The 144,179-nt window shown below is 44.4% G+C and overlaps 1 protein-coding gene and 1 long non-coding RNA gene across 3 annotated transcripts; one reads left to right on the plus strand and one right to left on the minus strand.

Moving 5' to 3' along the window:
• Window positions 1–6,901: 6,901 nt before the first annotated feature.
• On the minus strand, window positions 6,902–11,823 carry Gm35986 (predicted gene, 35986). 2 transcript variants are annotated; one of them, NR_153368.1, is made up of 3 exons: window positions 11,692–11,823; window positions 10,494–10,599; window positions 6,902–7,249 (listed from the first exon to the last, which is right to left on the minus strand). It is a non-coding gene; the product is annotated as a predicted gene, 35986 (long non-coding RNA). The 2 variants fall into 2 exon arrangements; NR_153369.1 differs by lacking the exon at window positions 11,692–11,823 and adding an exon at window positions 11,344–11,432.
• On the plus strand, window positions 11,821–117,930 carry Elovl6 (ELOVL family member 6, elongation of long chain fatty acids (yeast)). The gene is made up of 5 exons (NM_130450.2): window positions 11,821–11,930; window positions 12,083–12,203; window positions 84,476–84,607; window positions 107,718–107,869; window positions 112,495–117,930. Exons 2-5 carry the CDS (start codon window positions 12,115–12,117, stop codon window positions 112,923–112,925), a joined length of 804 nt encoding a protein of 267 aa, NP_569717.1. The 5' UTR covers window positions 11,821–11,930; window positions 12,083–12,114; the 3' UTR covers window positions 112,926–117,930.
• Window positions 117,931–144,179: the final 26,249 nt, after the last annotated feature.

The raw sequence follows: 144,179 nt of genomic DNA on the forward strand, positions 1-144,179 counted from the left end.
GTACCTATTGTGACATGTGAGTATAGTTTTACACATTTACACTCTTATTTCCACGAAACATCTAAGGGAGCTTATTGATATGTGCTGTCAGGGATTTGAAGAGTATTGGGGTTCAGCCCCCAGCAGGTGGTGCTCTTGTGGGAAGTTAGGAGATGGGTACCAACTGATACAAACAGTTCACCAAGGGCATACTCGGGAATTTACTTTGGTAGTTCAGGCTGGCCTTGAACTCACAGACATCCATTTGCCTCTGCCTCCTAACTACTGGGATTAAAGGCATGTGCCCCCACTGCCCACCTCCCTTTCTTCTTATCCTCTGTGGCGTGAGAAGCCTCCCCACCACTCATTCCCATCGCCCTGTCACTCTGCACAGGTACAAGGGACCAAGTAGTCATAGATCAAATTCCTTGGAACCATGAGCCAAAAGAATTCTTTCTTCCTGTTGTTTATACCAGGCATTCTGTCACAGTCGTGAAAGCAAACTCATTCAATCATCTTTTAGGACAGGTTCAGTTGTATCTCTACCAACGTATATTGAAGGGGACTGTGGTAATTAGGGTCCCGTCTCATTGAGAGTTCACTATGCCAATTATAAGCTAGCTTGTACACTAGACACAAAGACGATGCTCCCAATTAATCTATACAGTTTGTGCCACTATCATTCCTAACATGAGTGTGTGAAGTATATATATAGTAACTATAAATAAGGGGTTTGCTTTTGTTTTTTGAGACAGGGTCTTATGTAGCCCAGGTTGGCCTTGAACCTGCTAGGTATACAGGAAGCTACAGGAAGGACCTGGTGCGTCTGAGCCCTTTGCCTCTGTCTCCCTTGTACTCAGATCACAGGCCTGCAGCACCACATCTGGCTATAGTCGATGTTTGGGGCCACACCCTCGGCTTTTTAGATGCTCTGTGTATTAGTTGCTTCTCCGTTGCTGTGATAAACGCTGTGACCTTTATTTATTCTGCCTGCACATATGCCTACAGGCCAGAAGTGGGCACCAGATCTCACTATAGATGGTTGTGAGTCTTCATGTGGTTACTGGGAATTGAACTCAGGTCCTCTGGAAGAGCAGCCAGTGCTTTTAACCTCTGATCCATCTCTCCAGCCTACTGCGACCTCTCTTAAGAAGAAAGAGTTTGAACTGGGCTACCTGGTCTCTGGACTATGCAGCCTCTGGTTCCTGGCCCTCCAGGCAGTGTCAGACTTGGGCTCCCTCTCATGGCTTGAGTCTCAAGTCGGACCAGTCACTGGTTGACCATTCTTCTTTACCCCAGTACACCTTATAGGCAGAATCGATAGACTGAAAGTTTTGTGACTGAGTTGGTGTCCCAGTCCCTCCACTGGAAGCCTTGTCGGGGTTACAGAAGATGGCCAGTTCAGGCTCTCTGTCCCTAGATACACTAGGAGTTTTCTCTGAAGTCAGCTTCATCAACTCTGGAAGTTTCAATCACACTCGTTTCTACCTTGCTCTTCAAATAGCCTCCAAACTCCAGTTGTCTCTCCCAGTACTCTCCTCCCTCCTGTTCCCATTCCCACCTGTCTCCAGTTCACCCATGAAATCGATTATATTTCCCATTCTCAGGGAGATCCATGTATCCCTCGCTTGAGCCCTCCTTGTTACTTAGCCTCTCTGGATCTGTGATTGTCGAATGATTATCCTTTTCAGCTAATATCCACTTATAAGTGAGTACATATTCGCTTTATGGGTCTGAACTACCTCACTCAGGTTGATTTTTTTTTTCTAGTTCCACCCATTTGCCTATAAATTCCATGATGTTCTTCTTCTTGTGTGTGTGTGTTTTTAAGATTTATTTTATTTATTATATATAAGTACACTAGCTGTCTTCAGACACCAAAAGAGGGAATCAGGTCTTGTTACAGATGGTTGTGAGCCACCATGTGGTTGCTGGGATTTGAACTCAGGACCTACGGAAGAGCAGTCAGTGTTCTTAACCGCTAAGCCATCTCTCCAGCCCCCTATTCTTCTTTTTTAACAGTTGAGTTAATACCCCACATCACCCTTCAAAGAGCCACACGTAATAGAAAACATCTTGAGGGTAATTCTAACCAAGAGAGTCAAATGCCTGTAGGACAAGAACTTCAAGTCTTTGAAGAAAGAAATTGAAGAAGATACCAGAAGATGGAAAGATCTTCCATGCTCATGGCTCGGTAGGATTAACATAGTAGAAACAGCCATTTTATACCAGAAGCAATTCATAGGCTCCATGCAATCCCCATAAAATTTCAACATGGTTTTTTACAGACCTTGAAAAAACAATGCTCAACTTTATATGAAAGAAAAAAAGAAAAAAAGAAAAAACCAAGAAACCCAGTTTAGCTAAAACAATCTATACAATAGAAGAACTTCAGGGGGCGGGGGCGGGGAGGGGGCGCTCACCATCCCTGATTTCAAGCTGTACCACAGAGCTATAGTTACAAAAACTTAATAATATTGACATAAAAACAGAAAGGTTTTTATGGAATTTAATGGAATTGAATCAAAAACATAGACATGAGTGCACACACCTATGGATACATGATTTTTGACAAAGAAGCCAGACGTATACAATGGAAAGAAGAAAGCATCTTAAGCAAACGGTGCTGGCCGAACTGCATGTCGAGCAAAGGCCTCAACAGAAAGCCAGATACACTGAACCTGGTAGAAAATAGCCTTGAGAGCACTAGCACAGGAGACAGCTTCCTGAACAGAGCAAAACAGGAGCTCACCCATCAAGATCGACAATTGATAAATGAGACCTCATGAAACTGAAAAGGTCTTGTAAGACAAAGGACACTCCCAATAGGACAAAACAGCCACTTACAGAATAAGATGAGATTTTCTCCAATTCCATCTACATCTGACAGAGGGCCAATATCCAAAATATATAAAGAACCCAAGAAACTAGACATCAACAAAACCAAATAATCCCACTTAAAAAAAAATGGGGTATAGATCTAAACAGAATTCTCAACAGAGGAATCTCAAATGGGTGAGAAGCACTTAATGGACTGTTTGACATCCTAAGCCCTTAGGGATGTGTGAATCAGAAGGGCTCCGAGATTCCATCTCACACATGTCAAAGTGGTTAAGATGGATACCACCAGTGACAGCTGGTGAGGATGTGGCGCAAAGGGAACACTCCTCGATTGCTGGTGGGAGTGCAAACCTGTACAGCCACTTTGGAAATCAATATGGCAGCTTCTCAGCTATCCCACTCTTGGGCGTTCCCATGCTACCACAAGGACATCTACGTCTCTATGTTCATAGCGGTGTCATTGATAAAGCAAAGAAAACTTGAAATCACTCACACTTCAAGTCCAGGCAGTCCCTCCGTGTGCCTATCAGTTACAATCCGGTGGAGAAGCAGAAGTGAGAACGGCTGCTTGGGGAAAGGAAGGGCTAAGTGTGGGAGGAAGACTCATTTTGTTAACACCCACTTTGAGAAACTAGCTTGATCCACACAGTCAACGCTAATCCCCTCCATAATGGTGCCCTACAATCTAATCCAGGCTGGCTCACCTCTCAGAGCCACCTCCCTGGGGATTAGGTGTTTAACCCAGGAACTTTTGGTACACATTCAAAACACATCATACCAGGGGACTGGAGAGATGTCCTGTGAAACAAATCAGGATTAGAAGCCTGACCTGAGTGGGTGGTAAACTGTACACTTCTTAACATTCGAAAGCTTGCTTTCTCACCTATTAAACGGAAATCAGAAAGCTTATCTTGAGGCTAGAGAAATGGCTCGGCGACTAAGAGTGCTTGCAGCTCCTGCAAAGGCTTTGGTTTACCAGCAACAACAAGCTTGCTCACAACCATCTGTAATTCTGCTTTCAGGGCATCCAGCACCTTCTTTGATCCCCATAGGAACCAGGCACATCCGTGGTGCATGCGCACACATGTGATACATTGTACACCATGCAGACAAAGCGCTCAAACACCTAAAATAAAATGAATACATCTTATTTATTTATTTATTTATTGGTTTTTCGAGACAGGGTTTCTCTGTATAGCCCTGGCTGTCCTGGAGATCACTTTGTAGACCATGCTGGCCTCGAACTCAGAAATCCGCCTGCCTCTGCCTCCTGAGTGCTGGGATTAAAGGTGTGCGCCACCACGCCCGGCGAATACATCTTTTTTAAAGTCTTCTCTCATGAAGTTGTTACAAAAATGTTTAACTAATGTTTAAAGTCAATGTAGAAGGTATATTAGATGGGTCATATGAGGGATCATTTTATTGTTTCTCTTAAGGCTAATACATATTTTCTTTATCTAATGATTATCTCATGTGAGACTTTTTTTTTTTTTTGGTTTTTTGAGACAGGATTTCTCCATGTAGCCCTGGCTGTCCTGAAACTCTCTATAGACCAGGCTGGCCTCTAAGTCACAGAGATTCGCCTGCTTCTGCTTACTGAGTGCCAGGCTTTGAGACTTTGTTTTATTTTATTTTATTTTTGGTTTTTTAAGACAGGGTTTCTCTGTGTAGCCCTGTAGACCAGGATGGCCTTGAACTCAGAAATCCACCTGCCTCTGTCTCCCAAGTGCTGAGATTAAAGGCGTGTGCCACCACTGCCAGGCTGAGACTCTATTTTAACCTTTCTTTTATTCGCTTGTTGGGAAGATACAAATGACTTATCCATTTATAGATATTTTCCATTTATATAAGACATCTAGTTCTCTGCCACGTGTCTTAAAAATATCTTACTCTCTAGCCTCTAATAAACCTATTTGTAGTTATTACAATCCCAGAGTTAAATCAGATGTGGAAACTACTCCAGGGCAACAGAGACTATTTTCCAGTCTTACACAGATTAGAAAATAGAAAACCTCTTAGTTGGGCATGTTGGCATATGCTTTAATCCCAGTTCTGGGCCAGCCTGGTCTACAGAGTGAATTCCAGGACAGCCAGGACTACATACACAAAGAAACCCTGTTTCAAAAGGAAAAAAAAAACAAAGGAAGAAGAAAATAAAAATAAAAAGATCCCCCAAAAGATGCCTTCTTTACAAATGTCCAGTTGGCCAGCAGTCCCTGGAACAATATGAATTGGAACAAAACACAGGTAGACGGTGTTCAGTGGTCTAAGGCTAGGGGAGTTGCCTCTGTTGGGTTCACTAAACATTTCTCTGGATGGGGAAAGGAAGAAGGAATCATGTGCAGGAGCCTGTCTAGGCTCAACTTCTGACTTTATAACTAAAGAGTTGAGAGTTCTTAGGAATGCTAGTAAGCATCACCTACATGCTGGAATGACACTGGAATCTTTCAAAAGCAGCAATCAGAAGGAAGGAAGGATGCTGAGAAGCTATACCTGATGACTGGAATGTAGTTTTGCTGGGACCTCAGAATGCAGTCTTATTTAGAGTAACGCCATTGTAGATGTAACCACAGTACCAATTACCATGGGACAACAGGAACCCAAGAGGAACAAGATTATAAGGGACAGGAGAAGGTGACACATGGAGAATAGAGAAGGTGATCTGAAGACAAGGTGGTGTCTATAAGGCAGGGAATGCCAGCTTGCTCGAAGCCACCAAATGCTACGAGTCAGAAGTGGGATAGTTTTCTAGCACAGACTCCAGACCCTTCATCTCAGACTTGGAGGTTCTAGAACTTTTATCCCATGCATCTGCCAAGTTTGTGGTTTGAAAGCAGTAGGAAGCAAAATGGAGTCACCGGTGTCACAGACTAGCAAAAATAAACAGAAAAGGACAGGTCATGAAGGAAGTGAACCTCCACACATATTTCTGTGAACAAGAACAGCCACTATGTGTACAACCTTAAACAAATGGTATGGCAACTTGACACAGAAAGTCTGTGAGAACATCTGCCCAGTAAGTGCTTATTCAACTATAGACTCGAGTCACCTACTTACTGAGTCCTCTAACCAAAGAGGATAGTTTTAAAATAACATGGGCCTCTCCTTGCCACTTCTGAAACCCTTTACTTTCTGAGTGTACCCACCCATGGTTCCCCCATCACATCCCAACTCTGTAGGTCCTACCTAGACCCACATCAAACTCATATCTTTGGTAAATTTCTGCTGTTGTTTAGCTTGGCCATAGCTTTGGCCTCCTTAGGAAATACCCCAAGAAAGCTCATAATATCCAACGTGGGCCAAATGAGCCAAGAGCTGTGTCAGCTGAATCAGGAAGAGCCGTGCCAACAAAAGCTTCAAGAGTTTAGGAGACAAAAGAAAGGAGTCTTTGTGAACAGGAAAGGCTTCGAGTAGAGCATACCTCAGAGGAACCCACAAAATGGTCTTAATTTACAGGCAAAAATGGGAGGCAGAGGGTATCAAGAAAGAAAAGTCACGAAGGAGGAAAGGCTAAGGATGCTCTGAGATGCCAAGTGGTCCAGCTTGGTTCCTTGTTAGAAGTTCCGAGAAACAACATATGCATTTGTATGTTAGGTAAATCCTGAGTTAGCATCAACACCAGCCATCTTTCTTCTCTTTTGCTTTGTTTTTCTTAATATATAGAAATGGAAATGAAATAATTCATTTATTTTCCCTAAGGTCAAAAAGCTAGGTATATAATAGAGAGAATCTGTCTTTCAGAGAATTTCCATGGGCTGCTGAGATCGCTCTGCTGGCAACAACAATCAGTGCTCAAGCCCGACTACCTGTGCTCAGTTCCTGGAACCCAAGTAAAGGTGAAAGGGAAGAACTGACGTCATCAAGTTATCCTCTGACCTCCACACACACACCACAGAGTACACACACACAGGCACACACACACCACAGCACACACACAGGAACACACCACAGCACACACCACACACACACACACACACACACACACACACTCACAACACACACACACAGACACACACACATTATGAACCACTCACAAAATAATAACAGTTTAGTATTTTCAAGAAAAAAATGGGTTCAATTTTAAACACTTTATTGCCAACTATAAATTGCCAATTATGTTGGAATACCAGTTACACATATTCAATATTAACTAGATATCCGGCTATGTCTTAGGAACGAGCACACAAGAAAGCTTTTCATAATGATTCTTACTTGCAATGCTGGGCTTTCTCCCAATATCCTCTGCCATCTTTCCTACCCTTATAAAAGTCCAGAAAGAAAATAATCATTCTATCTGGAGGTGGGGGCCACTTCTTTAATCCTGGCACTTGGGAAGCAGAGGTAGGTGTATTGCTTTGAGTTCAAGACCAGACTGGTCTACAAAGTGAGTTCCGGGACAGTCAGGACTGTTGAACTTGGAAGCCTTGTCCTGAAACAAACAAACAAACATGCACAATCATTCTAAAAGTTTTATTCCTAAAATTATGTCACATATAAAAGTTTTCAATATTCTTTTTTAGGTACCTAAGTGTCTCATTATTTTCTCTACAGCCCAACTAGTTTCTGTTATTTTTTTTTTAAAGAATGAGATACAAGTACTTAGGATAATTCAAGTATTGAAGCAAAATAAACAGAGTGAAGTGTTACATAAGAACCCTGATAGTCCACTCCCTAGTCTGCACCAAATATATAAATCGACCTCAAATCATTGTGACGTTGGTTTGTTTTGACTAGCACAGGTTGGTCCCAAGCTCACTAGGTAGCTGAGACTGTTCTGAATTTCTGATCCTCCATCTCCAACTCCCCATTGCTAAGATTCCATGCATAGACCGTCACACTAGGGAGTTTTCTTTTAAAAAATAATGCACACACTAGGTTGTCTTCCCCTGATCTCTCTTTCTTTCCCGACAGGGTCTTCCTATGTTGTCTAGGCTGTACTAGAACTTGCTTGTGTATGTAGCCCATGCTTGCCTTGAATTTAGGATCCTCTTATCTTACTCTCCGGAATGCTGGCATCATCACCCGGTGACACTCACACCTGGCCTGTGTCACCTCCTCATCTTCCTTAAACATTCAGCGGAAGTCAGGCTCAATGGTGTATACCTGTGACTTTAGCTACTCTGTAAACTGAGGCAGGAAGATCACAGTTTCTTGGATGGTTGTGAGTCACCACGTGGTTGCTGGGATTTGAACTTAGGACCTTTGGAAGAGCAGTCAGTGCTCTTACCTGCTGAGCCATCTCACCAGCCCATGGTTTCTTTTTTTTTTTTTTTTTTTTTTTTGTTTCATGTTTTCAAGACATAATTTCTGTGTAGCCCTGACTGTCTTAGAATTCCCTCTGTAGACCAGGCTGGCCTTGAACTCAGAGATCTACCTTTCCAGTGCTGGGATTAAAGGTCTGTGTTACCACCACTCAGCTAGGAGGATCATTCAAGGCAAGTTTGTGCGCTTGAATAAAACCAGGTCTCTCTCTCTCTCTCTCTTTGGTTTTTCGAGACAGGGTTTCTCTGTGTAGCCCTGGCTGTCCTGGAACTCACTCTGTAGACCAGGCTGGCCTCAAACTCAGAAATCCGCCTGCCTCTGCCTCCCAAGTGCCGGGATTAAAGGTGTGCGCCATCAACGCCTGGCTTACCTTTTATATTTTACACTGGCTAGAAATTGCTGTGTGAGGCAGGCAGTGGAAGAAACATGCCTTTAATCCCAGCACTCGGGAGGCAGAGGCAGGTGTATAGCTGTGAGTTTGAGGTCGGCCTGATGTACAGAGTGAGTTCCAGGCTAGCCAGGGCTACACAGTGAAAGCAATGTCTCAAAAAGCAAACAAACAAACAAATAAAAGCTCTATGCAAACCCTCCACCCTTCGTTCATACTCCAGGGCTTCTGCACTTGGTCTCTGTAAGACTTTAACAGATGGGAGGGCACTTATCTGGACTGATGACATTCCTGGTTCTGGGCAGTATGCTGTTTAATTTTAATCTTTATGTTCACTCTAGCAACTCTAACCAGTAGGCAGCCGCTGGAAGCTAGGAGCTCCTGCCATCAAACTCAAGCACAGAGATGAAATGGTAAAGCAGGCCTCCAGGGACACACTCACCCAACAAGGCCAGGCTCCTAAAATCCCGTCAAACAGCACCACCAACTGGGGACCAAGTACTCAAAGGGCCAAACCTATGGGGCATTCTTATTCAAATCACTAGATATTTTGTAAACTGTGCCTTATGCTGGGCAGGCCTCAGGCTTGCAGCGATCTTGTCTCTGCCTTCCTAAGGCTGGGATTACATTTGCCAATGGGATTACATTGGCTCTGGTTCCCTTCCTCACTCTTCTGGTCTCACCCAGTCACTTTACCAACAAGGAAGACAGCTCCCAGGCCCAGGCCCAGGGCTAACGTCTTTCTTTCATCAGCTACCCCCACCTTTCGGACTGATTTTGCCAAGTGTTTAGTCTTAGGCCTTCTTCAAAGACATTCAGGATGGCCTGACATATTGCCCCTAGAAGGACAATCTATATCTGAAGAGATAAGTGAAATCTTTACACTAAGTCTTTGAGAGTGTCAGAGGACATTAATGTCTTAATCACCAACTAGACCTCTGATTGATGTAATAATCTACAGGATTTCTTTTAACTCTGACTTATCTATCTATTCTGTGTGGATGTATGTGTGTGTGTGTGTGTGTGTGTGTGTGTGTGTGTGTGTGTGTGTGTGTGTGTGTGTTGGTGGTGATGGTGGAAGGAGGGATAGATAGGGTCTCATGTGGCCCATTATAGCTTGGAGTTTGTTACTTAGCCAAAGATGACCTTGAACTCCTGATTCTCCTGCCTCTACCTCCCAAATGTTGGAATTATAGGCATGGGTTACAATGCAGACTTCCTTCCTTTAAAGAAGTGTGTGGGGAGGAGTTGGGGGGGGGGGCTGCTTCCTTGTGCAGGTGAGCAGGTGCACGAGGAGGCCAGAGCTGTAATGGAATGTGTCATTCTCGAGATGTCTCCATCTTCATTTTAAAGACAAGGTCTCTTACTCATCTCCAAGCTCCTATTTCAGGTTTGTTATTTCAGGCTAGCCTTAGACTCATGTAGATCCGCCTGCCTCTGCCTCCCGAGTGCTGGGATTAAAGGCGCGCAGCACCACCACCTGGCTCACAGAGCCATTTCTAGCCAGCGTAAGATATAAAAGATACCTGGTCTCCAAAAATGAAAATACACAGGAGGAGTTCCCCGTCTCAGCCTCAGAGGTTCTGGGACTCTGAACTCAGGTCCTCATGCCAAGCCATTTTCACAATGTGGTGGCAATACCTCTTTCATTCCAGCACAAGGGAGGCAGGGGCAAGGAGAGCTATGAGTTGGAGGCCACACTGATTGATCTATTGCTCTACTGTGCAATTTCCAGGATGGCCAGGGATACACAGAGAATCAAAAAACAAAAACAAATAAAAAACCCAAACAAAAACAAAAACAAATGACATTAAAAACCCAGGGTGTCATTCTATCTCCTTGGCTGACCTGGATCTTGTTACTAGACCAGGCTAATCTCAAACTCACAAAAATCCACATGCTTCTGACTCCAGAGTGTATTAGGATTAAGGACATACCCACCCCCCAATTAAGGACATACCCCACCCTTTTAAGACTTGGGGGGCAGGGGAAGCAAGGATGTCACTGTGAAATTCAGACTCACCTCAAATTTCTGGCAATTTTACTAGCACCAGTCTTCCCGCCTCAGCCTCCAGTGTCTTCCTGAGATGATCTGACTGCATGAAATGCCCTCGCCTCATTTTAGTTGGCTGGTAGGTGAGGAAATGAACATCTTAGAGGGTATTTTCTCTCTGGTCCTAATGTACATCTTTAAACTAATAGGTTCTTAGCTGGGCTGTGGTGGCCCGAACCTTAGTCCCAGAACTTGTGAGTGAGGCAGAGGCAGGCAGATCTCTGAGTCTGAGACCAGCCTGGTTTACAGAGCCAGTTCCAGGGCAACAAGGGCTACACAGAAAAATCATGTCTCGAAAAGCCAAAAGCACCTAAAAAACCCAAACCAAACAAACAAAAAAACCCAATCTTGAAAATCACAAACATTTAAAAAACAAACAAACAAACTAATAAGTGTTGATCAGTATCTTTTGTTGGATCTAAATATTATATTATTAGGTACCTTATTGTCTCTTACTTCCTTCTTCCTTTTAGGACTAGAAAATACCATCCTCCAGAAAAATAAGGAGTATTTGGGAATGGTTGCTGTGAGCTGGTAGCCCAGGGGGAGGATTAGCATTACATAAATCCCTCTCCTACATTAATCTTTTCTTCCTAATTTCACAAGAATAAGGCAGAACTAAAGTAAAGCAGATAGATAAAGTTTTGGTATTTAGATCAGTAGGCCTAATTCTGTATGCCAAATTCCCTTCCTTTGTTCATTAATATCCCCTCCTGGTAGCCAAACCCTCTACCTAACTTCTGCCTCCTAGTCAACCTTGACTTCCCAGGTCCTCATCCTCAGCATCCTGTCTGCACGTGGTCTTAGTTCCGAAGGCTACCTGGCCCTAAGGTCAAGGTAAATCCGCGCCCAAGCTGCCCGGTGGAGGTGGTCTCAGAGGGTGCTGCGGGATCGAGGTAGTGAGGAGACTAGATCGCAAGACGTGATCCTCACATTTATTTGCCTGGAGTTCTCATGCCAGAGAACCTGGCAGATTTTACTATTTCCCAATTGTTTACTCGCCAAGCTTTCAGGTCCACGCGCCTCAGGGCTGCGCCTCTCACTCTGAAACTTCATTCAAAGGCCAGGCAGGGAGGCCCAAGAGGTGGCGAATGGGCTTGAGTATGACCTCAAGGCCACTTCCTCCCTCTTGGCGCCCTTCCCTCCCCTCCCCCAGTCCACCAACCACCTTCTTGTAAACAAAACTATCCCCCAGGGCGATGGGAGGTCTTGCTCTTCTGCGCCCTCTCGCGCAAAGGGTTAATTTTCCCGATCGCACGAGGGGGAGGAGATTTCCCTGTAGACGAGTAAAAAGCGTGATGGACAAACGTGCGGGCACTAAGACCGCAAGGCATTCATTTCCTCCTACGGTGGATGCGGACGCTGGGAGGAGAGCCCCTGAGCTAGGAGCTGGGAGCAGAGGCGCAGGCAATGCTCAACCCTGGATGTAGCTGAGAGGCTGGGAGAGAGATCGGCCAGGAGACTGACGGCGGGGCAATACCTAGGGGGGTGGGAGGGGGAAGCAGACAGGAGAGCACTCAAAATAAAAGGCTCTTTACAGATTTTTTTATTTTGTATAGAGAACACGTAGCGACTCCGAAGATCAGCCCCAATGAACATGTCAGTGTTGACTTTACAAGAATATGAATTCGAAAAGCAGTTCAACGAGAACGAAGCCATCCAATGGATGCAGGAAAACTGGTAGGTGATGCTTTCGCGAGATACTATTCCCGGGAGTGCATTAATGTCGGTATTCCTGGTCTGAGCGTGAGCGGAGCGACGGATGGATTGCCGGCAGTAGCCAGCAGATCGCGGAGTTCCAGGGTCTCATGTCTGCAGGAGACTCTGAAGCTGCATGGAAGCGTGCGGTTTGGGGGGTGCTCTGTGTGAGCCGCGGCCACGCGGGCATCTTTGTGTAGATTATATAACATAGAACATATAATATGTGTACCTGTAATAATATACGGGAGACAGAGGCATGTTACAATCCAGCTATCCCACCTGTGTTGTCTCCCTGCTTTCGCTTAGATTTGGGGGTTCTGCTTGGCCTCCCGCAACTGGAGCGTGCAAGGCAGTGGAGGGAGGACCCGGTCTCCGCTCCCTTTAACCCTCTTCAGCCCGCCTCTCTCTGGTCCTTTCCCTCTCCCCATCCCTCGTGTCCTTCCTTTCTCCTTGTAGTTCTTCCACTTTACTGCCCTCCCTTGACTGCCGCCTCCAGCCGTAGATGCCCAGGGTCCAGGACCCCTTCCCCACTCAGATTACTTTCCGGTTTCATAAAGACATCGGGGAGGAGGGGACAATGAAAACTGCAATAAAAATGAATGAACCCGAGCAAGTGGAGCCACGCCATTATTAAGTTTCTGTGTAAAGGAAACGCCTTTTGGACACGCTTCTCCGCGTGGAGCAGCAGTTTAAGTACTGGAAGGCTCCTGCCAGGGCAGTCTCGGAGGTCTTTCCCCAGAACTTCGAATCCGGGAAAACATCTTGTTTACTGAGTTCCTCCGGTCAGTCTTCTGAAAAATCCCCGTGTGGGAGGCGATCCGGTGTCACCTTGCAGTATTTTAAGAAGGGAGCTCCCTCCTTCCCGTAGACCGTGCTGTGGTTGGAGATGTTTCCCTCCGGTTTAGTGCGAGCCCCCTCGATCTCCCCACCCCCACCCCACCCCCTCTGCGCCGCGGCCGGCCCTCGGGGGGCTTCCGGGCTCCGGGAGGTTCCGCTGCCGCGTGCGAGGGCGCTCGCGACCTGCCTTCCCTCCCTCCATTCATCAATGGGAAACCGGAGACGCCGGCGCTCCCGGGCTGGAGCGGGTGGTGGCAGCCGCCGGGGGTTCGCCTTCTCCAGCCCGATCCCGGGCTTGCTGCTCCCGCCCCTTCTCGCCCGCGGGGAGCGCGCCCACCCTTGGCCTTCAGCTTGCGAGCTGGGCCCTTGGGCGGTTTACGGCGGCGGCCGGGCGGAGCCGAGACTCCGGGGCGCGCGAGTTCGGGCCGCGGCATGGCGGCTGCCTGGAGGCCCTGAGCCCCAGAGCCAGCCTGGTGCGGTCGCCGGCGTGCTCCTGGACACCGAGGACGCGGGCCTGGGTCCCGAGCGCGATTACACCCCCGGGGAGTCTGGATCGCCCCGTAAGGGGGAGGCCATAGGGAGGCCCGAGCGCTGCAGGAAGCCCAGCCCCCTCGGGCTGGCGTTCGGGGGGTCCTAGCGGTGCACTTCCTCCCGTTAGGGGCTTGGGGGGGAGGGGGGGCTGTGACCCGAGCTCAACCTGCCAACCTAGGGCTCCGATCTTCTCTGAGACCATTTGTCACCGTCCCTTGCAGGGCTCTAGCCTGCCTTCCTGCCTTCCTCCTCCAGTAGCCCGCAGCTCGCGTCTCTAGCTTGCTGCATCCCGGTTGGGCCTGTCATTCCGGAGCAGGCATTCCTAGCCTCTGCAGGCGCATGGCACTCAGTCTGCCCTGCTGCTGCACCACCCTAGTGCATGCTGTTTGTTGCCCACCCCACCCCACCCCCTTTTCCTAAGGTACCCCAGGACCATTTCCCGCCTCTTTCTCCAGACACTCAGTTAAGTGACTTTCACTCTGTCAGAACTAGACAGGTCCTTGGTCCTCGTGGGACTGAAAATATCCCAAATCCATGAATTTCTTTTCCCTTGTTATTCTTTGGCCACTATTAACTCCTGAACAGTACTTATGTTCTTCCTGACAATGTATTTTCATTATCTTATTTTCCTTATTTCTTATTTTAAAGGTGGCTCCTAGCACATCGTGGGCTGATGTGATGAACCTTTTCTGGTCTTTTTTTTTTTTTTTTTCTGGTCTTGATTTTGCAAAGCATTTTGCAAAATCTTACTTTGTACAAGGCAGATGCTTACAAGGTCCAGCGATTAAAACGCTCATTTGACCGCCAACACAACCTGCTCATATCCGTGTCTGGATTCAGCATGCTTGGCTTGCGTTTTGAACGCTGTTCTAGTCACACTGTAGAATGGATGTTCTTCCCGTCTTTTGATCGTTGGCTTTATAGTTTTGGATAGCTTATTACAGTGGATAAGCTTATTACATCTCGTCCGTGCTGATCTTAGCCACTGTCCCTTTTCACTTCACGATTCTAGTTCTCTTGGAGCCTGATTTCAGAACTTTCCCACCCGCTCTCCGCAACCAAAATGTCTTGGTCGTAATGAAGGTTCTCTTCTCATGTCATTAGACAGGAATCCCATCATAAAGGCTTATATATACCCTCTTGCGAGGGGAGTTGAGGGGCTCCAGAACCATCAAGTCTCACCTTCACCTGTCCTTGTCACTTAGAATGGTTTGAAATAGCTTCTGGAAGAAATCAAGTATAGAAGCCTGTGTGCCCTGTCTTTTGAGAACCTATTTGTAACTGTTCTTTAAAATCTGCTAGACCTAGTCTAAACAAAGTTGCTAATTGTAACAAATCTCTAGTAAGCTGAGTTGCCAGGGCCTCTGACCACCGCTGGGGTCGAGGTGGGGGTTGGGGGAGCCAGGCACGGGTCCTTACATTACAGTAGTCTGTATATAGGAACTAGCCTCATTTAGGAGCACTTGGAATAAGGAGTTGGTAAGACCAGCCCTATAACGCTTTACCTTAGTTACCTCAGCATCCATTCACGGAATGGGGCCCCAGGTTTCCCAGTAGCCTATGTGTAAACTCAGCTGGCTAAGCTGAGACAACAAACTCGTGACATTTATTGCTGCCTTCATTGTTTAACCTGATACTCACTGGCCTAGATAATGAAATATTGTAGACATTTATTTTTGTAGCAAATGGTTTCATAAGAGACTAGACTGCAATGACAATTTCAGTGCAAAGTAGTAAATATGTATTCCCTTAGAAAATCACCCTGTGTGATTGATTTTCTTGTAACTGCCGCCCAGTTAAAAGTCACCTGGGTAATATGATCCGGTGCAGTTTCTAACATGAGGTAGGGAAAAATGCCTGCCTTTTAGCTCCAAATAACATGTCCCAGTTCCAGTTTTAGACTGGAAAGCCCGTGAATGGATGCTATTAAAGCATCCATGTAGATAGACATTTTGTTCTTTTATGTCCTGGCTGGCCATCACTTGTGCTCACTAACAGCCGACTCAATCGGTAAATGCTGCTAGCGAGGAAGCACGGTCACCCAGCCATCGGAAAGGCTGGAAAAGAGACAGCGGATTCATTGAGAAGGAATCCTTCTCCCCTTGAGCCGCCTGCCTGCCTGCCTGCCTGCCTGCCTGCCAGGTTTGTGCTAAGACTGGATGCTAGTTGCTCCGGTTGTAATTGCCTGGCCAATGATGATTATGTTCTGATGTCGGCTGACACGGCATTCACCAATAGGAAAGCAGGAGGCCTGTGCTGACTGCTGTAGCATTATGTATGTGGGGTGACGTCATCAAAGGGCTTGCCTAGAATCTCTTGAAACCCTCCCCCCTCTCCTGGCATCCTCCACTCTTGCAGCTTTGAGTGCTTTGTATACTTTTCTGATTTTCTCCTCTCCTCCTGTGGTGATTTCTAGAAGGCTTTTTTTGTTTTGTTTTGTTTTTCCATATTTGTGTTCTGTATTCTAGGGTTATGAGACAACACAAATTTATTTTTACTGAAGGGGGAAAATGGACTTTAAAGAGAGCTACATCGTGTCTCTACAGTCTTGTGTATGAAGTTTAAAAAGCATTGTAAACCAGTGTTGGCTGTGCACATTTTCCAATGGCTAGATTTATGCTGTTTTTCCTGTGGGGACAACAGCTCTGAGTTGCTGCAGAATTTTTCCATGTAGCTTGGCTGTGTGCACCTGAGGAATGTGCTGGGAATCCATGGACTCTGTGGTGTGGTACAGGATAGGCTAGGGTTTTACCAGGTGGTTATTAAAGTTACCCGGGATGGGATTGGCTGTCAAGACAATACTGTGTTCCTATTGAATTCCATGTGTAGCTGTCACTTATTTTGAAGAATCAGACCTCATGTTAGCAACATGGCTGGGAGTCTAAGGGACTGACAGCCCTTCCAGTGACCTTCAGGATACCGGTGTCGTGTATGTTAAGGGAGATAAGACCGTGTCATGGAGAAGAAAATCAAGGTTCTTAATGTAATATAGGAAGTGATTAAAAAAAAAAAAGCTATATGGGAACATTTGACCTGAACTTCCAAGTATCTCTCAAGTATTCACCTGTCTTTCCTGTTCAGGGTCCCAAGGATGAAAGCTGGCTTAATGCAGATTATACTTTGTTATTTTGTTACCTGCCTATATGTTTGTGTTAGTATATGGGGATGGGTGTGTGTGTGTTTGTCTGTTTATTGGTGGTTTTGTTTGTTTTTTACATAAGGCTTTTTGTTATATCAGTGGGGTTTTTTTTGTTTTGTTTTGTTTTGTTTCTCAAAATCGCTGACTGCCTTTCCATTGCTGATTGCAAAGGTGTCACGGGTGGACATTAGAGTTTAAAGTTACTCGTGATTCATGAGGACAACCTTGTGGAACCTGAGGAAGCCATCTTTGGCCAGGCTTTCATTTCTTTGCCCATGTTATGTATGTATAGGCAGGTGCAGATCTGTAACGTGTGCATATTATTCAGATAAGTTCTTTTAAGGTCTCTCTTCTTGTATTTCCTCTCCAGTAGTACATTTTCACAAATAAACAAGGCCTTTTCAAAACACCTTGCCACAGGGTGTAAGAGGTAGAGTGACTAGGAATTTGGTGACTCTTACACCACAAGTACAAGCCACGAGAAATCCTCTGCGCTGAAGTCTGCATTTCACGCGCTTTTTCTCTACATTTCTGGGTTGAGCATGGGTGATTTTTACTCTTCAAGGTTTTGTCTTGTTTTTAAGACAGGTTGGGTATATTAATAGCCAAGCTCATCTGGAATTTGCTGTCTTGTGCTCAAATCACAGGTGTGAACCCCTTTCCCCAACTTGTTGGTTTCCCGGTTCTTTATTCCTTGTGTATTGGAACAACCAGTCCTTTTAGGACACCTTTGGTCTAACTAGTCATCTGCTGTCTAATATATGACATTTGAGGCTTTACTTTGAACATAAGGGGGAAAAGACCTCCCCACCAGTCAAGCATCTAAGACAGCTGCGCAGAGATGTAGTAGATCAGTTGCCGAGGTAAATTATGCATGCTGATTAGCACACTGATGGACAGTCACTGGTGGCTTTCAGATGTTTTCATCCGTCTGCTTTCAAAGCTTCGTGTTTTAGGTTAATCTTCTGAAGTTGTGTGGAAGTTAATTGCAGTGTTACAGGGGATGTATCATTGACATGCATGTCATACATGAGATTTATAATCATATTTTAAGTGAAATACACCATTTTCTTTTTATTTTTTCTTTTTTAAAAAAAGTATTTTTTATGCTTATGGCGTTTTTGCCTGAATGAGTGTCTGTGTATCACATGTCTGGTGCCCTCCAGGGTCAGAAGGGCATCAGATCCCCTGGGACCAGAGTTGCAAATGGTTCCATTTTGCAACTTTGTGAGCCACTTCGTGGCTGCTGGGCCGGCAGGGAAGGCAGCCAGTGCTCTTCTTCATCCTTGAGCATCTCTCCAGCCCCTCAAGAGATATTTCTTTAAAACTTGTTCATTTTCACTTATGTGTATATGTGTGTGCCTGCCTGTCTGTATGTGCAGTCATGTATGTGCAAATGGCCATGGAAGACGGGAGTCATTGAATCCCCTGGAGCTGGAGGTCTAGGCCATTGTAAACTTCCAGCAAGTCCTGACCTCTCTCCAGCCAGGCCACCTCTCTAGCTTACAAAAGACATTTTAAAGAGAAGTTGTTGTTTCAGAAGCCGGGCGTGGTGGTGCATGCCTTTAATCCCAGCACTCACCCATTCCTAGAACTCACTCTGTAGACCCTGCTGGCCTTGAACTCAAAAATCCACCTGCCTCTGTCTCCTAAGTGCTGGGATTACAGGCGTGCGTGTGCTACTACTGCCCCGCTACAACTTTTCTTTTTGGAGATTTTTAAGAGCAATGATTAATCCCTGCACCAAACTCATACCATATTGTTTATTTATTTATATTTTACCAAATGCTTTATACAGAAGAAAGCAGGCACTGTGTGTGACTTGCTTGTAGGGACAAGTGGAAAAACAGGCTTTAGGCCTACCTAAGGCTTGAATGTGGGAGGGAGTCACAGGCCCAGGCATACTACTGCTTAAATATTAATAAGTGTGCAGTCAGTACAGCAATACATCTGAAAAGGTAGCTGCCCCAGACACTCCTGTGATTTTAGTCAGTGGTCTGCCAGTGTCTGTCTCTTACCTTAATTTGCTTTAAGTGGATCCTAGACACTTACAGCCAGAATAACCGCAGAAAGCCCCTGCCAGCTTCACTGGCTACAGTTACCATAAAAGCCATGTAAATACTTTAGCCACCGCTTGTCTTCCTTGTGACTCTTACTGGTTCTGGAGTTTTAGCACCTTTAGTGATACTTCAGTTATAGGACGTTGACAGTTTCATCGAAAACACGGGCCCAGAGATTTGGAACATCTTTAATTAAGCTTTGGTCTTCAAGGTGCTCTCTGTTGCTCCGTGATGTCGCCTCTTCAGTGAGCACGGTTCTGGACCCTACAGGGGATGCAGGCGGCCGCGCTCTCTGCGACGGGGTTTAAAAGTCTCTGGTTACAGTCTGACCTGCTGATAGAAGCACATGGACAGCCTGGGACTTGCTCTGCTTTTTACAATGTGGATGCTTAAAAAAAATCATCTTTAATTTTTTTTCCCAGTTCTAAAGCAACGAAAGTACTTGCTATATCACTAAAGAAGAAGAGAAAAAAGAGCCAGGGGGAAAGATGCATTCAGTTATTACTTAGAGGTAGCCGCTGCTCTTTTAAAAACCCATTCCAGTTCTCCTTGCAAGGCTTCTCTCTCCATTAAGGCATTTGATGACACATGAACTGGGGACTTGGCATGGTCACACTGTCCCTTGACGTCTTCCTATGCTGCTCTTTTTGTTTTTACAGAATAGATTTTGTTGTGTCTTATTAAAACTTCAGCAGTGGTTACTTCCGATCGTCATTTGCCTTCTTTTAGGTAAACACCCTCCCCCACCCCCATTTTGGTTTTTGTTGTTTGAGTCATGGTCTCCTGCCTAGCTCTGGCTGTGCTAGAACTTACTGTGTAAACCAGGCTGGCCAAGACCTCACAGAGATACATCTGCCTCTGCCTTCTGAGCCCTCCCAGCTTAGATAAGCGTTCTTAATGGGTAGAATGTTAAACTTCTAGTATTTGATTAAGAATAATTCTCTGAACACCTTTATATTTATCTTTATTTTATGAGTGTTTGCTTGCATGTATGTGTGCCAAGTGCATGCCTGGTGCCGTCAGAAGTCAGAGAGAGTGTGTTGAGTTGCCTGGCACTGGAGCTATCTATAGGTGCTCGTCAGCCACTGTATGGATGCTGGGAGCTAAACTTGGATTGACTTAAAGAGCAGTGAGCATCCTTGACCTCTGAGCCGATGCTCCAGCCCCAAGGTGAGGATGAATATCTTGAAATGTTCATCTATTTTCCCAGTGAGTTCTTTGTGGGAGAAATGTAAGTTCAAAGTTAAAAGATTATGATGTTCACAGTAGGGCTGATGCCTAGAGAAGTTGGATCCATTTATACTCTGGCAAGGATGGTCAGAATCTCGACTTATAACAGGGCAGTATTTAGACTTAACAGTGAAACTGATTCCTTGACAAAAGTCTTTAGTAAGTTGGTGAGGACAAATGATATCCCACTGTTCTAATTTCTAATTCTTTGATGAGCACAGAGGTTCCATTTCTGTTTGTTTTCCTTTTTGTTCTTGTAAATTATGTTTCCTGTTTTTTTCCTCCCAGTTAGTTGGATACCATACAGTGTGTTAGGGAGATTAGCATGTTGTCCAGCAGGACATCATACTTTCTTGTCTGGGAGGACTAGTGTGGCCTCTACTGCACTAATTACATAGTTGGGAGCAAATTAGAACCAGTTTAGTGGCTGGATGGTGTGGCACGTGCCTTTAATTCCCAGCACTTGGGAGGCAGAGCTTTGAGTTCAAGGCCAGCCTGATTTACATAGTGAGTTTACAGCCAGAGTCACACAGTCAGACCCTGTCTTGGGAGTGGGGGGAGAGATTTTGTATCAAATCAATTGAAACATTTGTGTTTTGTCCGAAGAAGGGTATTAGATTCATCCTTCCAGTGCATATAGAGAGAAGTTGTTTAACTTCCTGCCTATTTTGGACTTTCTTACTGCTGGGCTTATTTTTCAGGTTTTCATGGGTGTGGCGGTGAGCATTTCCTATGGTAGGAAAGTGTAGTGGTGAGTGCTCAGACTGCAGATTCCGGGTGGCTGGGTTTAGGTTCTTGTTCTACCTTGTAGACGCCAGTAGTCACTGCTTTGGTTGTGTTATCTCCAAGCTGGAGATGTTCCTTGCTACTCTGTTGTGCCCACCTCAGCCGGCAAGGAAGACATAACACGGTAGGATTCTTCTCAACAGCCATTATTACAGGAACACCTATGGGCCCCGGGCACCCAGGGAGGTCTGCTTATATACTCTCAGCCCCCCTCCGCTGCGGCAGGCCACGTCACCTCACCAGGCATACAGCTTCAGCCAATCAGGGTGGCAGGGGCGTGTCTCCACCAAATATGGACTTGTTAGCACCACCAGCATCATGGTGCACATGTGCAGCTCTCACGATGGTCGTGGCTTATTTTCAGGTGTATGAGGAAGTCAGGTGCAAGTCATAAGACTTAGCTTCATTCCGGGAGGCCATCTTGGGACTGCTGCCACACCCGCTCCTCACACTCCTCTTTGGCTTCCAGTTGGGAAAGGTGATGCAATGAAGTCAGCCGTCTGCAGGCTGTGAGAATGAACCAGGTGTATTTTATTAAGTCTCCAGCACCCTGCCCAGCCCATACTTTTTTTTTTTTTTTCCAGACAGGGTTTCTCTGTGTATCCCTGACTGTCCTGGAACTCACTTTGTAGACCAGGCTGGCCTGGAACTCAGAAATCCGCCTGCCTCTGCCTCCAAGTGCTGGGATTAAAGGTGTGTGCCACTACGCCCGGCTTCCATACATTTTTATTACACAATTACGGTCACCCTCATTGTTGACTCTGTGGGTTCAGGTGAGAAGAAGGAGTCTCTGGAATCATATTGCAATTTCTGAGGTAACCTCCAGATGGCTGCTTGTCAACCCTCCCAGCTGATAGGTGCCAGTGGGGAGGCCCTGAGAGTTGGGAACGCAGCACACACCGTTTCAACGGCACCTGAAGAAATCTATCATCCAGACCTTGGCAAGAAAAAATATTAATGATATTAATGCGGTGTCACCAGAAGCCTTTGCTGTGAGCATTTTGAAGTACTTTGAGAGTGGTGTTTTTTCTGCAGTTCCACCTAAAGAAAAGTAGGACAGTCAATCGATGGACAGTGAACAGGATGAAGGACAGTCAATCCATATCAATCCATAGACAAATCGCTGATATATTTTCTATAGAGGCCCTGGGATTGGTGTGTATCAAATGCATGCAACCTCTCTGTGTGACACCAAAGGTAAAATTTGCTCTGCCGGTCAGTGAAACGGTAGTGACGGAACATTTGGGAACGGTGACGTTACAGGCCTCTGCTTTCAAATGAAATATTTGGTCATTGTTCAAAGAATCTTTTATTTTTGGTGACAGAGGCCTGACTGTTTTGTTAAATGGACTTAAATTTCCACAGCATCCCACATTAGTTTCTTTTACTGTTGATCCAGGATAAGGGGGCAAGGGTGTTTCTTCTATCTGCTTGTTCAGAGAGAGTTTTGCCAGGTGGGCTGCAGTGGGACCCGGGGCGTGCCTTCTGGCTAAATGGCAATGGGGCTAAAGCATGTGTTATCCAATGTGTATATTATCAGTGGCTTGTTTCATGGGCAGCCACACAGTGATGAGTAATTTAAATCCTTCAGACTTATGGTCTTAATACAGAGTGGAGCAATTCTTTGTTCTTTTATCCCTCCTGTATCAGATTCAAGTGTTCTGCCCCTGAACCATAGCCCCAGCAATGGCTTTATTCTTGACTTGATGGTCCACGTTCAGCAATGGAGAACTTCTTTAGGTGGCTTTCAGTCCACTGCTCTCTGGGCGGTGCCCATTCCTTTAGATTCTTTGTGAGTTTGGATTCTTTTATTACACATTGATTAAAAGCTACCAGTCTTTTTTATGTTTCTATTTCAACCATACTTACTCAGGCAAGACCACCGATAGATATTTTCTGACCTTTCTCTGAGCCATTTCTAATCCAGTTAGTTTCTCAGGTGTCACTTGAGGTCCACTGGTGATCAACATAGACACTTTTAAAAATCAGTTGTTGGGCATCTTTGGGGTCTGTAGAGGAATTTTAATCTAGCAGCCACATCCAAAGACCTAGGTCTGTGTGATCCAATGGAATGCACACCAGCCACACACCTTTAATCCCCTTGGCTGGAATGCAGCATACCCTTAGTACACACCTGTCACGCAGAATTAGTTTGTAGAAGGAAGCAGCAGTGAAAGATTGGAGAAAAGTTTGACAGAATGAGTCCGAGATAGGATGTGCCCAACTCTGACAAGGACAGCACAGGAGAAAGAAGCTATTTAAATGCAGCACAGGGAGAGGCAGTCACTTGTAAAGTAGCACAGTGAGCGAAAGACAGTGGAGGTGAGTTCACTCCTGAGTTCATGCAGTTGGGTTCATGAAGTTCAGAGGCAGGTTTTTTGTTTTTTGATTTCTGTTTGTTTTTTTTCTTTTCCCAAGCAGAGCAATTCAATCAGAAGCCGAGAGAAGTCGATTTGTGTCAGTCAGTTTGGAGGGGGGTTTGAACCAGCCAGCCAGAGTTCAGAAAGAGCTAGAAAGGGCGGGTTTAATCACCCCTAAGCCCGAGAGACAATTACACAGGAGAATAAAAGTTACTTTTACAGAATTTGAACAATTAAATACTTTTTATTAGGATACTAAGAAGTATATTGAAGCTTGTGAAAAATTGGCCATGTCCTATTCAAATGAGGAACCTGTATTAGAGACTTGCTTAGAAGAAGGGGCGGAGACTTTCCCAAAACTACTGCATATGACATTCTAGAAGATGTAAAGCATCCTGCCACCAGCGAACCACTAGACTTGTCTTTAGTGGCTGCTGGTGTTTCCCTCCAAGAGCAGGTTTCTCTGTTTAGCTCTGGCTGTCCTGGAACTTGCTCTGTAGAACAGGTATCATCTTACATATACAGGCATTTTAGGTCTGTAGAGGGCCTCAGGCAAATGGAGAAGCTCTGCTTCTTGTGACTTGGTGCTGTTCTGTGTTCTTTGAGGCTGGCTACTCCTCACCTTCAGCCAAACACTGGGCTGCTCCTCCTGCACCTGGGGATCGAAACCCAGCCTTGTGTGGTCTCCACCCAACTTCTTTTCTCTGAGCATCCTCCTGCCTCCACCACTGCCCTTTTGTTTCTCCTGTTACTCACCTGCCTCCTCTTTAGTCCTCAGCATTGTCTAATTCTCAGGTCTTATCATTTCTGTGCTTGGAAAAAACTTACATTGGCTTTCCATTGTTTATGTTTTGAGAGGCTCTTCAACCTCTGTGACCTTGTTAATGTCACCTGCTGTGGATGCTCACCTCCCATCCTGTCAAAATCCACTGCTCTTTCCTTGTGGTTTGCTCTTGCCTGATTCATAAAACGATTACTGTTTTCTCTCCTAATAAGTCTGTGCCAGCCACAGTATTTATCAGTAGTTACACACACTGTATATCCGCTAGGAGGATGGATATATATGCGGTCATGCCGAGGGCTCTCTTCTCGTGCTCAAATGTATCTGATTGTTCTCTGATACATTTATTTCCTCAGTGAGTTATAGAAGACTGGCTAGTGTCTTAAATGCATGCCTTAATTGTGTTAGCTGGTCTTCTTATTTTTTAAGATGAAGAGACTTGAATTTGGCATGACTAACTTTTAAGAGACGCTTGCTAATTTGGGGGGAGGAGCATTCTTTTTTTAGGTACTCAGATTATCCACCCCACTCAGAAAGAAGAAAGAATTTATAGCCGGGCGTGGTGGCACACGCCTTTAATCCTAGCACTTGGGAGGCAGAGGCAGGCGGATTTCGAGGCCAGCCTGGTCTACAAAGTGAGCTCCAGGACAGCCAGGGCTACACAGAGAAACCCTGTCTCGAAAAACCAAAAAAAAAAAAAAAAAAAAAAAAAAAAAGATGGTGTAAAGAAAGTTTCACCTTACAAGAAGTCTCTGTGTATCTGTATTGCATCTAGTGTGTGTCAGGTGACTGGTTTTTTTGGTTTTATATTGTATTTTTTCAAGATGAGGTGTTTCTGTGTAGCTCTGACTGTCCTGGAACTTTCTTTGTAGTCTAGGCTGCCCTTGAACTCACAGCAATTGCCTCTGCCTCTGAAGTGCCGAGATGAAAGGTGTCCCTGGTGACACCCAGTTTGGCAGTATGCTTTGAAGTGAACACATTGTAAAGTTGGTGTTGAGGCCAGCCTGCAAGAGAGTAGAGAAGTCTGAGAGGTCTATGAATTACAAACTTCATCCCACTAAAGTTCTTTCTTGGATTAAGGTAGAGGGGAGCCATAGTTTGGTGTTGTATTCAAGATCTTTCTCTAGTAATAAGTTCCATAGTCATTTTATTTGTTTGTTTGTAGGAAAGGGTCATATTCCATATTAAGGTTAAAAGACATTAATTAACCTTAATATTTTTGTGCACCGACTCAGGAATGGATCAAGTGGGGCTAAAGCTCCCGAGGGATAGAATTATCTAATCTAATAGAGATGAGAGGTTGGACATAAACCTCTCCCTAGAGAGAAAGAGTGAATAGCGTAATTAGCCGAGGGACCTTGTGGCACCTTGGCATGCTGTACACACTTCCTGGGATAGCTCATTAGCAAATATGTCTCACTGTAGGGCATCAATGGAGCCTGGATCTAGGGCAGCTGAAATATAAGGTCTTGTTGTTGAGGTGAGGGCTGTCTATGGGTTGCCTGGTGTGTCTCAGGGTATGGATCCGTGCTGTGTGGTCTGGGTGGGACAAGGTGCTCAGCTTCTTCGTGGGACTGCCTGGGGGGGGGGGGGGCAAATTGTTCTAGGCGTTGTTCTGGCATCTGCTTGCTTCTAGACTCCCAACCCCCACCTGGCGGGCAGATGGAGTGTCAATTTTGAGAGTACAGAGTACGGTTGGTTTAGGTTCTGATTTTTTTGTCTTACAAAGTTAGCCGGAAGCTATGCTAAGTCCAGGGCTCTCCTTTCCGTCCTAGTCCTTGGCTGTCTCATGGCCATGCCAAGAAACAAAATGGAAGGAGAAGGAAAGAGACACTAGAAAGCTGCTCTAAGTCATCTGGGTTCAGTTTCAAAAAACCTGAAAGAAGCCGAGTGACACTCAGCACTCTGCCCCTTGTCTTAATTAGATGAAATACCCTTATTAGATTACACACCAAGTTAAACGCTCTTGAGCGCAAAGAGCAAGCCGTAGGTTAGGAAGGAGAGTGCTGTTTTAGTATAGATTTGTTGTCAAAAATAAATGCTGTGAAGATTCAGTATTAAGGTGAATTACTAGGCTAATGATTCATATACTAATTGAATTAAGATAATTAATGTTTCAGGCATAGTAGACTTGGCTTTTTAAGAACAGCTTAAAACATTGTTTCCTCACAGGCTAATTTATCCTGCAGTACTATAATCATTTAATCTGTTCAACATTGTGGCTTCTTTTATGTTATTAAACGAAAGGGCAGGATTCTTTTTCAAGTAATTTTTAAGGGAAACATTCTTATTATAGGAATTCATTATTAAGATTCATTTTTTAACAGTTAGCTACCCCAGAATAAATGATTAAAAACTTACACATTGCTTCATGTTCTATCACCACATTTGTCAGTATTAAAACTACCGCTTATTAAACTTAAGGTTTTCTAACTGGAGTAAAGCTCCGAACTGAAGTAAAGTGCCATGTGCCCTCTATCTACCTCTTTAGAAACTTCTTCCATCTAGATTAAAAAAATAAAATTTTCTCTTTGTTTCTTTCAGTTTTTCAAGACAGTGTTTCTCTATGTAGTCCTGGATTTCCTGGAACTAGCTCTGTAGACCAGGCTGGCCTCAAACTTGAGAATGCCTCTACCTCTGCCTCTGCTGTGCTGGGATCAAAGGTGTTAAAGTCACTTCCAGCTTGCTTGTTTGTTTGTTTATGTGATCACAACATAATTACATCTTTCCCCTCATCTCTTCCCTTCCTCCAAACCTTTCCTCTTTGCTTTCTTTCAAATTCATGACTTTTTTTTCAATTGTTATACACACATCTATGTGCATGTGCATTCCTAAATACATAAATACAGCCTGTTCAGTCTATATAATGTGCCCTGTGTGTTTTCAGGGCTGACCCGATTGGTGTGCCCTTCCCCAGGGAAGACTATCGCTCCTACTTGCAGCGTTCCTTTATTTAGTTCTTTGTGTAGGGTTGAGAGGCCTTCCTGGCTTTTCACACTTTCTATCGAGTAAGATTAAGCTTCTTTCATTTTAAAAATAAATTTCAATGCCGTTGTCATTTAAGATGAGTACTGTAATTAAAAATAAACTTCACTAATGATGAGGTTTACCTCCTGAGTTCAGCAACCATGCATGGATGGAAACCTCTAGTTTAGCTGATAGTCTGAGCTTGCTGAGGGAGGTCCTGTGGGCTGGGCTTAGCTTTGTTATTTCCTATGGAGAATTCAGGCAAGCCTAGGTGTTTTTATTTTGTTTTGATTTTAGGTTTTTTTAAAGATTTTGTTTGTTTGTTTATTTGTTTTTGCATTACAAGTATGAAATAACACACCCAGGATGGGACATATAACAGAACAAACAAAAGGCTCCAGCAGCTGCTTTTAGAATTATTTGAATAAGGAATGGGAAGCCCAGCCTGTGACCTGTGAGTTTAGTTAGAGGTGACTAAAGCTTTTGTGGGGAGTATTTCTTATCTAAGCACCTTTGGCCCCAGCTCTAATGAAACAGAGAGACGGGAGTGTATCTCACCGTGGATTTCAGGAAGTCACCAGTAGGTGCAAGGTGAGACCTGCCTCAGGACTGAGTTTACTCTGTGGAAGGAGCTGAGTTTCTTCCCGGTTTGCAGTCTATTCTGTCTGGGTGTGTTGTAACAGATCTTGCGTTGCTTTTAGGTAGTTAACAGGGTAACAGCTCCATATGTCCCGTATGTCTTGTTGATGTGCGATCCCTGGGAAGTTTGCAGTGCAGCCGTCCTTTGAGACAGACAGAGTTAGACGTTATGTCTTCATTGGTCTCTGGCCAGACCATGAGGAGCTTGCAAGCTGCCTTCTTTCAATTACCTTAAATTACTGTTTGTTTTTTTCTTTATGTTAACATGACATGCATTGCTTAGGTTTTCCTGGGCTTTCAGCTGGCCTAACCCACTCAGTACATATACCCAACTTTCTAAAATAAAAACTTCCAAATTTATATCTGTGACTATACTGTTTTACTCTGGAATTACAGAGCTAGATAGACAACCTTTTTTTTTTTCTGTTTTAGTGCAAGGGGTACTAAGTTTTAAACTGGTTGAACAGAGATGTGCGTTATTCCAGATGAGTATTTTTACATTAATTTATTTTAATATTACGTGTTTTGTCTGTACGAATGTCTGTGCAACATGTGTGTGCCAGGTGCCCTCAGACCAGTGAGATCCTTTGGAACTGGGATTACCCATAGCTGGTTGTAGGTTGAGTGCTGGGGATCCTGCCTGGATCCTCTGCTAGAGCAGCCAATTCCATCTCCCCCCCCCCCCCCCCGACCTATTTTCACCGATAGATGGGCGTTTTCTGCAATGCACCAAGTTCTAAGAGAAGTCAGAGAACATGAAGTATGGACGTGACACTGGCATGAGGTGACCTGTGGCGTGAGGTGAGGTGACCTGTGAAGGGTATACCTAATGACACAACCAGAGCCCTTAATCACTGAGCCGCCAATCATTGTGCGGTCTCCCGGACTAAGCCCTTAGAGCATTTAAATAGGATTAACTGCTACCATTTAGTGCATTTTGCTTGTTATGAATAGGCCTGGAAACAAGAACTTTATAATACATTTTAGAAAATTTGGAAAATACAATTAAGGAAAAAAAAAGGAGGAAAAAGAAAAAGAGAGAAAAACATGTTACCACCAAAATAGTCCTTACATTTTAGGACAGATATTTTTAAAACATTCCATCCATCTTTTGCTTGTCTGATTTTGCGACTCTTGTTAACAGCGTGGGTTTCTGTGCCCTCTCCCCCACCCTTACCCCTTAAGAATGAAAAAAGGAAGGAAAGAAGAGAGAGGGAGGGACGAAGGAAGGAGGGGAGGAAGGAAGGAAGGAAGGAACGAACTTTAAGAATGTGGAGCTTCTCTGAATTCTGGCCTTTCGAAGGTTCTAACTCTGCGCTGGGAGTGTAATTCAGTGGAGTTATTCCCTCATTTGAACATAGCTCTGGGTTCAGTCCTTGGGAACCACAGGAATCAAGGGTGAGAGAAGCAGGAGGATCAGAAATTTCAGATTATCTTCCGCTACTAGCAAGCTCAAGGCTGGCCTGACATGAGATCAAACAAACAAAACTACACACCCCAGGACACCCTACCCACCCAAGGATTTAACTGACATCGTTGGAGTACAGTATTTTGTCAACATTGAGATTCAGTCACAGCTCCAGGCTGCTGATGGAGGCAGCTGGGAAGTTTTTATTCAAGACTCCGCCCAGGTGAAGGCAGGAGTTTTGACCTTCGGTTCACTCAGTGACCCTGGTTTTTGTTTTGAGTTTGTGTAGCCTCGGCTGGCCTGGTTCTCAGATTGCCAGCCTCTATCTGAGTAATGGGATTAAACATGTGCAGTACCATGTCCAGCCCAACACTTTCCACTGTCTGGTCAAGCTGTCTGACCACCTCCTGTTCCCTGAGTGCTGGGATTAAAGGTGTGCGCCACCACGCTCAGGTCTTAATAGTACCTGTACCTAAGATTTTGATGGCTTCTGAAATGACTTTCCTTAGAGTGTTTTTGAGGAACAAGGTGTGTGTGTGTGTGTGTGCGCGCGCGCGCGCAGAACTATCTCCCCCCACTACCTTTTCAACTAAATTAGATGCTAGGCTGATTTTTGAGGCACACTGGATAGGAAGGATTGCAATTTGAAGAGATAAAAAAAGATCAATGTTTAGAGAAGTTTTTACTGTAAGTCACAAAGAAGTTAGGAAACAGTTTGCCTGTAAACAAAGTTTCTCGTCTTGAGATTTTCCAGAAATTTCCAGTTTATAGCTAGGAAAGGGAAGGTTAAAGTTTGTATATACTTAGGCCTTAAACTTGCATGATTCACTGTTTGTTTTTATTTGAAATGTCTTTTTATTAAAAAAAAAAAAAAGAGTAATATCTCTGTAGGCAGTCGTCCCAAGAACTTTGTTGGTTGTCAAAATGAGTGACTTTTAGCTGTTTTAGAGAGTTTAACCAGATGCTGGGTCTGAGCCCCAACCCCCCCCAACACCACCCCCCCCCTGTTAATTTTCCCTTTCTCTCCAATTTCCTTTTTCTTCATATTCTTCCTGTACTGCGATCTCCTTGATGATTCTTTCTGTTTCCTCTGCAACAAATGAGCTTGCTTTGACTACAGTCGCAGAATTTAAGTCTCAGAACATGAAGATGCTCTAAAAACTATTTTGCATTATCATAAGCCTAATTATTCACTGGACTATCCTCTCAGATTCTAGGTTCTACCGGAATTCCCTTCTGTCACCTTTAACCCATAGTTTTTCTGCATAGTTACACGATGATGGCTGTCACATGTCGTCATGCTTCCTACAGTTGTCCTCAGATACTCTAGAAGAAGGCATCAGATCTCATTACGGATGGTTGTGAGCCACCATGTGGTTGCTGGGATTTGAACTCAGGACCTTCGGAAGAGCAGTCGGCGCTCTTAACCACTGAGCCATCTCGCCGGCCCCCTTACCAGCTTTCAAACAGAAGGAAGAAGTGAGAAGAAAGTAGTCCTTTCCCTCAATGCTCTCTCCTCCCAAGGACGAACTTCTAAAGCAAATGGTCACATTGGTTTGTTTTGTGTGCGAGTGTGTGTGTGTGTGTGTGTGTGTGTGTGTGTGTGTGTGACGTACGCGTGTGGTGATCAGAGGATAACTTGCAAGAGTTGATTTCCTTCTTCCACTACATGGATCCTGGGGACCAAACTCAGATTATCATCCTTGCTTGGTGGCTTTTGCTTGGTACTTTTGCTGACCCATGTGGCTGGCCCCCTACCAGGTTCTTACTCACTTATACTTGCCCTTATTACACAACTGTTATCCCTGCCAAACCTATGTCACAGGCCCCTTCTCTGGCAAAGAACCTGGGTTTCTTTCCCATTCTTAAAGGCACTGATGACCTTGAGACATACACGAACCAGTAATTCTGTGGTAGTGTGGGGAGGCATGGATAAAATGAACTTTGTGCTAGCCAACGCATCCACTCTGAGAAAAAAAAAAAAGGAAAGACTTTTAGATTGAAATAAATCCTGTTCATCTCGCACTTCTTACAGTATACGCTTAAAAAATGTGCAAGTATCGAGCTGTTACTGGTGTTAAATGTGAATTACTCTTTAAGCTCTAAAAATAGAGCATAAGAACTGCCTTCCTAACGAAAGTGGGGGAAAAAAATGCTTAAATCCTGTGAATCCAACCTCTGCGTTGCTGCAGCCGGACCTGATTCTGCATTCCAGAGAACTCTGACCCGCCTTCCTCTGAGGAAGGGATTGTAAAGTTGGACTTTCTTTTTAAGTTCATTGACTGTTGGTGCCTTGGGAATTACACGTGACATTGATCCACTTAGAAAAAGTGTTTGATTTTTTGGGGGAGTGGGGGGGACCCTGGACTCTTCCCCTCCCCCTCATTTTTCTTCTATTTAAAACTATCAAATCATTCTATCATAGTGTTATTTAATATGACAGTTGTATTGGTAAGCAAAGGTGTTTGCTTTCAACTTCTAGATCCGGGGCTGGAGTGCGTATTTTACATATCAAAGCAGACCTGACCTCCAGGTTCACTTCCATCAGTCCCTATCTGGCTTGACCCACCCCCAACCTTGAACTTTCTAGCCCAGGGGCTGGGCTGCCCTTCCCCCAGAGGCTCCTCCCTATATAATGCAGACATTTTGGGCTCTCCCTCCCTCCTCTCTCCCTATTCAGCCACCCCCTGCCCTCCGGAGACTCCCTTGACCTCAATCCTTGGGGCCAGTGACCTCTCCCAAGAGCAGCTTCCCAATAAATTTGCCTTAAATATTGTCTAATCTGGCTTGAATCACCTGCGGAGAAATCAAGCCCATCCCTTTAAAAAATCCAAGTGCAAACAAATGATTACTGTAACATCTGAGATGGAGGGCTCCAAGGGCTGACATGGACTGTTGGAGGAATGGAATGATTAGCCCTCTTCATGCCTTGGACGGACAGGCCCAGCAGCCGGGAGGGACCGTGAGGGACTCAGGTCTCAGCACCAGAGACAGGCAGTGTGGCAGGGTCTGTGAAGAGAGGAATCAGAGCACTGTGCAGAAGTGGCTTTCACGAGGTAAAGGTGGTTTCACAGCTGGAGCCGGGCAGGAAGCTGGCGAGGGGGCAGGAAGCAGGATATGTGGGCAGGAGTACCCTCTTTGGATGCAAACTGACTTTTCCACATGAGAAAACTTGCCAGTAGGGTTGCTGTGCTGGTGTCTGAGTTTATGTAAGTAAAGCATTCAGTAGTGCTACATGGATATAAGCTGTAAGTATGTTAACATTGATTTTTTTTAAAAAAATGTTTAAATATTTAAAAATTTACCCAGTTGTTTCACATCCTCATAGGCTTCCTATTGCAACTGTGGAAAGTCAGAACGTTCACCTTGGCTCACAGGGAGGACAAAACAATTTCATATCCTGGGATGTTTCCCTCCCTCCCTCCCTCCCTCTGTACTGAGTATAGAACCCAGGATCTTCAGTCGTGCTAGGCAAGCTCTCAACCACTGAGCTACAGCGCTGAATTCCCTTGGTTTGTGCTTGAAAGGGTTTAAAGCCTTTGGGCACGGATAAGCCATAGGTGTCATTTCTTAGGAAATGTTCAATTTTTGGGTTTGGGGTTTGTTTTGTTTTTTTTAGCTTTATTCTTATTGTTTTTATTTATCTTTATGTGTGTCTGTGTAAACGTATGACACGTATGTGCAAGTGTCCACCAAGGCCAGAAGAAGTCAGATCCTCTGAAGCTAGAGTCAAAGGCTGTTGTGAGCTACCCTGTCTTGGTCCTCTGGAGGAGCAGCAGGCTCTCCTAGCTGCTGCACCATCTCCGTAGTCCCCGCCTTATGGTTTTTTCACTAACCCGGAACGTGCTGATATGGCTGGCTTGATTGGCCCCCAAGTCCCGGGGAGCCAAGCACGAGCCTGCCCTTTTCCTGTGTGGTTTTTGAGGCTCAAACCCAGATCTTCATGTCTGCCTGGTAAACACGTTACTGACTGAGCCACCCCTCAGCCCCTTTCTTCTCTTCTCTTCTCTTCTCTTCTCTTCTCTTCTCTTCTCTTCTCTTCTCTTTCCTCTCCCCTCCCCTCCCCTCCCCTTTTCTTTTCTTTTTGTTGTTGTTGTTTTTAAATAAATTTTGTTTATAATACAAGCAGGAATTCCATGTAGAATTTTTATTTGTATATCAAGTGGTCCACTGACAATCTTATCAAGAAAGGAACGTATCACGATGTCTTAGCAGTTGCTTGTACTCAGGGACAGCATTGTCTCGTGTCACATTTTCGGCATGGGTTTAAATGCTAGTTTGGTGACATTGGTGGTACAGTATGTAGAAACATCTTGGGTGCACATTTATCCTGTACCTGTAATTTCCCATCTGTGTCTGAACTGACAGGAAAACAGACGTGTGGCGAGGCTCTGTTGGTTTGAGGGTTTAGTCCACCAGGAAAGCTAGGGGCGACAGGAAACTCGCCAAGTCTAACTCAGAAAGACTGCAAAATCAGTGAAACTTCCATTATTTGAATCGTGATTAAATGTAGAACTCGTTATTATGGAAGTACGGATTTAAAATATCGGAATGGCGTTGCACCCCCTTTAAGACTTTTTAAAAATTATATTGCAAGCTTTAGTTCCTTGTTTCACATTTGATACAGTTTCATCGTGTAACCCAGGCTGGTCTCAATCTTGTGTCTTCCTACTTTAACCTCCTGATATGCAGGGGCTCCTAGCCTGTGCCAGCACTCCTAACGTCTCCCGAGCATCAGGGCCAGCCAGTTAAGAAAGCTTTTGTTTTCTTTTTTATAGTTCAGGAGTTGTTTGGGCAGAATGCAGCCGGCGATGGCTGACTTAGACTGTTTAATATATTCTGAGATCAGATCAGGAATTAGTCTCGTCCTCAGGTCGAATTAAGTTTCCTGTTACAGTCTTTCAGCGTATGTAGACTGAATGTCCTAGGATTGGCTAACAGTGGGTGTTAGTTAGCCGTAGGTGGTACCCATCAGTGCCAACGCTGGGAGTTGTCAGGGCCAGGAGTCGAGGCGGATGTTGCTGCCCTGCTACTCACACTCCCAGAAAACTGGTCTGCAGCCATCACATGGCCTTGCTTCCATTTAATGCCTGTCTCAGGCTTGTTGAGGCCTCTCTTAAGTCCCACCCTGTCTGTTGTGTGTAGGTGGAGAAGTAGGTCAGAGGGAATATTTCAGTGCACAGGTATGCAGGTGGACCTTGCTCTTTCTTCTCAAACCTGTATGTTTGCTCAGTACATGGGGAGTCCTGAGCCATTGCTCCCAGGGGAGATACAGAGGTAGGTTTCTGAGAGTCTCTAGTCAAACACTTGACTGACTGGTCAATGTGTAACCTTATTTTATGTGTGCTTCGGTTAAAGACAACTTGTATATATATCATCTGTTCACTGCCACCAGCTCACTTGACAAAGCAGCTCATTTAATGTGTTTCTTTACAAAATGTGTCTCATCTTTGTGCTTAAGAGGATTATACATTTTACAGCATTTTAGTTTTAGGGGCCATTGTAAGTGAAAATATTGTGACCAGCAAAACCGAGGAAAAGGTACTTACTTTAAGGTAGTACAGAAGTCAAAGGAGGCCAGTCACCATCTTGCTTGACCCCAGTGAGCATGTGCCATCTGGTTGGAGATGGTCCCAGTCTTGAGCCTGACTGCAGTGTGCACATGCACACACATGCAAAACTGCTAAGTTTTTTGTTTGTTTGTTTGGTTGGTTTTGGTTTTTTGAGACAAGGTTTCTCTGTGTAGCCCTGGCTGTCCTGGAACTCACTTTGTAGACCAGGCTGGCCTCAAACTCAGAAATCCGCCTGCCTCTGCCTCCCAAGTGCTGGGATTACAGGGCATGCGCCACCACTGTCCGGCTAAGTGCTGAGTTTTTAAAAGAATATCTTTTACTATTCTTGGACAACTTCGTGCATGTATCCAGTGTAGCTTGGTTATACCCACCCAGAGCGATGACATTTTAAGTCTGATCTTCTCGAGGTGAATTTTTAGCAATGAGGTTTGACTACTCTGGTGGGAAGTACTATCCTAAGTTTAAGTTTTGTGGGACAGAGGGTGGGCCCACAGCAAGGCCCTGAGAAAACAAAAGGTAAAAATCAGGTTCCATCTCCATTTATAATGGCAACCTTCACCTAAAATCCTTTTCCACAGGGTACTAAGAAGGGCAGTCCTCGTCTTCCGTCAAATTTAAATCATTAAAGCCTGCTTTTAAATTCTGGGTTAGGAAACAATTACAGGCAGTAAAAATGAGATGAAAAGAAAACAGTTGTCTTCCTTTCCATGTGGAGCCTGGGAGGTGGCTTAAGTTCTTTGTTGTGCTTTTATGAAGATGGAAGGAACCTGGACTGTGCCTTCTGGAAATGCTTAGTTAGGGACTTGTATCGGGCATTTACCAAGGATATTATCTAATTATGGAGCGCTTACCCTGTGTCTACCGAGGGCTTTGGGGACAGTATGCCACCTTGGGTTTTGTGAAGTTGGTCCCTGTGATTGAGCCCTGAAAACAGGATGGGGACAGAGGTAAATAACTTGCAGAGTATTGTGTGTGGGCCTGTCAGTGAGTCAGGTTTCCAGCCCAGTCTGGTGGAGTCCCCAGACAGATGTACCCCACCTCTTCCTTTGGCTTAAGACTCTGGCAAATACTTGGAACATCATGGAAAACCCATCTTTTTTTTTTTTTTAAGATTTATTTATTTTATCTATATGAACATATTGTTGCTCTCTTCAGATACCCCAGAAAAGGTCACCAGACCCCATTACACATGGTTGCGAGCTCCCATGTGGTTGCTGGGATTTGAACTCAGGACCTCTGGAAGAGCAACAGTCAGTGCTCTTAACCACTGAGCCACCTCTCCAGCCCTGGAAACCATCTCTTAAGAGATGTGTTTTTGTTAAAGAAGGTTCAGCTCAGAGAAAATACACAAGATAATCATTTTTTGAAACCATCTCACATCTGTCTACCTATATCAGTAGTCTGTTGGTTCATTCCAGTATTAATACACAAAGGAAAATACAGACCAAAATGCCTATTTTCATTCTTGGAAGAATGCTAATGTTTTTCCTTTGGAAGATTCCTTTTATGTCACCTAAATTCTGGTCGTACTCGTAAAGCAACATGAAAGCAGAATTTCTACTAAAACATGAGTCATAAATTTAACAAACCATCCCTAACTAGCCATTCCAAGCACTAAATCTGAAGTAGCTAGCATCCCTAAAAAGCACCAGGGAACCCCTCTTTAAATGCTCAGATACCTGTTGGCACCCAAAGGCCTGCGGGAGTTTTATACAAACCATCAGGATAACTTGTGAGACCTTTGGTTCGGTGAGAGCTATTTTGCATGTTCTTGACAAAGATCAACTATGTAATAAAATATATGCTGATGGAATTTCCTCTGGTCCCTAATCCTTCAATGCACCCTTATGTGACCATCAAAACCGTACTATTTTGACAGGAAGTTTACACTATAAAATAGGAAAAAGTCTACAGCAGGTGTAACGCAATGTCAGCTCACAGAGCACACATGCACGCAATAAACAAACCTAGAGTTAGCATAGGATTAGGATTCACACCGTGGCTTCGCTTGGGCCATATTCTAACTGTAATTATCTCACAAGGTTGACATTTACACGTTGTCAGGGGACTGAAAGTATATCAGTGCACCACATACTTTTGCTAGGTCAGAGCTTTGGCCCATAGCAGCTGTGTGCAGTGAGGCCATGCAAACTGTCCTTCGGGTCAATGATTGGAGTAACCTGCTGCTATGAGAGACAGGCAAGGTAGGTGTAACTATTTCGACTTATTCGAGTTACTGCCTATCCAGAAAGGAAAAAAAAAATGTGCACGCGAAATACAGATTGGGGACTGGCATGCAGCAAGGGCTGGCCACTCAGAAGTACCTGGGCCATGGGCTATGCAGATGACTAAGAGGCAGGGACTCTTAGAGTTGGAGTCCCAGAGTGGGTAGTGGTGCTGGAGGTTTTTTTCGTGACCATAGCAATGGTGTACTGCCTTGTGCTAAAAGTACGAGGGCTAACCACACCGAGATCTGGTGGCAATGTGCAAATAATAGGGGAGCAGGTTTTAAGAGTATTCTTATTATCTCAGAAGGAGTGATGTCTAATGAGCCTAATGCTTTCACAGGCGGGTGAGTAAAGGACAGAGCAAGGTATTAGAGAAAGACTCAGGGGCAAGTTAGAAGTGTCAAAGGAACATGCAGTCGGGGGCGGGGCATGAGAAACTTTCCGGAGATCTCACCAGATAGCAGGTGGGAGGTGACCTGCAGGGCCTGCGGAACAGATAGTGAACAGTGCTCATGGTATCTGCACCTAGCTCTGGGCTAGGCTAGGTTTTTGCTAAGCTTTTGATGGTGCTGTAGCTCTTTATTGGGAATCTAGGGAAGCCTAAAGCATTCCTGTTGCCCATGGAGGAGAACACCCGCCTTCCCACTTTCTCCGGTAGAGCCAAGGATACAGGCTGCCGGCATGGTGCCGTCCTTGGGAATTACAATTGGGTATTTCATGGGTAAATGTTCTGTTTTTCAAAGCAGGTGTTAAACTCGATGATTTCCACATACCTTATTTTGTCAATCCTGATGATAATCCTGGCAAGAACGCATTAGCATTGTTAGCTCGTAATCCAGCAGATACATTTTCCAAGAGGTTTATTACTCCTGCGCTCCATAGGGTGTGGCACTGAGACCAGAGCTCCCCAGCTCCTGAGACCCGCTCACTGCGGTTCCCTAGCCCACTCAACACCACGTGTCAGAGAATGCAGCTCATGTGCAGCCTTTTCACGCCTTTGTGAGCTGGACCAGCTCAGTCAGATTTTTGCAGCATCATTAAAATGCTGGGTTTGGTCAGCAGCAGCCTAGAGGAGAACCAGCCAGACTTGACTGAGGAGTGTTGGCGAGAGTAAAGTTGGGTGCCAGAGCAAGTGTAGAACTATTAGTCTGGAAACCAGCCAAAGGAACTTGGGAAAGATACGGTAGACAGCCAGCTACCTAACGAACAGGATGGCTGAAGTGGCTCCATCTTCTGTAAAGCTAAATAATATAGATGGTGATCGGTGCAGGCTTACTTATCTGAACCTGCGAAGTCGCATGCCGCCACCAAGACGGGTTCCATGGCATTGTTTTCTGCCCGGATTTGCTTTGATGTGAAGGGCAGAGGCTGATCTCCCAGCCAATTGCTGCTTGCTAGTGTCCAGCACACAGGCTGTTTGGCTTGTCCAACTTGTTGAAGCCAATTCTCTTTGCAAAGCAGAGGTCAAACAAACCTGCCTCACAGGCTCTGTGTCTGCCCTGCTTTGGGTGGGTATTCAAAAACCTAAGTACACAAAAAGGCCACGCACAGCAATCCTTCCCTACCGCCGGCTTTCACTGAGTCTTCCCAGAACTTCCAGTTGACCTGTGGAGCATTCACGGAACCACTCTGCTTAGAATCCTTCAGCTTTCCTTTTCTAAGATGGCTGTGTCCTCCTCTTTCCGTACCCTGAACTTGTTACCAGGGAAGCGCAGTGAGTTAAAAGAACGGGGCTGAGGAGTTCAAGTCCATCTTTGACACTGATAGGTCCGTGAACTTGGCGAAAGCTTTTTTCATTTCTAAGAGTGAAAATTGGATAACGAACTGGGACCAGGGTAAGGATTAGACAGCTTAAGGTGTGTCGATGGCTTACATAGTATCAGGCACTTTCTGGTTCCTCTGTAGACAGTAGCTCTATACCAATAGCAATGTCAGAAACCCCAGTAGCCTTGCCTTGCTTTCACTGTGCAACAGAGCTATCAACAGTGCTTTTAACTTCTTAAGGGTGCAGGAATGCCACACCATGTCACCACCCTGTCCAGGATTTTCATTGCTGCCAAATTACTATCATGGTGGCTCCAGTTTTCCATCCTGATATGAAAGACTCCTCATGCCCGCCTTGACTCTAGCTCATTAGAGGCTCCTCTCCCAGGGTAGAGCTTAGGGCTCAGGCCAGCTGACCTGCTAGCATGTCTCCTAGAATACCAGTCACCTTTCCTTATCCATGCTACCAACCTCTTAAGGTCTTTTAAGGTTGTTCTCTGGTAGTTTGGAACTTTGTGTCTGAACTCCTGATTCTTCAGGTTATACTTTCTGTCGGACACTAATAGTTTTTCTCGCAACCACTTACATGGTTAGTATTTGAGAGGCTCCAGCTGCTGTTATATTCCTAATAAGACTTAGCCACTATCTGTCTGGTGGGCAGTGGGTTCAGCCACAGTTCCAGAGTTTCACTGACTCAATATGATGTTTGCCGGATGCTGTTGTCATAGGTAAGTATGCCACGATGTCAAAGCTATTAAACAGGTAAACAGTAAGAGCTGTGGACAGGGCAGGAGGGCCTCTAAAGCACCAGTTCTCAACGTGTATGTTGCAAGCCCTTTGGGGGTGGGGTGGGGTGGGATCTAACAACCTTTTCTTAGAAGTCACATATCAGATATCCTACCAATCATCAGATAATTTTATTACAATTCATAACAGTAGCAACATTATAGTTATGAAGTAGAAAATAATTTTATGGTTGGGGGTCACCACAGCATGTGGAAAGTGGAGAGTCATTGCGCTAAAGATCGCCATCATTGAGAAGACCCAGGCCATGGATCCAGATGAGACACAGTGCATCAGACTTCCCCCATCTGAGCTACTGGAAACATCAGCTCTCGGCGCTGTTTTGTAACCGTTCTCAGCTATTGATTGTATGCACAAGTCAGGTTTTGCCATTGTGTGGTCTCAGTATGGATCAGGGCTATTTTTACCTAAATTGATTGGCTGTTCTCGCAGCATGCTACGCTTCCCTTGCACGTTCTTAGGCACAGAACATCTCGTTTCCATTCATGACCAAGATGTAAGTTAACCCACCCCCCACCATGACTCTGGCTTCCTGTCTTGAATAAGGATGTCAATCATGTGAGGGGTGGGTTACTGAGACTCACTAAGTGATGGATGTCAAGTGCTTGGCATGCAAGCTCAAAATATAATAAAATCCCTTATGTTGGGTGTTGTGTTTGTGTCCCTTATGTTGGGTGTTGTGTCTGTGTCCCTTATGTTGGGTGTTGTGTCTGTGTCCCTTATGTTGGGTGTTGTGTCTGTGTCCCTTATGTTGGGTGTTGTGTCTGTGTCCCTTATGTTGGGTGTTGTGTCTGTGTCCCTTATGTTGGGTGTTGTGTACTACACCAGGCTCTCCCAAAAGGCCACATGGTAAAGGTTGGGGTGCAAGCAAGGCGCTACTGAGAGAGGATGGAAGCTTAATCCACTTTATTTCATTCTGAGGATGTGGGCCAGCATCTGGCTTCAGCACTTCTAGAATTGTTCCTCAGTACGGATGGCCTTGGTGTTTTTAAACATGTTGATACACTCCATCTTGGTCATGGATCTACCCTAGCCCATTGTGAGAGTGCTGCCCATCCAGGTGTTCTTTTTTTGGGGATCCCTGTATAGTCCTGGCTGACCTGGAACTCACTTTGTAGACCAGGCTGGCCTCGAACTCAGAAATCCACCTGCCTCTGCCTCCCGAGTGCTGGGATTAAAGGTGTGCGCCGCCACGCCCGGCCCATCCAGGCCTTCTTGAGCAGGAGGAGGACCGGCACTCGGTGGTAACAGGAAGACAGGCTCAGCTGTGTTTGCAAATGGAGTGGAGCCAGTTCTTGAGACAACAGTAGCTGTGTGGTTTTTTTCATCTCTATCACCACGCCAGATCCCATCTGCCTTTGGATGAAGAAATTAGTACTGAAGGGGCATTTCTGTGTAGGTGTCCTCGATGACTTACTTGGCTGTCACAAAGCCTAGAAAATATTCTTGTAGTATTAAGGGAGTTGTCTGTTTGACAGTTTCTCCTGGGAGAGCCCTCTTGTTGTGAAATATGGACAGATGCTGTGTCCAGATAGCAACATGCCATCTTCCTGCTTGCTGGAAGAGGAGGATGATGGTTTCCTTTCAAGGTAGAGCCTGTGGGTCACTGCAGGCTTGCCCTCTGGGGGGTTGGGGGACACAGCAGGGACGTGACCTGTAACATCATAGGAATGTACCACCATAGGCCCAAAGATCGAAGTTCTAAGAGTCAAGTTTTTTATATTTGTCTTTCTACTTCGTTTAAGTCAGTTTGACCCTGAATGGTCTCTCAAGAGCATTTGTTTGGTATTTGCCTGCAAGTGTTCTTTTTTAACTTTTGATTTTTTTTCCTTAATCTACTTCATAAAATAAACTGGATATATAATTTAAAGTTTGTACATCAGGGTGTAGTAAAAGGATGTTCAGTATGAAGGACAACACTCCTTTCCTGAGCCACATGGTACCTGCCCCTCAGGAGCACTGTCACTCCAGATAGCTGAAGAATCAGGTTTCTGAGAGCCTCTGGTAACAATGTTTCTTTTTAAATTTATTTTATTTTTCTGTGTGTAGCTGTTTTGCTTACACATGTGCCTATGTACCGTGTGGGTACCAGGGCTTTCAGAGATCAAAGTTTGATCCCCTAGAGTTGGAGGTATGGGTGCTTATGAGTCATCATGTGGGTGCTGGGGAACAAGCCACCGAGTGTGCCTAACCACTGAGCCATCTCTCCAGCCCTTGGGCACTGCATTTTGACAAATGACTGATCCTAGCATTGCTTTTGTGATTTTGTATTTAGCAGGTGCTGTTGGCTCATTATCATTGAGTTCTCATGCCTGAGAAGGCTTATGTCATGCACAGCTCCTCTCTGAGGTACATCACAGCCTTCTTGTGCTAAGGTACAAACCCGTCTACCCTAACATTTTAATTGGTAAATTAAAAAAAAAAAAAAAAAAAAAGACAACTGGAAAGACATTAAATCAAAGCATGAACATTAAATGCGACCCTGAGCTCCTGCTACAGTGACCACTGAGCCCAGAGGCAGAGCACTGCCCTGTTCCACTGCAGCTGGGATGAGTGTCAGAGGATTCCAGGTTTGACTCTGCATAGCTGAGAGTCACTTTGACAAAGTCATGATTATTGGTTTTTGTAAAGAGGGTGAATAAGATGGTCTTGGTGACGCAAGCCTTTAATCCCAGCACTTAGGAGGCAGAGACCGGCAGATCTCTGAGTTAAAGTAGCAGAGGCTAGCATTTCCTGTGTCTACAAGAACCTGTGTCAGGGGTGTGTTCATGTGCACACGTGTGGAGTGACAAATTCATCCTCAGATATCTTTTAATGACATCAAAGTTCAGGGTTTTCTTTTCTTATAAGGTACCTATAATGTTAGGAGGTTTTGCAGATTCATAAGGAAAAGATAGGTAACGCATACTGAATAGGAAGATCACATAAAAGAGAAGGCTTTTTAGTCGTGTTTATTTTTTTATAACGGACCTATATTTTAAAAAAAGTGCTTAACTACACTCATAACTGAAGAAATAAAATTACAGCTATTTTAGGTTTTTAGACACGAACATTTTTGAGAAGTCTCAGTGTTTCAGGAAAATGCTGTTGGTGGATGTGTGAACTCCTTCACTTGTTCAAGGGCTTTTTGGGTTTTCTACTTGTTAAAAATACCAGCCTCCAGTGTTGGTGAGAAGGATTTCAGAAATATGTCAGGGTGTGTAGCAGATGCCAAGATTCACAGTGATCTGTTGTGGGTTTTTTGTTTTTTTGTTTGTTTGTTTGTTTGTTTGTTTGTTTTGCATCTGAACATGTATCTATTAATAAACACAAGTAATGTACAAATTGGAGGTATGGAATTGAGAGAAAAGGAGGAAAGCGAGGTGATATTTATTTTACATTATTACTTTTGAGTTAAAAATATCCATGAGGAGCTTTTGTAGTAAAAAGTGTAGACTTACTAATTAAAACTGGAAAGCCAATTTCCCCGAGTATGATGAAGCAGAGAAGCAAGTCACAACATTATTTTTACTCTCCCCTCATGTATCACTGGCTGATCATCTCCTTATTATCAATTCCATGACGAGAGTCTGTCTCTTAATACCTGGCTATGCCCTAGTAATGAGCCGGTGGTGAGTCCTTCATGGAAGTTTTTCTTTGGCAAAAATGTGTCCCTGTCTTTAATAAAGCAGAGCATTTGAAGAAAATTGTAGCTTGGTCAGACGCTGGCAAAAAAAAATAAGTTTCAGGTGTTGCTTAGTTACTGTGTTGTGTGTGATCATTCGAAACAGAGCCTGTTATGTTACAGGTTGTGACTATGGTAGCGAGCCTCTGTAGCCATTGTGCTAATGGGTAAAATGTTATGAGAAGATGAACTAGTCCTTGATAGACAGTAGGATGTGGATGTATGACATGATTGACTTTTGCAAATGGCATACCTGCTAAGTGCTCTTAACTGAATCTGAGTCCAAGAAAATGAGTAGTTTTTTAATTGATACATTTTAGACTAAGTCAACTGATTGGATACTGTGCTTTTGTTTGTTTGTTTTTCTTCCAAAGTAGTTAGTGACAAAAGTCCACGAGGAAGGCAACTTGTAGAAAACATTTAATTTGGGGCTCACTGTTGCAGAAAGAGTTCAATGTTCATCTTGGCAGGCAGCGGGCAGGCATGGTGCTGGAGCGGTGGGTGACAGCTTACATCCTGATCCACAGCACCTGCTAGAGAAAGAGCTAAGTGGGCATGGCTTTTGAAACTTCAATTCAGTGACACGCCTCCTCCAACAAGGCCACACCTCCTAATGCTTCCCACACAGTTCTACCAACTGATAACCATGTACTCAAACCTGAGTCAGAGTGGGCCATTTTCATTCGAACCACCACTACTACTACTACTACTACTACTACTACTACTACCACTTCTACTACTTCTTCTTCTTCTTCTTCTTCTTCTTCTTCTTCTTCTTCTTCTTCTTCTTCTTCTTCTTCTTCTTCTTCGTCGTCGTCGTCTTCTTCTTCTTCGTCTTCTTCTTCGTCTTCTTCTTCCTCTTCTGTTTGTTTGTTTGTTTGTTTGTTTGAGACAGAGTTTCTCTGTATAGCCCTAGCTGTCCTGGAACTCACTTTGTAGACCAAGCTGGCCTCAAACTCAGAAATCTGCCTGCCTCTGCCTCTCGAGTGCTGGGATTAAAGGCGTGCACCACCACGCCCAGCAAACCATCACTTCTTCTTCTTCTTCTTCTTTTTAAAATATTTATTTATTCATTTATTATTTGTAAGTACACTGTAGCTGTCTTCAGACACTCCAGAAGAGGGCATCAGATTTCATTACCGATGGTTGTGAGCCACCATGTGGTTGCTGGGATTTGAACTCAGGACCTTTGGAAGAGCAGTTGGTGTTCTTAACTGCTGAGCCATCTCACCAGCCCCCACCATCACTTCTTATATGCAGGAACTTTCCTTGATCTTTTTATTTAGTATAAAGTAACTACACACTTAGTTACCATTTAAGTGTATCTTCTTCTTCCTGTTCCTGTAAAAAAAATCATTTCTCCAATACACTCTCAACTTTAGAAGTAATTGATTCCTATTTCCCATGTGTGCAACAAATTTACTTAGTATGATGAAACGAAGTATTTCATCTGTTTCAGCATGTGTAGTGCTCTCTGGACTTTGCTCTCTGCCCCAGGAACTCTGATTCTTTGAGGTAGTTGGTGTTCAAAATGGATATACAATGGTTGTTTGTTGGTGGTGGTTTGATTTTTCCTTAGAGCAGTGGTTCTTGACCTGTGGGTCATGACCCCTTTGGGGGCGGAGGTGTCACATATCAGATATCCTGCATATCACATATTTACCTTATAGCTCATAACAGTAGCAAAATTACAGTTCAGAAGTAGCAACAAAACAATTTTATGGTTGAGGGTCACTACAACATGAAGAAACTGTTTTATAGTGTCACAGGGTTAGGAAGATTGAGAACCACAAATATCTTAAATATTTCAGGGTATTCAGTAACTTCTTTTACTTCTCTCTAATTATTGTGTGATAATGCTTAGCACGAGTGCTAAGTAGCCATGCCTCACATGCTATACAATGAATTTTAACTTCTTAGACTCCCGTGGACTCTCCTATTTGGAGCAGTCAGCTATGAAGAAACTAAGGGCAGGCAATGGTTATTTAACAGTGGGTAGAATCTTGAGGCTTGCCTTCTTCTTATCAGGCCTTTGCTAGGTCAGGGCCTTGCTTAAAGACCTCAGAGTATTAGCTGACCTTTTCCTATCTGCTTCTGCAGATGTATCAAAGGGCCTTAGGGCCTAGGTAGCTGAATGAGTCAGTAAAGTGCCTCACACGCAATCGTGAGTGCCTGAGTTGTACCAGCAGGCTCACTGGCCAGCCAAGACGAGCCAGCGGCTAAGTCTGGAGTTCCAAGTTCGGTGGTAGATCCTGTCTCAAAACTACCAAGGTGGAGAGCGTTCGACACCAACCCCCAACCATTTCCACTTCCACACCCAGAGATATGTTTACAAGATAATTGGCTAGGTTCACTCCGCTGTTGCCACAGTACATGGCTGAGAGAAGACATCTTCTGTTAGTTTTTCTATGACTTTTATGAGCCACAAACAAATTTAGCCATGCACTCCAGAGACCTTTGTGGAGTTAGCTAAGACACTCGGGTCAGAGTCATAAGTGGATTCTGCTCTGCCCTGCTGTGGTAGGAGGCTGGGGCTTGGAAAGAGGCATGCAGATTACAGTTATGAAAGAAGGAAGGCAGGCAGAAAGACTGGAAAGTCCTCTTACATTCATGTAACATAGTGTCAGCCCCCTCCCTGTGTGAGAGAGCAGAGGGAGGGCGGGGGAAGTGCACTGTGTCTATAAATGACTAGGACTTTCATAGCAGTGACTTTTGGGCTCATACCTGCCCTGGTCCTCTGGCTCACTTCCATTCTCAGAAATATTTGTCTTTTTCTTAATCTGTGTATCTAGTTCTATTATTAAAAACAACAACAAAACATGATAATTTGTTTAAAAACAAACAAACAACCCAATTTTCCCCTAAATGTTAACTGCTCAGCCCAAAGCAGCATGTGTTCTCTCACCATTGAGCCCTGGTTTTCTGCTGATGTCCATGGAATAGCAGGTAGATGAAGGCCTACTGCCAGTCAAGCATGGAAGTCTCCTTGGGAAAGCCCTTAGTGGTTCATCACTGTACCGCAGCCCTTTGGGGGAGAACCATTTTCGCTTGTTATCTAATCCTTTGCTTCAAAACCTCCCGTTCCAGAAGATATTTTAACTTCATGAATGTTTTAGATCTTACTCGACCCTGGCAGGGTCATTACGACTGCTGGGTCCTTGTTCGGTCAGGGTGGCCGCTCCTTAGCCTTGCTATCTCTCCCAACTTTGGGGTTGTCCCCCTGCCCTTTTGTTTGTGTTTTGAAAGAGTTAGGCTTGTCTTGACGTGTAGCTTCTGCTAGCCTGGGACTTTGGTCCTCCTGTGTCTGATTCCTGAGTGTGCTCTCTATTTTAATTCTGCCTTTCTTGCCTTTGAATAGGCAGAGCAAGGCAGCTGCTAAGTGCTGTCTGCCAAGGCCCTACTTTAAGGGAGGGAAGCGTGTGTTTGTACGACAGCTTTTTGAAAAACCTTGTATGGTTTTTATTTGTGCACACACATGTCCCCGAGGATGTGTGGAGGCCAGAGGACAACTCGTTCTCTCTTTCCTCCATGTGGGTGCTAGGGATAGAAGTCAGGCCTTCAGCCTTGGCAGCAAGCACCTTTATCCATTGAGCCATCTCCCAGCCAAACAACTTTCTAATAATAACTTTATTAGCCCTATGCTCTTTGTAACAAACACCATTTGAGATGGTGATTTGTACGTCTTACCTGGAAATTTCCTGGGAAGGTTTTCCAGCCACCAAGACAAAAATCTTCAAATCTCTGCAAAGGGTGATCCTGGGTATGTGAAGAGAACCAGTTATTAAAGAAATAATAGAAATGAAGGACCTCTTTATCTGCGTAGACATTTCAGTGATTGCTTAAACAAATGCCCTTGCATTGTGTAGCCATTCTGGCATGGCCTATTGAGCTGTCTGCTAGATAATTTGGGGGCTCTTCTATCTGGATAGACTAGAATTGTGTTCAAGTAAAAATAAGTATTGCATCCAAATCCAGTAGCATCATTAAGCACCTACATTTGTAGTACAAATTGCTAAGTTTGTGTTACAAACTTTAATCTTGTAGCATACTCACTTTGAAGTAGGATGTAGTTGCATTTTGCTAGATGGGAGCATGGGAATGAAAACAAAAACAAAGGTTTTTCTGATGTATATGTGTTTGGCTGTAGACTAGGTGAGTTGTCACGCTCCCAGTCTCTAGCACTATAACCTGTTATCACAATTGAGAAGACGTTTAAAGTCACGGTCAGGATTTCAGCCTAGAAAAACCAACATAATAACCGGTAACCTGAAAGTTTTAACTGAAAGGGAGGGTTTTTGTTTTTCCTATATGGTCAGTGTATACTTCAAAATTATAGTTTTATGGAACCTTTAAAAAGATATATTACCAGTTGTACCTTATATTTGCTAAAACTAAAACCGTACTGGAGCTAAGCAAGCATATGACAAATGCTTAACCTGCTTCAACTCTCCTAATGTTCACAGTAATGTCCAAGAAAGGGGTGGCTTCATGGGAAGTGGGAGGGGCTCGGTCTCAGAGTAAATAATTGATTGTCACGAGCATTGTCTGCTCTCTCTCTAGAAAGGCCCTACTCCTATCAATGTTTCCATATTTTTCTCTGGCTTTACGGCAAGCGTAGCATTTCTTCTCTATGTGAATTTATGGGCTCTATTCAGGAGTCCATGCGGAGATGGATGTCCCAGACCAGCTTTGTGTCCTGGTGTTAGTGACACTTCTCATTTGCTGTGATCAAATACCTATAAAGAAGCAACATAAAGGAGGAAGTGTGTGCTTTGGCTTACAGTGAAGGGAGACTCTACCCAGTAGGCGGCCTGGAGACAGGATCGTGAGAGAGAGAGCTGCTGGCATCACCAAATAAAAGAGGTTCTGTTGCTTTTAGGTTAGCTTCATTGTTAGCCCAGGCTGTCCTCACCCCTCATCCTCCTGCCTCAGCTTGCCAAGGGCTGAGATTTCAATGGTCATTATTTTTATTAGACTTTTATTAAAAAGTCTGCGCTTTGCTAGAAAACTGGGGAGAAAAAGCCGGTTCTGTTCCCTCGTGGGTAAGGTCTGGAATGCCGTTAGGTCAGCAGGGCTGGCTGAGCCTCTGAAAGCCGCTTACATTTGCAGAGAGAAAAGCCCCAGTAAGAAAAGCCCACTATTCCCTCTGAGAGTTATTTCAGGAATGACTGGACGGCTCTGGAGGACCTTGCTTTAAACAACTATCTGTAAAGCTCGGCTCTGCTCTGTGAGGCCTGATTTAAATTCTTTAAACATTTCAGATCATAACACTTGAAGTATTAAGGTTTAAAAAATATGTAACTTGTTAAATTAAAACTTAAACTTTTTTTAAAAGTATTTTTTATTAGATATTTTCTTCATTTACATTTCAAATGCTATCCCAAAAGTCCCCCAGAACCTCCCCTCGACTCCCCTACCCACACACTCCCACTTCTTGGCCCTGCCGTTCCCCTGTACTGGGGCATATAAAGTTTGCAAGTCCAAGGGGCCTCTCTTCCCAATGATGGCTGACTAGGCCATCTTCTGCTACATATACAGCTAGAGACAGGAGCTCTGAGGGTACTGGCTAGTTCATATTGTTGTTCCAAACTTAAACATTTTTATAGATTATAATAATGTTTCTGATTAGAATGAAACCATGACATTTGAAAGCTACTTTTAAGAATGTTATTTACATGAGGATAAAATGTGTCAGTTTATAGTTCATAAATCTTACGAGTGTTTATTTACTTGTTTAGGAATGTGGTCTTTCCTTCTTTATTGTGTATGACATCTGACCACTCTTGATTTCATTTAGTGAGTGAATTTCTCATCCTCTGTAACAGAAAAGATCTTAATTTGTCCCACCGTCACTGGAGGCATTCCCCCTCTGTTTAATAGTTAGTAATTAATTGTTCACTATATTAAAGTTGAAAGCTCTTAAGAAGAGCTGGGGGGTGTGGTGGTGCGTGCCCGATCCCAGCATTGAGAGGAAGAGGCAGGCTAGTCCCTTCAAGTTGAGGCTTGCCTAATGTACCCTGTGTATTCTAGGGCAACCTGGGCTACATAGGAACCAGACACCCTATCTCAAAACACCAAAAGTCAAAGAAAACAAACTCTCAGATAGGCTAAGAAGTAAATGCTGTTATTGCAAAAGCTTCCAGCAGGAAACTAAGTCACACTGAGAGCTGGTGATGCACACACACCTTGAATCCCAGTACTCTGAGATTGAGGCCTGCCTGATGTATAGAGCTAGTTCCAGAACAGCCAAGCCAGGGCTACACAGAGAAACATTGTCTCAAAACAACAAACAAACAAACAAAGAAGGAAAAGAAATTAAAATCAGAAAGACATGTAAGGCCTCCTGATAGGATACTGTGCTTGCTACAGTCTTATAATGCAATTCCTTTCCCACCCTGCTTACTGCTGAACTTACCGTGATGACAGAAAGTTGCCCCGGCCTGCATTCTGACTGACGTTGCTTCCTTCTGTCTGTCAGTTGTTGCTTTCTACCAGCAGCCTGGGTCGAGGGAACAGGAGGCTGTGCACCGCTTATTTCTGCGCACATGAGCGAGCATTCAAACATGAGGTGCACCAGGGGTTGTACAGCTTCATTTTTCGAGGAAAAAGGTTAATTTTTGAAATTTCAAACAGTAAAGTTTTGAGGAAAGTCAAGTGTTCCTTTTGAAATCACGTTTCTAGGAGAGAGCAGAGAGGCCCCTTTGTCGTCTAAAGCCCTCTGGAATATTTTTTAGCTGTCTACAGTATGCACAAAGGTGTGCTGGAGTGGTCACCGGCTCCCTCACACAGCCACGCTGAGGTGATCCAGTCGTCCCAGCCTTCTCTCCAGAGAACTGGTCAACCGGCATGAGTACTGCAGAGCCTGCAGGATCTCAGGCTGCACCTAGCCTAGACCAACACATCTAAATTCTAAATTAAAACAAATTGCATGCTGGCTTCCTGTGTTGAGTCACCTCCAAAAGGCAAGACACTCTGGGGTCCCGGTGACATGGCCTGGTGGAAAGGTAGGGCACGGCTTTCTGGTGTTATTCGTGAATGCTGTATCTTACTTCCTGAGAGAACCCACACTCTGTAAAATGAGGGAAAGGCACCAGAGGGGTAAGGTGCGGGTGAATGCAGGGTTTATAGACATCACGGTTAACAATAGCAGCTGGAATATAGTGCCAGGACTTCTCTCAGTAGCTCTCACAGAAACCTTCTAGTCTCTTCATCTCCTCTTCCTCAGTGAATTCTCTGCAAAAAAAGGATGGATAAGGTGGGGATGGGGAGGTGGACGGGAGGAGACAACCTTCTTGTCGGGACAGATCTTGGAGAACTAACTGTTCAGTAGTCCCATCTGCCTTAGACCCAGGATTTCTCTAGCTCATCCTCCTGCACGCTAAGATTACAGGCCTGTGTACTCACATTCCACTGGAAATTGTTTCTTATAGGCTAACCTAGCTAGTACTAGCCTTTCCTGTGTCAGTCAGTAGTGTCAGCCATTTAGAGTTGGATACTTCTCATGGGAATATTATACCGTATGGTAGATACAGCTCCTTTCTCTCACCAAAAAGAAGTAATGATGACATGTGATTACGAACTGTCACAGCTTCTGCAGTCGTTGACTGATGACTAAATGTGTCCCCGGCAGCCCGCCAGGTAAGTTAACCTTTAACAGTAATGGTCATAGACAGCAAGGCATTGTCAAGATCTCACTGGTTTTACTAATGAGGAAGATCTTACTATGGAGGAAGCTAAAAGAAAATGAAAGACTATTTCCCCCAAAACCATATAGCTAGCGAGTGGCCAAGGCGGGCATTTAAGCGTAAGACCTTGGATTGGCAAGATGGTTGAGCAGGGAAAGCCCCTGCTATGCAATCCTTGTGGCTTCAGTGTGAAGCCACACTGGAACCTATGGGGAAAGAGCCAGCTTCCAAAATCTCTCTTCGCTTTCACACATACCGTGGTGGACACCCACACTCACTTAGACATACGGTAATAATAAACAACATCAAGAAATTGAAAAGCCAAGCAAACTCAATATCCCTTGTTCCATGAAATAAAGGCAACATTGGCTTAGAAGGAAAAAGGGTTAGTTTGTGTAGTGTAACCATCCATACTCTCTCAAGCCCGTTCTCTTCTGACACATGAGAACCCTGAGGCCTGGCAGCACCAACTTGTAATGAGTCAGCGTGTAAAACCATTCCATTGCCGCTCTAATTAGTTGTGATCTTTTTGGTAATAATTACACACTGACATGACACACCCACTCGTATCTACCGTATTGGTCACACCCCAATGCTGATCTTATTGGTGGCTTCTTAATGAGTCAGTGATACTAGAATACTTCCCAGACTCCAGTCATCAGGAACTTATGCCATAAAGAAATACAGACATTCAGGACTGGGGAGATAGCTTGGTAGGTCAAGTACTTGCTTGGCCAGCACAAGGACATTGTGCTATATCCTACATAAAAGAAGCTAGGAATGCTGGTACATGCTTGTAACTCCAGCACAGAGGAAGAGGAAGAGGAGATGAAGAGACTAGAGGGTTTCTGGAACTCTTAGACAAGTTAGGGCTTAATCAGGGACCGTCAGCCAGTGAGAGACTGTCCCAAATAATAACAGGACAGGTTTTGAGGAATGACACCTAAGGCTGTCCTTTATCCTACACCCATGCACATGTGAGTGTGTGTGTGTGTGTGTGTGTGTGTGTGTGTGTGTGACACACACAATCACCAAATAACGCAAGAATCTTTTTGACTCAAAGGGGATCCAAAATAATTTAAACAATGTCAAAACATAAATTTTTGAAATATTCCATTTACTATCCATTTCTGGAGAGATGGTTCAGTGTTTAAGAGGATAAACCAGAGGATATTTTTTTTCTTTTGTGAACTATTGATAAATCATTTCAGAAAGCGGCTGATGGAGCCATATGAGTTAAAGATGCCCGCTGCAGTGCCAGGAAATATTGATGTATAAATGCAAGCACACCAGGAATAATTGATACACAAACGAATGGCTTGCATTTCACTGCGACCAGTGTATTCAGACTTCTATTGAATTGAAAACCACTTTGAACAAGTCTAGGCCAATTGATGCAAAGAATCCCAAACGGCGAAGAGTTCATTTCTTGTGGCACGTCTGTTCAAGTTTGCCGGGCCAGGCGCTGAGAAGGCTTCATGAACCTGGGTGTAACAAATCTGTGAAGGGAGGTTTATCATTTGCATTGTCAGGGCTATTTCAAAATGCCTTGAACTAGGATACTGAGAATGGAAGACTAGCTTCTGTTTAGATTTCTATTTCTCAACACACAGAGGTGCTTTTTCCTCTCATGGTGTCCTTGCTTTAAAGAAAATTAAGAAGGCTTAGTCAAGTTCCCTAAGTCTGTAGATCTTTGACAAAGAATCCATTCATTTGCCTGTCAATTACTTCTGCCTTGCTCACACCATTCACACCGGATTCTTCTATCTTAGGAAGAGAAGCAAGCAGTAGGAGGAAACTAATAGCCACTTCAAAATATCCTGAGAGGGAGCGTGTTTGTCAGTCCCCCCAACCCCACCCCCTTTCGATTGCTCCACATCCCAGCCTTGACAAGTCTGAGGTATCATCTCTGTCTTAGACAAATCCTCCAAGGTCAGGGGTAGAATCTGAGGTCTGGAGAGAATTCAAACCCACACTTGTTATATTCCTAAAGCCACATCCCGTATTTAATAAGAGTGGGTTGCTTCATTGTGCTGGTGTGGATAGACTGGTCTGCAGCTCCTCAAGGGCCAACTGATCTTGATTAAAAAGCCATTTCCTAAGGAGAGCACTACTGACCAGCAGCCCCCTGCCTCGGTATCCAGTGCATTTGGGTGTCTCATCCTATGGATTAGAGGTTGAGAGAGGATGTCACTGTCGGGAATTGCCCCCAGGATACAGGTTGGGCTGGTTTTCCTTGATTTCTGCAGGTCCAGTTAGCTAGGAGCTGGGTCCTGGTTCTCGTCACACAGCCTGTCCCTCCCCTGATTCAGTCCTGTCCCTGAGTCTGCCTGCTCTGCTCACTACCATCAGAAAGACAGCTCACCTCCACCTGGACCACCTAAGTCCTTACCCCACCACCATCACTGTGGCTACATTGTAAGGCGCTGAGCATCCGCCTCCTCAGTCAGGCCTTGTTCTGGCTATCACAGTTCTCTGTGCTTGTGCTGTGCAAGGCAGTTTAGTTCATGACAGGAGAGGGGTGGCTTCGGGGTGACAAGACTGGAAGAAAGGCTTTCAGCACTCCATGGCTGTTGTCATTTAAATGAAATCTTAAGTGCTGGCCTCTCCCCCATCTTTAACCTTGTGGTTTTTGGCTCACTTCCTCTTCACAGTGATAGAATTACTCCACTTGGAATTAGTTCAGCTTTTCAAAGCAAGCAGAGTCTGTTGAAAGAGTCAGTAATTCTATTAGATTGATTTTGCAGCGGTAAACACCTTGATCAAAAATAACTAGGGAAGGAAGGGTTTATTTGGCTTACACTATCTGATTATAGTCCATCCTAAAGAGAAGCCAGGGCGGGGACTCAAGGCGGGGAACCTGGAGGCAGGAACAGAGACCACGGAGACCACGCTGCTGGATTGCTTGTTAGCCTGCGTTGTTACATAGCCCAGGACCACCTGCCCATATGGGATTAGGCCCACCCGTATTAATCATGGAATTGATAAAAATACCCCCAAAGGCTTGTCTCTAAGCTAAGTGCATGGAGGTGTTTTTCTCAATTGAGATTTCTTCTTCTCAGCTTGTGTCATGTTGACCGGCCAAAAAAAGAAAAACAAAAATCCACTAACTGTCAGTAATGAATGGTCTTGGTGATGGTCATCCTTATGTAATCTAGCAAGAGAATAACGGCCCCCATTCAAGTTCATTGTGTCTTCCATCACATTCTTTCTGTAGATAGCAGGAGGAGTGCTGCAGTAGGATGTCGAGAGTCACCAAGCACACCTATCGATGGTTAGCCGTGTTCAGCTAGAGAAAATTGCATTTCCATGAGATGATCTTACAATATTGGAGTTGGAAAGGAGGTGGGCAGATAAGATCTTTCTACCAGTATAATATACTATATAACTAACTTGTTAAGCAATGAACGAAATATTTTGGTTTACAATAAAAGAGAGCCTTCCAGCCGGGCGTGGTGGCGCACGCTTTTAATCCCAGCACTCGGGAGACAGAGGCAGGCAGATCTCTTGATTTCGAGGCTAGCCTGGTTTACAAAGTGAGTTCCAAAACAGCCAGGGCTACACAGAGAAACCCTGTCTCGGAAAAACAAAGAAGAGAGCCTTCCTATGTGACTTCATAGTTACTTCCCGGTAGATTTCCATTCCTTTTGAGACTATCTACATAAAATGCTGGCATACCTGGTTCTATGGGTGGTTCCCACGGAAATAGATGCTGACGAGAATTGCTCTTATCTATTGTGCCCTAGAAAATGTTCCTGTGTGTCTTAGTTAGTGTTTCTATTGCTGTAAAGAGACACCATGACCAAGGGCAACTCTTATAAGGACAACATTTAATTGGGGCTGGGTTACAGGTTCAGAGAGGTTCAATCCATTATCATCAAGGTGGGAGCATGGCAGCGTCTAGGCTGGCATGGTGCAGGAGGAGCTGAGGATTCTACATCTTGCTCTGAAGGGAAACAGGAGAAGCGTGACTTCTAGGCAGTTAGGAGGATCTCAAAGCCCACCTCCTGTGAAACACTTTCCTCCAGCAAGGCCACACCTATTCCAACAAGGTCACATCTCCTAATAAGGCCACACCTCCTAATAGTGCCACTCCCTGGGCCAAGCATATTCAAACTACTACACTGTGACAGAGTCCACATTGTGCCATCAAGTTGCTTTGTTGGTTCCTTGGTTTCAGTTTTTTTAAGACTTCTCTTATAATAGTGTGAAAGTGATTCACGCTCTTGCTACTGCGTGTGAGTGTGGTTCTCTAAGATGGAGAACAAATTCTTCAATCGCAGTATTGAAAAGTTTTTAGTGTGCATCTAAATATCCACAGGGAATCCCATGCAATATAGATTCTCAGGAAGTTTGTTGGAAGCAACACAGATTCTTACCTTAGATACTGTTGCTAGGGAGCTGCTATCTTCATCCTTTCTTCCTTTTTGGGGAAAAAAAAAAAACAAACAACATTTTTAGTGTGGGTATTTCTATCTAAACTAAAATTTAAGGCCATTCCATGAATGCAGATACTGTATTTGAAACTGAACTAACAAAATGAAAGATTTGTAAGATGTGTCAAAAATCTTTTGCGGCAGATTAAGGTTGGTATTGGTCAAGTACTTGCCCAGATCACATGAAGTCCTGAGTTAGATCAACTGCTTGTGCTTGTTGTCTATACATCATTAAGTCATCCCAGCACTGGGGAAGTGGAGACCGGGGGAAGTTTAAAGTCATCCCCAGGGGAACCAGGAGACTCAAGGGGACGTCTTTAGCTATGTGGGTTTGAGAGCAAGCCTACACTACAAGAGACCCTGTCCCACAAAATGGAAAAAAATTTTTTCCAAAAGATCTAGAGAGGAGCAAACACACTTCGGGCATCTTTGTGATCTCAGTTCCTGGAGTCTTTGGTGGCATTTGCTTAAGAAGTTGTAATCAACTCATTCCCGCAGTGGAACACTCCGCCGGTCATTTCGTAGTACCAAAATGCATGTAGGGTTCTTCTCTGGAAGTCTACATTTCAAGAGGCAACTAACTGTACAGTTCCCTGTTTTCTGCTTCACACATCTCTGGGTGGAGAGGCAACTGACCGACCATAATCCTAAGCCGTAACTTAGTTGTGAGACTTTGGACAGTCAGGAAGCATACAACATGTTTGAAATCCTCACTTGGTAAAATGTTGGTAAAAAGCTTGGAAAATAGACCAAACATCTCCCAATTTCTGTGGTGGCTACCTACAGCCTCTTCCTGAGCTCCCAGTAAGTAGCATTTTTAAATGTTGCTCAGAAATATATAATCTGCCTTAAAATATTTTTCCCCCATACAAAAATAGAAATTTTTGTACCTCAGCTGAGGCTCACGAGAGAACCAGGAGCTCCTTGGTGGTATTATCAGTCTGGTGCTTGTCTGTGTTGTATGAACACGTTTCCAGCCCTGCAGTATTTCCTGTTCTTCCTGGAGAAGGAGAGAATCACAAAGGAACGGAGCCCCGGAAGCGGAAGTGGGAAGCAGACGTAGGTTTTAGGGAAGAAGTTTACCATGAAGTTAAACAACAATAAAAGGAGGAGGGGCAAGAGCATTTGCTGCTCTTTCAGAAGACCCAGGTTCAGTTCCCAGCACCTCCATGCCCACCACAACCACCATGTGTAAAACTCCAGGAATCTGACCTCTTCCAACTTCTACCAGAGACAGGCAGACAGACACCCGTGGTACATAACACACACATGCAGGCAGAACACTCATGCACATAAAATAATGAGATAATCTTTTTTTTTTTTTAAAGATTTATTTATTTATTATATGTAAATACACTGTAGCTGTCTTCAGACACTCCAGAAGAGGGAGTCAGATCTTGTTACAGATGGTTGTGAGCCACCACGTGGTTGCTGGGATTTGAACTCTGGACCTTCGGAAGAGCAGTCGGGTGCTCTTACACACTGAGCCATCTCACCAGCCCTGAGATAATCTTTTTTAAAAGTAGAGGAACTTACTTTATATATAAAGGTCTCCGTGTATTGGAGCTGACCCCCAGCCGAGACACCATCAGTACCTAGCACCATGGAACATGTTCGTTTTATATTTTAGGGATGGTGCCATGTCAAATCCTAATGTTCCTCCTGTACTCATTAAAGATGAAGTATCAGCCTACATTCCTACGTGGTTGTACTGGCTGCTCTTGTGTTAACTTGCAACACAAGCTGGAGTCATCAGAGAGCAAGTAGCCACAGCTGGGGAAATGACTCCATGAGATCCAGCTGTTAGACATTTTCTCAATTAGTGATCAGTGTGGGAGGGCCCAGCCAATGGTGGCTGGTGCCATCCCTGAGCTGGTGGTCCTGGGTTCTATAAGAAAGCAGGCTGAGCAAGCCAGGGGAAGCAAGCCAGGAAGTTGTACTCTTCCATGTCCTCTGCATCAGCTCCTACCTCCAGGTTCCAGCCCTTCTTAAGTTCCTATCCAGACTTCCTTTGTTGATGAACAAAATTATGGAAGTGTGAGCTGAATAAACCCTTTCCTCCCCAACTTGCTCTTTTGGTCATGGTGTTTTCTTGCAGGAAAGGAAACCTTAACTAAGACAATGGTAGAGAGATGTTAGTTAGCTTTTTCACCTTCAAGAATTTTTCTTTTTTTTTAAAATTATGTGTGTCTGTGTATGTGGGTGTGGGCGTACAGGCCAGAGGTATTGAATCACCCAGGAGTTGGGAGTCACTTTTAACTACCCCATCTCTCCAGTGCTATTAACTTATTAGAATCTGGAAAGAGAGAAGTCATTTTGTGTACTCTGAAGGAAATAGGTGGGGAATCCATGTGGGGAGTAGTCAGAAAACCATTAAAGAGATTTTGTGTTGGTATAATCAATAACTTTTTGAGAAAAGTACGCCTATAATTAAAAGATAGTTTATACTGAAAAATTAATAAGCTGCAGTGTGTGTGTGTGTGTGTGTGTGTGTGTGTGTGTGTGTGTGTTGGGGGGTAGGGCTGGGGATGGTGACTGGCCAACAAATCTCCCAGTCATGAGTCATTAAATGATATAAAAAATTAGGCTGGAGTGAGTAATGATGTCATCTCATTACACCTGTATCGATCGATTCCTTTGAGTTTCAAAGCCCAGTCTAATGTCACTGTTAAACACAGATTGGAAGAGACCGGAAGGATAAGCCCCCACCCGCTCACCTACAGCTTCTATGCCAGAAACTGTAGACACTCCGAGCTTGGTTTGAATCGGGGAGGATGCGTTTTTACAGCGTGCTCAATCAAGCAAAAGCACATGGTTGAAAAGTGAGGTATTAAAATACAGTAGACAGGGAGGAAATTGCAGATCTGACATTTACGGCCACAGTCTAAACTGTGCGCATGCCGCAAATAAATTATTGTTCCTCCGGAGGATGAAATTCATTGGCGTCCAGAGATCACGTCCTTGGGTTGAAGGGAGGTGCAAACTACACCTGTATTTCCCACCCACCTGCCACAGCAGAATGGATACCTCTGTGGGGATGTGGTGACGCTTTCTTGTGAGGAAAATACATGGAAAATATCTCAAAACCGGACCCCAGTAGTGGGCAACAGCATTTGGGGGGTTTCAGTCAGGCAACATGCCATTCAGACAGGTGGAATCAATAATTTCATTATACCAGAATGAAGAGGAAGACATTGTGCCCATGAGGAAATTAGATAAGAAACATAGTGCTTCTGTAATCTTATCAGGTCCCCCTTTTTGTTGTCAGACTGCCAACCCACTGGACTCTGACACAAAGGGCATTTGGTCAGCACTTCCCAAGAGATCCTAGTGTCACCCTTAGAGAAGGCTCGGTGACAACTGTGGTTTGTTAAGGCCACTTCAGACCACCTGTGTTGCTGCAGCCATTTGAGTGACCACTGGGGGAGTGAGGTTCGAACAGTGCCCAGAATCAGAAAAATGGAGCCAAATGACAAGGGAAAGCCACAAAGGGGACACGGAGGCAGCGCCGATGATGTTTCTGTGAAAGACAGTCAGTTCCGAACTTTACTAGGATGTGTCAGCCCTGTCCTCTTGTCCTTGTCACAAGTGACCCAGAGGGCAGAGGGCTGAGAGCCAGCTATGGAAGGACACACAGGAGTCAGCGCAGCAGCGTGAGCTGGAAGGATGTGCCATGTGTGAGCCCTGGATGGTGGCTGCGTGGCAGCATTGAGGGGAATGCCGGGTGGTCCAACCAGTGAGCAGCCTAAAGGATGGGTTATATAAGGTTTCCCAGCCAGGGGAAGGTTATGATGGGACAGGGCCATCTATCATGTAGAGATAGCAAAATAGGTTACAGCTAAGTAGGGAAATGAGGCAGCCTGCAAGGGATGCGGCGACCCCAGGTCTATTGCAGCTTGTTAGTTGTTGAGAATGTTTAACATAGACTGGGGAAGGCAGGCAGAGGTAGGCCATGGTCCTGCTGGGACAGGGGAAGCCTAGCCCAGCAAAGCTAACCTCTGCTTCACATTCGTAAACCAAGAGCCTGGAAGGATGGCTGTCAATAAAGTGCCCACCACATGTCATGAGAACCTGCATTTGGATCCCTAATCCTGGGGGAAAAGAGAAAGGAGGTGGCCAGTCAGTCTAGCCAAACCAAACTCCGGGTTTCCAATGAGGGACCCTGCTCCAAAAAATAAGGTAGAGGGGAATTGAGGAGGAACACTTGGACCAGTGGCCTCTGGCCTCAGAATATACGTGTACATGTGTATGTGTATAGATGTGCACACAGCCACATGAATCTGGACGCACACACAATTCTAAGTCAAAAATACTCTTGATAAGAAAAGTGGCATTTGTTTTCTTTGCTTTGTAGACCAATTCCCAAAGGACAAAGTAGACAGAGGAGGGAGACAGTCTATGTCCAGGAGAGCATGGAGAAGAAAAAAATGGATGTGTGTGCTCATTCTTGCAAAACGTATGCCCAAGCCTTAACCAAAAGATCATCTAAATAGATAGAGGGGTAGCTTCAGAGTCGCCTAAGCCACCATAGCTGTTGACATGCCTGCCTCTGACATGTGCCTGACACACTGACAGACAAGATTCCCAAAAGGGTAGAAATGGCAACGAGTTCTCAGTAAAAATATACTGGGTTCCATCCCAGTGAACATCCTTGGGATTGATTTTTATTTTTTTTCATTGCCTAATTTAAACAGCCCACGTAAGAAGATAGTTTCATTTTGTTCTTAATTAATATGCACATCCTCAAAAAAAAAAAAATGAAACCTGGCCACAGTCTAGCCATTTTTTAAAAAATTTAAATGCCACAGTTGCCTTGAGATAAAACTTACTTCGCAACACCAGTTTCTGGCGTGAGGTGATGTACTGAACTCAGAGCAGTCTGCGTCAGTAGCTGTGACGATGTAGTGAACTCCTGGTATTTTTTACTGAAGCAGTGGCTAGTGTGCTTGATCTGGTAGGCTCACCGTAGTTCAGTTAGCCCGAACCATGGCTGGGAAGCAGGAGTTTGGCACGCTGTGGACTGTGTGTCATCCCCATCACCAAGTGATGGCTGCTTTCAGCGCCTGATAAAGACATTCTGGTTTTCAGGTTCTCCGAGTTCATTGCCTTCTCCATAGACCTCCTCCTTCCATCCAGGCTGTCTTCTGTGACTTGACGCCAGTGTATTTGCCATTTCTTGGCAAGAGACATTTCCATTTTCCTGTTATAAAACCCTCCCTCCCACATCACATACAGAACCTTGTGTACTTCGCTGATGAACAATTGATTGTTGAGTTACTTTATTTGTTCGTTGCATACCACCGGTCTCTCCTTCGCCACCAGAACCAAGCTCTGTGAGGCTCATGTCAGTGACCAATCTTGTAGACTAAAATGGAAGGCAGCAGAAACCTGTGATGCAAGGATGCTTGTCATTTGAGTAGTTTTTGACAGTTAAGTTTCTATAAAAGTTACAAGTGGATCCCTTAGTGGAGGAATGTCACAGTTAAGTGACAGTGTGGAGCAGTTGCACTCTCTGTTTTCTTGGCCATGTGAGGACACCTGTTCTCCCAGCTGGGGGACCAGCAGCTGACCGAAAGCCAATTTGAATCAAGTCCAACTTAGTGAACCAATGCGTTTAATTGGGCTTTCTTCCGGGAGCATGGGTTAGGGGTTACTTGAGTAGGCATTTTATAAGCTTCTACACTATGGAAGACAAATACTACTTATTAATACCCCCAGCAACCCTTAAACCTGGGGGTCAGACTCCCACGCTACCGTCTCATGAGCCATATGTGTTTCTTGCATGCCACTGCATGCACCACACAAGCCCCCCGCCCCTTTCCTCAGGAAGGAAGTGTTAGTGGTCCCGATCTTGTGAGTGGTCTTTCCATTGGCTGTGATCTGAAGGTGACCCATGCCATTCCTAGAAGGCAGACAGGCTCTTTAAGCTACGTTGCTGAACCTAAACATGAGGGAGCAGGAAAACTCTATGTAAGGATTGAAGCAGAAGCTGTTGGAAGAATAAAGAACTTGCTGAGGTTTCGTGTTTTGCTCTGTATTGTAATGTTAATAATACTGGCCCTCAAGATCTGGTTGCCACGGGGATGAGAGTCCTCACTCACACCAAGTGATGCTATGTAACCTAGCTCTTAAGACTATTGGTTGAATAAAGGTGCCAACAGCCTATAGCTGGGCGGCAGAAGAGTGGTAGGCAGTGGTAGGCAGAGTTTTCATTCCTTGCCTTGGGGTCTGAGGAGGACCATGGGGGAGGAAGAGAAAGAAGGTGAAGACACCATGGGGTAAGGAATCATGAGACCTAGGCATGAGGGCTGGCCCAAGACTACTCATATCTGAGTTATTGCCAGGGAAATCGACATGATAGTATATCTGCCCAGCTCTAGTACTTTAAAGGCTCATAAATATAAAACTTCTGTGCCTTGAATCTGAGAACTTAATGATCATTGGCTGGGTAGAAACCTCTGATTCCAACAACAGAACTCGTCTGGCTTTGAACCCTGATCTGTAATGCATTAGTCATAAGTAGACTAATGCATTTTGTGATCCTCACTCTTACTTGTGAAAGGCTAAAATTTTGCTGCATAACCATGATATGTGCTTCCGTTAAATTCCAACCTCATTACGGAAGTCACAGTTCAGTCCCATCGTTCCTGAAGACAAGTGTCTAGGAGTTCTGGCTTGCTCTGCTAGCACAACAACAGAATGCTGTTGGCATGGAACATGTTGTCAAGGAAATCTAGGGTCAGATTTTTGCTAACTATGTTAAACTTTTACTGTTGGCATATAGTTAAAAATTCCACTGATTCTATCAATAAATTAAAGGAATCTGTTAGTACTGACTTGGCTCTACCTTTTTCATTTAGGTAGATGAGAACATAAACTCAAATGTGTTTTGCTTATAAAAAGCCAGGGTTGCTGACGTTCCAGAGTGAGGCTTTTCTAGGGCAAAGGTCATTTGGCTCCATTTCTGAGTGACTTTGACCTTGCCTTCTCAGCCTTACCCCAGAGCTTGTTAGCCAGGGTAGTGAGCGTAAGAGGAAGGCAGTCACGAAGAGCAAGGTTATTGTGTTTTATAACAACAAAATTCTGCTGTCAAGAAAATCCATGTAACGTTAGTGACAAGTATTTTGTGAGTCATGAAAACCCACACAGATCTATGTTCTATTACTGTCGTTATAAGGCTAAAGAAATCTATAGATTTCCAGTGACTAGCTAGTCACCCCAGTCATTGCTTCTCAGGAAGGTTGCTTTAAGCCTGGATCCAAGTCGGAACCATTGGTTTCTGGTTCTTTCTAGAACTCACAGTTGTTCTTAATAAAGTCTGAAGTTCTGTTGATTTCTAGTCTTCTAAGAAAATAGCAATTATGTTTTATTTGTTAACATATCTGTATATGAAGAGGCACACATGTAAAACTTCCAGAGCTACTAATTTCCTTTCCCAGCTTTGATGTGTGTGCTATTTAATGTCATGGTGCCCTTGGCCTTCCAGCAAGACAGAGGTGGGTTGTGGGTAATTCTGCTGCTACCTGTTTCCGAAGCTCTTTAGCTGACAGTCCAGGAAGCATTGGGAGACTTCCTTGATTTCCACCTTCCTCTTCTCCCCCATCCTTGAGGTTCTGTGTTGTGGTACAGGAGAGGCGTTTGTTAAGTTAGCCTCAAAGAACGGTTTTAAGATGAAACACTTGGGGACTTTAAGAAGAAATACTTAGGGACTTGAAATACAATGGTGAAGTGAACTCAGAAAACCTTGACTGATCCCGAGCCAGCTGTCCCAAGGGTCATGCTCACTTGGTCATCGGGCACAGCCAGAATAATTAAGGGAGTGGTGGCCCTACAGAAGGCTGTTCAGGGGAAACAGAATCAATAGTCATAACCTGGGGCGTTGGTGTCTCTAACTTTATTTCAGCTTAGGTCACTGTATCTGTTGGTAGTCCTGCCCTGCTTAGAAGGCAGATACATTTCCTTTATTGCTTCTTAATGTGTTTCTAAAGCTTTAGGTAAGTTATTCAATAAGGAGTGAACATTTTTTTAAAGGCAAAATCGTATGAATTCTGTTGAGAAGCGGTAATGCTGGGCCTTCTGGGCTGTAGGACTGATTGAGCCTCACTGTGAAGTCCCAAGTAGGTTGCATTTTTCCTCATGTGCAATGCAGAGACACTGGAGATCTTTGTCACAAAGTGAATGAAAACTTGAGGAACTTAATTGAGAAATCAGACCAAATTTACACCAAGGATTTCAAATGTCTAAAAGGGCAGTAATAGAGCAAAGAATGCATAGAATGCAGGCCTTCTGGTGTGTGTGTCTGACTGTGTGTCTGTGTATGTGTTTGAAAGGTAATACTATGTAGCTCTGCCTGTCCTGGAACTGGCTAGACCAGGATGGCCTCAAAGTCACAGAGATCCACCAGCCTGTCTCCCAAAGTGCTGCTGGGATTGAAGGCATGTGCTACCACACATGACAAACTAGCTCTTCTATCTATCCCAGGGTGTGTGTGTGTGTGTGTGCGTGTGCGTGTGTGTGTGCAGTGTCCATGATGAATGCTTTTGTGGATCTTTCATATTAACCCAGGTGTAATCAATAAACTCCCAGCCATATATCCCAGTTCAGAAAACAATTCATTTCTTTCTGCTGGATTCACACAGGTCTAATGGATATTCTTGTCATACGAAGTTGGGTCTTTGTAAAACTCACACTAAGTCATGATCACGTTCCCCTCCTGGTTCTTATATTTGATTCTTTGTTATCCGTGGTGCCTGCTCTGAACACTGAGTTACCCGTGGTACTTGGCACTGGGTCAGACCAGTATTGAGACTAAGAGGAGTCCACTTGGGGGAAGCCTTGATCAAGGTTAAGAGAAGGGAAGGAAAATTGAAGAGGAGAGCCAGCTCTAGAATGTTCCCTCCATTGCCTGCCTTCTTTCCCACAGAGGTCTTTATCTGCTGTCGCGAATCCCTGGGTTTTATGTAGGGTGTCTGTCTGCCTTGCTTCCCTAGGCTGCTCAATCCCTGGGTTTTATGTAGGGTGTCTGTCTGCCTTGCTTCCCTAGGCTGCTCAGTAGTTCCACGTTACCATCAGTCATCCAGCTCTGACCCTTCTCCCATGTGCCAGTTCACTTATCAGGTCTACCCTCCAAGTTGCTAGCCTGGGCTTTGGAATCACACATGAGTTCCCACTATGTACTGTTGCACAAACTTGGGCAGGTTGCACCAGACGTAGTGCCAGGAAATCTTTCCTCTGGTGAGGATGGCGTACAAAGCTGATGGTGGGGAGCTGAGAGGGGAATCCGCACCAGGTTCTTAGCAGGAAGCTCTGTAAGGATAATGGCCTGGGAGGCATCCTCAGTTACTGTTCTTTAAAGGCAGGTCTTATTATGTAACCCTGGCTGGCCTTGAACTCACAGGGATGCCTCTGCCTCCTGAGTATGCATAGGATTAAAGGTGTACGCCACCACACCCATTCCTACATCTTCTTTCTTATTCCTGAGGTGATTCATCTCCAACCAATTATATTCAATAGAAATTACCCATATTCCATGATCCATGTCACTGAGATGTGTGTGTGTGTGTGTGTGTGTATCTGTATCTGTCGATGGAATGATGGATGGATAGATAGATAGATCTAGATATAGGCACCAATGTGTAGATATATGACCTAACCTAGAATTCAAGGTCCTTCTGTTCTAATTGCCCCTCTGTCTTCTTCAGCACATCATGTCAGCTGACTTTCCCAGGACAGATAGTCTTTTGCTCTTGTAGTATTCTTCATTCTAGAATATATTTTCCAGCCTCCCTAGTCCAGTCCTGCCAAGGTACTTGTCCTAACAGCCTGAAAGTCCCACACTTAGTTTTTCCTTCTTTCTTGTGTCTGACCATGTTACATGGGCCACAGTTACTATTGGAGACTAGAAATGGCTTCGCTTTTCTCCATTTTGTTTGTTTTTGTTTCTTCAGACAGGGTTTTTCTGTGTAACCCAGGCTGTCCTTGGACTCCCTGTGTAGACCAGGCTGGCCTCAAACTTTCTGCCTCTGTGTCACACAAATACTAGGATTAAAGACTGTTTGTCACTGGTGGATTCTCTCCCTACATTTAAAATGCTAGTCACTGGCAATGCTCAGAGGGTTACTTCGGGGTTCAGAACCAAGTATCAGTTCTGACGTCAGATACGCTTTTTTTACTGTTTCAGTATTTGAATTGATATTCAGATAATTCTTCTAAACATGTGAGGGGCACCCTCTGATCAATAAAACTTTGCCATTCCCAGCACAGCTGTCCGGTTTTACTGTGTGCATCCAACACTTACCACAATGGCAGAGCCATGGATATGCGGGATTGTTTGGTCATTTCTTCCTGTCTCCCTCTGGAATGTTCTATCTCCCAGTAGAGTGCAAGGATTTTAATATTTAGCCAAATCTCTAAATATTTGCTGAGTCAATGAATGGGTGAATGAAATAACTGCAGTCTACTCGGTGAAAGTTACTAGTTCCATTTTTCTAAAGTATGCATGCACCCTGACATCACTGACATTTTTCCCCCTTAAGTCTTTCTTTCAGTATACTGTGTGTGTGTGTGTGTGTGTGTGTGAGTGTGTGAGTGCACGCGCAGGTGTGTGCGTATGGATGCAGGAGCTTCCAGAAGTCAGTAGAGGCCATTTCACCGCCACCCTGGGATTCCAGTTAAAGATGGTTGTGAGTCACCATTTGGGTGCTTGGAACTGAACCCAGCCTCTCTGTAAAAGCAGTAGGTGTCATCTCTCTAGCCATGGATGTTTTAAGGTTATATATTGAGAGTAATTTTTAGAAAGACATTTTAGCTCCTACTTCACTAAGCAACTGGAAGGTGAGCTGGTTTTAAAATAATATCAGAGCCTTTGTTTTAACTTGGCGAATTTGACTTTTTTTTCCCTTTACCATCTTAATTATCTTTCACTGGGTAGACTACATTGGAAACTAATGACTGTCTTAGCCTCTTAATATTTAGCTCACTTAATCAGGGCTAGGATGAGAGTCCGGAAGCCAAGCCCTTCCTTCTGTCCTCCATGGCACTCATCACCAACCCCCTTCTTTTCCTATTCGCTCAAGTGCAACAGAGGTCATATTTACATACAAATTCAGTTCTCAGTGCCTGGTCAGCTTACCACCCATAGAGGAAGCCACAGCTCCTCTTTTTTCCTGTTGGCAAGGAATCGTAAAACTCACTTGCTGTGCTTTCACTCGAGGATGAGACGGTCGTGGAGGTTCATCTGCACAGCATAGATAGGCCCTCAGAAAACACTTCTGAAGAAATGAATGGCTTCAGCAGAAAGCCTGTGGGCTAGGTCACACTGGGACCAGATCCCTGCTATGTGACACTAACCCCGCTCTTCTCTGTGACCATTTTCCCCTCACTTGGTGTCACTGCCGCTGAGCCACCAAGGAGAGAGCAGTCTGTAGGTCAGAACGGAACCGGGAATCTTTGTAGGTTCTCAGGATACGGATACGTAAGCTCTGTATGATGAAGTTCCCTTTGTATTTCTCACTGGACCACAGGCCACCCGAGATCTGTGACCCATCATCTAGAAGAGCATAGCATAAATCGGTGTCCCCAACAGTGGCCCTCTGGGTCTCCTGAAGATGTCAGAATCTCTTGGCTTCCTACCCCCACAGCACCTAGAGAGTCAGAATTGCTACACTTGTTTATAATAGAATCCCTGGCTTTTAAAATGTGTTCTCTGTCTCTCTCTCTGTCTCTCTGGTGTGTGTGTGTTTCATATATTATTCTGGCTTTGAAGTCTTGATCTTGACTCTGTCTCTGGTTTATCAGAGTTACAGGTATGTGTTGGTATGTGTTAGGAAGACTGCCCATCTTCCAAGGTAACACTTACTAAATGGGTATTTAATAAATATTTTATAATAAATAAAGTAAATCCGTTACATCCATTCTTCATATTGTTGTGTTCACACACACTGCAGTAAGTTAGATTTGCTGCTGATAATTCTGGAAAATATGCATCATGTTTATAAAACAGGCAGCTCTCAGAGAAAAGCTTGCTTATCTGTCCCTAAAGTGACGTGGGGATTTGGAAATCCCATAGCCGGTTTTGATCAACATAAACAATTTGAATAATTCAGGTTAAAAATAATCCACATGCGAACTCCTTTGCCAAGCATGTTGTCTCATAATGCTCACAGAAATCAGAATCAGCGCAAAGCCCAGAGCAGCCCACGGGAACAGGAGCGGTGTTGTGGCAGACATTTCCTAAGTGTTTCATTGTGTTTGCTTCACTGTCCAAGGTGCAGATGCTAATGAGTTAGGAAGCTTCCATTACTGAACAAATACCAATAAAACAAAACTGCAAATGGAGTTTCTGCCCAGAAGTGGGAGTTCAGCTGCTAACAATCTTGATTCTGGTGTGAACCGAAGTGCACGCTCACCTATGTTTGCATACACACAGCTCATGTACAAATACAGGCACGGAGCTGCCTTTGATACCTCAAAGTGATTGCACGTGATGTTCTCATATGCCGATCTAAGATGCCTGGGGCCTTTTAGACAGGTTGAGCCTCGGTGAGTACGTGGAGGGATTACTGTCCTCAGCTCACACGATACAGTTCCACTTCAAGTCAACTGCCAGAATGGATGATGGCCAAGCTGTTGGTTGATTTGACTTATTACTTATCACTTATTACTGTGTTACTTTCATTTTCCTAAGGGTTTTCATGGGACCTTTGTCCTTTCCTTTTTTCCTTGGTGGTGGTGGTGGGGGGTGGTGGTGGCAGAGGTTGCATCCTGGGCTTTTCTTAAGTTGATTCTAATATGCTCTGACTTGACTAACTTAAGAACTAATAAAGGCCAAGATACCCAGGAAATGTGTGCAAGAGTTTTGAGTTCTGTTTTCTTGCTCTTTCCCGTGGGTTAGGTCAAGTCAGTGTTTTTATAGGAGGCTGTATAGATGTTATTGTGTAGTGGGGTGTGTGTGTGTGTGTGTGTGTGTGTGTGTGTGTGTGCACGAGCTTGAGTGTATGTGGTGATTACTACAGAATTCTTGTGACAGGGTTTTATTTACGTTGTTCTGGGTATCATGAAGAATCAAGAAGCCAGGCCTTGATTAGAAGGTGGGGATTTCCTTCACAAGGTGTGTTTCAGTCACAAGTCCATGTAACCTAATGCAGACCTTGAAACCTCACTGATGGTGTCATGCAATCTCCCTTGTCTCTCACTCTCTCTTTCTCGAGTGTTGACTCACAATTCAAGATGACAACTGGCAGGAGCAGGTCTGAGTCAGACCAAGGCAGAGAAGCAGAGGACCAAGACTCACACACACCCACAAAAGGGTGTGTCGTCAATGTGAACATGTTTTCAAATGCTTTCTCAAAGGCATGCCAGCCAGCCACTTGTGCCTACGTTGTCATTGCTGCAGCTCTGTCATTTGGCTGTCTCCATTGTCATGAGGAGGAAAAAGCAAGGCTGAACTGTGCTGGTGGGGGGGAAGTTGAGTCAAGGTGAGCCTTCATCGAGCCTGCCCGGGAGCCATCGTATGGGGCAGTCTCTTGGAAGACTCAAGGACTTCTGAATACTCTTATTTAGCTGTCAAGAAGGAAGAGAGTTCCACCATGCCCGGTTTCAAAACATTTGTCTCTAAAGCTCCGTGGGAAGACAACTTTATAGATTAGTTCAATGTTTGGAAATATTCTAATGTGCTAATCCTACCTTGATAGACATTTGTTTCAGTGGTTTTAAATCAGTTTACAGAGCCCCTGTACAATCATCCCTCACCCTGCTCAGTGCCAGGTACCCACCAGTCAGCTTTCTGTCAGTTAGCAGTTGTGTGTCCCTAAGGAAATACAGAACACAGTACTAATATTTGATATTCACAAGTATTTACTTTCTTTTCTGGGAGAAAAACACCCTCAACCTTTTGCAAAGTACAATTCAGTTTCAAAAGAAACATCTATAATCCTTTCCTCGAAGTAGATCTGTCAAATAATGGAAGATGATACTCTATTTTTTATGAAAAAAAAAAAATTGGTGTTACGTTGGAGGCCCCAAGTGGGTTATCTTGCTCAGCAATCTCATATTTACCCGGCCCCATCTATCTAGCCTTTCTTGGATTTTTAAAATCATATCGCCATGTTGCTGAGGACTTTGTGTCTTGCTTAGGAATCTAGGTGGCAGTTTTCTTAGTCCAGAAACTAGCACCATTGACACACAGGGTGGAGACGTCCGACCCAGGATTAAACACCAGAACAAGTAAGGAAGTGTCAGCTTTGACCGGGTGCCCATTGCTCATTGGAAAATACGAAGTGTGTTTGCAGAAAGCACGTGTTGAACCTTATATACTTACACCTCTGTGCGGCATGAGATCCACTTCGCTGCCAGCTTCCCACCTGGAGTGTGCTGACCTGGAACTGTAACCAACTACACACACGGAGCTTGGCTTATCTAGCCTCCGCCTCAGCCACTGCTAGGCTTCTCCTATAAGAGTGCAGGCTTTTGCTTCCGTTTCATCCCTAAGTGATACCACAAGTCCAAGCCTCGATTCCTCGATGTAGAACCATCTGTTGACTTTCAACGGCTTAGTTTTAGATGGAAGTTTGTATGGTCCACTGAAGCTGTCTTATTTAGGGTTTCTGTTGCTGTGTAGAGACACCATGACTGGCAACTCTTATAAAGGGAAGCCTTTAATTGAGCTATAGTTCAGGGGTTTAGTGCGTTACCTTTCATGGCAGAAAGCATGGTGACGTGCAGGCAGGCATGGCGCTGAAGTAGTAGCTGAGAGTTCTACATCTGCAACATCCCCCTCCCCCAAGACTTCATTTTAATTCCTAGTCTTTTATTTTCATTGTTATTAATTTTATATAGGTAATAGTAACGTTTAACTTTATTATAAACTAAAATTGGCTTTGACTTGTGGTACAGTTGCATTATCTTAAAGCTAGACAATCTGTGTTATTAACATCCACGGAGGTATTTTTGTGGGTAGGCAGTAGGTTATTTTTAGAAATACTTAAGGCAGAGGTGCTTAGAATGTGTGAACACGAGCTGGCGGGATAGCTCAGTCATTGAGTGTTTGCCATGCAAGCAGGCATGGGATGCTGAGTTAAATCCCCATTGTCCATGTAGAAAGCCAGAAGTGACTGGTGTGTACTCTGGGGAAATAGAGACACCCTGCAGCTCACTAGCCAGCTGCCATTAGGCGAGCCTCAGGTCCCAGTGACAGACCCTGTTTTCGTCACAAAACCACTTAGCCTTATTTTTTTAGATTGAAAGTCGTGTGTCATTTGTTCGCACTATAGAGGGCTTCTTCTGGTAGTTTCATTTCTGCAGTGTCACAGAAGCTTCGCTCTGAGCATGCGCTTTATGTCTGAGCATGCGCTGTACGCCGTAAAGCCACCTGTGAGCTGTACTCCCTGCTGACTCTCAAAAGAAAACTCAAAATTTCCTCGTCCTTGTCTAGAATCCGCACATGCCGAGCAAAACCAGCTTGCTCGTGCAGCAGAATCAATGTGCCTGTAGTCAAGCTCTTGTCTAATTAAGAAATGATCTTGGCAGCTTTCTTAAAGAGCCGGGGTGGGAGTGTATGTGGAAGCCGAATGTTGATGCGGATGGACTCCTCGGTTGCTCTTGAACGTATAAATTGTTCTTTCCACTCAGGTTTCTCTTGCAAAGCCAAACCTGAACTTATGAGGCCACAGACAGCTGGGGGAAGTGGCTCGGTGGACAAAGCAGTTGCCATGCAACCATGGAGCCCAGAGTTCACATCCCAGAATCCCAAGTCGAAAAGTCGAGTGGGCGTGGTAGCATGAGGTCTCTCATGCCTGTGCTCAGGGGTCACTGGGGTCAAGCTGGCTAGCTTGGCCAGCTAAACCACTGAACTCCAGGTCCAGTGAGAGTCTGCCTCAGTAAATCAAGAGCGACTGAGAAGGAAAAGATCAGGTGGTCAGGCTTAGTGGCTAAGTGCCTTGTTGAACTGTCTTGCTAGCCCAACTGGCCGTTCAGGGTAAAAAGGTCTCTAGTCACCACATATACAGATCACTCTGCTCTGTGATAGGATGGGCTCCTGGAGGACTCGCAGCTGTAGCCAATGTTCCGATTCTCTGCCCTTCCCAAATCCAGCGAGCACAAAGCAGATACTTGTAGACCAGAGACCAGCCAGACCCTTTCATAACTCCAGAGTTCCTTGGGTTGTGTGACCTGGGTTACCTTGGAAGCTTCACTGCCCTTTCAACTTCTGTCCACATAAGGATCTATGCGAGTACACGGGCAAAGGGCAGATATTAAAAACCTACGAACATGAGTTTCGAAATGGCCAAAAGGTGACGTGCTTCTTGCAGTCAAGAAGCTGGTATTTGCCAGAGGTCATTTGGGTTCACCCACTGCAGTTACATAGAATCAAGGGCTGAGTTCTGGCCAATAGCTAGTTTGGGCCATCTGCCTACTGTCCGCCAGCTTGATAGCAAAGAGGCGGAGACCAGTGTTACACACCTTGTTAGCCTTGGAGAAGCCCTCCACCTGTCAGTGCAAGGCAGAGGAACCACCTTTGTAACATTGAAAGGTGGTAACCCAATACTCTACTCTGAATGGCCGAATCCACCGCAGCCAGCACTGGCTGCCTTCTGACTGGTCGTGAAAAGAACGAGCAGCTTGCTGTCTAGTTTCAGGACTGCAGATAATGTGTGTGGATAATTACCAGTACATCATGGGCCTTTTAACTTTTTGTTTGTTTGTTTTGTTTTTTTCGAGACAGAGTTTCTCTGTGTAGCCCTGGCTGTCCTGGAACTCACTCTGTAGACCAGGCTGACCTCAAACTCAAAATCTGCCTGCCTCTGCCTCCTCCCAAGTGCTGGGATTAAAGGCATGCACCACCACTGCCCAGTTTTTTAAGGCTTTTTTTCTTCTTTTTTTGCCTTTTAACTTTTGATTGAATCAACTGAATGGATACCTGCGACTCCCCCTCCTTACTGCCCCCCAGTAAGTAATTAAATATGTACAGGAGCCCCCCCCTTCCATGATAAATAGATAGGAAGGAGAAAGCTAAATTTTTTTTTCAGAAACACCTCCTGTAGAAGGCTAATAAGAAGCGTCCTTTGTTAGCATCTCTTTCTCAGTATAAAGGCTTGAAGTGGGTCCCTTTCACCTGAGCTCAGAACCTTGTGACTTTTTGTGCTGATTTTTTTTTTTCAGTTGTATGTGTGGGGGAGAGCGTGTTATCTGTCTGTGTGTGAGTTTGGGTGTGGAGGCCAGAGGACAACTTTTAAGCCTTCCACTGTGGGCTCTACAGCTCCAGGTCAGGCCATCCATTCATCCAGTTCGTGCTTTTATTTTACCTTGAGCCAGCCCCTCCCCGCTCCCCAACACACACACACACACACACACACACACACACACACACAAATTTCTTTGAATAAAATATTCCAATTACTGCGGTACAGTATCACACCGTTCCATTTTCAGGCTGATCAAAGTAATCGGCTTTGTTTTTGGCAAACCCTTGCCTACCGAAACACGTTCTGCCCTGCTGACTTGGGTGCCCTTTTGACTTTGCTGGCAGCGGAGGAGGACCCATTAGAGGACAGGCTGTGCATTCCTTCACAGCACCGATGTCAGTTATTGCTGTCCACGATGTCTCTGCTGACTTTAATAGTCACACTGAGAAAATATGGTAGGTGGTGTTAGGCCCCAAAGGAGTGGGCACATAGACAGTGTTTTCCGGCCTTGCTCATCAGTGCCCAGTAGAACTGCTGAAGCTGCCTGGGAAGCCACAGCAAGCGTTCCACAAATGTTAAAAAACAAAACAAAAAGCTAGTGGGGTTACAGGAACTTGCTGGACACTTTTAGCAACCGGGGAAAGGAAAAGCCATCATTTTTTTTAAAGCTATCTAGATTTAGAATCTAGTAAGTTTGAAGCACAGACTCAGAGTCAGCTTTAGCATAAATTATCCCACCCACTAATATATTTTCTTTTCTCTTAAAATATGTCCCCAGTGCAAGATTCTACTTTAGAAAGAGGATCTTGCTGTGTAGCCAGCCGTGGTTGGCCTGGAACTCACTTTGTAGACCAGGTTGGCTCCAAACTCCTAGATCTACCTGCTCTGTGTCCCGAGCTCTAGGATCAATGGGATGGTCTACACAGCAACATGATAGCTGTTAAATATCCAATATGTTATGTATTTATTTGTATAACAGAGAGCTACTTATGGGAAGTTCTGTGATATAAGACTCAGGGCATTCGAAATTAAGGAAGACATCTACAACTCATTGGAATGTTGACGAGGTGACAAGCATGATGACTTAGTACACAAAAGAGATTAAGTGCTCTAGTTGGTGTGTTAAAGAGAAATAATAGCACAGTGGTAATGAATAAAACAAGCAGAGAATCTGAAGGATGGCAAGTTAGAGTTTATGTGGAAGTAAATAGAATGATTGGTTAATAGCAAAAGATTGTGTTACATATAGAAATACCAATTTCTTATCCTTGTATAACTTCCTATTGAATTTTTTTTTTTTAGATAGAGGATTTTAGAAAAGCTAGAGATTACACAACAAATCAGTTTACGTAAGAAGACACAGACACAAACATCTGTGCAGTGTGTCCATTAAGTTATGTGTTGTGTTTTTTGTAGGTGCACAGGTGTTTGGTGTATATAAATGTTCCTGTGGTCATGTGCATATGGGTATTTGAGTTTGGTGGCACATATTCTACCGTGTGTGTGTGTGTGTGTGTGTGTGTGTGTGTGTGTGTGTGTTTAGAAGCCCAGAGGTCAATCAGTGTTCTCCACTCTACATTTTGTTGGTTTTCAAGACAGGGTTTCTCTGTATAGCCCTGGCTGTCCTGGAACTCACTCTGTAGACCAGGCTGGCCTCAAACTCAGAAATCCCCCTGCCTCTGCCTCCCAAGTATGTCACCATGATCCAGCCTCTCTGCTTTTTAAGACAGGTGCTCACTGAACCTTGAGCTCATTGAGGGGAGCGATCCACCCATCCTCCTCCTACCCCACCTGCCAGGCCCTGACCTCATAGCCCAACATGGTGCCTGTTACATGGGAAGTAAGGGTCCAGAAACTCAGTCCCTTTATTTGCCCAGCAGGCACTTAACCTCCTGAGGTAACTCCCCTGCCACTCTAGCAGCTTACATTACATCTCGCCCTTAAGTAGTCAAGACCTCTTCCTGTCGGTTGATCGTGGAAAACCTCTGTTGTCAGTTGTTGACTTAATGCATGCAGAGGCCTTGCCCTCAACTGGGACACTGCTTTCCCGGTTTTCTTGTATAGTTTTCCACCCTGTGAAAATGTAATTGTTTTATGGATGAACATGGCTCAAGGAAAGATATACTTTCTTAAAAGAGAAAAAAAATGGTTTCCAGAGGTGCTTTTCAGTCAGTCGTAAAGCCAAACATTAGGGGCTGGTGAGATGGCTCAGTGCGTTAAGGAGCTTGCTGACCTCCATGTACCCTGAGATTGACCCTGTTAAGGAGCTTGCTGAGTTCCGTGTACCCGGAGATTGACCCCTGGAAGCCAGGTGAAGGTGGGAGGAAAGAGCTGACTTTGCAAAATTGTCCACTGCTATAGTGATGTGTGGGCACATGTGGGACCGGTTGGTGTCTGACGCATCCTGCAGTGTGTGTTCCGAGAGGGGAAGCCCCTGGGGATGCGAGGCACATCAGCCTTCCAGTTCTCCAGGGGAAAGAGACTGAGTTTCCTTGTGCTTAGCCATTTTTCCTTCTGAGCCCCCCCCCCCCCCCAAAACAGCACCGTCTGTCCTAACTGGAGTTCTGAGAAGCTTTTCTTTGAAGCCACACTGAAGAATCCATCCCAGCTACACACCACTCATATCCCAAACATCACCTGACTTGCAAATGAAGAAGAGATTACCGCTACATCTCACAAACTAACCGTACACCAGAGCTGACAGATAAAGTCTTTCATTCTCAAAAGAAATGGATGAATGCTTATTTTCTGAGCGATCTTGACATTTTTCTTATTAGGAATTTACCCTCTAGGAAACCTTTGTGTCTTTTTATCCCCCCCCCCTTGGTTTTGAAGTTATAAATAAGGGGCGGGGGAGGGACACTAAAGTCTTTGTGGAAAATTATGTGAATAGATACAAAGATAAAAGTCTCCTTGAGCCTAAACTATGAAGATAAAAGGCTCCTTGAGCTGGCTGGGAACGTTGTCTGGCAGGTCTCACTCCGGTTTCCTCGTGAGAAACCGATGACCAGAGTGCAAACTGAAGGAACAGCCACCAGGCAAAATCGTTTAGCTGTTTGTATCATCGGTGCAAAGTCTGCCTGCGGCATTGCTATAACAGAGAGAAAACGCCTTCGAGGAGCCAGAACCGGGGCGAATCACTCTTTCTCCCACTCCTACCACCTTGAATTTGTTCATCCCAACCAACACCTGGTTTCTTCACAATTCCAGCCCTTCAAAAACAGGGCGATTCCCATAGAAACCTTCTTATCAGATTGACTTATCTTGAACATGACATCATCCCCATGCTGACGCTGTAGAGAAACAGGGAGCAGAGTGATAGGAACCCCTCCTGGGTTGAGATTGCCATTTTGTGCAATTACCTTGTGAAGATGGAGCCATCGCAAGAACTTGGAACTCGGCTGTAAGAACTTGAATCCTGTGTGGGTTGAGAAAGAGGGGGTGTCTTGGCAGTGGTGTCTGCTTCTTTCCTGTCTGCAGATGCATCTTCAAGCATAGCTCCAGGTGACCTTCCGGGCAGAGAAGGCTTGCAGTGCTTGTACGGTGGAATCTAAAGCAGCCCTTTGGCTTGCTGGACCACTGTTCCACGGCTGTGAGACTAGTAAAGTACTCAGAATGAAGGGGGAATGTGGGGCCTGTGTCGGCTGCTAGGTAAGGCCTAGCTGGATGTAGAGTGCTTGGAATAATTTTTTACAGCAAAGGAAGTTGAGCTCATCAGAGCATAGGCTCTACCTTCCCCTCAGTAGACATATTTGTGAGGCTGTTTCCGAGTCTAACATCCCTTCGCATTTTCTAGTTTCTCTTAATATCTTTCTTAGTTTTTTCCCTGTGGCCGCTTCATTGTATGTCCCATCAGAGACTCTGCAGTTGTGCTTAGGTTAAGAGACTTGACATTGATAAGGAATAAATGGAGCCAGTGAAACCTTGTGGGTCCTTGAGGTCGGAGCCCCAGTCTAGGTGTGGTCAAGGATGGGCTCATAGGCCTGTAGTAATTGCAAGAACCCTGGAAGGGAAGCAAGGGGACAAGAGTCAGAGAAGTTGACATGGCCACACCAGCAGGGGTTGGGGACAATATGCTTGGAAGATGGAGATGAGGCAACAAAAGCCCAGGACTTCTGTGTTGTGACAGGCAGATAAACAGGCTCAGCCAGGAGCCACCAGGAGGAAGCCGCCTTTTTTTGACTCCCTTGACTTAAACCACGAGAGACTTAATTCAAACTTGTAATCTCCACACCGTTATATTAAAAACTCTTGCCTAAACCACCGATTTTCTTTGAAACAAATACAATCCAAGTATGTTGCTGAGTGAGCGCTCGTTCCGATTTTGTTTGCTTTTAGGAGTAATTACAACTGAGAGTGGGGATGCCTGGTGTTATGAATATCTTGGCATATTTTGTTAGTTTGTGTTAATCGCACACAATAATGGTTTTCGTTGTGGTGCTGAGCGTTTGGATTTTGAAGGAGCAATGTGAATATCTGAATAAAAAGTTTGCCATTATTTTCCAGAAAAATCAAATCCATATTCCTTTCCTGGTATAATGGGCCATAATCTCTGGTTAGAAACATGCTTGAGTCATTTTTCAGTGTGTTAGCTTCACGGGTACTGCCTCTTTTTGCTCAAGCTTAAATTCCCACCGTGAGGTAACCTTCATTGCTGTAGAGTCGTTTTCCCCTCTGCCCTAGGAATAGCAACAATAGATAGCATTTGCTGTGTTTCCTCATGGTGCCATCTCACTTTTCATTCTTGAGTTTTTATATCAAGGAAAAACTTCGTGATGGGTGTATTTCCTTAGCTAGCCATCGCCATGGGAACGACACCATGGGAACGTGGTCCCCTGCCTTTACTTTACTTCTGCTCTCTGAGAGACAACATAAGAACAAAAGCAACACGTGTGGGTCCGTCACACCCCACCCCACCCCATACCCTCCACTCCCGTCCTTGAGGATTGAGAAGCACTAGGCAGACAGGGATGTGTTCCAGCCCATTTATCTAGCTGTCTGTGGCTGTCATTTTTCTCTGTCTTGATTTAATCTAAGAAAATTCTGCCCAAATTGACTGAATCTTGGCAAATCTGAAATCCCAATTCCGGTTCCATTGTCTGGATTTGTCTCTTTTAATCACTCATTTCCAGTCGTGGTCTCTAGCTCTCCGACAAATCTAGTTAGTTCTTGTAAGTTTATTACGTTTTTTACGTGGGTGTTTGTATGCCTACGTGCATGTATGTGCAGTTACACACGGATGCTGGACAGTGTCGGATCTGCCGCAGCTGGAGTTACAGGTGGTTTATAAGTCATGCTGGAAACTGAGCCCAGGTTTCTATAAGAGCATTAAGGTCTCTTTTTTAAGTGCTGAGCCATTTCTCAGGCCTGTCGCCTCGCAGAGATCCACCTGCCTCTGCCTCCCAAGTGCTAGGGCTAAAGTCCTGTAAGTTGCCACTCCTAGCAAGGAAGTAGACTTTTATATTTTACTTTAAAATAGTATCTGGAAGCTTATTAATCCACAAAGGAAGGATGAGTGATGCTGGATTTGGAGTCGTTTATTTGGTTGGTTGGTGCAAATTCACGTGCATGCGTACCTGTGCAAGTCAGAGGTCAACCTCCGGTATCAGTTGTACAGAAAGAAGCTGGCCACCTTCTTTTTGAGTCGTGGTCTCTCATTAGCCTAGTGTTCACCGTGTAACTAGCCAGAGAGCTCCGGGTCTTAGGATGCACCCCCATAACGGCCTTTTTATGTGGAGGCTGTGCTTGAACCTCCTGCTTAGATTTCGGCTGAGGATTGTTACATCTGAGAGCATGCTCTCTCCCTCTAGTCCCGTTTTCAGTGATAACCAGGCACCCCGTTTTACTTTTTATGTAGGAAGCATTGTTTGCTGACATAGACAGCCTTATGCCAGGTCGGTGCCTGCTAGGGCTGGACCCGAGTGGGAAGACGTATTTGCTCCGTTTCACTGAATGTAATTACACTTTGGCCTACTTTAAAATAGAGGAGCTGAACTACAAAATCATGGTTTTCTCACCTTAAATACATAAGGAAAACCTGTGATCTCTAAATTAGCACCCGGGGGAGGGGCTAAGTCAGAGAGAGGTGTTTGTACCCAAAGTAGCTCAGAAGTCACACATTCCTTTGGTTCTTGGGTCAAAACAGAACAGGCGGAAGCACCGCCCCTTTCCTTAGTTAGCCAGCTTCGCCTTTTTATCTTGAAGCCTCTTATTAATCCCAGATACATTTCTATTCACAAACTTCTTTTTCAGGATTTCGAAGCATGTTAACAAGCACTTAACAAAACTACTGAGGAAAATCTGATCGCTTTCACAGGGGAAAAAATATTGTTTGTTTGAAATCTTAGAATTTGCAAAAATGTGACAGAATTCAGCCATCACTGGAACATCAAGAATACAACCTGAGAACTTGCCTCAAGAAACCATCGTTTTTATCTTCTTATCTAATTGGAAACATAGACAGCGTGTGGTCCCCTTCACTTCCCAAGACCCCAACCTTCCAAACTCTACTTTCCAGATTGGCACCATAGCTTGGGTCAACATCTGAACTAGAGACATCTTGGATTCCCTTGTAGTGCAAGCCCTGTCTTTTTGTTTTGTTTCGATTGTTCCTCTTTTGAGACAGGGTCCTGGCTGTCCTGGAACTCATTCTGTAGACCAGGCTGGCCTTGCACTCACAAAGATCCTCCCGTCTCTATTTTCTAAGTGCTGAAATTAATTGCATGCCCCACAATGCCCATCCGGCATAGACTCTTTTATATTTTCTTTTCTTTTTTTTTTTTTAAAGATTTATTTATTTATTATATGTAAGTACACTGTAGCTGTCTTCAGACACACCAGAAGATCTTGTTACGGATGGTTGTGAGCCACCATGTGGTTGCTGGGATTGAACTTCGGACCTTCGGAAGAGCAGTCGGGTGCTCTTACCCACTGAGCCATCTCACCAGCCCTATATTTTCATACATATATATGTATGTAGGTATTTAAATATATATATATGTTCAGTTGATATATATATACATATATATATATCAACTGAACTGGGGGGATGCAGAGAGCTCTCCTCTATTCTCCTCTGGCACATTGGTTTTCACTTCCACAAAATTTTTATTTATTTATTTATTTATTTATTTATACCTTGGACGACATGGCAGCCATAAACAAGGCCATTTAGGCAGAACATAAAAGACCGAGGAAGGAACTCAGGCCGTCTTTCCCAGGTGCTCATCAGCGGTTATCCAGTGTTGAAATACCACCCACATGAAAAGTTCTTTCATTGGAAAATCAACTTGCTTGACTCTTGGAGGAGGGCAAATAGCTGTCAGGTTTCAGTGTAAACACTGAGGAGGGGCAGGCGAAGCACTGGTCTCAGAGGCATCCCACAAGGTGGTGGTGTTGTTTTTGTTTTAATGTGTTTGAATTTATGCAAGATATTCAGTTATGCTAGTGAGCATAAAAGCCCACCTCCAGGATTGACTAGGGATAAAGTAGAAATGTAGAAAAATCCAAATCTCTAAGTAGCCGCCTAACAGTTTATTTAACTAGTTATAGACTAATTTCATTATTATTCACTTTTCTTATTGATAACAGAAAGGTAAGAAACAAAAAGTGTCTGCGTGTTTAAAAAAAAAAAGTCCAAGCACAACATAGCAATACACATTAGGGGTGTCACACACACGTGTGCATGCGTGCCTATGCCCGTGCCTGTGCACACTGCAGAGGCCAGAGGAGAGTGATATTTTGTGTCGTTCTCCACATTATTTCTTGGGGCTGTTATTTGGTTGATTTTTGTTTTTGTTTCTGAGACAAATTGTTTCTTGCTGACCAGAAGTTTCCCACTAGGCTGGCTAACCAGAGGGCTCTTGATTGCCCAACAGTAACGGTGTTTCAGGCACATGTGCCCACGTGAGGCTTTTTACATAGGTGCTAGAGCTTTGAACTCAGATCTTTCTCACCTGTTGACCTGTCTTCTCAGGCCCCACATTAGGGATTTGTTGTTGTTGTTTTCTTTTGTTTTGTTTGCCTAACTCTTAACTAGTTTGGTACCTAGTAATCAACTTGTTTCACCACCCAGAAAGTACTTACTAAACACCCACGAGGAAGGGTTGTGTTGTGTGATGTACAGTAAGGTTTATTAAGCAAAGTAACTATGCGCTACCTAGAAATTACAAATATCTGACAACCAAGCATTACCGTAATCGCATTGTCCCCATCCCTGAATGCCTATAGGAAAATGGAAAATTATCGGATTCCTATTGAAGCATCAGGGCATTAGATCCACCCTAAATAACAGTAGGCCAGTGGCCAGTCAGTCACCTGACTTCAGCGGTGCCTTTACCAGAGAGGTACGGGTGGGAAAGCCCGTTCTCAGTCACTTCAAGGGCCCAGTTGGCCAAAGCATCGAAACTATGAAGTAGTTATATACGGTTTGCAGTGTGTGTTAATACTTCAGAGGGTGACTCTCTACCAAGGGAGTCTTAAGCTTTTTACTCTACATTTTCATACACACAGGTAATGTACTATGAATCACATCCCTTCCATCATCCTCCTTCCTCCTGTTGCACCAAATAAATAGTCTCCTGTCTGCTGTCAAGCTGCAGCAGCCGCCTCTTCCTCCTCCTCCTCCTCCTCCTCCCTTGCTTTCTTCTTCCATCCGACTTTCACACGTGAGAAAGAGCAGTCTTCAATTGTCTTTCTGAATTTGCTTCTTTCACTTGTTATTAAGACAGCCAGTTTTATCCATTCTCCTTGCAAGTGCCATAATTTTGTTTTTTTTTACAGAAGAACCCCATCTAACTCAAAACTCACCCAAAGCATGGTTTGCATTTCACCAAAGATGAAGAAAAGGCTGCCTGGAGCACTTGGTTTTTGTAATGGCTCTTAAGCAGATGTCCTCCACATGCTGACTGTCTGGGACTCACATAGAGCCCGTAACAGTCCGTTTCTGACTCCCAACCTTTTTGGTATTAGCCATGAGCCTTTAGGGAGGTCTTGATCATTGCATGCAGTGACGATGAGCTACTGATGCCATGATCCTTATATCCTCTCTTGTGGCGTGGCCTCTCCCTAGACTCTACTTTTAAGTTTATTTATAAATCTTCAATTCTGAGCCATGGTCTGATTGCCTTGGAGGTCTAGTTGTTGAGTGATGTTTCCTCAGAGAGCTGGTCTCACATAGCTCAGGGTGGTTAAGTGGATGAAGCTGGCTTTGAACTCCTGATCTTCCTGTTTCTACTAGATGTTAGGGTTGCTGGTGTGTGCCCCCGGGCCTGAAATTATAGAAGGTTTTTAAAGAAAAGTGTCAAACTACTTCTCTTTGGTTCTTGAAGCGCATTTTCCTCTGGCTGACTTAGAAGGATATGACATCCTTTCACTCGGTTGACACATGATTACAAGAAGTTCAATCCATGTATCCAAAACCAAGGCTTGTGACTAATAAACAAAGGGGTGGGAGAGACGGCTCAGTGGTTAAAGGTACTTGCTGCCCTGGTGGAGGATCTGGGTTCAGTTCTGGGTACCCACGTGACTGCTCACAACTCTCCGTAACTACTGTATGCAAGCAAACACTCAGACACGTCAAATGAAAATAGATCTTTTTTAAAAATGAAAAGTCATCTCCAGGAAGTGTTTTGAGCATTCTCAAAGAAGCAGGGAGGATGTGGCAGAACGTTTGACAGATCTGCGGGACTCGGGGGTTGGAGCCTGATGGTGTGGGGTGTGCACCTTGGCCTTTTCCCTGTACAAAACAGTGCTGCTCAGTTACTCAGCGGTCACTAAGGGAGCCCTTCCTTCTTGCTAAGGCATCAGTCAGTCCGTGGAGATCCAGCCCCGCTTTCAGCTGAAGTTTACTGAGAAGAACAGGCGAGCCAAAGGGCCACTTGACCTCTAACCCCATTTCTTTTTCTCAGAAATGGAAGTAGTACTTTAGTGGAAGGTGGGGTAAGTGACAAGACCTTTCCCTGGGGTGTCCACGCAGGAGGCTTACAAAGTAGCCACTGTGTGGTTGCAGTAACTCACTACCTTTACCTTTCTAACTAAAAAGAAAAGAATCATGCTGTCTGATGCTACCATTGGCTGCATCAACAGTACGGTTCCCTTTCTTTCTTTCTTTCTTTCTTTCTTTCTTTCTTTCTTTCTTTCTATGTCATTGCTTACGCATGGGCTTTACAAATTACGTATCTTAACTTCATATGAGTATAGAAAAAGCGAGTCTCCCTTTATGTGATCTAATACCATACCCTTGGGAGATTTTAGAGCCAAAATACAGTCATGTGTATGCATTTATGGATGAGAGTACCTCTTGAATAATAATAGCCTAGTTATATTTTCCATAAAATTGCCTTAATTTTTTTTGCTTCGTTTTTGAGGGAAAAATATTTGTCAGAGGAGGAGAAAAATGTGCCATAATCTATTTCTGAATAGTTTTTTCTGCAGTTGTTTTTAAATATAGTGCTGGGGAAATACATTTTCTCTCAGTGTCCCCAACTGCCCATTTATTCAATGTCTATTGAGGACCTATGGTACCAATGTGCTGTTTATTTGCCCTTTTTAAAAAAAACTTTGATAGCATGAGATTGTCATCATGTATTCAGTAAGAGTCTGCTTCGTGCCAGGACTAAGGTTTCTCAACAAGCCCTTGCCGTGTTGTGGGGTCACATTTGGTTGATTCCTGGATTCATAGCTTTAGTGGGTGTGACTCGCTAAGTAGGTGTATGTAAGTAGCTCTGTTTCTTGGATACACAGTGAATGCCAACAATCCGAGCAGTGAGTTATGACGCATTTTACCTGCTACATTCTTTAGTTAATATATTTTGGTTTTAATACCATGTCTTGCAGCTTATTCGACCATTTCCCTCTAAGTCTAGTTGCATTGGCATTACCCATTCTGAGAGATGGGTTTCTATCTCTAGAAGTGTGCTTCAAGGTTTAAACTATGTACAAGGCCTCTCAAGTCCCCATCCCACCCCTCTCAGTCTCTCACTCTCTCTCTGCATGGCTTGGTATCATCAAACTCTACAGTAATAAATCAGCAGTTAGTGGGACTTGGGGGTCCTGATATCTTGCTGATGTATCTAACAGCTCCCACCAAAATCGAACACCATCCTGCTGTGAGTGGGCACACAGGAGCTCCCACAGTGACCACCCTCCCATGATGCCCTCATATAGGCTCCAAATACTTAACACATACATTTTCTAATCTAACCATCCATCTAAAAATATTTACTATTGGATATTTTTAAATGTGAAGTGTTTTTATGTTTTTAGCATGTAAAGAGGTTTCTGTGTGTTTGCAAGAGAGGAGCAGGTGACGAGCCCAGTCTCCATCTTCTTTTGGGTCTACCTTTTGTTTGTTTCCTGGGGTATTTTAAAACAAATCTAAGGTACACTGTCTCACTCATAAATATATCTCAATGTGTATCTAAAATTGAACCTAGCAGTTTGATTACTATAACTGTTTTTTTTATATGTATATACTAGTTGATCAATAAAAAAATTTTAAAGCCGGGCATGGTGGCACACGCCTTTAATCCCAGCACTTGGGAGGCAGAGGCAAGCGGATTTCTGAGTTTGAGGCTAGCCTGGTCTACAAAGTGAGTTCCAGGACAGCCAGGGCTACACAGAGAAACCCTGTCTCGGGGGGAAAAAAAAATTTTTTTTTAAATACATACTTGCATGTGACTGTTGTGTCCCTCAAGGTGGTTTTAATCTGGTCAGTCCGGGATCCTTAGTCAGGGATTGACTAAGTCACCTAGAGTCACCTACAAGTCACCTAGAGAGAATCATTTAGTAGTCCTGCAGATGGCTATCAGGTGTGTGTGTGCTGTCTGATAATTATGCATTTTTACTAATGGCAATATTGCAAGTTAATACTTATCTAAAAAGAATAAAGGCAATTACTTCAGTGAAATGTCACTTTTTGTACCTTGGTGCTTGGTGCTATGTTGAAATTTTTGATTCTAGGCCCTGAAAAGAACTTCTGTCTACCCTGAGCGGTGTTCACTGTGTCCTGTTGGCAACCGCAGGATGAATTTGCCAATAGAACATGTCTCCAAGGGGATTAATTTTCCTTTGAAGTGGGGCGTGTAACTCAGGAAGATGCCTTCGGTAAAGACAGGGAGCTGTTGTGAGAGGTATTTCAGCACGCCTGTCTCACAAGGTTTCGTCCATCTTCTTCATAGGAAGAAGTCTTTCCTGTTTTCTGCGCTGTACGCTGCCTTTATCTTTGGTGGTCGGCATCTGATGAACAAGCGAGCCAAGTTTGAACTTCGGAAGCCGCTCGTGCTCTGGTCGCTGACTCTTGCCGTCTTCAGGTAGGTCGCTTTCGTTCCCTCAGGACACTGCTTTCTTCTCCGCCAAGAGATGCAACCCTTGCATCTCACCCTCCTCTCCCCAGCCCCAGCCCCTTTTTAAATTCACTCTGAGCATAAAGTCATGTGCAGAGAAATGGCTTTGTTCTGATCACATAGACTCATAGACACATAGATCACATAGGTCTTCTGTTGGGTGAGGTCCTGGGCCGTTTCATTTGCTAGCAAAGTTGGTCATTCAGTAATTCCAGTTGCCCAAATATAAATATATAATTTCAAAACACACAAATAAGTTGTGAAGTCCATTGGAAGTCAGGACCCAGGGTCGTGGGTGAGCCGTTACGAGTACTTAATCTAAAGATGGCACTGAGACAGAAAGCCAAACCCTGGCTGTGAGTGCGTAGACATCACTAGAGCAGGGCATGTTGTTGCTCTGTATGCCCCAAAGCCCCATCTACTTGCATTCCCTATGCTTGCTGTCACGGGTTTTTATACAGCCCGTTCTTCCTGTGTGCCTGGCAGAGCCCAACACGAAGCTGTGGGGATGGCCTCTCCAGGGACTTCAGTCAACCTACAAGCAGCCACATTCCTTTGTTTCTAATATTTGGTGACAGAAGCCATCACAAGGCTGATTAGCACACAGCTGGAGTCCAGGCAGGTGCCAGAATTCACCAAAAGAGCTATCAAAGTCACTTGTCCTATTTGTGATTTGCTTTTCAAATCTTTGAAAGTTTGTGACTCTGGTTGAAGAGCGGGGTCAATGGGGCGGAAAATAGGGGGAATGTAGGACAAAGCACATCACTGTCATCTTACAACTATCTTTATATTTGGGGGGATGATACGATACCTTTTCTAGCACTAAAGAAAGATAGATGGTATCATTAAAAGCCTCATTAGTCACCTAAAGCTTACTAGGATCACTCGGGAAGAGGATTTTCCCAGAGTGCCAGGAGTTGCACCATGCAGTGTGCTGGCTGCCTGCCTGCGTGTGTGAGAACCCCAATGGCTTATCACTTCGGGGCCCACTCTTTATTTCACTGGATTTGGGGAGGCTGGGGATTTGAAGAGCGTGTGCTTGGGTCTGTTGCTGAAGACTTCAAGTTCTTCTCCTGTTAAGTTGTAAGTCTCTAAAAACCCAAAAGAAACATTTCCATTTGTATTTATACTCCCCTGCAATATAAGCATGTCCTCATTAGTCCTTATTCTAAAGAGGACTTTTTGAAAAATTGCTTTTCCGGTATTCCCCCGCATCTTTTTCCTTTGACGTTCTGTGATGCATAAGCCGATTAAAGTACAGTGGTGCCCCATGCACCTAGCGTACCTCATACAGACTCAGCTTTCAATGGGCCATGTTTCTTCTCTATACCTAACTTTCCCCTTATCCCCAAATTTGGAAATAATGCAGACTGAAGCTCTTCTGTGAGAGCTGAAAAGGCAGGGCTCTTTTCAATGAAAGGCACACAGTCCTATTTCCTCACCCAAACTAATGGTAGTTCTTTGTTAAATCTTGAATTTTTCTACCTGACTTATAGTTTCCTTTTTATAGTTTGTTTATAAAAACCTGAACCAAGATGAGGTCTGTGTGTTTTCATTAACCCTCCAGATGTCCTAGGCTTCTCTTCTCCTCCCTTCCTCCTCTTCTAATGCACCCTGTGAGGAAATTCTTTGCTCTGTATACTTTATCTCAGAGTTGTCTCTGGCATGGATTTTTCCGGATTTTAGTCTTTTAAATCCTGTAATCCTGCCATGTCTTGCGGGGTTGGGAGGGGGTGGCGGTTAAGACAGGGTTTCTCTGTATAGTTCTGGCTGTCCTGGAACTCATGGAGACAGAGAGAGGGAAAAGACCTCAACTGACCTCATTTGCTGGCTGGTCTGGCTGTATTGATCCAAATTTCTTGGTTCTGGACACATATTTACCTGTTCCCCAATCTCCTTTAAACAAGTGTAAGTTTGCTAGCTGTCATTTATAGCTGCCACTCCTGATAAGTACTTTTTTGGTTTTTGTTTTCTGTTTTTTTTTTTCTGAGACAGGGTTCCTCTGTATAGCCCTGGCTGTCCTGGAACTCACTTTGTAGACCAGGCTGGCCTCGAACTCAGAAATCTACCTGCCTCTGCCTCCCAAGTGCTGGGATTAAAGGTGTGTGCCACCACTGCCTGGCAGTCCCACCATGTCTTATAAGTTGGTATATTATATTCATGTTAAATATTTCACAAGACTTTCTATTATAAGAATCTTATCTTCACAGGTGTCTTAGTTAGGGTTTCTATTGCTGTGAAGAGACCACTATGACCATGGCATAGACATGGTGCTGGAGAGGGAGCTGAGAGTTCTACATATAGATTAGCAGGCAGCAGGATGAGAGAGGCCCTGAGCCTGGCTTGAGCATCTGAAACCTCAGAACAAAGCAGATATATTTGTCTTTTTTGAAGAATGAATGTATAAAAGTTTCCTCTGTTGAATTAGATTTTTCTCAGTCCATTCCTGGAGCATTGGACAGTCAAGGTGAGGGAGAAGAAAACAGAAGTCATATTACCTGACACACATGGGTTGTGTCAAATGTTAAGTCACAGAGTGATACCTAGCATCTGGGCAAAGATAGATGAAGTATCTATGTTACATAAATAGCGAATGAAAACCCAACGCTGCCATTGATAAATTAATTCTTCTGTTTACTCCACACCCCCGCTTCTGGATTTCTGCCTGCAGGAAGACACCTGCTAACATTTTCATAACTAAACACACCAACGTCTTGTCCGAAGAATAACTTGCTCCCCACCCCCAACCCCTTGGAGCCCAAGTAGGTGTTAAATGTTCCTTTTCTAAAGTTAGTAAGGAAATTAAGGGAGGTGATTTACTAACAACTGTTTTACGTTTCTTTATAAAAGGGGATACGAGCAATTGAATCTAGAAACAAAAGAGTTTTGAGTGTTTCCAAGGAAGTAGTTGTTAGATTAATTAAGTAAATTTGCAGTGTGGTCTTGTGGTAGGATAGGTTAGCGATTTCCCAGCTGTTATACGAGGCATTTACTGAAGACAAAGTGGGACATCCGCTCTGCAGAGAGAGGGCACCCAGGCTCTGGCCTCGTCGCAAGCACCTCTGTGGACAGGTTGCTGTCTTGTAATGAGGTCAGTACCTTCAGGTCATCCTCCTGTCTACCGACTCATACACACAAACCCCACAGAGCAGGGCTGTGTCTTCGCAGGAATAGCCTCTGCTTATAGCCTCTCCATGTTTTGCAAGTAGATTACAGGTTCCCAGCCTTTGCTGGCCTATCAACAGGAATGCTGCCCAGTTGTAGTTGTTTTAGTTATTGTCATCGTACAGTTATCTAGTAGCTTTTAAAAATTTAATTTCTAGTTTTACAAGTAGTCTTTGTTCATGAAATCAAACAAAAATATAACCAAAGGAAAAAGAAAAGCACACATACAGTCTTAAATCTCATTACCCACAGATACTCTTCAGAGATGAATGTTCTTCCAGGAATCTTTTGTCACCACCTAAATTTTTAAATGTGGGCAGTGACATTGAGTTCCACACTGATGTAAGACAGCATAGTTCTCAGCGTGCTTTGGATCATTTACTGAATACCTAGCACCGTCAATCATCTCAGATGGGCTGAAATAGTGTGTGCCTCTTCTAAAGCAGATGGCATGAATTTGCAACTGCATCATTCCATAGTGGTTATTTTGAATTAAGGATATAGCTACAGATTATGGTGTTTACCTCATCAATCCCTAAAGGCTCCTGTTTGCCACGATTTTGCATGGTGTGCATGCATGCGTGCGTGTGTGCGTGCGTGCGTGTGTGTGTAAGAATTTGAATTTCTTCAGAAGCCCATCGTAACAAAGGAATGAATTTCTATGAAACTGCCAAATTCTGTATTCTGAAAGGTACCAGAGGACACTTGACGGCCATTATCAGTCCGAAGCAGCCACGGTCATCTGTCAGAGGAAAACATTAAAATGAACAACATGAGTGGGTGCTAGATGGTCCTGTTGAGGCGACTTCTCTTAGAAATAAATAGCTGTAGTTCTGAGAAATGAGCCTTCCTTCTTCCAGGAGCTCACATGTCCTCAGGGTGTGGACGTGCATAGAAGACTGCAGGACAGCAGTGGGCTCCTTGCTGTCTAGAAACAAGGCTGTTGCTCACACTACACTTCTCTTGTTACATCACCAGAATTTCTCCTTCTGAAATTTCCCATGCAAAACATACTTGCAGGCCACCAGCGAGCCCATTCTTTTGCGCTTTCAAGCTCTTGTGCTTGACTGTTTGGGATGGTATGTATGGATAGTGGGATGGTATGTATGGATAGTGGGATGGTATGTATGGATAGGTGCCTGGGTCTCCCTTGACTTGGCTATGACCTAGGAAGCAGGAGGTTTTTCCCTTGCAGGATAGCAATTGTTTTTGCCAGCACTACCTACCAGTGGATGGGTTTGCTTAGTTAATAGCAAACTCCGTTGCCTACCATTTGCAGTGGAAACCTCATAAGGGAAAACTGGTGCACACTCCTTAGTCTCATAACTAAATTATTATCCCTCCTTGAGGCTGTGGTAACCAAACAACACCCACTGAATTCATTCCTATTTCAGATACTGCTCATACTTTCCAGAGTCCTAAAACTTAGAACCATATGTGTGTAATTAAAGTGACTGAATTTTTTTTTAAAAAGTTTCATTACTTGCACAATGCAAGTTATTAATATAAGCAGTGGATTTCTTTGATCCCCTTCCCCCTCTTTTTTCCCATTTGTAAGGGTACAATGGTGTGTGGAGAAGTTTCTCCTCCCCTCCCCACATCATGGAGATCTGAAAAGCATCCGTAATGGAACAGACGGTGTGCTCAGGTGACTGAAGGAGCAGGGAGAGGTGGTTGTTCACTGATGCCGAGTTTTGTCGGGCTGAAGTAGAAATCCTCCTAATAGTGTACTAGTGACTTGAAGACGTTAGGAACCACAAGGCATTTCAGAGTCACCTTATTTGTAAGAAGCAGTGTCTGGGTTCTCTGAAAGCATTTAGCTTCAAGTTAATCTTTATACTGGGTGGATTAAATAAATAAATATAAAAACCAATGCTTCAGAAGGTGAGAGATGAGCTGAGAAGACCCATCTAAAGTGTCAGAGCCATCTCAGGCTCCGATGACTATGAGACTCCGACCTTCTGCCTCTTGAGACTTCACGTTTGTTTGTTGGTTGGTTGGTTGGTTTGTTGGTTTGTTTGTCTTTCTGAGACCAAACTCATTTTCATCACAAGATTAAAGGAATTGCACTAGAGTGTCCTCTAATCTGCCAATTGACACGAGAGAGAGAGAGAGAGAGATGTGTGTGTGTGTGTGTGTGTGTGTGTGTGTGTGTGTGTGTGTGTGATCTTTTGATAGCACAGCTCCTTTAGTTGATAGTTTGAGATTATTCAAAGTCAAGAAAAAAACATGCGCTCATAACTCAGTATCTCAGCTTAAATGCCTTTGTCTGCTTCCAGACTGTGGCTGTTTTACTGGGCTTCTTCTGCCTGCCCTTGTAATGCATTGACTGTTCCTTTCATGTTCAAACACTGAGGTAGGGTTACTAACTGAGTGGGTTCTAAAGTCAGCTCCAAATCGAGGATGCCAGCTTGCTTCAGGGTCTCCAGAGGAGTCCCCTCCTCTGGTCCTCGCTACAAGAATGCTGTCACCCCCTGTATTTCCAGCTGCTTCCCCAGAAAGGCATGGTGCTCAATATCATGGCTTTCGTGTGTAACTGGACAACACACCTTGCAGTTAGTATGTGGCGTCCTTATGAGTAGAACGTGGACATTATGGGCACAGATTACATCTTAAAGAATCAAGGGTGGAGCTTTGTGTGATGTCACATTCAAGATTGTAATCTTATTGTGGACCAACAGTAACAGATTGACTAGGAAAAAGATGTGCCACGTTTATGCCTTTGTCTTCACTGATGGTGGCCTTGGCGCATTTGGGTTCCGAGGCAGGCGGACATCTGAGGCTGGTCTACAGAGGAAGTTACAGGTCAGCCCAGGCTACACAGAGAGACCCTGCCTAAAAAACAAAAAGACAGATTCTTCCTAAAATAAATCTAAATCTGTCTCCCGATACTTTAAAGGGTGGCGTTCTCTGACAATGAACAGTTGGTCTGTCTGCTCAGAAGTTCTCCTTGACCAAGGATCTCAGGATCAACTGACCAGCAGCTATTGTCTAAATCCTCTGCTCGCATCTCCAAAAAAGGTGTAGGCTCTTGCATATGTTAAAGTAGAAACTTTAGAAGTTTGACTTTAACCCGAGTTTCTGAAACTCACTACAGAAATCCATTCCAGGCTTATAGACTACATATAGGTGGGCTATGTGTCTGCATTCCCGTACCCTGTCTTCTTCATAGCTGTTCATACAAGGAAGACTAAGCTTGTTGTCACCGTTAGCTTTCCTCTAAGCATTTCACCCTAAACTGAGTCTATGAAATAACTCCTAGAAAGAGGGGAAAGTGAATAGCAGAATAAAAAAATGACTAACAATGGTATCCTCACAGGGAAAACATGACCCGCCAAAGTTCTAGCTAAGCAATTGTGGAGTGTCCCTGCTAGAAGTTGGCTCAGGCTTCCTCTGGGGCTGTTGTGGTCAGCTTTTTGATAGAATTACTGTACATTTCATTTTGACTCCCGTGACGTACACAGCTGCTGCACCCTAATGAGAGTCCCGAGTTGTGTTGGCTTTGGATTAGGAAATTCTAGACACAGCTCGCCTGGCTCCTTTGACAGGAAATGCTGTGAGAGGCTGGTGATTTTCTGACCGATAATGGTTGGGATCACCTTAGCCTGCCTGTGTTGTAGTTCTGGTTTTCTTAAAAAGCAAACCCCGCGATATGTTCTATAAACCCTTAAGTAGGTTTATGACTTAAAACTGTTTAATTGTCATCCATGTAATGCTTTTTCTCCAAAGGGTGGGGATCTGATAAGAGGAGAGACAATCTATTTCAGTCTAATTACTGAGCATAGAAGAAGAGATCTTTAAGGGCTAGCGAGATGAGAAGACTCAGTAGTTTAGAGACCCAAGGGTCTGATGCCCTCTGGCTTCTGTGGACATCGTATGAATGTGTGTGCTGCACAGATACTCACATATGTTCACATATACATATGTAAATAAAAATAATCTTTTTATAAAATTGTCTTTTAACAAAACAAAGTCCCCAGAATTCTTTTCGATTGGAAGAATTTTGTAGTGAGAACCACATTGAGAGACAGACAGACAGACAGACTGCTTTTCAAAATTATTTCTTCCTTCACTCCACCAACCAGAAGTTGCAAAGTATTGTTTCTTCATGCAAACCCATAGCTGCGAGCCAAGTGTCGCAATCGTGCCTGCCTCTAACACCAGGAAGGAAAATGGAGAGATTTCTAAGCCACCTTGGGCAACACAGGAGGACCCTGTCTCAAAAATTTTAAAAAGTAAAAAAAAAAAAAATCATAAAATTACATAAAATTGTAAAAGTGGTTAAGGAACTGTATGAGCACAGTGGGTGTCCTTGCCGTGACACTAGTGACAGTGAAGACATCCATCCATTCAGATATTATTTTGCAGAACAAGGAGCCTTGTCAGCAGCTGGCCTGGGGACTCCTCTATTGTTTCCTGTTTTGGATCAAGTCCAAAAGTGAAAGTCATTGCTTTTTGCGCTGCTGAGTTGCCCAGCTATTTGGGTGACTCTGTTCTCTTACTAGAGGACCCGAGTGGAGGCGCATGCTCGGTGCGCGCACGGTGTGCGAGGGAGCGAGCGCATTTTCTGCGGTAACCTCTCGTGCTCGGGCTGACTCTGTCGGCTGCAGTGATTGGGAAACTGCTTTGCGGCACCGGCTGCTCAGAGCCCACCCCACCCAAGCCTTCTGCAGAACGTACAGTACGGGCCAGGAAAGGCAGTGCCGAAGTGGAGGGAGGAAGACGTCTTCCATGTTTAATGGGGAATGTTTGCTGTTCCAACACTTGTTTTTAGCCTAATTTAAAATGAACAGCTCTTCTCTGTTCCAAACAGAGAAATTACAGGCTCTCTTGGAACTTCCTAACAACCAGTTTATACAATGTATGCCAGGGTTTTTATCCACACCATCCTACAACCAGCCTACAAAGACTATACACACCAGGCTTGCAACCTTTAGTTATGGCAGGCACGTCCTTTCGATATGTCAGAAGTGTTTCTGAACTGTTATAGCTCAAGAGTAATTTTTGCATAAGAATAGAAGCCAAACTTCTAGACATGTAGATCTATCTCCGTGTAACTTTGTGTCTCAAAGCATAATTGTAAACACAGCAAGTCTATGCTAACAGCCATTTTCCATCCTAAGGGGGTTCTTTATTTGAAAGTTGTGGCTCCAGTGGCTGTTTTCGCACTACCATTTAATGGTGACATCGGTAGCATTGCTGTGCTTCACCAGCTGTCATGGTCACAGCTTTGTGGCTCCAGTGGCAGCACACTAATGGAGTGGAGTGCCAGAACTTGAAAAGCAGAGGCAGGAGGATTGCAAGCTTCAGGGCTGACTGGGCTGAACAGCAAGTCAGGCTGTCAGTGTCACTCCATGCACTAGAACACTTGTGCAGGCCACTGTAGTAGACCCAGGGCTCACCCCAGCACCGTTACCACCCGGTCACACTGGGGACTTAAGACTCTCCTGATCCACAGGATTGCTAAGGTGACGACCATGGATGACAGGCAGAAACTTCAGACACTGCTTCCTGGTTGCACCGTTGTGGCTCAGCTTGGACACCAGCTTTGAAATTGTTTCTTGAGTGTGGTTTATGTATGGGGCGGGGCACACATTTCATCTAATCATATGCAGAAGTACATCACTGGCAGAGTACTGCAGAAGGGAAATACGTGAGAAAGGCTATAGACAGGGTTTCTCAAGCCCTGACTTAAGGGGCATTTACATAACAGCATCTGAATGTTAATTAAAAGTGTTTTCTGGATTCTCCCCTCAAGCCTGCTACCTCGGAACCTCTGATGACCAAGCCTAAACATCTGCATATATTATAACTGCCGTGGTTTACTCTACGTCACAATTCCATTTCATTTTAGAGGCTAACATCCTCTCTCCACATCCTCAGCATCTCCTTTCAGCATCCAGGTCAAGCCAGGAATCCCCATGTGTCCTGCTGTGCCCCAGCACAATCTGGCTGGGACTCTGGCCCACTTGGCATGCTTGTCTGTATCCCTAAGCTTCCTGTTGGTGGGCTGACCTCTCCAGTCATTTTGGCCCCCTCTGTGAACTATTAACTACAGGCCTTCTCAGATAACAGCACTGGTCTGGTTAACTTTCACTTTAGGGAGTGACTTTTTTTAGCCAGCTTCCTGGTTAGCCTAAGGCCATCTTGGCAGAGCAGAGAGAAACAGGCAACCCTAGAGCATGGCGGTTCTCTCTAGTGACTTCCTGAGCGGGCAATTCAATATCTGAGTCTCTGCTTCATCTCAGTCTACATTTTCTTTCGGTGGTTTGTCTTGCCTCAAACTCAATCAATATGCTCTGAAAAGCCGTATGTGTGTATGTATGTATGTATGTATGTATGTATGTATGTATGTATGTATATTTTTAAATGGTCAACTTGTAAAGAATTCCTTACAAGTTAATTAATCAGAAAATAAGTTAATAATTGAATTAGTTCCTCTTGTGGAGGTTGGCATTTTGTGTTGTGGTATATATATATATATATATATATATATATATATATATATAGTCTCTAGAGGTATAAAAAGCATATCATGTCCCTGCCTTGCTTAAGGCCAGACAATGCTCAAGTAAATGATTTTTATTGCTGTTAATTATTATGCCTTATAAATTACTCAGAGGCTCTATCTACACCTGTGGCCACACCAATCTGCGAAGCCATATCTCATCCCCATCCCAGTACAACCAGCCTTCATGGCCTTGGACTGGCATCCCCATCTTTTCTGCTGTGAGACTTGTCTGTGTGTTCATAGCAAAGCCGTGGCAGGTCAGGCTCCTCCTCATGAGTCCATTTATCAGATCACCTGTCACCTCCCTGGTGTCTCATCTTGTCACTGCTGAGATAGCTAACCACCACATTTTATATATAAGAAATCATTAAGTTACTCCGTGCGTGTGTGGTGTGTGTGTGTGTGGTGTGTGTGTGTGTGTGTGTGTGTGTGTGTGTGTGTGTGTGTGTGTTAGTTGACAGCAGCAGAATATATAGACTTTGTAAAAGAGATTTGTCTTTCTCACTTTTTAAATTCTGGAATACTAAAGAGAACCTAGCATGGAATAAGCGTAGAGTGAGTTTTCCTAAGAATAAAAACCCAAAGAGAAACTATCTAATTAAGCCAGAGTTTGACAGTCAGTTAGCTGTGTACTCCCCAGCTCTTTTCCGGTGGAACACTCAGTTCTTGTGTGACCATTGAGTTAAGGTTAACTAGTTAGGGCATTTACACATAATTGCCTGAAAAAAGAAAGCTTCATTAGTTTGAGATATCGTTGTTGTCGTCGACGATGATGATGAGTCGTCGACGATGACGATGATGATGATAATGGCTGAGTCTATGCACATCCTGCAAAGTTGATCCCGCTATCATAACAATGTCTATTACAGCGACAGGTCTATCCTTAGCCAGCCTCATCATTAGTGCCCATCTCAAATTCTTCATTTTTGCACATTAACTGATTTGTAGATTGAAGTGCTGAGTCATTATCCAGCAGTTTCTCCCAAGATCCCCTTGTAGGAGGCTGACTGACCGGCTGCTCTGTCTCTAGGCTGCTTGCTGTATTATGCTGGTCTACATGCCCTGGTTTTGAGGGCCTGCCCTGTGCCTGTCAGAGCTTCAATCTATGTGTTTCAGGTTTTCATTTCTTTATTGCTGGGACTTCTGATTAATTTTTAGAAGCCAGTTTAGCATTTTTCTCAAAAGCATATGCTGCTAATTGTATTGAGGCCGTGGGAGGATGGGTGATGTTTGGACAAAATTTGGAGATGTACCACAGGCTGGCCATTACTTTTAGCTTAAAATTGAACTTTGTTTTTTCTTTTTTTTCCTTAGTGTCTTAAATGTCATTAATCAAGAAATTCACTTAACTGGTTTTTTTTTTTTGGAAGTAAGACCTCAAAGCACAGGAATTTAGACTTGGGGATATCTAAAGACCCTTCCTTCCTTCCTTCCTTCCTTCCTTCCTTCCTTCCTTCCTTCCTTCCTTCCTTCCTTCTTTCTTTCTTTCTTTCTTTCTTTCTTTCTTCTTCTTTATCTCAACCATTTTATCAAGGTGAACCAGTATGTTCACCTTGTTGTGCAATCAGGTTTAGAAATCCTGCAGAATTGAAACTGCTAATTAAAAGAACTCTCCATGTCCACCTCCCTAGCCCTGTGGCACCACCCCCCACCCCCTCCCAAAGTCACCACTTTCCTTCCGTCTGTCTGTACATGTTTGGCTGACTCCACAATCTAAGTCACTTAGTATATGTCTTTTCGTGGTGGCTTATTTCACTTGGCACAAAGTCCTCACTGTTTGTCCACTTCTTAGCTTGTCTCAGGATTTCTTGTCATGGCTCGTTGATACGTCATTTGAAAAGACCACATTCTGCTATCCACTCATCCACTGACGGACACTTGGGTTACCCCGGCCTCTTGGCTGTTAGGAATGATGTTGTTGGAACACTTATGTGAAGATAACTTTTTTTTTAAGGTTTCATTTTTAGTTCTTATAGACAAAACTGTGGGTCCCAGGTGAGATTGCTGAATTATGTGACCATGCATTCATTTTTCAGCGTTTAGGGTGGCTGCTATACCATATCATCTTCTAAGCATTTCCTTCCATGTTACATCCCCTCTGTCGGCACACAGTGGGTCTAGGCTACCCACATTCTAGACAGTTCTACTTGTTTTCTGATAGGAGGGCATGCCCACCTAAGGCATGGCACTGATGGGACTCCGAGGGGTCAGGAGGAGGCAGACCTCACTACAGAGGTGAAGTGTCCATTAGCACCTCTAGGAAACATACCCAAGCTGTCGTGGAAATCCAACAGATTGGCCTTCAAAAGTAAAGTTTATGAAGGAAAGCCCAGACATCAGCTGAATACTTCGCAAAGACGCTACGTGACCTAAGTGAGATCAGTGGGCCTGAGCTAATTTTTCTTCTTAAATAGACCTATTACGCACGTTAAAACGTGCTCATGGTGCACCCTGGGTTTCTTTTTCCAAACCACTCTGTGATTCCATCGGGGCTGCAAGTTCTTCAGCCCATCTTATGGATCCACGAAAGACATTGATTTGGGGTTTTAAGTACTACAGAGCAAAGATGACCAGCCGTGCTTCCAGCAAAAAGGAAGTCTTGAAGTTTGGATTAGGATGCCAGGGACTGCCGCCTGGCCATTCACAAATGGCCACGGAGCTGAGCCAGCGTTCTGAAGCTGTAAAATTGGAAGCTCTCAGTTGTCTGCAAGTCCAGTGATAAACGTGCCGCCCGATGAGCTCTGCTAGATGTCTCTTGGAGACAAGTCTGTGGCAGTGTGACATCACCACCGACAGATGCTGTAAGGGCTGTGCATTTGAACAGTAACTCTGCTGAGCTCCATCCCACATCACAGCTGAAAAGCTAAGAATGAGTTCCAGTTAGAAGGGAAATTCCTACGATGTTTATTTATTTTTGTTCTGGTGCCCGAGAAAGCCAGACGAGGACATCAGATCCCTGGAACCTGAGTTACAGACAATGGTGAGCCAACATGTGGGTGCTAGGAATTGATCCCCAGTCTTCTAGAAGAACAGCTTTGAACCTCTGAGCCGTCTGTCTCCACCCACATCCCGGTGATAGTTAAAAATAAAAGTTCAAAGGCTTTTTATTGGCATCGCCTCTGCTTTTCCTTTAATCCTGCAGACTCGGTGTTCCGAAGGATCTCTGTCAGGTATCTAGTGAGTCAGTTATATAGGCCAACAGGCCATACTTACTTGTCTGTCTCCTCTCAAGGTGGTGAACTGAGTTAAATAAGAACAGTCCTGTGTCAGATGTAAAGGGCCCAGGTGATGGCAGAGCTGGGCCTTTCTCCTGTCATGTTCATCTGACACACTGCTCGCTGGGCCCAGAGAACAATCCTGCTTTCTGAGTTAGGTTTCTGTTGCTATGATACAACATTCTGATTAAAAGCCACTTGGGGAGAAATGGTTTTATTTCATTTTACAAGCCTTGGGTCAACAGTTGGTATGTGATGGAACTCAAAGCAAACATTGCAAAGAGGCAGGAACTAGGGTGGGAGCCAAGCTGCCTCTGTGACTTGCTCGGTTTGCTGTTTTTTTCTTCATCCTAGGACCATCTGCCCAAGGATGAAAACCATCCACAGTAGGCTGGACCCTCCCACATCAAAAGGCCATCAAGAGAGTGCCACACAGGCTCGTCTATAGGCCGGTGTGGTAGGGGCGTCTTCTCAGATGACTCCCGTTTTTGTCAAGATGACAAAACAAACAAACAACAACAACCACCACCCAGTGTACTTGTACTTCTATACATATCTATCTTTTTAAACATCAGCTAATGATAGGATTTATGACAAATATCTTTCTCCTATCATCTCTTTCCAGATAACTGTTTGGTCAGTTGCTTAGTAAATAAAAGTCCACACTATGAGGTCCCTCGTGTGGGTGGATGCCTGGAGTTGTGTGTACTCATGAGTTTGCCACGAGAAATAACATGGAAGGCCCTGGAGGGAAAGTCGACACTGAAAGGTTACCTGAGGAGAGAAATCCCACTCGGGTCTAAGACTGAAGCTCTCTTCCCTCTGAAAGGAAGGTGGTTCGTTACCCTTGAGGTAACTTGTGTCCTGACCCTGGGAGTAGTCTGTGGCAGAGCCAGGGACAGAGGAAAGCACATCACTATGTCCACAGGTGAATGAATATTTTACAGACACGCCCCCTGCCCGGTAAAAATACTTAAATATGGGGGAAAGCAAAACTAAGCTTTTTTTTTTTTTTTTTAATGAAGAGTATAGCCTACCATCGAGTGAGCATTTATACTTCATATTTGTGGAGTGGTCATCCCCTGACTTCACCATCTTTGATATGCTCATGATACTAATGATTCGGTTATGTGATGACAAAAATGATTCCTGAAGAAATTAATGTGCTGTTTGAAAGGGTGGTCAAGATCTGATTGGCTTTTAGATTAATGTGCCCAAAGGAAGACCCTGGATATGCGAAGGAGCAGAAAGTTAATGATTTATGGCTCCCCCTTTTCTCGAGGCTGCAGTAAGAGCTGTAGATAGAGCTTGGCTTCCAGAGGACAACCGCAGCCCATTCATTTTAAGGATGTGAGAAACTGAGCACCACGGTGACCTCGAATCACCTCTTCCTCCTCCCGCTCCTCATCCCCCTCCTCCTCCTCCTTTTCCTCCCCTTCCTCACCCCACTCCTGCACATAATGGTCTATAGCGTGCTTCAGGAACTCTCCCCACGGTTGTCGTTAATCATCTCGGGAGCGGTTGCTTTCCCCCTGCAGCTGTGTAAGCCAGGGAAGCCTGTACCGTAGTTTCGATGGAGCAGGGCAATTGGCGCTGGAATTACTGCTGCTCTAATAATCTGCTCCTACTCCAAGCACCATGAGTTTTCCTGACGAGCTAAGTTTTCTGGAGAAACAAGATGACTAACCATTTTTGTGATTCACATGACGGTTTGGTTTGGTTTGGTTTGGTTGGTTTTTATTTTGTTTTGGCTTTTGGCTTCAACATTCCACCTTCACTGTACCCTTCTCATTCATTTCAGCTTCTTTCTGGTTCATAGAATCAGGTTTTCTAGCATCCTGTCACTAATGGTCGAGTTTTGTTTGATGTTCTCATTATAAAAGACCAGACACCTGCATATTGTTCTTCTCTTAGGAAATTGAAAGTATCTCTTAGGCCTGGGCTAGCCTTCTCAGGAATGGATTAGGTAGCATTGTGTTGGTCGTTGAGAAGATAAATCAGAGGAAGAGAACTCACCCATCACAAGACACAGAACTCTCAGACTTCACATCCTCACTTGGATGTCTGTGGCTCATAGATGGGTTGACTCCCTCCATGGGTTACTGATGGAGCGTCATGCACAGGCTCATGGAGCAAGAGGACAGTCAAGATGGTGTCTTGAATGATCTTAGCCTAGAGCTAGAACCAATAGTTGCTCCCAAGATTAAGGGCTAAACTTCTTGGTGTGGGCTTTGTTCCAGGCACTGACATCATGTTTTAGGGCTTGCAGGAGATTTTATCATCAGATAAACCGAGAGCCACTCCCCTAAGTTGACAGTCTGGTGAGTTTTCAGAAGCAGCTCTGAGCTGTGAGCTGTAGATTGAAGTGGATGCTGCATAGGAACTAGGGGTCCTTGCTTAGGCTAGCTCACAAGCCCCTCGCTGTCTGTGTCTTTGCCTGTAAGTTAGGCACGATAATGTCTCTTGGAGCTAGGAGCTTGCACCATCTTGTGGCTCACATGTGAGACATCCTGAGATGTCTACAGAGTCAAGTTTGAGCCCACCACAACTGAGGCTGGCACGGCTAGGACTCAAACTCAGGTGAGTTTGACACTTTCCCTATTGGTCCTGAAGGAACTGAAGCCATCGGTCGTATTACACAGAGAGACGTCCATGTGACTCGTAGGGAAATGTGATAGAAGTTTCAGTAATGTAAGATCCTGGTGCATTTGAAGACAAAAAATCCTAAACTGAGGTCTCAGATCCTATAGCCGTACATCTATGCCTGTGGCAGCTGCTGATGGACAGCCAGAATGGTACCCGTTGCCCTCAGACTTATCTTACTTTCTCCTTGCCTCCTGACTCTGCACTCTGCAAGGCTGGGTTTTTATCAAGTTAGTCATTCAAAGTTGGCCCCAGAGTGTTAGTATTTTGCCAGGTTCTTGAAACAAGTGGGTCATTTCCAAGTTGTACACTCTAGATGTAAGGACCTGCTCAGCTATATTTAACATGTCGGGTCACTGGGAGACAAGGAGTTATAGTATTTAAACAACACTCAGACCCTTACCTTTCTCTTTTATTTGGGGGAGAAAAAAAAAGCTGCTTGTATTTACCAGTCAAGGGAATTAAATTGACATATCAGAAGTTGAATCAAAGCCAGCCCATCCTATCAAACAAAATTCAAAACAACTGTCTAAAGCAGGAGTTCTCTGGCTTATCAAGGGAGTGGCGAATGGAGACAGCAGCTGTACAAGGCACACCCACCATGGTACTTGTTTTCTGTGGCACATTAGGAGCTATTTGCAAAGCTTCTATGTACTCTTGAGTCTTTTCCCACCAACTGTGTTCTGCCAGAAGCCTTCAGGACCAATGGAATCCATATGGCAGCTTGTAGCATTTGCTTAGCCTAGAAGTGCTTTAAGTGGGTATGTGCTAACTTATCAGTCACTTTTAGATGTCACTACAAATGAAAATGAACCGGAAGTGGTTTCCTCGTGAACTGGGCTGACCTTTTCCACCCCACACTTTTCCTATCACCTGTCTTCAATTCCACTTACTCATTCCCGTCCTGTTGCGAGACTGTTGTTCTTCAAAAAGGAAGCAATGTTTGTGTGACATTACAACTCCAAAGGAATCTTTTTTTTTTCTCAATTATGAACTAAAGATGAATCCCAAGGACTAAATATGAAGGAAACATTATAAAATTAGAAATCAGAGTTTCATCCTACAGAGAAATCTCTCACTTTTTATGTTGCTGAAAGATAAAACTGGTCTAAAAAGATGAAAGAAAGCAATGAGAGTTTAAAATTAATTTTCCAGTACCTTCCGGGGGCGGGGGCAGAGGGTCTTGTTGAACTCTTGAGTTCTGATTATATGGGCCATGTCAGTTATGATTCATCTCATGTACAGTTTAATGGGCCTTTTGAGCCACCGTATTTGGGAGATTTTCCAAGTTTCTAATTGAAGTATCTGGTTTAATATTCCAAGGAGAAATAAATGAATCAAAAGGCTGAGAGATGCCTCAGTGATTAAGAGCACTGTCTTTCTTTTTCCTGAGGACCCAGATTAAATTTCCAGTCTTGGCGGGGAGGGGCGTTGAGACAGGGTTTCTCTGTGTATCCTTGGCTATCCTGGAACTCACTCTATAGACCAGGCTGGCCTTGAACTCAGAAATTCGCCTGCCTCTCCCAATTGCTGGGATTAAAGGCGTGTGCCACCAGGACTTCAGTCCCAGAGGGATCCAACGCCCTCTTCTGGCCTCCAAGAGCACTGCAGGCCAGTGGTTCACAAACATACATCAAGCTAAGCATCTATACACACGAACTAGTAAGAAAAGTTTAAATAGACAATCGTCCCCTAAAGTTTGACATTCTCTACCGAGAACAAAGTCTTCTGGAGTGGAAGGGCTCGGCCCTTGAGCTATGTGTCTCTGGTAGAGATGACAGGGGTGTGGAGGTGACCTTATTCCATCTGACATCTACAGTCTGAATCCTCTCCTCGGGTCAATATGCATGACAGCAGTTGCTGGGTGGCGGTTGTTGGGTTTTTTGGTTTTTTTTTGTTGTTGTTGTTGTTGGTTTTTTTTTGTTGTTTTTTGGTTTTGTTTTATCCTGTCCTGGGATTGTTGGGTGTTTGTCCTGCTATGGATATTGTCTGAGTCTAAGAACAATGTCAGCTCAGATTATGTTATCAGAAATATTAATAGCCCCTCCTGTGTTCATAAAGAGGGGTCAGCCATTGCCAAGTTTTAACAACTGACAAAATGTCATACACTTATTATGAAAGAAATTGTAACTTTGTTGCAATTACTTTTGAATGGAGATAGATTGCACAATTACTTTTTGATGCAATTACTTTTGAATATACACACACACATCTCCCAAGGTCTGCACCAAAAGTACAATTACTTCCAGGATTAGATAAGGAAATTGTCTTAGGGCGCGCACACACATGTGCATGCACGAGTGCGTGTGTTCGTGTGTGTGTGTGTGTGTGTGTGTGTGTGTGTGTGTGTGTGTGTTTCACATGTCTGTACCATCTATAGGATGTTAAGGAGGTTTTGCCCTCCACATGAGTTCTTCAGTATCTGGCCCTTACTGTTAAATACTTGGTGGTTCAGTAAATGAATCAGGATTTTCTCCGACAATCCCAGGGCTTCGTCACGAGCACCTCTGTTGTTGTTTATGTTTATCAGTGATGAGCAGTCACCCACTTAAGGCGTTATTGAAAATGTCAGTCTAATACACATTTATTTAAAAACAAAGAAAAAAGCAATATTGACTGTATAGGCCTGGAGTACAAAGAACATGGTTCTTTTGACAGCCTTCCCAATTTAGTGTCTACTAGCTATTCCTGGTATCTCCTGTGGAAATTCAAAACACACTTCCTTACCCTGAATCGAGAGGCCAGTGGTAGCACCTTAGCTAAACAGGGCAGTCGGCCGGCCGGCCTCCTCACTGCATTTATGCCTCAGGTGGCTGACCACACACTCTCTCTCTCTCCTGTCACTGAAAAGCAAAACTAAACTCTGCAAGAAAAAGCGTATGCCTTCAGAACCAGTAGATAGCCAAGTACAGGATGAGTGCATTTTACAGCAGGAAAGACCTTACTGTGGTGGTTATCCAGCCCCATGACCCACTGCCGCCCAGGCTCTCAGCTCACCTGCCCCTCAGGACGACCTTTGTCAGCTGACTAAAGCAACCATGCACAAGAATGAGCTGCTTGTCCCTGCCAGCAACCTCTCTTCCAAGATGTTCTCTGGGAAACGCTCATATCTGGGCTGCAGAAATAGCTCAGCGGATAAGAGCACTGATTGCTCTTCCAGAGGTCCTGAGTTCAAATCCCAGCAACCACATGGTGGCTCACAGCCATCTGTAATGAGATCGGATACCCTCTTCTGGGGTGTCTGGAGACAGCTACAGTGTACTGACATATAGTAAATAATAAATCTTTAAAAAAAGAAAGAAAGAATGCTCATATATGTCCAGTTATGAACTTGCTAGCTGACATAGGTTGTGGGGTTTGCAATCTGATTGAGAAAGCAGGGAGTCTGGGCCAATCCCGGTTGTCCTCCTCCCAGTCACCCCACTCACGACCCCTGTCCTCTGCCCCCATCTCCATCCCTGCTTATCCCATGGGTCAGAGGCTGCTCAGCAACATGCTCTCAACAGCAAGGCCTTCAGGCCAGCAGAACCTCTCCAGGAAGAGGGCAAAGAGAATGACCTGAACTTCAGTTGTGGGCATGAATAGAGTGTTTCCTTACAAAAAGGACCAGTGATGTGCCCAGGGAGGGACAGGCCTGCCAAGCCTACCAGAGAAGCGTGGTCACGGAGCCAAAACCGCACTTTTTTTTTTTTTTGAAGCTGTGTCTATCACACAGCCTCTGGAAGGAACGAACGCAACTTACAGAGGAAAGGGCTCTCCTTCAAGTCTAGTTTAGTAATGCGTCATGGCATGGTGCTGTTAGAAGGAAGAGCCACCTGATCTGACGTACACATGGCTGAGATGTGGCAGAGGCAGAGCTAGCGGCTCCCCAACAGCGGCATTGTCACAGCTCAACAATACGCCTTTGCCCATGAACACAGGGGCCCAATGGCTGGCACTGACATAGTCCCTCAAAAGTGCCACTGTCCTCAGTTCTCAGGCAGCCTTATTGTTCAGAGCTCAGGGAATGAGGCTTCTGTCCAAATATGAGACAATAATTTGTGCTGTATACTTGATAGCAGTATTGTGGGTCACCGTGATGTAAAAGATTGTCTAAAGTAGTCCACCCCTCCCCAGTTCCAACTTTCAACCCTGTGAATAACTACTTAACACCCCCCCCCCAGCTGAAATGCCAGCAAAATGTCTGCTGCATTTCCAGACAATACACCCTAAGAACAGAGAAACCATTTCCAATCCAAAGCAGCTCTCCCGCTCCATTGGCTTCCCTACACAGGAAGTCTCCCAGAGCCATTAAATCCATTGTGCTAAACAGTTAACAACTGAGGGGGTACATTTAACTATTAACAATTAAAAATTAGCCGGGCAGTGGTTGCGCATGCCTGTAATCCCAGCCCTTGGGAGGCAGAGGTAGGCGGATTTCTAAGTTCGAGGCCAGCCTGGTCTACAGAGTGAGTTCCAGGACAGCCAGGGCTACCCAGAGAAACCCTGTCTCAAAAAAACAAACAAACAAACAAAAACAATTAAAAGTTAGTAATAAATTACAGTGATGTCCAAAGTTTGGAAGATTGTCTTGAACCTGCTCTGCCTACTTGCAGTCAATCTGGTAGTGATAGAATAGAGAGACATCTCTGGGCCACATGGGTTTTGGGTATGTCTGATGGGCTGGGTATGATGGAGAAGGCTATAGTTACAAAATAGACTTATACAGAAAAGTCCCAGGTGTAGCCAATGTGTCTTGTACTACACAGGGTCCCTTGCTTCAGACTTAGCAGAAGTCATTGGGAGCTCCTCTACTGGTGTATGGTGCAAGATAAGCCTCATGTATCTAGTATGTACTGTCCCGGCAGTACCAGTGACTGGCTGCACTTTTGAACCACAAAGGTCATTTCCTCACTGAGTGTTAAAGAAACAAGTCAATTGAAAGTCACATCCATGTGCCAGGTTTACCTAGGGCTTTGGGCTGCAAGTGATGGAAAGAAGGTTTACAAATTGATTTCTGCAATACAAGAAGTCTTGAGCCAAGGGGAACTGGAACGTAGTCTCGCTCGCCACCTCAGCCACATCCAGACCAACTATTTTGCTCTCCTGGCTTGACTTGGTCCTCGGAGCTGCCAAAGGCCTGCTGAATTGTCGGACAGTGTGTATTAGAGAGCGGAGAAACCTTTCCCAACCCATCACATTGGCTAGAACGGACCACATGGACTTTCCTAAGAGAAGTCTCTCCTGAGTCGGGGTCCTAGAACTGGTTTATACGCTTGATTGCTCCTATACTATACAGAAAGGGTTTGATTTTCTTAGAAGAGTAAGACCCTGGGTCACCCTGAACAAAGGATGAGGAGTGGGGGAGGGGAGTTCTTGATTCTTCCTCAGCCACTGGATGACATATCTGTGGTTTTTTTCCAAAGCAGCAGACTAAGATCTAAAACCTTAATTTGGAAAAGTTGGAAACTTTCATGTTAAAGTTGGTGGACCATCATCCCAGGAAGCAAGGGGAGAGGGACTCAAGTTAAGAGTGAACATTTCCATTATCCAACTTGTCCAATGAAATCGAGATCACTGCCTCTACTTTCGGGCTGTAGAGGCATCCTCACCAGGAGTTAAACCTGTTCGAGATTTGAAAGGGACAAAGAGCCAGCCTTGGGGTGAATAAGCTTCCAGAGGGAAGAGTACTCAAAAGCCCTGAGGCAGAGAATGTGATGTGCCCAGCAGTGCTGGCACACTGAGCAGAACATCAGGAGGTGAAGGTGATCGAGCAGTAAAGAAGCCACTCAGAGTTGTGCGATCCCTGGTCAGGAATGTGGGGGTAGGGGCGTTGTCTAGATGCAGAGAGCCACTGAAGGATAAATTTCATCACTAACCAAAAAGTGACAGTGCCTATTGAAATGAGGGACACTATCCTTAGAGATGCTGCTTCCCGTCCCGATTTAGACATTAATCAGGAAGTCATCTTTAATTCCTTAAGTCTCAGCAAAGTCAACTTTTAAGTTCTCTGTATGTAGTGGACAAAGTTCCTGGTCGGATTAGCTGAGTGACTTGTAACTCTTACGCAGGAAAAGTGTTTTCTCTAACTCCTCTTGGAAAATTCCATTACCCAACCTGGTGAGGGTGCCACTTCATCCCATAGTGGGTCGTATATGTAGCTCCCACTGACTGTAGGAAGGCTGTGGTATCTTATGGAGAAGAGAAGGGAAGGCCAGGACATCTCTCCGTGGAGCCAGCCATCTCTCTCTGCATAGAGACTGTAGATGCCATCCTGGGTCACACACATTAAAGTTTCGCTCACAGTGACATCCCCTTGCTCCAAATGCCAAGTGCTTTCATGCTTCACATTATTACATCAATGTGTTCCAGAATGCTCCTGTTTCCTTATCAGGTCCTGGCTAAAAAGGGGTTTTGTTTGTTTTGTGTTTATAGTGTCGATAAGCTTTCCTCTCTTTGACGTTTTTATGGAACATCTGTGACTAAGTGGAGGCAAACCTGTCAAGCCAAGAACAGTGTTGGCAGTTTGTATACTCAGTTGGGTGGATACTTAGCTCTTCTAGGGTGAATGGAACTCTTCTTAGGGCTGGTAGTAGAGAGAAGTCTAGAAGGTACTTTTGATGCAAACACAGATGAGCAACAGGACATGGCCAGGACCAGCAGCTTGGATCCTGCTGCAGGAGCCAAGGCATCTGCTCCAGATGTGGAGGGAGAGTTCGCTTAAAGACACTAACAGACTTTCAGGGATGAGAGCCAACGGGACTTGGAAAGGGACTGGATGCAGACAGAGCAGAGGTAATGCCAAGGACGTAGAGCTATTCTGTCTCCTGTCAGTGAAATTGGTCCCAAGAGGAAATAGTTCCATCTGAAAGCCCGGTGAGGACTGAGTCTTCTTTCCATGACCTCATTGTGGAGCACAGAGAAAGAGCAAACAGTCATCAAAACCCAGTACCAAGAGTAGTGCTAGCTCCTTTACAGGGCGTTTGAAGCTTGCCCCAGGTAACTGGGTACTAGGATTCTTCTCTGCCTGCTATGACCAGTGGCAGACCTGCCTTCTAAGGATACTCGTATTAGTTATACAGCCCATCATTATTGGAGGGAAGTATGGCAGAAGGACCTTAGGTAGCTGGCAATGTTCCATCACTGTCAGGTGGGCCAGGCTATACAGCTTCAGGGCCACCTCCAGTGGCGTGCTTTGTCTCGTCAAAGGCTTTACCTTGTAAAGGTTCCAGACCCTTCCAGAACAGACCACCAGTTGGAGACCAGGTGTTGAAATGAATGAGCTTATGGGGGTTAATTTATACTCAGACCTTGGGCTGGACAGATGGCTCAGTGGGTAAGAGCACTGTCTGCTCTTCCAGAGTTCCTGAGTTCAATTCCCAGCAACCACATTGTGGCTCAAAACCATCTATAATGGGACCTGATGCCCTCTTCTGGTGTGTAGTTATACATACAGACAGAGAGCATCCATAGACATACTCAGACCCTAACAGCGGTTAATGGTGAAGGTGAACTTGAACTTGGTCTCCTGACTGTTGTCTCTTTTCTCTCTTCCTTTCGGAAGTATATTCGGTGCTCTTCGAACTGGTGCTTACATGCTGTACATTCTGATGACCAAAGGCCTGAAGCAGTCAGTTTGTGACCAGAGTTTTTACAATGGACCTGTCAGCAAATTCTGGGCTTATGCATTTGTGCTCAGCAAAGCACCCGAACTAGGTGAGTGTCTGTTTCCCCTCCCACCCCACCCCACCCCACCCCCACTGCAGCTTCACATACCCAGGACTTACTAAGCATGAACCAAGAAACACAATGCGGAGCTCTGTCTTCTGCTGGCTGCTGAGAAGCTAGAATGCCTGAACTCTAAACATTTGACTGACTCTCTCCCACCCCTTTGCTCCTTGTTGATGTCGCTGTCCATTATGTATATTGATGTCTCCATCAATTCAGTCACGCAAGACCTGTGTTCATATTCTGATCCTCATAGGAAAGGGTTTTAGGTAGAGCTTTTGGCTACTCTTCCTTAGTCCTAGGAAGACAGCCATCAATCCAAGAGTTTTTGAATGCCAACTTCCTAACAATACTAAAAATAGGCCACTCTCAGGGATTTATAAAATAACACACGGTCCCTTCTCTAAGGCCCATTAACAGCTGAGCTAATATTAAAATGGGAGAAAAAGAAGAACAGCGCTACAGTTTCCAAGTCATGGAGATAAGCAAACGTCTCTCTGCGGTCAAGATTCAGACTCGGAAATCAAGCTTTGCTTTGGGGGCTTCTGTTCTCATTAACTGAGCTAACTATTGGCTTCTGCTGCTTCATTTTATCATCCCTGAGTCTGGCCCTGGGGAAAGGGAATGTAGGGCACCTGCTAGACATGGGTGGAAATTCTCCCTCTGCTTATAGATTCTCTTCGCCCTTCGGTGGTCTTGAAAGTAAGGGTGGCATAGGCTTGCCGAAACACGTTAAGTTATGTCATGGACCTGTTATGAGTACGGTTTTCTGGAAATGTGTCCTTATTGCTAGAGTAAGGAATCCACTTGTGAGGGTGAGCTGAGTGAATCCGTGACTAGCGGCCACCAGCTCACAAACTGGAGTATATTCTTCTTGAGGAAGACAGGTCACCCTTCCATCTGGGATTCCTAATATTTTTAGTCCAAGATCAATAATTATGTGGCTTTAGTGGAACTGAGTTGAATTGTGAAATCAGAAGGTACAAATGTTCTTTTTTTTTTTTTTTGTCTTCTTTAAACAGAGGCGAGAGTGTGTAGATTTATGGGAGACTTCTCCGGTCTGTTCTGACACTAGTGTTTTGTAAGCTCATCAGAGTTCGTGGTCACACATCTGTGTAGATACTGTTCTCTCGAGTGTGTTGGGGGAGCAGCTGAGCCACGTGTCACAACATGGTGTAAATCTACTGCCTTTGAGTAGCTGACAGTTGGATTGATGGCTGTCTTCCTAAGACAAAGACTAAGGAAGAGTAGCCAAAAGCTCTACCTAAAAACCTTTCCTATGAGGATCAGAATATGAACACAGGTCTTGCGTGACCTAGACTGAATACATTAACAATGATGTGTGTGTGTGTGCACATGGTAGGCATACACACAGGTAGCACCATGAACACAAATTGAAAATAAGATGCACTGATAGAGATTCTCTCAGTCAGTGAATTTATATAAGCACCTACCATTCAGATATAAATCTACTTTACCCAGAATTTTATAATATGGTAACTACAGATCAAGCCCCAGGAAATTTTGTGTGACTGTGGGTGTGTGTTTGAACACATTGGTGTGTAGGATGCAGGTATATACATGCCATAATGTCCATTAAGAGGATGGAGGGCAGACGGCCTTGTAAGCTGAGTCCTTAGCTTTCACCATTTGAATTAAGGTCTGGGGGAGGGTTGGCACATGCCTTTAAATCCCAGCATTTGACGCAGGGGTGGGCGGATCTCTGAGTTCAAGACCAGCCTGATCCTTAGAGGAAGTTGTAGGACAGCCCGGGTTAGTGTTTTTTCGAGAGTGCACACCATGCTAGTTGACCCCAGCCCTGTCTCTACCTCTTCCCTTAGACACTTGCTCTACACATCCAGCTTTTTTTATGAGTTCTGAGAATTCCAGCTTAGGTCCTCATGTTTCTTGTTGAGGTTCACCTTGACTAACATATAGAAACTCTAACTATATATAGATACCACACTAACAGTTCGCCACTAAGGCCAGTATGGTGACATCTGTCATCCAGTTCCAGATCCTTCATGTAACGGCATGGAAGTTAAAATCCTTCATGGAAGTATTTTAATATCTGACTACACTTTCTTAATTTAACAATATGGAACAATGGTCTCCAAATACTGTACAACTTGTGTCACACTGGCCTTGTCTCTGGGGTCAGCTGCTAAGTGTCACGGGTCAAAAAATCCAAACAGTTGGCACTTACAGAGTGTTTGCCTATATGCTTTGAATGTTAACTCCTAGTCTTATGCAATTAGTAAGTCCTACCATTATTATTTGCTAAGAAAGGTTTATTCATTAGAATTACTTTTAATTAAGTTTTCTTATCCGTAAATCCTACCTTCTCTGCCTTTGTATGTTCTAAGAATTATGGAGTCCTTTATGAATACCACAAAGAAAGGTTTACTCTCACACACACACACACACACACACACACACACCTTTCTGGACTTTTTTATCTTCCCCCAACTGAAACTGAACTCACTCCCCACTGACTCCTCATCACTAAACTCTTAATGAGGGTAATAAGGGCTCTCCGTTCCAGTGGAAACAGTGAACTTGTTTCCATGGATTTAAAGGACTTCACTCTACCAGTGAGAGCAAAAGAGCTGGCCCTCTATTCTTGATACCAAGCTGCCAATGTTTGGATTCTATTAAAACCTGCTGAGATTTGCTTCTGTTACAACTTGGAAACATCTGCTCTGAGTCCAGGCCCTTGCTCAGTTGAGTTTATTGTTGTTTTGAAGTGCCAACTCAGCAGTCCTTCAGCTAACTCTTCCAAGAGGAGCTCAGCTGTCTGTGACAAGCCACATACACAGAGTTGCATCAGCACATCTCTCGGTGGCTGTGACAGCCTTGGGAGAAGAGTTGCTATTGACTTCCATAGGCACACAGAGATCTTGGATATAAGAAACTCTATGGCTTGAATGCTAGCTGTCTCTTGGCTGAAAATAACTGGGCCAATGGTTGTAGGACTCGCCATAAGCAGGATCATGAGTCAGAGGTAACAAAGAAAAATGACAAAGCAGACACCTTCAAGAAATCAACACCCTTTGTTTATACTTGGCCAGCCCCAATTCCATACCAAGGCATATTTATTTGCTCAAAAAAGATAGGCTGGCCAACATCAAACCCATCACAGTCTTTGGGGCTATCATGCATTTCTTAGTTCCTCTACAGTTTTTGCCATTTCTGCAAACTCCATGATTTGGTATGACTCAGGAAAATGGAAAATGATTCTGGGCTGTTTCATCAGAAGAACTCTATTTGCATCAAAAGGCAAGGCTCTAACTAAATAGTAATAGCAAAGTCCTTGGAGTCATGGTTGGACCTTCCGGAACCTCAGGGTATGTTATGGGAAACCAGCATACTCAATGTGTGTACTAAGGACAATAACTTTGGTATGGCTCTGAGTAGCACTGCTCAGAACCATTGAAGGGAGCTAGTTACCCTCAGCTTCTACCATCCTGAACATGAGTTCTGTAAAAGACTCGGTGTAAATTTACGTGGCTATTGTTTTCAAGACTTCATGACAGATCGTTCTCCCTTTCTTACACTCCTCCCAAAGTAATCAGCCCTACTGAGACTCTCCAGCGTACAGACAGGAGAGAGCACAGAGTACTTCAGTAATGCAGGCCCTGTCTTGTTAGATAAGAAGTTCCTCACGCAAGAGTGATGTGATAGGATGGTATTTAAAGAGTAAGGCAGGATGAAGTGCTTATTGTTTTAGGACAAATTGCTTTTACTACAATTGAGTATTGTATCAAATTGATATTTTTAATGAATATTAAGAGACTCATTAAAAACCATCTTGATTAGAACTGACTAGATTAGTTTTGAAGATGGAATTCCTTAGACTTCTACCTTTCCACTACTAACAAAGGTGAGCCAGAAGTGTTGTGTCTACATTATAGTCCAGAAAGGAAAGGAAGGCACAGAGCGGTATAGTAGTAGCAAGGAGAGTTTGGCCCTTAAGTATACGTATGAGAGTGGCCATCGCCTTCTGTCATTTCTGTCCTTATAGTCATCAATAAAATCAGCATCCCACAAGAGAGCAGAGGATTTCAATAGAAATTTTGTACTAGGCTTAGAAACGTTACCACTGGCAACTTGGCTTTCCGTTTTAGACAAATATAAAGTTATTAGGTTTAATAATTCAGTAGGGAAATAAATAACAGCTCTGGTAAATGCAACAGGGACTGATGGCACCAGAGCCCTCAGAAGCTTGAGGCTTCCCAAGGTCCAGCATTACTAGGCCTTGACTGCATCAAGAACTCTAGGCCATCCACCAAGTATGTGAGGGGTAAGCCTTGGGTTGTCCTGGTTCCGTTTTTCTGTCATGAAATCTTGGAGTATTTGGTTGGGCACTTGAGTTTGCACTTCAGTCTGCTACCTGGTCGTACTTGCTTTGAGAGCAGTCACCTGTCCCCCTTCTGGTCATCTTTTCTGTTATATATATGGTTGAATCTGCTTGGTGCTGTCTGTTTCAGGTATGATGTTCTGTGGACGATCTCGAAGAGTAGCCTTGTCTTGCTTGTTCAAGATGTCTGCTCCTTAGAGCCGGCCTTGGTCTTCTTCACTCACGAGGCTTTGTTCCGCTCTTTGTCTTCCAGGTGACACGATATTCATCATTCTGAGGAAACAGAAACTGATCTTCCTGCACTGGTACCACCACATCACTGTGCTCCTGTACTCCTGGTACTCCTACAAAGACATGGTCGCTGGGGGTGGTTGGTTCATGACTATGAACTATGGCGTGCATGCCGTCATGTACTCTTACTACGCCTTGCGGGCTGCGGGTTTCCGAGTCTCCCGGAAGTTTGCCATGTTCATCACCTTGTCCCAGATCACTCAGATGCTGATGGGCTGTGTCATTAACTACCTGGTCTTCAACTGGATGCAGCATGACAACGACCAGTGCTACTCCCACTTTCAGAACATCTTCTGGTCCTCGCTCATGTACCTCAGCTACCTTGTGCTCTTCTGCCATTTCTTCTTTGAGGCCTACATCGGCAAAGTGAAGAAAGCCACGAAGGCTGAGTAGTGTCAGGGCTGAGGAGGAAGTCATAGCTCAGGGTCATCACGAAAAATAATCGACAAAAGAAAAATGGCACAAGGAATCCCATATGGTGCAGCTAAAACAAAACAAAACATCCGTATGAGCAGGCACGAGGCCCAAGGCAGCTTGGGACTGAAGATTAGGTTGTAAGTTTATGATCCTTTCTGGGTGAGGACTCGCTGAGTGCAACTCTTATCTCAAAGCACGGCTGCTGAGGGGACCCCTTCCCTCTGGCCTGTCAACTCTAGAACACACTAGATGCAAAGGCAGCCACGGGCAAAGAGATTGGGCAGAGATTAGTGGACGGCCAGCAAAACACTGCAGGAAGCAGGTGGGGGGAGGAATCTACTCAGCCTTTTTGTTTTGTTTTGTTTTGTTTTGTTTTGTTTTTCTCTAAGGATAAAGGAGTTTCCCCTTTTCAAACGATGTGAGCACACACACACACACACACACACACACACACACACACACACACGCAATCTTTTCAACACGAAACCAGAGCTAAAAGAAAAGATAAACATGGGAGAGACAGGGTTTCTATCTGGGACAGCAATGCTTTTGCAAAAGGCTAGGCCTTTTAAAGAAAGGTGAGCTTGTAACTCCTTGATAAAAGATGTCTTAATTATTTTTACTGCAACTGAAAGTAAAGAGGTAGAGCCTTTCCCCTTCTGCACAGCCTCAGGGCTTGTATGTTCGCTACAACCAAACACAGGACAGTACTTCCCCCATGATACTTTATTACTGGGAGAAAGAAACCCCTGTAGTTGAAACACCACACTGACAACTGTTATTTCTGCTCTCCGACGAGAATTCAAGCATCCGTTGTTCAGTTGCCCCAAACTTTAGGACGGAGGAGTAAATGCAGAACTGAAAGGGAAGAAGCTCAGCTGGCTGGCTTGAAAATGGAGTCTTGTACCATGTGTAACAAATGCCAGCCCATCGTCCCTGGAGCTGAACAGGGAGGAAGGGCTATGGGCAGAGACTAGAGCCGGATTCATCCAATGTGCAGACAGCGTGTTCGCCTCCCTCCCTGTTCGACCTCACACATAATCCTGGCTTTCTAAATGAGGCCCTGTGACACACTCTGTGCTTTCTATATTTTTGTGACTTTCAAACACAGATCTGCAGGGCTCTGCCTGATTTGGGGTAAACACTGTGTTTCTGCAGCCTCTGCATTTGCTCCCTTCAGCAGTGCAGAGGCTTGAGAAGTGCCCTCTGCTGGCTTAGTGAGAAGCTTCAACAAACACTTCACAGTAGGTTGAAATAACTGACCACTAAGGGCCTGCGGAGATTAAACCCTAAGTTCTAAGTGCTGTCAAACACCTGACATATATTTGACCAAATCAGAAGAGAGAGAGAACCTCTATGCTTCAAGTAAGCGTCATAAATTTTTTAAGTGACTTTCACTTGAGAACTCAGAAAGTCAATGTATTAAGAGCCATATTCTGAAAGAAAGAAAGAGAAAGAAAGAAAGAAAGAAAGAAAGAAAGAAAGAAAGAAAGAAAGAAAGAAAGAAAGAAAGAAAAAGAAAGAAAGAAAGAAGCAAGCTAGACAATGTTAACTGTAATATTTCAGTCCTCTACAAGCCAAATAAATGTGTCGATGTTCCTAATATTTCAAAGACGCAATTACATAAAGTTGTTCAATGTGATATAATAGTATTCTAATTGGTTAAGTAGTTTAATGATTAGGCAAACTAGCAGAAACAATTAGAGGCTGCTACACCACGTAGATTATACACACATAGCCACGTACGTGAGGTACACGGAGCTATAAAGCTCAAATCAATAGTAACACGATTTTTGGCTAGCAGAAACTATCACCTATCTTCCTTTACTTGAGAGTGTACAGTAAAAGGGATTTTTTTTCAAATTATTTTTATATTATTTTAGCTTTAATTGTGCTGTCATTCATGGAACAGCTGCTCAGCAGCCTTCCTGTGAGAGATGACAGGGGTGTTTTCGTGTGGCTTGTTTACGTGTGGAATTGGAAAAGAATAAAATCTGATTCCCTTCTGTGGGAATGGGATCAAGGGTAGACAAAGGACCCATGTAGATCAAGTCATAACTGAACGACCAGGGAAGGGAGCCAGGCGGGGGCGGGAGTCAGCTGTGGCTTTCATGTTACCATTGTGTGGTGGCTGATGGACGGGACGTGGTTGGAGGGATGTTTTCTTACTTGGGGTAGAAGTTAACCGGAGATGAAAGTCTAGAAGCCACTCTGTCCAGTGGAATCTTAGGGTGTACTTGTTCCTTTGAGCTTTGTAAATGCACAATAGTGTACAATAATAAGCCTTTCCCTTGCCTTATGGAAGAAAGTGAGCAAGATAATGAAAACCAAGAAGCCACCTATCAGTTGAATTGAGTCTAATCAAAAGGCCAGCCTGAGGCTCCTCTGGTCGGTTCAGTTTAATTTAGATATTTACCATAGAATACAGGTACAATATGGAAATCTCATAAGCATAAACTTTAAAACGACTAAGCTATGCTTCCAAAGCACTTTAGTCTCAGTGTTCTTCGCTTCATGCTCTCTCCACTTGTAAAATAACTTAGACTTTTCATTCGCAGGATGAGTATATAATAATTAAGTTTCCAAACCAGCTAAACTGTAGCTACAGGCAATTCCAGTGTTCACCATGGGAAGAAAAAGCCACATGTTTTTTTAAAAACACAGAATTCTGATATAGGCTCAGCACACAGTTTTTAACATATCAGCTTAGCTGCTCTAATTGTATCAAGATACGAGGCTGGACCACTGGCCTATGACACATCTAAAACCTGCCAGAATTGACTGCCACGTAGATAATACTGCTGTCAGTGAACATTCCGGGCAAGCAAGTTTTTGTAGCTGCCCCACTATGCTGCAATAGATTATCTTTCTATTGAAGATTTCTCGCTGCATTCCAATCCCAGTGTGGTGAAAACTTAATTCCTGGATTGAATGAACACAAATCCAAGGTTTCATATAAACGCAGTGCGGTCACTAGGTCTGAGCATCAACTCAAATGTGTTGAGTTTGCAATGAAATTCTAGTGAGAATCACTCCATTCACACAGTAGGAGATTTTTATCTGGACCTTCTAGTGTCAACTGTGAGGAGAAACAACAACTATCATTATTATTTATTTATTGTATTTATATCCAATGCCAGGCCAAAGTATTGATTTAGATCAAGCAGTGCCCTTCCCCCCCTCCCAACCCCCCATCTTTCTAATCCTTCTGCACTATAGAAAGTCAAGACTGGAGGGGAAATCCATATTCATTGCTGCAGGGGAAAGCAGGTTTATTAATCCTCCCGCTGTCTTTATGAGACCGATTGACCAATGTAGCTCAGGCAGAAGTTTCATGTGGGTGGGATATCTACAGGAGCCTAGGAAAACACTTCCAGAGAAGATAACCACAGACTGTTGTTTTTGTTCATTTGTTTTATATCTTCATGGTAAGATAAGCCTGTCACGGAGTTACAAGGCACCATGACACTAAGGTAGAATGTTCCAGAAGTCTGGCTACCTTCCCAGGCTGCTCAGTTACCTGGGAGTGTCTAGTTACTATCTTGTTCTGACGAGAGGAGCTTTTGCTCAAGAACTGCCAGATACAGACACCAAGTCAGCCCTGGCACACTCTACAACCTCCGGGCATAGGTAATGGGTCTTTGACTATTGGATTGCCTCAGTGTCAAGTGAGTTCCTAGAAGAAGAGACCGAGTAGGCTCCACCCCCCAGACTCCACCACACTCTGAGTTGCATTGGCAGGATCGGTGTCTAGACACAGTTCTTTGTGAAGTGTCAATGCTAGAGACAGTTGTGAGGAGATCATGATGACAGCCCAGAACTTTCTAGCCTTCAAATGCATCCTTTTCCAGTCTTTGTTTTGATAACAGCTATTTTGCTATCAGTTTGGGACAACAGTAGAGTCTGTGGCCATGTGATCTACAGCTTATGATCACACAGCTCCCATTTCCTGGTGCCTGAGATCCCAGCCATCAGAAAGTGATTTGGGTGAGAATTCACAACATATATGTCACCTCTGCATATTGAAGTGACATCTAATAAAACAAGGACGTCCTATTTTGTCTGAACCCGCTGAATGAAGCTCTGTTATCCTAGTTAGTCATTGGGCCGCCATCCTCTGTACCCGATAGTGACACAAAACAGATGTCGGTGCCTGTACAAGAATTCTCAGTGCCTGTTGTGACAGACTGTGCTTAGAAGAAACATTCGTGAGCCATAAAGCAGGAACCACAGATGAAAGGGCCAGTTAAAAGTCCACCTGCTCCAAGTATCATAGAAAACCCAAAAGCCTGTTGTATAATCTGGTATTGTCCCCATCCCCAGATGCTTTGAAAACTAGGATTCTCAGAGCATGGATACCCACGCTTCCATCTTCCCACAAACATTTCCTAGAGTTGTACTGGTGGGTGCAGCGCCTAGGTGGTTGGTTGGGGGAAGTCTTGGAAGCTGTACTTTGATTGCAGGTCAAGCAAAGCCAAATCCAGATATTTCTGTGTCACTCACCAGTTGTCCATGTCCACCCACAAAACAATTGTATTATAGTCAAGTTGTCCTAGCTGATTGGTCCTCAAATAAGGATGCAACTATGTTTGCAACCCAGTTAGGACACATTTGAAAGAACCTGACTCACTAGCATCTAAACAATATCATTTCCCCAATGCTTGGTGGCACTTCAGACTTTTGTTCTCCTGGTTGATCAAGGTGTTGCCTGGTGGTGCCGCCTCCTAGTGTGAATATTTCAGTTAAGTGTGGGTCTGAGCATGACCGGGCTGGGCTTAGCTCACTGCTACTTGGAAAATGACTGGCATTCTGCTTCCTAGGCCCTAAACCCATATTCAGAGGGAAAATTCACTATCAAGCCTCACAGCGAAATCACAGCAGTGTTGGAATTCTTATTTTCAAGTGCTTATCTCACAACATTGAAAAATATTTTTGGTGTATTAAGATTTAAAATAAAGTCATCATAACTTTTGATTTAAAACTGTTTCTAGTTCTTTGTTGTTTTCTGGTCTGGAGCGGTCCAAAGAGGACACTGTAGGCCATCCAGAATTCTCTGGAAAGTCATTCCTATATCCATGTGCTGATAGAATACACGAGTGGCTAAGATTGCTCTTGCTTTCTCTGGCGACCCACCAATGACATACAAGGACTATGAACATGTGGGTGTCAATTCCACAAGGTACCTAGCTCCTCCAGAACGCCTTTCATGGTTACAGCATCTTACAGATGACACTGTTCACATTGCCTTTTGGCTCTTCATGAAGTCTTTCTGAGATAAATGAAATAGACTCCAGTTAAAACCGCTGTGGTGGAGGCAAATATAGAGATAACATCCCCTTAGACATTGCAATTTTGCTATACCCATTCATTTGACAAGAAGTCCGATGTAGGGGGCTGGAGAGATGGCAGTGGTTAAGAGCACTGACTGCTCTTCCAGAGTTCCTGAGTTCAATTCATGGTGGCTCACAACCATCTGTAATGGGGTCAGATGCCCTCTTCTAGTGTGCCTGAAGACAGTTACAGCATACTCATATACATAAAATAAATAAATCTTTTAAAAAAAAGTTGAATATAAATTGAAAAATCCAGTACTGAGCCCTGAACTTAATCATGTCGAAAGGCAAAGTATTTCAGGGCAAGATACGCTGGAGAAAACATTTAGACTGTCTAGACCAGGCACCCTCTGACCTGAAGAGTCTAACCTTTCCAAGTCTGGGTGCTCAACCCACTGTTGGGCAGGTATTTGCTGGTCAGTGGTTTATGTCATTCTCTGTGGTTTTGGGGGACCTTGCTGGGAAGCATTGATGTTTTAAAACCCAAGAACCTGATGTTTGTGGGGTTTTCCTCCGCTAGAGGATGCCATTCACCTTATCCCAGAATATATCATTAAGATAGAAAATGTACTTTCTTAATTCAGGGTTGGTGGGGTATAAATGTGTATCATAAAGGGGTTTTATCAGTATCAACCAGAAGGGCGTAAGAAGAGAACCAAATACGAACTTATAGCTTCTGTTCTGATGTGTCTGAAGAAACAGGTTTCAGAAGTGAATATACCAAACAAAAAATGTATATACAAAGTTACCCTTACTCTACCACTTCCTAGCTCTAGATAGTGCCGTGACTTTGACACTAAGAAATCTCATATCAGGCTTCCTACAAAAAGAATGTGTTACTGTAGTGTGGCACTAGAGTGGGCTTGGGTTTTTATTTCAGAACTTTACTTTGGTATCTTAAGCCGGTGGTCACAGTGGATATTCTGCATCAATGATCAGATCGGTTAAAATAACCAAAACAGCTGTGCCTGGTATCTCCCAGGCTTCCCATATCTATACAAAGGCTTTGGACGATTTCTGTGTCTGACACCAAATTGACAGGCACAGCTAAACACAGGCACGTGTGAATGAGTGCATGTTTGCATTCTACAAAACACAGAATTTCTTTCCTTCTGGGTCTGTGTTTCCTGTTTGGACTGACTTGACTGTAAGCCTCAGCTGCTTCTTCCTACAGCAGAGGATCATCCAGTCACAGACTACAACCTGTACAGCTACCAGAATAAACCGTCCTCCTTTCTAAGTTGATCATCTCAGGTATCAATCATAACAAAACACTGGTTGCTCTAGCCTTTTTACATCTTTAAATTGCCTTTGGTTGGAGGTGGGCACCTCTGGGATTTTATTTATTTATTATTATGTATTTATGGAGTCTGGGTTGTTATGGAAGAGATCGTGTGACACACTACGGAGTCGCAGGGTTAAATCCATGTGGCAGCCTTCTCCTGACTCAGGCCTGCTTCTCACACTAGGATTCTGTCTTCTCTGCTATCTTCAGCCTCCCTGGGTGGGAACCCTGGGTAGAGCTCTGAGGTTCACACACAGCTTCCATTCTTACTGACTACACTAATTCCTTTCATACTACAGGGGAAATTACCCCCCCCCCCTTGCACGGGGTGTTGCTTGGCCATGTTTTATTCATGAAAACTCCAGTGGGTGTTGGAGGCAGCCAGTACCTCTGTGAGGAGAAAGAAAATGTTGCCCGAATCCTCTGTGGCTCATAGTTACACATGAGTTGCTCTAAAATATCAGAGCATTTTTGTAAAATGAGCACTTGGTCTCCAAGAGAGAAACAATTATGGTTTCCACTGAGTTTTCAAATAATAAAATCAATAGAACATAAACAAACTGACTTTTCATACGGACTTAAGGAGCCCTACCAACTCTGCTCATGGTATGTAATCTGACTGGGAGCCACTAGCCTCTAAGGGCTTTGTTTTGTTTCTGGATTGCGGTCCCACACAGATTCCCCTGACATCTGCCGGATCTCTTGCATCTAACTCTAGAACTCACCAGAAGGGAAGAAAGCGAGCTGTCTTGAAGTGGATCAGGTGTCCTCCTCCAGTCTTTATTAAACTCGTTAGTGCATTTTTCTCCTGGCCCTGGAAATCTCTCCACAGAGCCAGGCTCCCAGCCAGCAGTTTCTTCTCTCCATCAGTCACCTCTGCCTTGACTCTGCAGTGAGATAGGACATGGCTTCCCGTAGTTAGATGGTCTGTGAGGAAGCTCCTCCTTCCACCAAGGAGCCAAACAGGTCAGGGAGACAGCAGATGGAGTTGGGGTCTCTGTCCCACTCCTGAGCTAGTCAAAGGTTTTCCTGGGTAGAGGTCACGGACCGAGTTTCCGTTCCTCTGTGAATTAATGTCCTCAGCCCCACAGTGAGTGGGCTGCTGAGAAGGCTTGCTACCCCTACCCAAGATGTACCTGAGACCCATAGACAGCGACTCCTTTCCTGTTCTCCCTCTCAGGTAACCTTTATCATAGGTACAGACATTTCTGAGACTGACTGAAGTCACCCAGACTATCCGCTGAATGAAAGAAACACACACACATACAGCACATGCACACACATGCATTCACATGCACTTCATACAGTGAGGACATACTTAGTCTCATACACGTCCAACCTTTGCAGTGGGGATTGGCTTTTTTTTAATTAAAAGAGCAAGCACAATAGCTTAGACTGTATTTATTCCTGCCTCACAGCCGTCACATGGGCTCCATTCCCTGTGTGGAACATGCAGACTAGGCACCCCTCATCCCTGTCCTTCCACCTCATGGACCTTGTCACTGCAGGAAACAGGATTGGTTGTCTGTCCCAGCATGTCCATTTTACTCCAGATTTCTAGAGACTGGTAGAGAATTAAAAATTTGCTAGAAGAGTAAAGGGACATTAACATATGGTTATTAATATAATACATGCCACAGTAGCTCTCTGGCTTCTTCACACCCACGCATAGAGAGGAGAAGCGTTGGTGGCTTCCGTTGTAAGCATCCATCTGTTCTTTGTGTCTGTGCGGTGCGGGTGGAAGCTAAGGGCCGTGGCCACTTCCTCACCAGTTGGCCACCCTATGTTTTGAGACGAGATGTTTCACAGATGCCTTGAGCTTGCTGTGATCAGAGAGCCCCAGGGGTCCATCCCACCCAGCTTATTTTATGTGGATGCTGGGGGTCAAAGTGTATTTTATGTGGATGCTGGGGATGAGTGTCCCCAAGCCGCGTGGAGAGTGCTTCCTTAACTTAGTCATCTCCCCATCCCCGCAATGTTCACTTCTAGGCAGCAGGCCTGTGCCCTCGACCTCTGGATAGGAGCATTTTCTTATCCCACTGGGAATGTCACCATTTCCTGTGGTGCAGTGTCTGGGATTAACAAGTGTCCTCTTTCAGGCTTGAGGGTACAGGTCTGGAGATGGGGATAGGTGTTTGACCATTCTGGGCCTCGGTTTTTCATTTGTGCAAAAGATGGTTCTGACCGGATAGAGGACTGACATAGATACTACTCATGGAACCTTTAGCATAGTTCTGACATAGACAGTAAGTATGGAGCCTTTAGCATAGTTGTTGATACCTGGAACTTCTGGATGAATGAATGCTAGTCAGTATCATTGCATCTTCTGCTGTTTCTTTCTCTTCTCCAGATGTTACAACTTACTCCAAGCAATCATACTGGAAACATCCATCAGTAAAGTTTCCTACCCATTCTTTGTTCAAAATATGAACTATAATCAAAACTTAGAGAATCAGATGTAGGTGTCAATACACAAAAATACATGTCAATAATTATACCATATTTCAACTCAAGTGATTTAATGTTTGGTTTGACATTCTTGTTTCCATTTGGTTTTGTAGATTCATTCACATAAAATAAGCCAAGACCTTTGGGGGGCAGGGGGAAGGGCTTCCCCTGAATGTCCACTGCTGACTGATGTCTTTCTAACCTGCCCTGGGATGGTGGTCATTTTATTTGTTTGTTTTGTTTTGTTTTCACTATAGGCGCACCTCTAACATAACTATCGTGAGGGCAAAAAAAAAAAAAAAAAAAAAGAATTTTTTAAGCAGTAGAGGGTAACTTCTGTATTTTGTAGCTTAAATGTAGCTTAAACTTCTTTATAACACAATTTACAATTGCCAGGCTATTGTATAAGTTTAAATAACCTGAATGTAAAGTGGGATGGCTTTCCATCCCACTTTAGCGTGGTTTTGATGGGCAAGCTTGTCGGGCCTCTTACCAATGCCTGGAAGTCAAGATGCAGGATTGCTGAGAGTTGAAGGTCAGACTCCACGATACCTAAACAGACCAAACCTAGGAGGAACAAAAGAAAGTAGAGCGAGAGAGAGAGAGAGAGAGAGAGAGAGAGAGAGAGAGAGAGAGAGAGAGAGAGAACATAGCCAAGTCCCTGAAGATTATTTTCAAAACATCCCAGCTGGATTTCTCCTGTAAAATGCTAAGCTAACTAAACATGAACCTGTCGTCCAGCTCCGTGACCACATATTACTCACTGAGAAGTATGACCCGACACAAGCTAGTCACTAAGCTTCCGTTTTTAAAGTATCTGTAAGGAAGCCACGGGAAGAAAGTGTCCCTGCTGTCAGCCAAGAAGTCGCCTTTACTAATTTGTCAGCACAGAGTCAGCAAGCTGTTATGGAGCTTAAACAAGGCGGTTTGTGTTAACTGTGGGGATTATATAAAGCTCGTCTCTGTTAGACATACATTGCCTCTAAGATCTCCACGCACTTTCCACTTCTGCATTGTTTTACCGTTAGATTACATGACTGCATTTCAATGATAATAGCTGCCCCTGGGCAATGGGTCAATGGAGTTGAGCCTTCATTAGCGTCCAGCCTGCAGACCACAGTCTAATATTCATGAGTCCTGAATTTTTTCTTCTACTCTTTCATTACCTTTATGAATGCATTGATGTCTCCATATTCAATGCATTTGACCCAACTGGAGTCCTTGACAGCTCTTGACTTCTTAGATTGCCACCTATGAGCATGGCTTCCATAGTTTCTTGTTGTGTCCTCGGTAGCCTGGGACAACTTCTGTTTTTCTTCTTAGCCGAGTGCTTTGTAGGCCCAAGCCCAGATCCAACCATTCCCCCAAAGACTCAAAGCTTCCTTCAGAGGCAAAACATGAGTATTTCCGACAACTCTAAATTACTCATATATTTTAGACACCATCTGAGTTGAACTACATTGTCAGGTTGAAAATATAGATATTCCTAAGACTGAAGACCCTATGTGTGTCTGCATGTAGAAATCATTTCAGTCAACAGCTGCACCAGGAACACACAGTAAGATGGCCAAAGAGCTTTGCATGTCCCTTCCCCCTTTCTGCAATATCTCTCTGATCAAGTCCTACAAGACCATTTTATCCCCCAGTTAACACAGTGAGCCAACTCAAAGAGCAGAAATCTAATTGTACAGTCAGGTTGAGGTAAACCTCGAGGCATCGAACGTGTTCCTTCACCATTACAGAAGCAGGTCAGGCTTCAGAGAAATCTCACAAAGCCCTCTGCACGACATCCTACAAACGATAATGACAGTTGCTTAATTACATTTCAGTTAAATCATTTAAAAGAAGCGTTGTGATCATAATTTTAATATTTTATTCTACATAAAGTAGGAAGAACGATGAGGGGCATAGTGTCTCAGCAAGGGCAAACATTGATTTATTCAGTCAATAAATATTTATGTGCCTGGAAATCTAAGGCACCCATACTTGGTTCTTATAGCTGTGAGCTTTAAAATTAATTTCTAAACTAGGCACTTTGGAGCTGGAAAGATGGCTCAGCAGTTAAGAGCTTTCTGCTGAAGTCGGGCAGTGGTGGCACATGCCTTTGATCCCAGCACTTGGGAGGCAGAGGCAGGCAGATTTCTGAGTTTAGGGCCAGCCTGGTCTACAGAGTGAATTCAAGGACAGCCAGGGCTACACAGAGAAACCCTGTCTCGAAAAACCAAACCAACCAAACAAATTAAAAACAAAGCAACAACAGCAACAAAAACAAACACACAAACAAACAAACAAACCAAAAGAGCTCTCTGCTGTGCAATCAGGAAGGCCAGGGTTTGGATCCTAGTACCTATGTAATAAATTAGTGTGTGCATTCCCTGCAAATGCCTGTAACTATAGCTCCAAGGGATCTGACAGCCTCTTCTTGTCTACACATACATACACACACACAGGCACACACACAAATGCACATATGCCCACCCTTCCCGTCCCAACAGGCATACAAATGTTTACAGATACTCACATAGACACACACACACACTTTTTACAAGTTAAATAAAAAGAAATTAATTTAAAGTTTTAAATAAATAAGATACCACGTGTACTCGAGTTAGACATGATGGTGAATATCTGTAATAGGATATAAGGAGGATATAATGTAGAAATAAGAAGATCAGGAGTTTAAGGTCAGCTTCATCTATAGAAGGAGTTTGAGGCAAGTGTGGGCTACATGAAACTCTCATGAAGGGGACGTTTCAGGGAGGAAGGGGTTGAAACATAAATCAATTACAACCAGGTTATTTCCATACTGTCAGGGGTACAGTGGTAGTTTCCTGATAGACCCAGACAGGACTCGCCTGATTTCTCCAGCTGACAAAGCCCCAGAGTTCTTGGCCCTTTGTAAGTGACAACCCCTTGCCTTCCACTATGGTATGGGCTGTGCTTTCAGGTCATAAATCTGTTCTATGTTCCTTTGGCTGCCAGCTTGTTACTGTCACTCCCCCACAGCCCCAGCCACCTCGATGTCCAACATGTCTTGTGACAGAGTGATTGAGCCAGCTGTTTTCCTCCATGGCTGAAGGCCCTGGAGACTACCAGAAGAGAGGCTTCTCATTTGGCTTTGCCTCAGTGTCAGTGAACCATGACTCGTTGCTGCTGCTATTTTCAAGTGTCCCTGTTGGCCCCACTTCTTCATGTTAAAAGGCATGTGTGGCTTTAAAGGACTCCATTCTGGCCAGCTTGAGTCCTGTGTTCCCTTTAAACCCCTCTCAGACCCTTTTGTGTGCTCCCAGCCAAGTACCTCATCTCCGTCTGCCACATTCCTCATCTCTGGATGACCCGTGAGGGGAATAATGACCCTAGCCCCTTCTCCCAGTCAGAGCACGCCTGACTTTATTAATCCCCACAGACAGAGACTCACTCGAGGTCAAGTTCAGCCAACTCTCTTACTTGTACACCATACTTTGGTCCTCCTGTTCAGCCTGCACAGATTCAAATAGTATCAAGCAGAGACTTTAGAAACCTTGCTAGGGTCTCAAAAACAGGCCGGTCCCACCTTGACTTTTACCCAGAAAGACCAGCTGTGAAACAGGGTGGACAGATTCCATTGGAAAAGAATTTAGTTCTTCCTGTAACTTTGCCTACAAATTCCTCCTATACGTACTCATACCCTTGAACCTGTATAGCAAATAGACAAACAGGGTGTGCTCCAGGCTCAAAGCACCTAGAACTATCACCAATAAGCTATGTGATATATAGGCAAGCCGCTCTAGTTCTTGCTGCCCCAATTTACTTATCAATCAGACGTGGGCGGTGATAGCGTCTTAAATAAATGAGTACGGATCCCAGCATCTGGCACATTTTTAGCTGTTAGTGAATGTTACTTAACATGCGCCATACCAAGCCACTGCTCTTGAGCAGAACCCAGGAAATGATTTGCCTTTGGCATATCCCCTGCCCTCTTCGTCACTCTCCTTTAGATGTCCAGGAGCCCCTACCATAGTTCACTCGTCACAGAACCCTTGGAGGAACGGTGAATCTCCAATACAATTCTAAAGAAGCCATAACTTCTAAATATCTCTCAAGCGCGTTCTTCAAACTGATACCTATCCAGTTGCAAATCAGCCAAACCTAGGCTGGCCATTCTTGCTCTCTTGAGAGCCTCTCAACCCAACATTCTTTTTGGCAAGAAAAGCGCTCACACCTTTTGTGGGTTTTTTTTTAGTTTTTTTTATTTTTTCTTTCCTGGAAGGCCACAGCTATTTGTGGTCTTAGAAATATATGTGATTGCCCCGAAATGTATGAGTTGTTCCCTTTCAACAAGATTCTATAGCTCCCGGCCTGGAGACCACAGACTCTGTGGCTTCCATTTAAGAATGTTCATAATTGGTAGCTTGGACAAAAGCCAAGCACTTCCTGTGTCCATGTTTGCTGCAGCGGTTATAATATTTTCATAAGAAAAGTTTATAAATGGACCTCACTAAATGCAAAATTTCTCTGAATTCCTTCATATGTACAGAAGTGTGGAAGGGATTCAGAGGGACCCTCGAAAAGAACTCCTCCCCCTTTCCCGCTGTGAGAACTAGCTGGAGAAGTCCAAACCTATAAAAATATGCCGGAGGCTTATTTTCTTGTAAATTATAATTAAATTCACATTTATAGTTCAATAGATCACTCTGGAGATTTCCCAGAAGCTTTCGGGGGGAGAAAAAATAGATGATAAGATTAAATGATCGCAGCAAAATAGACTTTTCTACAGCAGGCATTAATTAATTCCAGTTCCTATATTAAAGCATTCATTTGTGAATATATGATATGGAGCCATGCCCTTCCTGGCTGCTTAGAAGCAATATACTACAGATTCATTCATCCACGTGGCAACCCTTGCCCTAGGTTACAGCGGACTAATTAAGTCAAGTTGTGTTGCTGAAGAAACCAGTGTTCTTAGGAGAGCGACATATGTGGTGTATGAGAGGAGCCCTTTGGAAAGTGAGACGAGAACGTGACTACAAGACTTGGATTAGCTTCCATTTAATGAACTGTGCTAGCATCTGTCCTTCCACATGACGGACTTTTGCGCCTCGACGCAGTTGTACATTACAGAAAGAATAACTCCCCTCCCCTCTTTTTTCATTTTACTTCTTTTGTGGGGGTGTGTGCTGTGCACGTGTGTGACTATTTGTGTTTGTCTGGATGGAAGCTCATGCCGTGGGGTGGGGTACACGTGTATATTTGTGTGTCTATGGATAGCTTCCTTGACCATGCTCTGTGTTTTTATTTTTGAGGAAGACTCTTCCCTAAACAGGAAGCATAGCAGTCCCAGCTATTCTAACAGCCATCTACTGTTAGGCCATCACTCCAGGCATCTATTGTCCTTAGGCCCAATGTGCTGGGCTGTCACACTGGGTGGTGTCTATGTGGGTGCTGAGGATTTGAACTCTGATCCTCATTGGTAAATTCAGCCCACTTGACAGACACTGACTGCAGCCAATATTATTGTTATCATCACTGAGATTATCAGAGGAGTCTGGACTTTTGTGAACTAAGAAATTTTCCTTTTTATTAATTAGTTATTTATTATTTATTTATTTATATCCCAAATGTTGTACCCCTTTCCCCCTTACATGACTGGGTGCATCCTCTCCCACTGAGGCCAGACAAGACAGCCTTCTGCTGCATATGTGCCAGGGCCTTTGGACCAGCCCATGGATGTTCTTTGGTTGGTGGCTCTGTCTCTGGGAGCTCCCAGGGGTCCAGGTTACTTGACACTGTTGGGCTTCCTATGGGGTTGCCATCCCCTTCAGCTCCTTCAATCCTTCCCCTAACTCTTCCAGAAATTTCCCTTTTTAATGGTGGCTGGGAAATGGGCAATTTCTTCTACAGCCTTTATTTGGAGGCTAGGGAGATGCTTGGGGGGAGAAAGTGCTGCGTCCAGTGACACTCAGCCCGGTCTCCAATTCAGCACAGCATTCCTTCTATTCTTCCAAGGAGGCAGCTGCCCTGCCTCCATTCTCCCTCCTATACCCCACTCTGCCTTCACTCTACCCCACCAGGCCTTCACATCTCCAGGCTTCCTAACCCTCCCCCACCCATCCCCACACCCCCACCCCCGCTGCTGCTCTCAGCCTTCACTTCATGTCTTCAGAGCAGTCTTTGCCAACCCTAACAGGGTTAACTCCAGTACCTCACGTAGTGACTCATCTTAGCAGTTCTAACCAGCACAGTGTAGTGACTGTCTCCCAGATGCAAGGAGATACTCTTATAGCAGCCCTTTGTACCGCCTCTGTAACATAAGTGGACACGGCTTTGGATTTTTAGATTTCTTTACTTAATTTAGAGCGCACAGGTCTAGAGGCTACAAGCAAGAGAGAAATGGAGGTTGGGAGTTAAAGAAGTGAAGCTTTAAGGTCAACAGTTCTCAACCTGTGGGTTATGACCCCTGCGGGGATAACATACCAGAAATCCTGCATGCCAGAATATCTGACATTATGATACATAACAGTAGCAAAATCACAGCTATGAAGTGGCAATGAAATACTTTTGGGGTCAGCACAGCATGAGAAAATGTATTAAAGTGTTGTGGCATCAGGACGGTTGAGAGCCAGTGCTTAAGAGTGAGGACAGTTTAACACACGCACTATGGCAGTAGAGAAAAGAAACGGTAGCATAAGAAAGCTCCAGTGGGGACCCAAAGCAGAGCAGGAAATGTTGCTGGTCTTGCCTGCCCAGCCATGGGAGTCAGGCCAGACCGGGGGTGAATGAAGTGAGTGTGAATGAATGCGATCCCACTTCGCTTTCTATTTGTTTTATTGTTGTTTATGAATAAACACTAGTATAACCTGATCCTCCCAGTCTCTGTCACTCTCTTTCTCTCACTCTTGGCTCCATCCCCAAACCTGACTGAGACACTACCCATTCCTTAGCAGCATTCTGTTGCTTTCCTAATAGATTGGGTTTCAGGGTATCTACCTAAGTAGAGTTAGAATGATTGCTACCAAGAACGAGCCCTTGGGTCCCTGCTTAGCAGTGCTTAAGGAAACAGCTTTAACCCCCCAGTGATTAACCCCAGCCACACCTTCTAGAAGCCCTCTGCTCATCCATCAAAAGTATGCACAGTCAACTTGCTCATTAGGAGTAATTGCTCTTAGAGGCACGTGAGATGTTCACAGGAATAAGTGGGATTATCCAGCTTTGCAAAGGGAAGGCATACTTATTGATTCTGTGATTAGGAAGTCACTAAATATAGATGTGGTAATCTTGGGCTTAGTTCTAGCACAGCCAGATGACCGTAAGGCACCTTTTCCAGGTGGCCCACACGACTGAAGTCAGACGACTCTATGATGCTTACGGGAATCTTTGTCCCCGCAAAGGTATGATATAGGACCTTCATGAAAGGCCATATCAAACAGGACTGAGACCTGGAGGCAGAGGCTCAGGATTTCTCAGTGGCAACAATTAAGAGGGCACAGGAAAGGGATGGCAGCGGATCTCTGAGCTCTCCAGTCTACTTGCCAAAAAAAAGGGGGGGAGGAGGGGAGCCTTGTAATCATCTGGCTGAGCTGAAACTAAGCCAATGATGACCGCATCTGTGTTTGCAGTACCAGGGCAACAGCTGGGAAACAGTCCTGCTTTAATCACCCCCACAGCCCAGCCCAGCATGGGATCCATTTCCCATAAGGCCTCTCAATAACCCTCCCTGGCATTGTCTCTCTCCAAAGCCATCTTCCTCTCTGTTGAACTATTTAAACATCTGGTTCTGGCAATGTCTACTATAGCCAATAAAAACCACCTATAAAAGTTTCAGCAGAGATAAGCATTCACAGAAACCTGTGACACCCCTGGCCCAGCCCAGCCTGGCCCTAGTGGGGACAGAGTGACATAGATCCTGCCCCTGGGACAGGGCCCTGCTGTGAGCCTCCAGGAATGTCAATGGCTGCTGTGAGCATAAGGCTTGTTTGTAAAATAAAGTACATATTTCAAATGCCCTCCCTGATAATGACTCCATGATAACCTGAAATAGCACAAATCCAGGTGTGGCTAATGTCTCCAAAAAAAAAAAAAAAAGGCAAATGTTGGGACCTTCAGGACAGCCCCTAAGGCTATGGGAAAGAGCTATAAACTCATGAGTTCAAATATATATGTAATTTCTCAACTACACAAAATATAAGGATGCAATATGAGTCTGAGGCACCCAAAGGAACAAAGGTAGCTACACTATCAGCCAGTTTGTCAGAAAGATACCAGGGCTGGCAGATTCCTGAGTTCAAGGTCAGCCTAAGAGAGAGTGAGGTTAGGCCCAGGTGTGGTAGAAATGGTAATTTCAAGGCCAGGAAGAAGACATTCTCTGAATTCTTTTGCAAAGTTAAGGGAAAAAAATGTATGCTTGCTTGTATACATTTCTCTTAGGATTACATTTCTCTTAGGATTACATTTCTCTTAGGATTACATTCTCTTGCATACATTGTCTTGCATACATTGTCTCTTAGGAATCAAAGGGTTGGGGCCCCAGGGGGATGCTGATTCACAGGATAATCAAAAGGAAACCTGGAGTTTCCTCTGAATGGTAACAAACTGAACGGTATGTAAAATAAAAGACTAGACCTGTGCTCTGCAGGAGATGAGCCATCCAGAGAACTTTTTTAGGATAAAAAGAGAACTGCTTGGAGAACAGACAGACACAGAGACATGAATACACACACAGTACTAACCACAGTAGGCAGAACCCTCCAACATTAAGAAAATGTTCCACAGACATTCCCACAGGCTGGCTGACAGAACAACTCTTCAATTGAGGTTCCTTCTTCTGGAATGACTTGAATTTATGTAAGATTAAAGTACTTATCAGGCCGGGCAGTGGTGGCGCACGCCTTTAATTCCAGCACTTGGGAGGCAGAGGCAAGTGGATTTCTGAGTTTGAGAACAGCCTGATCTACAAAGTGAGTTCCAGGACAGCCAGGGCTATACAGAGGAACCCTGTCTCAGAAAAAAAAAAAACAAAAAACAACCAAAAAACAAAAAAGTACTTATCAGGAGTGGCAGCTATAAATGACAGCTAGCAAACTTACACTTGTTTAAGGGAGATTGGGGAACAGGTAAATATGTGTCCAGAACCAAGAAATTTGGATCAATACAGCCAGACCAGCCAGCAAATGAGGTCAGTTGAGGTCTTTTCCCTCTCTATCTCCAACTTTGCAATTCTCTGTGGGATTAAATCTCAGGCAGGCTCTCTCAGGAGGATGGAAGCAGAATCATTCTGCCTTATCAGCTTAGCCTCTGCAGCAGAGAAGAGCCACTGCTTCTCAGTAGCACCAGCAGAAATCCCAGGATTCAGCATTAGCATTCTGGCTGAGATCGGATGCCCATCGCCAAACCTATCCACATGAACAGAAGGATGGCGAATGTGAACTGGCCAAGCTCGGCCGCAGAGCCAAGAAACAGTGTCAGCCCTCAGTGAGAGTTGGGTCGTGCTCAAGTCAAAAAGAAAAGCAACCCACCCAACTCACCGTGCTTCAGGAGTGGGGAGTGAGTGAATCCTAACACAATGAGCCTCATCCAAAATCTGCCAGTCTCTGCTTTACGGGAGATTTAGTCTCCTGCCCCATACCTTGGGTGCTATGTTGGTGCGTATTGGTGAGCCTGCAACAACAATAGTAACCCAGCCCTTAGATGGGATGGGCTGTTCACATATTTCCACTCAGTGCCCCTCAGAACTCCATACAAAGGTGATATTGCAAGCAACTTCATAAAGAGACTGAAGCAGCAGAAAGCAATTTGCCAAAGTCACATAGCCTGGAAGTGATGGACACAAGCCCCAAAACCAGTAGGCTAACTACACAATGCAAAACAATCCCCATCTAGCTATTATGCCTTTAGTAGCACTACCTTCTGCTTTGGTTTCATATGACTAGAAAGTTATAAATAAAGCATGACCTCTGTGGTGGTTTGAATAGGCATGGCCCCATAGACACTAGTGTTTGACAGCTTGGCCCGCAGGGAGTGGCACTGTGAGGAGGTGTGGCCTTGTTGGAGGAAGTGTGTCCCTGTGGTGGCGGGCTTTGAAGTCTCCTGTGCTCAAACTAAGCCAATGTGGCACATGGTGTCCTTTACTGCCTGTGGAACTCTTGGCTCCTTCAGCACCATGTCTGCCATGCTTCCTGCCCTGACAGTAAGGGACCATAAGAGCTGCCATAGTCATGATGTCCCTTCACAGCAACAAAACCCTAACTGAGGCCACCTCAAAAGTACCAGTGACGACTGAGAAAAATTCCCTCCTGGTTTACATATGTTAAGTGTGACGTGTTAAGAGGCCAATGACTTGGACAAGGTGTGTGTTCTGGACCCAAGAGACCAAGAGAGCAAAGTCGGCAGCAGAGCTTTAGTGAATAACACGAGGCTCAATACCCACGTAGCCTGCAGCAATTATACTGTCTCTGGGCGTAACTTGTGCTTTCTGTGAATACTGGCAGTGGATGGTATTTCTGAGAAGTTTTTCAGAGCCTGATCTGCTTCTGGAAGCTTTCTGATTCATGGGTCATTTTTATTTTGGCTTTGCTTTGTCTTTCTTACTTTGCAGTAAGCGTATCTGACATTATTGCTCTAATAAGTTTTCCCTTTTAACATACAAAATCCAACTTAATCTCAAAGCTCAATGACTATACCGAACAACAGTGGTTTGAGTTCCTGAAATATCGATGTCGATTTGTTTAAAAATAAGCCTGATCAAACCTGGAGAGCTGGGTGTTTGGCAAAGTGCTTACTATGGAAACCTGAGGACTTAGTTCAAATCCCAAGCACCCAGTTAGACCTTGTTTGGGAAAACAGGGTGGAGAACAATAGAAGAAGACACATAAATGACCTCTGGTTACCACACACATTACATATATACACGTACATGTACACACACACCACATACACATGCACACGTGCAGGAAGTGAATAGAAATAGGGAATTCTGAAAAAAGACCTTCTTGGTATATAAGCATTTCTCAATGGATTCATAGGACACTTCCACAAATGTTGTCACACCTATGTACTGAAAGAGTAGTAAAAACAATTCTAGGCCTTTAGGCCCAGGTTTGGGAATGTGGCCTTTGTGACTCAGTGCTCCAAGGTATGCTAATCATAAAACAGATAGCGACATCCCTCCACCCACCCACTTCCTGGGTTCAAGGAGTATTCATTCAAAGAAAGTCACCCTGACCCACCCTGACCATTGCTGGAACCCGCTATGCAAAGGTGCTATTGTTAGGGGCTCTTAGAAACTGTCTTAAGAGATAACCTGAACAATGTGACTTTGCACTTCCTTGTGACTCTTAACTGGTATTTTTGGTATTTTCCAACAACGCTTTTCCCACCTCCTTGAGTTGTGGTTTCTTCCTTTAAATACCCCCTTATCCAGCTACTCGGGGTGCCACGGTCCTCTACCCCTGCGTGGTGTATGACCGTGGGCCCGAGAGCGCTCTTGAATAAAAATCCTCTTGCAGTTTGCAGCAAGACCGTTTCTTGTGGGTGATTTTGGGGTGTTGCCTCTCCTGAGTCAGAACGTGGGAAAGTCCTCACGTTATGGGTCTTTCAGTACCACCCCAGTTGTTACTTACCTGGTCTTTTATTTGGAGCCAGGGATTGAACTCAGGCCTCCAGCTAACCATGTTTAGCCTTCCCTCTAACACTGATGTGTACCCATTTCCTGGTGGGGTTTTTTTTAATTGACTCAACTTTTACCAGACTCTGTAACCATAGATTACTGCTATTAATGAAGGAAGTGTGTCACTGTGGGGGCAGCCTTTGAAGTCACCTGTGCTCAAGTTAAGCTAGTTTGGTACATGGTGTCCTTTGCTACCTGTGGAACTACTGTGACCGTGTTTCACTGCTACTGTCCCTAAGCAGCCTTAGAAACACGACATAAGACAATTGTTAACTGGATCAAAGGATTGACAGAGATTAGAGAGGTGACAAAGAGAATAATAAAATGTTGGTGGTAGACTCTAAGAGCTTTTGAAGGGTGTTCATGGTAAAATTTTTTCTACTTAGCTGCAATTTGAAAACCTAGATAGCAAAATGTTGAATTAAAAAGCCTTCTAATGATTAAAACAAGCTGCTCATACCCAGATAAGATGATGAGTTTTAAATGTCAACTTGCCACAACCTAGACTAGTCACCTAGAAAGAGAGCATCAATTGAGCAATTGTCTTTGTCTTGTTCTTCTGTGGGCACACCTATAGAAGATTGTCTTGACTGTCCATTGATGTGTAAGGACCTAGTTTGCCATGGGTGGCTTTGTTCTCCACCTGGTGATCCCAAACTCTAGAAGAAAGCTGGCTGAGCATGTCTGCCTGCCAACCAGAAGGCAGTGTCCCTAAGGATCCTGTCATGCTTCTTTGGCTGTGTCATGAGGTCTGTGGCTAAGCACAGAGGTGACCCTGTGTGGAATAGCACACAAGCCTGCCTTCAGATTTCTGTCTTGGTGTCCCTCAATGCTAGAATGTGGCTTGGAGTTGCAAGGCAAATAAAATAACCCTTTCTTCCCCTGTGGCCAGAGAGGTTTATCCTAACAAGCAAGGTCCTCAAACCTCTAACCCAGCAACCAGGCAACTGAGGTATGAGGCTGAGGAGGCTGAGGCTAATCCGATGTACCCAATGGGATCCTATCTTAAATGAACAGAAGGCAAGCGTACATCCCAGCTGTACATCAGCATAGACTCACTGCCTGCAAGCGCCACCTTAGCAGGCACGTGGTCCTCTTGAAGTCTAGACTTGTGAGAGAATCTGATCCAATGCTTTCAGTCTGTAAAGCAAAAAAGGAATATTTATAGTTTAGGTGCATATCTATCTCTCAGTTTTTTATGTCAAAAAGTACACTTTTCTTCTAGCTCTTCTAAAGCCTTCTGAAGCAAAGGAAGAGGTGGCTGGGACTTGTGAGTGGGTAGTGCTTCAGAAAATCGAGTCTTAGGAGTCTCAGTCACTGCACAGATATGTCCCCAACTTATAAGCCTGGTAGGAAAGCATCAGAGCTGGTCACTCCTGAAGTCCTATGGGCGCTGCTGTGTAAAGCATCTCCGGGGATGCCGATCAAGTCCAACAAGAATGGCTCTACTACAGTTTGCAGTATTTTCATCTAATGATAAGTCAAATCAATAGTGATTTGGACCAAAATATTTTTTCTGACAAATCAATGGCCGCCATTCACACAATGTAAACAATTCATAATGAGAACAGACAGCAAAGCAAGCAATAGGAAAACGAATTAGAATAGGAGACTTGGAACATAGACCAAATAAACAAAATGGGGGGAAAATTAGCAGTAGCAATTACTATCTTGGCCAAGAGAAGAAAATGTTCTAAAGACAAATAGACAGCAGTGACTGAATAGCAATGCACATTAATGGGATCTGTGGGAGAAAAGGAAAATGGCTCACGGCTGTCTAATTACCATAGCATCAAAGTCTTCAGTGCCTGGGAATGCAGAAATCTTTCTAAGAAGGTAGATAGAATGCCTGTTTATTAGAATGCAACATTGAATGCAAGTGCCCTTCTATAAACTATAGCTCTGAAATTATTAAACCGCTATTAGAAAACACAGGCCAGGGAAATGGCTCCGTGCGTAAGAGAACTTATTGTACAAGCAGAAGGGCCTGAGTTCAAGCCTTCAGTATCCATGTAAAAACCAAGTGTGGTCAGATAAACCTATACAACCCAGTGCTGAGGTGGGGGAGGAAGGAGACAGTAGGAATGTGAGTGTTTGTGTGTGTTGGGGCTGAGGGAGATGATGGGACTTGCTAGCCAGCAGCCTAGCTCCAGTTTAGTGAAAGATTCTGTCTCCAAAACCTAAGGTGGCTCATGCTGCCTCTGAAGGCCATGTCCGGGTCCATGGCCCTGAAGCACTGAGGGTCTGTGTCGATGTCCATGGACCATGTTACCACCAAAAGTCATGTGGACATCACAGTTTTGGGCTGCTGCCTGGGGCCACATAGATGTCCAAGAGCTATGCAAAGCTGGCCCTGCCCCTCCTCTGGGCACTGCAGGAGAGCTGTCCCTGATAGTGTGAGAAGTCAGAGAGCGACTCCCAAGCCTTTCCTGCTATACCACACGTGGGCAGTGCTAGAAACTTGGCCCCGATGCTATGAACACAGGAGAGCTGGCCCTACCCCTCTCCCAGGCAAAGCAGGTGTGTGAGCACTGGAGAGCTGGCAAGCTGACCAGCTCAGAGTACTGGATCTTGGCCTGGGTGATAGCTGAGTTGGTCATGGGGCCTCGAAAGAACCAAAGCTACAGTATCTCTATAACACAGGGCAAGAAAAGGCAATCTGAGACAAGACCCAGTGAGGATCCTGTATTGATAGTGTAGCAGAAGCCAGAGGCCTCAAAGAAGACCAATAGTTCAATGCAATGAACATTTGCAAATAAAGCTGTGTGCACAAAAGGCTAAGCTGTGTGATACACCACAGCTTTCATGGAGAGATGGGTTTCATTTGTTTGTTTTCTTTTTTGGGGAGCTTGCAAGAGTGGAAGATGGATATGAAGGGAGAGGGGAGATGAGTGGATTATGATTCATAATGTGAAATTCACGAAGAATCAATGAAAAAGAAGTGACAGTCATAGAAAATGAAAAATTATCAAGCTAATGTGAAGACTAGGGACATATCTTTATGCCTTTAAAGTTGCCTCCCAGGGAAACAGAGAAAATCTCTGTGGTTACTCCAAAGATGAATTACAGATAAGCTAAAAAGAAGAAGAGGGGAAAGTACAGAGAGGCGTTGCCAAGAAAATTAAAGTAAGGATGTCATTGAGTTGTGTTATGTATCACTGGCGAAACTGAAAAGCCCTTGTGAAGCCTCGTGATGAATAGACTCACCACAAGCATGGCACGGATCCCGTATAATTCAGCCCTCCAGATGCTCATGGCTCCCCTGGACACTCCCATTTCTTCATGGGCTTCGAAAGCTGAGTCCTAAAGTGGTCCTGTGTGAGTATCCTTTTGGCCCGATGAGTCTCTGGGAGAAATCCGATTTTCTTTGCTTCCAGATTCCTATTAGTTACGGTTCTGATTCTTAACTGACAAAGTGAGGATGTAGAAACGGGCTACTTTTTTGATTAAATGAATATACCGGAACTCTGAATTATGGAAGACCTCTTGCAAACCTCAGATGGCTCATTCGATTTTCTAGGACTTGAGTTTTTAAAAGTTAATGTACAATAGGACCTACTCCAAAGACAAGGCTGAAATAAATTATGGTGGGATCTCTTCTAAGCCCCACAAGCTAGAACCACTTCTTTATTTTCCCCAAGACACATGCCAGAGGACGTCTCACAGTACAGTCCCATCCGTCCCTGTCATCTCCTCTGTGCCCTCCTCCGAGTGCCTCATCCTTAAAGAGGAAGTAAAGGGCCGCTGGGGCCAGCTGGAAAGAGAAGGCACTGAGATCGATCGGCAAGTGAAGTTAAAATGCCACCATCCATCCCAGCGCCCCGATACCGAGGATGCAGGTATCCTGCCTGGGATGCACAGGGCAGCAGAAAGAGAGGAGGCTTTGGCTCTGAACGACATTGGGCTCTTGTAGGAGTCAGTCCGCACTTGGAGATCAGATTCACAGACCTCAACAATGGGGCCAGCTACGTGAGAGTCTGTCTGTCCTTCATTGTCTCTCTGAGATGGCAGAAGAACAGGATATAAACTATGGAAACCCATTTCAAGCAGGTAGATTCGCACTGTACTGGGCTCACCCGTGCCCTAGAAACGTGTTTCACTTCATGTGTAGTCATGGCTTGACATGAATTAAGAGAAGAGAGACAGTTGTGTGTTTAAATCACAGGTTTGGGGGGTAAAATCTGGTTCAACAGGCCACCTCTACACAGATGAGCTGGAAGTTTTAGTGAATCCTGTTGGATGCATGTTTTGGTATTTTCAGCTACCCAGTATACCCACGACTCCGGAGGAAAGAGCCAACCAAGGTGGCCCGGCTTGTGTGACTCAAATCGTCTGTTCCTCTGCCAGAAGCAGATCAGATCAAAATAACCAAGCGATCCCGGGTAGGCAGAACTAGACCAAGAAGATAAAGTTCCCTTTCCATAGAACTGGGAGTCGGGGAGTTGAAGAAACGTGACCAGTTACACCTCTTTAAAGTGTGATCTCTGAACCGGCAGCATCTGTGACAGCTGGGAACTTAGTGAGACGTTGATCCAGTCTCCTGAACCCACTGGGCCGGTATCTGAAAAGCTCCCTCAGTGATTCTGTGGATGTTGAGGTTAGATCTGGAGGATGAATGCAGTGGGAGGGGACATTTGCAATGACAGGTTGTACTGGGTTGGTTTCAAGGTACACTAAACACAGGCAAGCGGAGGTTTAAAAGAGACGTAAGTTCATGGAATTTGCGCAAGAGTCGAGGACATCAGAGCAGAACTAAAGATAGTATCAGAGACAGGAAGTCCTCAGAGAAGAGGCTGGGGGTGCAGGTCCAGAACCACAGGCTCCTCCCCCATGCCCACAGGCTCCTCCCACATGCCATGTCGGAGTATTTTAGGTCACCTGTTGGATAGATGCCCAGTGAGCTATGACTTTACAGTCTAATTCTTTGAGAGAGCTAGATCTAGTAGGTTTCGGTGCTGATCTCTACATTTTATTGTCATCATCTGTTCATTTGCTTTTCTTTTCTTTTTTTTTAAAGATTTATTTATTTATTTATTATATGTAAGTACACTGTAGCTGTCCTCAGATACTCCAGAAGAGGGAGTCAGATCTCCTTACGGATGGTTGTGAGCCACCATGTGGTTGCTGGGATTTGAACTCCTGACCTTTGGAAGAGCAGTCGGGTGCTCTTACCCACTGAGCCATCTCACCAGCCCCTCATTTGCTTTTCAAGACAGGGTTTCTCGGTTATAGCCCTGACTGTCCTCAATTTGTAGACCATGCTGGCTTTGAACTCAGAGATCCAGCTGCCTCTGCCTCCCAAGGGAGATGATTAATGGCATTCACCACCATGCCCAGCTGCTAATCTCTATTTTAATATAAAAGAAGAATACATTTCCTAGTCTAGGATTTGACCATCTTTGGAGTCTAGTGCTCAGCTTGGTCATCTCAGTTTGAAAGGAATGTTGCTATACTGAGGCCAGGCCTCCAAAGAACAGCCACCATCATAGTCTGGCACTGTGTGAATGGCCTGAAAACATCATCAAAAGAGGACTGCAAAAGAGAAGATTTTCAGCTACCGTGTCCTGAACCAGGTGAAGCTATTAGATATCCTACAGCCCTGGGGATTGGAGCTATGCCAGCGCTGATGCTTGCTCTGACTCTCTGTAAGGGCAAACATCCTAACGATCGCAACTGCTTTTACAGCTGCTTTTAAAACACCACACTCTGGAAATCAGTTCTCTCCAATGTCAACACTCCAGGGCAGGCCTGGGACCCAGCAGTAGTTGCACAGCACAAATGGATTCCATTTTTTTCCTCTGTCTTTTATTTTTTTACTTATTTATTTATCTTATTGTTTGTTGTTGGTTGGTTGGTTGGGTTTTTGTTTTGTTTTGATTTTCATTTTTGGAGGTTTTATTTATTTATTTTTAGAAAGATATGTAGAAAGATACATGTGATGTTGGATGGGTGGGTTGGATCTAGGAGGGTTTGGGGAGGGGAAAAGTATGATCAAATGCATTGTTTGAAATTTTTAAAGGAACAAAAAAGAATTTAGTTTTTAAAAACCCCACATTTCCTGCTATAAGTGAGTTAGAAGGGGAAGCCCAAGGATTCATCTTAAAGGTTCTTGTGGGATGAATTCCAGGGGCAGAGACAGATGGCTTTTGGCACAGGCTACTACTTTTTTCACCAACTGCACCAATTTCAAGGTCAAGATCATGAAGATTCTCTTCTGATCATGAGTAACGACCGAAGGCCACATTTCTGCATTCATCTTATTTTTCTGAGAGCTACGCCAAGTTTTATGATGGTCCTTTTGATCAAGAAAAATGGCAACACCTTTATGAAAATAAAATGCCTTGTGGGTGCCACAAGACACGTGAAAACAAAAAACAAACAAACAAACAAACAAAAAACCAAAAAACCAAAACCTATGCTTTGGGATGAAGCAGGAACAAGACAGGTCCTCAGAGTTTGGTAGAGGATGCTAAACTGTAACATAGGAGCACCTTGAAGCCACGTGGTTAAGACTTCTTCCTACCATTTGTGATTTTGATTACTTTAAAATTTACAGTATTTGTTATCACTTCCGGCTTACGACAAACAGATGTACTTCTGTTCAGATGCGCTGCCTCTCACAGTGTTAATCCCATCAGTTAAAAAGGAGACCATTGGAGGCAGAGGGAGGAGGATTTCTGAGTTCTACAAAGAGAGTGCCAGGACAGTCAGGGCTACACAGAGAAATCCTGTCTCGAAAAAACAAACAAACAACGCCCCCCCCCCCCCAAAAGGAGACCATTAACTCAATTTTTGAGCCGAATTTGAAGCAAACTTTAATCAAATACTAACCAGGATGATGGACTCTGGTCAGGTCCATTCTTGAGTCCCCAGAAAAATGGTGATGGGTCACAGCTTGCAGATGTGAAAGGCAAACCACAAGGCCTCCGTAGTTCCCATCGGATCCAATCAGGGGCAAGCATATACCTGACGTATTTCCTGCCTATGCATTGCCCACCTTTCATGTGATGAAGCTCCTCCAAACAAATTTGTTTGCTTGTAGTTATCTCATACGAACAATAGCTTCCAGCATCTCAGAAGTATCGTCCGTCCTTGGGCAAGGGGCTTTCAGGTTAGAGACCTCTCTGTATTTAAACAGTAATTAAAACCTAAAACACCACTTTAAAACTGGAATGAAGGTTGGTGGGGGTGGGGTCCACATCAATGAGATTAGAGAGCAGAGGAGGGGAGCAAGTCAAAGCAGAAGAGTGTGCGTGCTCCCTCTCCGCTTTCTTCATTATCTCATCTTTAATTCCTAATGAAATAATTTCTTGTGAGATTCCCAAGCTCCGATTTGAAATGCCCTGTATCCCTTACTGGCTCCTCTTCCTCAGAGCTCCCGGGGTCTCCTTGCCTTTTTCATCCGCGTCTGTAACAAAAGTGGTCGAGAGTGTGGCGAACCAGATTTCACCCTTGGCTCAGTGCAGACTCTACTAAATTCAGGGGAAAATCTTGCTTAGAGAAGCCGGTTATAATCCAGCCTTGTGTGCTTGCTCCACGGCTGCGGCATCACTGGCTCAGCAAACCCGGCCCTGGAGAACGTCAGGAATGTGAGCAATTCTGCTTGTGTGTCCCAATGTGCCCAATAGAATTCAAGAACAATTTCCTTTGTGTTCCTTTTGAAATTGAAAAAAAAAAATAGAGAAGACAGTAAATATCCATAGAGAAATAACATCACCCACGCGTCTACCTTCTAAGGCCTCAGAAGGCTGAGTCCCCTGTCACAGAGGTATTCTTTCTTACTGTAAAGCTGCCTTATCAATGACCCTTTTCCATTTCATTATACTTTTTTACCACTTACACCTGAATCCATAAACTGTGAGTGTGTGTGTGTGTGCACACACACGCACTCGCCATTCACCATTATTATGCTTGAGAGCAGGATGTCTCATTGGCTTGAAACTGGCCAAGTAGGCTTTGTATAAAATACATTGTATGAAAACAATGTACAAAAAAAAAAAAAAAAAAAAAAAAAAAAGCCGGGTGTGGTGGCACACGCTGTTAATCCCGGCACTCCACTCGGGAGGCAGAGGCAGGCAGATTTCTGAGTTCGAGGCCAGCCTGGTCTATAAAGTGAGTTCCAGGACAGCCAGGTCTATACAGAGAAACCCTGTTTCGAAAAACCAAAAAAACAAAAAAAACAATGTATTTGGACCATATCCCAACTCCTCCCCTTAACTCCTCCCACATATACTTTCACCTCCCTAGCCCCCTCCCCCAATCGTTTCATGTTCTCTTCCCCCTTTCTGTGGTTGGCTGCATAAAACCTATACAAGATCAAGTTAACATTCTAACATGGATTTCCAAAAAGGGGTTCACGAATCATTACCCCGAAAGGCTTCTGGAGAAGCAAGAGTCAATTTTGTTAAGTATATGGCTCCTGGGAGGTCAACCACACTCTGCAAATATATGTATGGATAAGCACAAACTGAAATCAGTGGAGTGTTTAACATTTTAAAAGGGTCACATAGGGCTTGTTACACCTGGGTTCTGGAGATCAAACCCAGGTCCTCACGCTTGCAAAGCAAGAACTTTACTGAGTGAGCTATCTCTTCAGTCATATAAACAATATATTACTTAAATTTCTTTGCTTACAAAATTTATATGAGGGATCTGGAGAGATGGCTCAATGCTTGAGAGCATTTGTTCTAGATGAACCTGGTTTGATTCCCAGCATCCACATAACGGCTCACAACTGCCTGTAACTCCAGCCTCAGAGAACCCAGTTCCCTCTTCTCATGCCTGCAGGCACCAGGCACGCATGTAGTATACAGGCAAACATGCAGGTGAGACACATAAATAACTTAACTACAAAAAAATATGTAAAATTTGCTTCATACCTTTTGTCTTAGTTAGGGTTTTACTAACAGACACCATGACCAAGGCAACTCTTATAAGGTCAACATTTAATTGGGGCTGGATTACAGGTTCGGAGGTTTAGTCCATTATCATTAAGGTGGGAACATGGTAGCATCCAGGCAGGCATGGTGCAGGAGGAGCTGAGAGTTCTACATCTTTATCTGAAGGTTGCTAGCAGAATACTGGCTGGCTTCCAGGCAACTAGGATGAGGGTTTTGAAGCCCACAGCCACAGTGACACACCTACTCCAACAAGGCCACACCTCCTAATAGTGGCACTCCCTGGGCCGAGCATATATAAACCATCACACCTTTTTCCCCAGTAATGGCTTAAATGGGAATGGCCACCATAGGCTCATATAGCTTAGTACTTGATCTTCAGTTGGAGGAACTGTTTGGGAAGGATTAGGAGGTGTGGTCTTGGTGGAGGTAGTGTGTGGGACAAGCTTTGAGGTTTCAGAAGCATAAACCATTCCCAGTCCGTTTTCTCTGCCTTGGGGTTGTTGTCTCAGGATGTGAGCTCTCAGCTCGTCCCCTAGTACCAGGCCTGTCCACTCCTATGCTCCTTACCTTGATGGTCATGGAGCCTCTTTGAAACCATGAGCTCCCATACTAAACTCTTTCATAAGTTGCTTGGGTCATGGTGTTTTATCACAGCAATAGAAAAATAACTTAAGACAGCCCAAAGCAAACACTCCTGTTCATTTTTACAGCTCTAATTTACGTATTTTAACCACCTTACAGTATTCCATAATAAAACATCACAATTTTACATTCATGTGACTGTGGGTATTTGAGTAGTTTCCAGTCTTTTGCCATTAAGAACTCTTTCTTTATCACCCTGAGAAATACAAGCTGAGTGAATTTCTCCTCCAATAGGTCTATCTAAGAGTAGAATTTCCAAACTGCAGACTCTCAGTGTTTAGCTGCACTGAATCATGCCAAAATGATTGAAGCAATTAACACTCCCATTAGCAGTGTGTGAAAGCGTCAATCATTCCACATTCTTGATGGAAATTGGATTTGTTGTCACCAAAATTTCTGCCAATGGCTGACTGTGACATAGAATCATTTTTGTGGCTCTTCCTTTTCACTGACTACTGGCATGACTGATCATTCTCTCTCTCTCTCTCTCTCTCTCTCTCTCTCTCTCTCTCTCTCTCTCTCTCTCTCGTGTGTGTGTGTGTGTGTGTGTGTGTGTGTGCGTGTGTGTGCGCACGCGCGTTGATTTGTGTTTCCTCTTTCACACATTTTTCCATTTCATTGTTTCTTACTGACTGTGTAGTGCTTATGTGTAGTGCTTATGCTGGTGTTGGTCAAACATATTGAAATTTCATTTAAAAGCCTACATCTTATATTTTCCCATCCTCATGGCATTCCTTAGATGAACTACTAACTTCAGTGGCATGTTGCTATATTGCTCTTCTGAGTCTTGATTAAGAAACCATTCCTTGAGCCAAGTATGGTGGTATATGCCTAAAATCTCAGCACTCGGGGGCAGATGCAAGACGATCATAAATTTAGCCTAACCTGGCCTATATAGTGAGTTCCAGGCCAGTCAGGGTCACACAATAAGACTGTCAAAAACAAACAAATAAAATAAGCAACAACAAAACCATAGTGTCA

Source organism: Mus musculus, chromosome 3 (assembly GCF_000001635.26).
Source record: "Mus musculus strain C57BL/6J chromosome 3, GRCm38.p6 C57BL/6J".
Classification (NCBI taxonomy): Eukaryota; Metazoa; Chordata; class Mammalia; order Rodentia; family Muridae; genus Mus; species Mus musculus.

Excerpts from the sequence above, each read along its gene's own strand:
- Elovl6 (NM_130450.2), top strand. The coding sequence starts at position 12,115 with ATGAACATGTCAGTGTTGACTTTACAAGAATATGAATTCGAAAAGCAG. Across the intron at positions 12,204-84,475 it reads CAATGGATGCAGGAAAACTG|GAAGAAGTCTTTCCTGTTTT; the intron begins GTAGGTGATGCT and ends TCTTCTTCATAG. Across the intron at positions 84,608-107,717 it reads CTGACTCTTGCCGTCTTCAG|TATATTCGGTGCTCTTCGAA; the intron begins GTAGGTCGCTTT and ends TCCTTTCGGAAG.